This window comes from Eucalyptus grandis, chromosome 9 (genome assembly GCF_016545825.1).
Source record: "Eucalyptus grandis isolate ANBG69807.140 chromosome 9, ASM1654582v1, whole genome shotgun sequence".
Taxonomy (NCBI): Eukaryota; Viridiplantae; Streptophyta; class Magnoliopsida; order Myrtales; family Myrtaceae; genus Eucalyptus; species Eucalyptus grandis.
In genome coordinates, this window is record NC_052620.1 from 33,033,135 (window position 1) to 33,169,656 (window position 136,522).

Sequence of the window (136,522 nt, forward strand, 5' to 3'; positions counted from 1 at the left end):
ACTCAAATAGGGGGTGGGGGTGGAGTGCGGGGGAGCAATTAGTATATGCTGACATCCAAAAGTGCTTAGATGCCCCTCCGATCAATCCCATGGTGAATGGATGATTGAAATTTAGAGATCGGATGAGGGGATGGGAATATATATATATAAGAAGAGTTCTAAACTTATTATATTTGTGCCACTTCATTCTAAAATCTTTTAATTTGACCAACGTAGTCATGAATATTTTGACGATTTGCTAATTTGGTCATTCTAACTAATTTTGATCAGAAATCGCTGAAGCTAACAATTTTTGCAATTTTTTTTTAATATTCTCAATTTTTTTCTTTTCTTTTTCACTCAATTGGCCATTGCCGAGTGGCTAGCGAGGCGAGGGTAGTCTCACCTAGGCATAAGTCCCCCTGGATCTAATGAGGGCCGTTAGGATAGTTGATGCTGACTAAATTACACTGTTAATGATTTCCAATGAAAACTAGCTATACGAACTCTATTGACAAATTATAACAAAATTTAGAATTAAATTGATAAAATTTGATAAAAAGAAATTTACATAATTGAAAGGTCTAGAATTAAAAAGCAAATTGTCAAAAAAATATGACTAAATTAATCAAAATTAAAAAAATTAATACGGCATTGTCATGATTACGTTGGTAATTTTTCCAATCAAAATAACATCCATCAACATTTTGACAATCTGGTTTTCCCATGCCCACAATTTCGCGCGTGCAGGAACTCGCGTCTTCTCTATAGTTCAACTGCTTGGCGAGGATCACGATCCAACCGTATTTTCAACTCCAATCTGATCCAATCTAGGCACTCGAACCAGTCGATTCCGAAGGGGAAATAAAAGGTGGGCACAAAAGGCCTCTCTCTGTCTCTCTCTCTACGTGGTCCTAATAATTTCGTGTGCGGCCGAGGGCGTGGTTGGCTTAGCTTCGGTCGGGACGGGGCGGGGCGGGCGGTGGGAACCACCCACTCTCGGGCGGCCCACCTCGTGGCCTTCCCCACTCTTCATTAGCTACGGGACACTCGCCTCTATTATTGTCCCTCCAACAAAATCAAATACGCCTCCTCCCCTCTCCCTCTTCCACCCCCGACCGCCTGCTCGACCTTCTCCACCATCTCTCTCTCTCTCTCTCTCTCTTCCATGGTTCATCACCCTCCGCCATGCCTCCTCGTCCCGCCTTCCTCTTCTTTCTCCCAAGGTCTCTCTCTCTCTCTCTCTCTCTCCTATGTGGGAAAGTTCCGTTTAGCTGAAGGAATGTGATGCCGCTTGCGGTGGTGGGCTGGAGCTTGACGTTCGTTCCTCTGATTTTGTGTTGGCCGCAGGTGGATTGGGCGCCAGCTGGGGCTGCTGCCGGGGCCGGGCGGCGACGGTGGCGGCGGCGGCGGAGGATCGTCCGGCGACGAGAACCCGGTGTCCCACTCCATCGAGTGCTACGCGTGCACGCAGGTAGGAGTCCCCGTGTTCCACTCCACCAGCTGCGACCGGGCCCACGAGCAGCCCGAGTGGGAGGCCTCCGCGGGCTCCTCCCTCGTCCCCATCCAGGCCAGGGCCGGGCCCGGGGCGGGGAAGGGCGCCGGCCGCCGCGGGGGGCAGCAGCAGCGCGGGCCGTTCGGGCGGGTGCTGGACCCGCGGAGCAAGCGGGTGCAGCGGTGGAACCGGGGGTTCCTGCTGGCGCGCGGGATGGCGCTGGCGGTGGACCCGCTCTTCTTCTACGCGCTGTCCATCGGCCGGGGCGGGTCGCCCTGCCTGTACATGGACGGCGGGCTGGCGGCCATCGTGACGGTGCTGCGGACGTGCGTGGACGCTGTGCACCTGTTCCACCTCTGGCTCCAGTTCAGGCTGGCCTACGTGTCGCGGGAGTCGCTGGTGGTCGGGTGCGGGAAGCTCGTCTGGGACGCGCGCGCCATCGCCTCCAACTACGTCGGCTCCGTCAAGGGCTTCTGGTTCGACGTCTTCGTCATCCTCCCCGTTCCCCAGGTCCTGCTCTCCAAAACCCGACTCCCTTTAATTTCCCCCTGACCAAATTCGAGCAAATTGCACGGAAAACTCACTCCCCAACTCCTTCTTCCTCTCTGTTCAAAAAAAGAAAACTCCTTCTTCCTCGAGCTGTCGCTTCTGGACAGTAGAGAGAGCCTGCAGCAGATGTACTTGATGGGGAATTTCCGTTACCGCATTGTATGAATCTCAGAGAGGTTAACGTGCATTACGATGTGTTTTTCCGAGATGATAATACGGAAAGGAAACAAGCGTAACTGAGGTGGCATCTTACGTTTGAACGGAGGAAGAAGATAAAAAATTTAATAATTTGACAGTAGTACGATGTGAAAGAGTGTGCGTGAAGGTGGTCCGGTCCTGTCTGAACGAAAGTCTGGCGGAGAGTGACGAGCGTCTGACGTGGGACTGGGCGACTGGTCTAGCGGCTGCGGACGTGTAAAACTGCCTCGCTCTTTTTTTTTTAACGCACGTTCATCACGCCGCCATTCCTTTTTACTTCCGGTTTTTCACCGAGCTCCGCTCGCTTCGTCGGTGGGGGCGTTTTTCCACCCCCCTTTTTTTTTGAACAACTTTTTTCCACCCCTTTACTGACGTCTTTCTTCGCTCATTTCTGCCCCTCGTTGCAGGCCGTGTTCTGGCTGGTGGTGCCAAAGCTGATCCGGGAAGAGAAGATCAAACTTATCATGACCATACTCCTCCTCATCTTCCTGTTCCAGTTCCTTCCCAAGGTCTACCACAGCATCTGCCTGATGAGGAGGATGCAGAAGGTCACGGGCTACATCTTCGGCACCATCTGGTGGGGCTTCGGCCTCAATCTCATCGCCTACTTCATCGCTTCTCATGTAAGTCCCTTTCGCCATCTGGCACGGAATGCGTGGTCCCCTCATCAACTTTTGCATCGAATGACCAGATGGTTATCTTGTTTTGCTGTTCTGCAACAGTTACCCACTTTATTTTCTAGCATGTCCATGCCCTATATAAAACTTTCCAGCCTTCAAATTGCGTCGGTGAAGGAATCTTGATTTGCCCCTGTGCAAAAGCAGATTCAAGAAATCCTCTGAAGCAGCTGTAGCCCTGTGAGTTGACACGTGTCTAGAGTTGATTTTCATCCACCGGGAAGGCCTGGAAGTCTTACCATCATAGGGTACTAAAAGTCCATTTTCCTAATTACTAGACCAACCAGCTGTATACGCAGCTAATTCATGAAGACTGGGTAAAGAAATGAATCAAGAATTGAAGTTTAGTTTCCTGATGTAAGCTTATTCCTGCATGTTCAATGGTTTATTCTAGTTGTTTCTGAACAGAAAACACAGAACTTGCTCTGATCGGTTAGAAGCACATCTCCTTACCAAATGTGGATCCATTCTTGGAGAATATATAACGAACACGACCTGCTCGCAGGTAGCTGGCGGGTGCTGGTACGTCCTAGCAATACAGCGAGTGGCTTCATGTCTCCGACAACAGTGTGAGAGAAATGTTAACTGCGATTTCTCTCTGTCTTGCGCTGAGGAGGTCTGCTACCAACTTTTGTTACCTGCCGGCACAATAGGGGACGAGTGTGGCGGAAATAGGACAGCTGCTATGGCCAGAAAGCCATTGTGCTTAGATAAGAACGGACCATTTCACTACGGGATCTACCAGTGGGCTCTTCCGGTCATTTCCAGCGACTCCGTAGTTGTGAAGATCCTTTATCCCATTTTTTGGGGTCTGATGACCCTCAGGTGACTTCTCGGTTACAGTCCCTTTATATGGTTGGCACTCGCAGACGATATACATCACTAGTTTGCACTCGCTTTTCTGCTTATCTGATCTCATACTGCAATTAAATCGCACATCTTTGCTTATAAATGCTTCTGTAGTGCTGTTGCTTGAGCACCATATTATCTAGACTCGCAATTTATCTTTCCTCCTTTGATAATCGAGACTCGAAGTTTGCGGAAGTATGTTGGAGGTGAATGTCTAAACGGTTGTTGTAATTGCAGCACTTTTGGTAATGATCTGGAGCCTACGAGCCACTGGATGGAGGTGGTATTCAGTATATGCATCGTCCTCAGTGGGCTACTTCTGTTCACTCTTTTAATCGGAAATATCCAGGTATGATCAGTTAGAGACATTACTCGTTAGCCCATCCTCGCATTGCGAAGTCATAATCCAAAATGAGAACTCTGATTGTTTGCTCGAAAAGGTGTTTCTGCATGCTGTCATGGCGAAGAAGAGAAAAATGCAGCTGAGGTGCCGCGACATGGAATGGTGGATGCGGCGGAGGCAGCTGCCCTCCCATTTGAGGCAGAGGGTGCGCCATTACGAGCACCAGAGGTGGACGACGATGGGAGGGGAAGACGAGATGGAACTGATAAAAGAGTTGCCGGAGGGGCTACGGCGGGACATCAAGCGCTATCTTTGCCTGGACCTCATCATGAAGGTAATAACCCGATTCGCATCGACTTTGCTGCGTTGACAGATGAAAGAACTGCAACACGCCTTCTGCTCTTCGAACTGCTCTAATTTACACTGCTTCTTCCTCCATCGCGTTGAAATACTCTGTATCCGGACCGGACCGCTTTCTTCAAATCATCTCCGGCTTGTCATTCTGCTGTTCAGGTGCCGCTTTTTCACAACTTGGATGATCTTATTCTGGACAACATCTGCGACCGCGTCAAGCCCCTCGTCTTCTCTAGAGATGAGAAGGTAACACTTTCCCACAGTCGCAGAGCTTCCTTTCAATTTGCCACCAAAACGAATCCGGAATGACTAAAGATTTTCTCTCCCTGATCCGCCAGATCATTCGGGAAGGCGACCCCGTGCAGAGGATTGTGTTCATTCTGCGCGGACGCATCAAACGCATGCAAGGCCTGAGCAAAGGAATGGTGGCGACGAGCTTGCTCGAGCCCGGCGGCTTCCTGGGCGACGAGCTCTTGTCCTGGTGCCTGCGGCGCCCGTTCATAGACCGACGTCCAGCCTCGTCCGCGACATTCGAGTGTATGGACTCTATAGAGGCGTTTGGCCTGGATGCCGACAGCCTCCGGTACATTACCGACCACTTCCGCTACAAGTTTCTGAACGAGAGGCTCAAATGGAGAGCGAGGTACTACTCATCCAACTGGCGCACCTGGGCCGCGGTGAATATCCAGCTCGCTTGGCGCCGTCACAGGCTGAGGACCCGGGGCCCGATGAGCCCGGCGTCGGAAGACGGCGGAAGCGGGCGGCGCAATCTCCTGCAGTATGCCGCGATGTTCATGTCACTAAGGCCACACGATCACCTCGAATAACCAGATTGCCCAGTCTCTTCCGTTCCTCTAATCATCGATGAATCGCCTCGGGACGTGCTGAATTCTTGCTCGCCGGAAGTCTCTTGGAGATCCCCAGTGGAGCCGATCGGGTTGAATGCGTGAAATGGAGAAAAATTGGGGAACAAATTATTTCGATGATTGAATAAGAAATTTCTTCTCTTGATTAATTTGAGCAATTTGGTGAATGATAAGTTGAACCCTCATAAGAAAACAAGAGAGTATCAGTGTTAGCACCCCCACAAAAAAAAAAAAATTTCATTCCTCTGGAAAATCAATTCCTTTCGAAGAATTGAAAACAAGAGCATAAAGAATTATTGAATTCTTATTCAACTCGCTTGAAATTGAATAAAACTCCACACTTTCTTATAACGATAATTAAGTATAGACGGACCGGGTTCATCCGGACCTTGCCCGTCGACGCTTCTAGCCTCATGATTCGGGCACGGTCGTTAGGCTCGTGATCAGGTCTTTTTGAACGCGGAAGTCCAAATCCCCTTTTTCTCCACCGCAGGTCGCTCCATGACGGCAGCCCATCCGAGCGGAAAGCAAAAGCGGCGTCGTTTTTGGCCATAAATCCACGTCATCCTCGACTTTCTGTTTCGTCCCTCCCAAGTCTTCTTCCTTCTTCCGAGCGACGGAGAGAGAGAGAGAGAGAGACTCAATTTTCTCGAGAAAATCCATGGGAAAATCGCGAACTCCTCCTCCAGCTCGCTAGCTCCACCTGAAACCTCATCTATTTCCATCACTCCCCCTCATAAAAACGGTAACTTTTCCTCCATTCTCTCTCTCCCTCTCCCAATTCGAGTATCTCGATTTCCCCACTGATCCTCCTCAGCTTGCGCTTCGCTTTCGCTTCCGCCCGAAAACCCTCTCTGCATCGGAAGCGGGCGGGAAAAAGCTTCCTCCTTTCTCCGATCATGGCGACCCCGAAGCCCCAGCGATCGCCGCAGGAGATCGAGGACATCATCCTGCGCAAGATATTCCTCGTCACTCTCGCCGGCGCCCCCTCCCCCGAGGCCGACCCCCGGATCGTGTACCTGGAGCTCACGGCCGCGGAGGTCCTCAGCGAGGGCAAGGAGCTGCGGCTCTCCCGCGATTTGATGGAGCGGGTCCTCATCGATCGCCTCTCCGGCAGCTTCCCGAACGCGGAGCCCCCGTTCCAGTACCTGACCGGGTGCTACAGCCGCGCGTCCGACGAGGGCAGGAAGATCGGCTCAATGAAGGATAAGAGCGTGAAGGCGGAGATGGAGGAGGTGGTGAGGCAGGCGAAGAAGCTGGCGGTGTCGTATTGTAGGATCCATCTGGGGAATCCCGAGATGTTCGGCGGCGGCGCGAGTAAATCGAACGTTTCGCCCCTGTTGCCGTACGTTTTCGGCAAGGTGGCGAGCACGGTGGAGGGGTTCGGCAGCACCAGCGAGGGCGTCAAGCCGCCGCCCGGGTTCATAGAGGAGTTCTTCGGGGACTCGGATTTCGATAGCCTGGACCCTATACTGAAGCAGCTGTATGAGGATTTGAGGGGCAGCGTGCTTAAGGTGTCTGCTCTTGGGAATTTCCAGCAGCCGCTGAGGGCGTTGATGCTTTTGGTGAGCTTCCCGATGGGCGCGATGTCGCTGGTGAATCACCCGTGGTGGATTCCCAAGGGAGCTTACCTGAACGGGCGTGTCATTGAGATGACTAGCATCTTGGGTCCATTCTTTCACGTCAGTGCGTTGCCTGATCGTACGATATTCAAGAGCCAGCCTGATGTGGGGTGAGGAAATTCTTGGCTGTTTTGTAGGTGAAAACGAGGCCGTTGTGCTTAATACTTTTTGTTGTCTGTCTGCGATGATGATTCGATTTGTTTTTGTGTCTCTCTTTGATCTTTTAGCCTTGATGTCACTGAATTTTCACTCTGGTTGTCGCACTGCGCTTTTTAGTAGCATAGCATCAAACAGTTTTCACAGTTTTCGAGTCTATCTCTCTCTCTCTCTCTCTCTCTGCAATTGAAAGTGCAGAGATAACTAAATGAATTGTAGCACAGTACGCATTAGAAGTGTATTCTGGAACTCTTTGTGTGCTGCCAGTGTGAGGACTTGTTTTGGTAGCTGCCGAAGTTGGCTGGCTCACTTTTTAAGTAAAGTTGACTGGAACACGATAGCATAAGAAGATACATGTCATTTATCCAAGAAGTGAGAAAATGCTTCTTCTTTTTTGGGTCCTATTGTCGTCCCTCCCCTTGTTCTTCGTTGCTTTCATTGGGAAGAAGTCTTGTTCTTGTAGTTGGCTGCCTTCATTCACCTCATCGATGTTAACTTTATGACTCTTAGTGGTTCAAACTTTGCATTTATCTTGCAGTCGAATAGTGAATTAATGCTCCATGATCATTCAAAAGAAACGTAAATTGACTGGAAAAAGTATCTTGAAGCTGCAAACACTGAAAAACTTGTTGATACTGGGGCGGTGCATAAGTACCTCAGCATCATGTTTATCTTGTAACATCAGATGTGAAGTAAATAGGCCTGATTTTCAACAGGACTCTTTCAGTTTTCATCCATGTAAGATTCTATCAACTCAATCTTATTGATGTTGGTTAAAGTGTTTGCAGTTCGGACACATCTCTTAATTATTAATCCAGCTGTGATAAAGAAATGGTTTTGGTAGTCATCCAACTAGAAGTTGTCCAACTTTGAAGAATGCTCTGCTAATACATTTCCTTTTATGCATGTTATTATATTGTGTTCTGAACTTTTTATGGGAAACTTCTTAAGATCACTTGTACTATGTCCCCCCAAAATTATTTAACAAAAAAGGACTTATCTGCTGCCTTTGTCCCTTGATTTGTTTTCAAGACTTTTATATTCTGTTGTGATGCGTGATTCTCTTAAAATACCAGCGAGCAGTGCTTTTCAGAAGCATCAACAAGACGGCCAACTGATTTACTATCTTCCTTCACCACAATCAAGACTGTCATGAACAACTTATACACTGGTCTGAAGGAAGTTCTTCTCTCTCTCCTTAAAAATGCTGAAACTCGGGATAGTGTCCTGGAGTATCTTGCAGAGGTTATCAACAAAAATGCCTCAAGGGCTCATATACAGGTAAAATCTTCCCTTCTTTCATGCACCTTGACAGAGTGGTAATGGCTGAAATCATGCATGGCGAACAAGCTTAGGCCGTTCTGTAAGTTGGCCTGTTATTTGTTCCTGCTCTCCTGATTTTTGCTTTGCCATTATTTCTGTATCAGGTTGATCCGATGTCCTGTGCAAGTTCAGGCATGTTCGTAAATCTCAGTGCTGTGATGCTTCAACTTTGCGAACCATTTATAGATAGGGATTTGTCAAAGAAGGATAAAATTGATCCGAAATATGTATTCTATAGCAACCGTTTGGATTGGAGGTAATGGCCATTTCACATTTATAATTGTCTGATTGGTTTCCTTTTTCTTTAAATATTCCTGCTAATTGTTGCTTCTCAACTACTTCAGACCCTTGACTGCCCTGCATGCATCCTCAGAAGAAGTTGCTGAATGGATTAATAAAGGTGATACTGAGAAGAATATTAAGTCAGGTGAACATAATGAGGGTCAAAATCGGTTGTTACAGTCTCAAGAGGCCACCAGCTCTGGCAGTGGACAATCAAGTGGTACTGAAAGGGCGAAGTATCCATTTATATGCGAATGCTTCTTTATGACTGCAAGGGTGCTTAATCTAGGCCTACTTAAGGCATTTTCTGACTTCAAGCATCTTGTTCAGGTGGTTGTTGCTATTGTTTAGTTTCGTATGCTTACATCCGGCTTTAGAAATTAGAACTTTTCACATGTGAGTTGTTTATGAGTAACACAATGCTGTTTCTTTTGTGTCTTACATGCCCGAATGATGATTTGATCAGGACATTTCAAGATATGAGGATACTCTATCCACACTAAAAGACATGCAAGGCCAAGCGCCTTCTCAACAAGTGGATATTGAGATTGCTCGCGTTGAAAAGGAAATAGAGCTCTTTTCCCAAGAAAAACTTTGTTATGAAGCTCAGATACTTAGGGTAAGTCTGCTATCCAATTTATTAGCCAACTCAACTTCAGCAGTTGGATGAATAACCATTAACAATAGGATGAACTTGTTATTGTGACTTCTTTCCTGTACAGCAACAGCAGTTGATTATCTCCTTTGAACAGTAATCCCAACCTTTCTCTATGGTTTTTGACTTTCATTCAAGCTCATTCATTAATTTTGTGAAATAATGCTCAAATCTGATTTTTATGAAAACTTTGCGAGAAACTAAGGATTTTATTATTATGTGAAGATGTCCCTTTTCTTGCATGCATGCTAATACAGAATGATGGTCTCATCCCATCATCAATTTAGTTTAACTAGCTCACGTTATCTGTTGTGTAATTGTAGGATAAAGACCTTATTCAGTGGGCCCTCTCTTTTTACCGATTAATGGTGGTTTGGTTAGTCGATATGGTTGGTGGGTTCAAGATGCCACTGCCATCAGACTGCCCTAAGGAATTTGCATGCATGCCTGAGCATTTTGTTGAAGATACGATGGAGTTGCTAATTTTTGCTTCAAGGATTCCAAAAGCTTTGGATGGATTCCTGCTGGTATGTATATCTTGTCTCTTTATAAGGTTTAGAGTGCTCATTTTATTGACTATATTTCCTTTGCTGTTCTTGCTTGGCAGGATGATTTTATGAACTTTATAATCATGTTCATGGCAAGTCCACAATTCGTTAGAAACCCATATCTCAGAGCAAAAATGGTCGAAGTTTTAAATTGCTGGATGCCTCGCAGGAGGTAATTTTAATTTCTCTCTATCAATCCGTTCTTCAGTATCTTCAATAAATAACTTCTATGATTTGATTGCATCTTCTGCAGTGGTTCATCCATTACAGCATCTCTTTTCGAGGGGCACCAACTTTCCCTGCAATATCTTGTGAGGAATCTTCTAAAGCTTTATGTGGATATAGAGTTCACAGGTTCTCATACGCAGGTAATTACCCCTTAAAAGGCATTATGGATATAAGTGAAACTAAACCCAACAGCCTACCCCCCCTTCTCTTCCTCTCTTCCTTACCTATATGGAAGAGGTAGAAAGCATAAGATTCAGTTGCAAGACGAGCATATGAATATAGCACGTAACACCAAATCTAGTCCTCCCAGTGTTAACAAAAATGCAGAGCAAGAAAATTTATCTATAAAATGTACATGCCACTTCATGATTTTTGATCTGTTCACTGTTATCCTTTTGGCTATATCTAGATATAATTGTATATTCATATCCCAATGTTCTCCCCATTTCAAAATTACTATTTCTCATTTTGTCAGTTTACTGTGGTTTTGTTTCTTTGCAGTTTTATGACAAGTTTAACATACGACATAATATTGCGGAGCTTCTAGAGTACCTGTGGCAGGTGCCCAGTCATCGTAACATTTGGAGACAGGTTGAATCAACATTATCCACTGATAATTGTCTTGCTTCTTCATTTACTCCAATACAGATATTGTGGTTTTTTCTTGTCTGTTTGAGATGCTGTACATATTTTTGTTATTGTAGATTGCCAAAGAAGAGGAAAAGGGTGTCTACCTTAATTTCTTGAACTTCCTGATTAATGATAGCATCTATCTGCTCGATGAAAGTCTCAACAAAATTCTTGAACTTAAAACGCTAGAAGCTGAGATGTCGAACACTACAGAATGGGAACGTAGACCAGCTCAAGAGAGGCAGGAAAGAACTCGCCTATTCCACTCCCAGGAGAATGTGGGTTTACCTTTTGATGTATATATTCACCTAATTGGTGGTTGAGATATGCCTTTTAATGTACATTGTTTCACCTTGGCAGATAATTCGTATTGACATGAAATTGGCAAATGAAGATGTGAGCTTGCTGGCATTTACTTCAGAACAAATTACAGCTCCTTTCTTGCTTCCTGAGATGGTAAGATCAGTGCACATGCATGTTGTTCCTCACATCCCACAATTTAAGCTGCAGGATTTTGCGTGGTTTCAGTGTGTTTTACCTTAAGAGCTGTTGCATAACCATATTACAAGTTTGATCTGCTGAATGTTTCCTTTCATTTCAGGTTGAAAGAGTAGCCAGCATGCTCAATTACTTCTTATTGCAACTTGTGGGTCCACAGAGAAAATCTCTTAGTCTGAAAGATCCTGAAAAGTATGAGTTTCGTCCAAAAGATTTGCTTAAGCAGGTCGGAATCCACAAACTTTTTCCCTTCCAACACATTGATGCAGCGTCATTTTTTCTTTTTTAAATTCATTTAATGATGGAAAGTCAGTGGGAAGTGAATAACCAAACGATTTAGCAAGCTTAATCTAGTCGAAGGACAAGCGTGAGAGTTAAGGAATTATGTTTCAATTGCCTTACATTTCTAGGTTGACACAAGTTGTTTAGTAAGATAATGGGAGGAAAAGCTCTTATACAGTGGATCATTGTTGAATCATCTTGCAAGCTCTAATCAAGTGGTTGTACTTTGATTAAGAGTACAAATTTACTGTTGCCTTTCAATATTCAACATGAACATGGACGTTGGTGTTGTTGGCTAACAACTTTACCATTTTGCTAGTTAATTCTCATTGTTTGGCTGCAGATTGTCCAAATCTATGTTCATCTGGCACGCGGTGATTCGGGAAATATCTTCCCTGCTGCCATCTCTAAGGATGGTCGATCATACAACGAGCAGGTTATCATCTTGAGGATGCTTTCTTTAGCATTGCATCAATGGAAAAATATTGAAACTTTTTGGTATTTCATGGATTTTAGTATTGCCAACTCATAAGTCTGACAAATTCCAACTGTTTGGAGAATATGCCAGTTGTTTGGTGCTGCAGCTGAAGTTCTTCGTAGGATTGGTGAAGATGGGAGGGTTGTGAGGGAGTTCCTTGATCTTGGTGCAAAAGCTAAAGTTGCAGCAACTGAGGCCATGGACACTGAAGAGGTTCTTGGAGAGATACCTGAAGAATTTCTCGACCCAATTCAAGTATGTTATTCATTTCATTCAATGAGCTTTGGAGTAAAATTCTTTTGTAATTATCCATTTCAGTATTAGTAAGGACTGGATTAGCCTTCAGTCTCCATCGTTATAGCTTTTTTATAGGCAAATGGATCCAGCTTGTTGAGCTGTGTCTACCTTCTTGTTCCACTGATCTCACCTATAATCTTTTCAGTACACGTTGATGAAGGATCCAGTGATTTTACCTTCTTCGAGGATCACAGTGGACCGACCGGTGATTCAAAGGCATCTCCTCAGCGATACCGTAAATATTCTCTCGACAGTTTGATTGCGCCTGTATCAACTGTTTTCCACACTGTGCTGATCAAGTTTTAATTGCAGACTGACCCATTTAACCGCTCCCAACTTAATGTGGACATGCTGATTCCCAACATTGAGTTGAAGGCGAGGATCGAAGAGTTTGTCAGGTCCCAAGAATCAAAGAAGCGTGGGGAGGGGTTGAATTTGCCTCCTTCCAAGGGACTGATACAAACCGCTAATGAGGAGATGCTCATTGATTAGGACCGCCATTGTACTTGATTTCTTTGTCCGGTCTAATTATCATTGGTAGGGGGATTATTACATGGTGTATTTATAGTGATGCCGGCAGTTACATGTAGGGATGTTCATCCACAATTGTTTTTGTTATTTCAGAGAGACCCGGGCTCTGTCTGGCTTTTGTTACTTCTATACGAAATTTCACATGGAAGGAACGAAATTGACATATCTTGGTTCATTGAAATGTGGAGATTCCAGCGGCAGAACGGCCCAATGGGTCAAGCCACTGGCTACTGACCATTATTATGATCCGGGAAGATTGCATTCGCGCAATCTGGAGTTGAAAAGTTTCCCCAGCAATTTAACCGCAGAGACTACTCATTAGGTAAATTTCATGTACATATCACGTCTAGCCTTCAGGACACTTTCGATCCTTCATCTCTGGGCTGGAGGGAATTCGGGCACGAAATTTTGGATTACCATAAGAAGAGCCACCGCCTCTTTTAAAATCAAATGCAAGCATTTTCTGCCAGACTTGTCAAAGGCTATATTGTCTTTCCTGATGAAAAAATATGTAAGTGAATATCGTTAACGATATAATCGGGGTTCTGTGCAAGCCATATGTAATAGGACGAGTACAAGCTGCCCTTTCTCAAAAACTTGCCAGTGCTGCTTCCTTTAACTGACGTGGGCAATTGACGACGCCGGATGACAAAAGTGAGCCAAATTGCAGCTCTGTTACAGAGCGGTCTGCCTCCTTCAGCGCAAGATAGCATCTTACGCTCCAAGCAGCTCATCTATTTGCAACCAGGCACTTCAATGCTACGTCGTGGTGGATTCCTGTCTCCTAATTCTCCGTTGCGAATTTGTAGAAGAGATTTTGCTCAGCTTTTGAGGCCACAGATGGGGCAAACGACAATGATAAGACACCCACTTAAATGTATCAATCAAAGTTTCGACACAGGAGTTGCATCCCTCCTCCTGGCATATTCATGAGCAATGCTAATGGCACTCTTGCTGTGACGTAGAGAGAATTCTGCAAGCAGGATTTGGCTTTCTTCCGTCGTCAGATCACCATGGCACCCCTGTCGATATCTCACAATAGTTGATTTTAGTATTCCAACAAATAAAAACTAGATGAAAACCCGATGTTAGATGTTAACAGGAGCACTAAATGAGATAGGGAGTTCAATAATAGCTTCTTCATATAACATTTACAGACAGATCAATTAAGTAGTGACAACCAATAAATCTGAAAGAATTTCCTAGAAGACATCAAAGTGTATAATGACTTCACTAAATGACACAATTTGGCAGATTGTAAATTCAACCATGAGCTGGTTCCAATTTAGAAGAAGCAAATATTCATAGTTATTTTATGGAAGGTAAAAGAAAAGGCCATACCAATCGAGAAGTTCTGTCACAAACCGCATGATGCATCAGAATACCCGCAGCAACAGAGACATTGAAGGAGTCCACCATGCCCTTCATTGGAATGCTGCAATGGAGATCTGACAACCGCAGGGCCTCATCACTAATTCCCCTGCAATTGAACTTTTATAAGCTTGCTCCACTTGTGGACATACACAAGCGATCCCGTTCGGAGCTAGTAACATAAATTGAACCCATACACAAGGGCTTCAGGTGATTCCAGGTTTCACCTTCCAATTTCGAGAAGGCCAAAACCAAGTTGACGAATGGAAGCACAATTTTACATCACTGAACAGTATATAGACAAGCCGCTTTGCTCAACATGACAATCTAGATTAAATGCAAGATGGACCTCTACAACTTCTTGACACTACATCATGACTGACAGCATATTTCTCAATCATTATTGTTTTAGCTCTGCTATATTGCGTTTTTGGGTTCCCAAAAATCAAACGGCATTATAACCCAAGAAATCGACACATCAAGTAGTTGTGAACAAAAACTACTGATCTGAATTGACCATATTAGTATGTCGTGAAAAGACAAACTTGATATATTTTTTGCTTCTAGAGTGAACAAGAAGGAGAGGCAATTTTCTTTCTTGGAAGGGAAAAAACACCAGTTCAGGCAACAAAACTGTCACGATGAATGAAGGAAATAGGAAAACTACAACCACCTGTTCTCATTGCCAACTACAATTGCAGTGGGATAAGACCAATCCATATCGTAAATGGACACCTGCAAAAAAAGAAAATATCGTCATTCAGTGACAATAGCTTCATAAAGTCTCTTGCTGTCGGAAACTGCGCTTCGAGTATCAAGCTTATGATAACCGAAGACTTCATCTGTGCTAGTTGTAAAAGAAATGTATTCAATTACTATAAGAGGAGAAATTCACGGAAGAGGCAGAATCGGCAAATACCGCATCTGTTGCCAAATGAGTTGTCGCAATTCGATAACCGCGAGATCTGAGAACTCTAAAGCACTCTTGGGTTGAGTCCCAAAGTTCAATGTCCAACCATTTCTCTGCACCCATGCTGACATGCCTATTTTCTCTATACCTACAATAAAAACTCATTCTGTTAAGTATATTCAGAGTTGATTATTCAACTTACAAAATCCAATGGTACGAATTCCTCACGGAAGAAGAAACAACTAAAGAAGAAACTTTACAGATCCGTCCTCTTAAAGAAAAGGAGAAGAAACATCAAAGAGCAGCAACAGCAAGGCAGTCGAAAATTTGCTCATTCAGGTAGCCAAAGTATATCCTTTTTTCAATTCACACCAGACCATTTACTGTTCTCTCCAAGAAATCACATAAAACCTACGGAAAACAAAACTAACTACAGAATTTACGTGTCTGAACTTCTGAAGTCACTCCCATGAAGCCAGATACTTCAAAGTTCAAACGTGAAACTAGCAGTGAGAACTGAGACATTATCCCTCACCTATATGCCCATCAGTTAATTACATTGTTTTTCACATGAAATTCAGAATGTATGAGCATAAAAAATGCGTAGATACAGCTCGAAGACATCGAAAACATGACGCATAAACCGTGCAGCTAGAAAAGTCCAGTTTTTTGCACTAAAATTCGACAGAGTCATCCACCTCGAGCAGAGAAGCACCAAACTAAACAGCAATTGATGCTCAAAGGAGCTAAACAAGAGAACCATTTTCACCTCAGGCGACCCAGCACCTTTTCGAGCTATCGCACGACACGACGTGGACGGACTGAAACCCCAGGGCGTCCGCCGACCGGAACGCGGCCGAGACGTTCCCGAAGTCGCAGAGCCCTTCCACCACCAAGCACACCGAGTAGCTCCGGTTCCTCACCGCGCTCCTGAACCTCTCCTTCCGCACGTCCATTATGAGCGGATCGAGAGCTTCCAGAACCTCGCCGCTGCTCAGATGGGAAGCCCCGCACCTGAACCTGTCCAGGTAAGGGAACCACCTCCCGCCGGGATCGCCGACCGCGGGCCTGCGCTCCATCTTCATCAGCTGCGTCACGTCCTCGCGGTCAATGAGCAAGCGCTCCACGGCGTCCTTCGCCGGGCCCTCGGCCGGCGAATCCTCGTCGGACGCCTCGGTCGGTTCGAGCGCGACGGCTCCCGGAATCGAGCCGAGGCGTCTCGCCGTAGCTCCTCCCGGGGCTCTGAGGAGGCCCAGTCCTGCACCGAATCGCAACGACGCGCTCGCTCACGGAGGTGTTCCGGAAAGGCGGTTTCCGGCGAGAGAAATGGAAGCCGTGCTTAGGGGGAAAGAAGCTTTTTTTACCTCGAGAAGGAGGAGATAGGAAGTGCAGGGACCGGAGAGGGAGAGAGAACGAGGCGCGGTGGCTGCTCCGGCGGCCGGAGTCGAGAGAGAAGAGCGACGCGCGGACCAGGGTCCTGCAGGAGCTCATCGTGGCGGTCACGCGCCGCCGCGCACGGTGGAGCCGAGCTAAGCAGGGAGGTGGCTGAACTTGCTGCTGACCGAAGAGGAAGATAATTTTGCCTTAATCTTCTGGGGACGAAGAAGATATTGACTGAACTACGTCGTTCCATGGAAACGGACGCCAACTAGACGATGTCGTTTTAAGTGCTGCCCTCTTTTTCTACTTTTTTTGAAATTTCCTTCCAACTTTATTATGATGGTTAATTAAAAATATATTTTCTTTTTAGGCAAATTGAAAAATGTTGCCACTTTATTATCTCCATTAAATTAGAAATTTTCGTCTTCTTCTTTATTTTTATTTTTATTTTTTCCATTTTTCCTTTCACCTTGTTCACAAGCACTGGAGCATAAGCAAGGATAAAAGTCCTTCAAAATTATTTTTCACCTTGTTATCCTTCTTCAATTTTATTGAATGGACCTTGAATCCCAAAATAGAAGAATTTAAAACAAATTCGCTAGGTTCGCGATTTGCAACAAATATCTCTCTCGCCTATTATAATGAGAAACTTGGAGAATGTATTCTATATGATAATTATACCGCGTGATAAATGATACATTGTACTTGACCAATAGTCATTTTTTGCTTCGTGTAAATTCTATCCTAAAAGTTGTCACGCGTGTTACCTTCTCATTGTAAATTGACTTGTTAATATCAAACATAACTGACAATAATATACATGGTTTAGTTTACTTTCATCTATTCATGACAACCATATTATATCAAATTGAAAAAATGGTATAAATGGTTCATGAATTTTGATTCAATCTATTATGTTGTTTAGGAATTTCAATTTATTTTAACTAGTCAAAAACTTTAGCCAAATATATAATATTATTCCCAAACTTTTAATTTATTTAATGTAATTCCTAAACATTTTGTTCATGTTCATGTTGTTCTTTCACTAATTTAAGTTAATGAAATTGGTTGATTTGGCTTTCAATATAGTACATTTGAACGGTGGACGAAAAAAATAACATTAGACATGAATTATTTGCGTAAAATACTTAACTCAAATCAAAATATAATAATCATAATCATTCATATTTCACGATTGAGTTAAATATCTTAAGCTAGTAATCCACAGAACATTATTTTTTTTTTCGTCCACTTTTCGAACTTACAAATTAGCAGATTCCATTAACCCGAATTGATAGAAAGATAATATAAGTATTTTCATATAATTCGAACACTAAATTAAACATTTATCAAAATCTTAATAATCAGGTTGAGTAAGTTAGATGTTCAGGAATTACATTATACATTTAGCTAAAATTTTAAAATCATGTAGAGCAAATTAAAAATTCATATATGATATTATACATTAAGTTAAAATTCATATTCACTTGTCCCGATCAAATTCTATCATATTTCCCAACATATCAAGTGCTTCCCCATTTCGACCAAAAAAAAGTGCTCCCCCATGTTTTTTTTTTTTTTCCTTGACTGGCCAAGTATTTTTTTTCCTCCCTTCTTGTTCCATAGTCACAGCACACTCAGGCAGCAGAAAATACACTGTATAATTAAATGTGGAACAATTCATGGACGAGGAATCCCCACGGTCTAAAAATAAAAATATTCACATTCATTACATCTCCCAACACACATTCGACTTTCTCATAAGCTTGCGATAACTCGATTCCAATCATGCTCCCCCCCTCTTCTTTTGAGCATCTGAGGACCATCCTCCATCTTCAATAGCAAACCCAAGCGATCCAAAGATCTCACCAAACCTTTTTAGGGCCCATGAGCCCAAGAACCTCCTCCCAGAGCCCAGCGCTCCCGATGCTGCCGAGCCCGATGACGCTCGGGCTGCACGCCGCAACGGTCCAGTACCCGGCCCGAATCTCGTCGCTCAGCTGGCCCCTGTCCCACCCACAACAACCTTCAAAGAACCTGAAGTCCCCGACGCCGACTGCCCCTCTCTTCACCATCTCCGCCGCGCACCCGCCGCTCTCCTTCCTCCCATAGTACAGCCCCTCCATCACCTCCTCGAAAGCCCCGCTCCTGCCGACGTCGCCGTTGCCGCCTCTCATCAGGAACAGGCCCGCCTCGATGGGCCCGCCGAAGTAGAGCGGGCGCTCGGAGAACGTGCCCGCCATGTCGAGCACCGCGGAGTTGGACTCCTTGATGGACATGAGGGAGGGCCGGTTGAGGATGACGCCTATCGGGCCCACGGGCCCAGTCGACAGGAGCAGGACGACGGCCCGCTCGAAGATGTGGGCCCCGTCGAGCTTCTCCGTCGCGATGAGCAGGCAGCCCTGCTCGGGCTCGTGGATGACGTGGGCCCACTTGTCCCCGATCATGACAGGGGTCGGCCGATCCACCGGGGCGTCGAGGTCGACCATCGAGGAAGGCGCTTCGGGCCTCCGCGCCGTTTCTCCCGCCACGAGCCTTGCCCTGAACGACCGCCAATCGGAATTAGTGAAGCTCCTGGGGACATCTTCGAAAGGCGAGCTGGGCTCGAAGTTACAACCTGCGATCAAAGACTCGATTGAGATTCTTGCAAAGCCAAGAAGCAGGAGAAGAATTTAAGATCTAAAGGATCGAACTTGAAGGACGTACACTTTATGGACAATAAGCCGCCAGAGGTTTTTGCCCAGGTGAGAGCAGAAGCTGATCTGGGGTGAAGGGGGGACGACATGGGCTTAGCTAAAGGGACGATCTTGATGGACTTGGTGAAGGAATTTGAGGTGAGGAAGCAAGCGTCCATGGTCACTGTCACGTATGCTCAAACTGAACTCTTTAACGTAATCCTCTCTCCTCTCACAGTCTCTCAAAATGCAGATACGATAGAGATGGTGCAAAAGTGCAGACTCGAGGCAGTCGTTTATATGGGAAGCGAGGTCGAATGTGCACCACAAAGTGTCTTGGTCCTAGTTGGATGCAGCTGCATGAGTTCTCCGAAAGCATGGGCTATTGGATTGAACCTCCACGTGGCAAAAGGTTGAAGCCTTGTTTCAGGACATGCCGCTTGTGGATATCGGATCGGATGAGGGGAAAGTGAAGTTTTCTAGGTGGCTTTTTGGGTGACGTGTCACGAGGCCAGCCATTTATCATTGGTCCTTTTGGGATGGAACTCTACCTAACTCCCACATCCATCTGATCTTACTATTCCAATTAGTTGATATTGATGGTACTGTAGTTGTGTCTGCAACTGCTGACTCCAATCTCCGTATTTCATATTGTGCTTTTCTTATTTGATAGGTTAAAAAAGTCTCATCTTTTTAACATTGATGACAGAACAAAAGCACCGCCATGCTTGAGAGCATGTAATTTTCTAAACACGTAAAAATATTGATCTCTGCTTGATCTGATCAAAGCAGAGATGATCAGATCAGAAAGTCATGTGATTGACTTAACGCTAAGGCTTTACAATGAATGAACTGACTCACCTCTTAGCTTGGTAAAAGCATGAATCTCCCTCCAAACTTCTTAAAAACTGTTTCCTATCTTTCTGCTTCAGCATTTGCTGCGCAAGCATCTCAAGGAGAGCAATTCATCTTAAGGTTGATTGTCTGTAGGCAAATGTTCCTCTTTGGTTGTCCTGCCAATTTACATATGAACGAGGAATTAGATACAGAGAACATGCATATGGTATCAGAAGGACATAGGATTGCAGCTAGGATCAAGTCACGAGCAAGTGGCCATATGTCTTCTCCCTGATTTGAACATCTCCAATCCTCCAGGCAGTTCACAAAATCGACGGCAGAACATTGCCTTGCGGGCTTTCACAATAGTCAAAATGCGCTAGCGCAAATTCTTAAAGAAAGAAGCTCCCTCATGCAATGGCTGCTATGAGGACTAGATGATGCATCGAGGAAGAGCTCATGGAGAGCTTGGCTTGGTTTTGCCCCATCACTCTCCCAAAAGATGCCCTCATCTTGCATATGCAGCTTCAGTGGTTACACTGTAAATATCTACATTACATTTAAATGTGCCAGCCCTGAATGAAAATCTAAATGAGCGATAGTTTAGAGTCAAACTCTGGTCAGTTTTGCTTAAACAATCGCAAGCTTATATCTCCATGCAAAGCCAACATGATGTATTATCTAGCAAATCCCAGCTGATAACAAAAAGATAAAACAAAAGATCAGAGCGATAAATAATTCTCGAAATAAAGATTCATTAATATGTACAAGTCATTGAGGATAGAGTATGAGAGAGTAAAATCAGAAAGAAGGAAGCTGCAGGTATTTGGATTTATCTCATTTATCTACAACTTATGTACAGCCATTTTAGTAGTGGTTTCTCATGTATGAGAAAAACCAATGCTGATATGCGTCTTCTTTCAACTCCATCAGGACTCAGAACAAAAGGATTGTTCCGAACATCAAGAAGAAAACATTGATAGGCATCATCGGCAATAACCTCTTCCAATGCACACAAAGAGCCAAAGAGAGTAAGCAATAGCTAAAGCTCTGAAACTGCTGCACCTATGAGATCAGCATGGTTACATGCCCTTGGATGAATATGCTTCTCATTTTGTGAAGATCTCAGTGTTGATAAATCCAGGCATCCAGTCACATTGAGTAAGAGCAGGATTTGACTAATGAAACGTCTGTGCAAAGTTCTTATATTACCCTTTTGGATTAGCTTTCACTTACTCAAGCTCCAAACCCAAAGTCGTTATCATTTGATAAATTCCATCTGATTCAGGGTGTGATGTATCAAATACTGTAAATTCATGGACCCCATCACCTAACTCTACTGAACTTTCTCCAGATGGTTTCTGGAGGCTTATCTTCTTCATTTGCCGCCTTATATTAGCAACACCTTCCCAATCACCCATTGCAGCGTGAATATTTGACATCAGAGAGAAATTACCCGAATCAGAAGTATCCAGTTTAATTAGACGATCAACCACCTCTGAGGCCACATCCATATTGTTATGGATACGGCAGGCCCCCAGAAGTGTACCCCATATGATGGCACTTGGTTGCATCGACATTCTCTGGACAAGAGCAAATGCCTCCTTAAGACGACCGCCACGACCCAATAGATCAATCACACAACCATAGTGCTCAACTTGAGGAATGATCCTAAAATCTCTTTCCATTGCATGAAAGTAATCTAGGCCTTCATCAACAAGACCGGCATGGGTACACGCACACAACACACCAATGAATGTAACTCCATCTGATTCAAACCCTTCCTCTTCCATTCTAGAGAAAAGGTGGAGTGCTTTCTCGCCATTCCCATGTATTGCCAAACCTTGGATCATAATGTTCCACGACACAATATCTTTCTTGGTCATCAAATTAAAGATGCTTAGAGCATCATCCAACCTACCGCACTTTGCGTACATATCAATCAGTGCATTGGTGACCAGAGTGCTACAATTGACTTTAGTCTTCTCAACCCAGGCATGAACTTTCATACCCAGTCTAAGCAGACCAGACTCTGCAGAAGCAGCCAATATGCTAATAAGAGTTCCATCATCAGGCACTAATCCAGACTCCTCCATTTGATCATACAACTGACTGGCCTCCTTGGCCATCCCCTTCTTGGCATATCCCGATATAATTATAGTCCATGGCACCAAGTTCTTCGCAGGCATCTTGTCAAAAAGAACTCTGGCCATATCCATCTCCCCAGCTTCACTATAACCAGAAATCATAGTCGACCACGACACGACGTTCCGCCGTGGCATTTCCCCGAACAATTCAAACGCAGCATTCATTTCTCCAGCCTTTGCGTACCCATCCAACAGAATGTTCCAACTAATCGTGTCTCTCTCTGGCATTTTATCGAACAGCTGGCGAGCTTCTGGCAGCTGCCCCGCCTTCGCCAGCCCATTGATCACAGTATTCCAGGACACCGTGTCCCGCACCGCCATCGAATCAAACAACTTCCTAGCTGCTCCAACGCCCGACGAACCACACTTGCAGTAAGTATCGATCAGCGAATTCGGCACGAAGATATCCGCGCAAAACCCGAACTTCTCGACGTGGGCATGTATCATTTCCACCAGCGGCAAGCTACTCCGGCCGCCGCCGCCGCCGCCGCAGCAGCACGCCCTGAGAAGATAAGGGTACGTGTAATTGTCCGGGAAGACCCCGTTGCGCTGCATCTGGAAGAAAGTCGCGAAGGCCCGGGAGGCCTGCGAGTCCCGGGCGTAGGCCCGGATGAGGATGTTGTACAGGTGGGCGGTGGGGTCCGGGATCTGGTCGAAGACGCTGACGGCGAGCGCCACGTGGCGGCAGAGGGAGAAGGCGGCGACGAGCTTGGCGGCGACGTCGACGTCCCGGTGGAGGCTGGCCTTGAGGATCTGGGCGTGCACCTGCTTGATGTGGCTGAGGTTGGTGCACCGGTGGAGGTCCGACAGCTGCTGCTCGAAGGCCCGCCTCGGGGAGACCCACCGCGGCGTCCGGACCGGCACGGACATCTTCATGGGCCGTGTCGGAGGGAAGTTGAAGAAGATGAGGTCTCGACCTGGTTCTGAAATTTGGAGGGAAGCAACGGAACCTCGGAAGGGACCTAAAGATTTGATGATGTCTTAGATTTTTATTATTTATTTATTTTTTTTAAAGGTGGGTTCAAAAGATGTCTTAATTTGAATGGCCCGCGTTCGACCGAAAGGAAGACAAAGTTGAGAAGTCCGTTATCGCAGTCCTGTCGAGACGTTAATCATTGGAAGGTCTCTTGACGCATAAATGCCACGACCAGAGATGATTACCGGACGTGCATCCCACCCCCTTGAAAAAGGGAAAAATGGGCAAAGCTTGGCGACGACCTATTCCGACCCGGATAACTTTTTGGTCGAGCCTTGCCTGCCTGAAATATCTTTATGCAACTTTCCTATCATGAGCGGGTTCAGACAATAAGGTAAAATATAAGAATTCTTAATTAATTTAATATGGTGCCAGCTAGAATGTGCCAAACAAAGCTCGGTATATGATGAGATATTTCCTAGTTTGAAATTTTATAAATGGTACTCAAGTCTATCTTCTAACCTAATGCATAAATATGTCACGTAACTAGTATTTACAGGAGACCAAACCAGGCTTGTTCACACCCTCGTTACCAAAGATTGGCTTGACCATTGGGTCATGGCAATCCCTTATTAAACGTGACTACCAGCCAAGCGTGTTCGCACCTTGGTCACCAAGATCGAGCTGGAGTCTTTGGGTTTATCCATCTCATCATTTCATAAAAATTCCGAGAAGCGACCGACCGGCCGACGGACACAACCTGCGCATCCGTCCGTCCGAGGGCGCTGGCAACAAGTCCGCGCTCAGCGACAAATACGCCAAAACAAGGTCGTGGGTGGGTGGGTGGGGGGGCACGATTCGCGTCGAAGAAAATTCCCTGCTTCTCCTTCCCTCCCACCTACCCCTTCTCGACACCGCACCCACCACCACCACCACCACCACCACCAAACCCACCTCCGCCACCTTCTCCGTATTTCTCTCTATTTTTTTCTCTGTCTTTCTCTTTCTCTCTCTCTCTCTCTCTCTAACTGAACCGCCGTCGATGGAGGCCAAGCTGCTGCTCCGAGCGCCGTCCCCTGCGGTCGCCCTCCCTCCCCTACGCTCCCGCCAGCCCCCGGAGCTCCGTCGCGGCGTCCGCCTCCCCGGTGGGTTCGGCCCCGGTTCGCGCTTCGCGGGTGGGCGCGTCTCGTGCGCCCACGCTTCCGCCGCTCCTGCCGGGTACGGCTCCGCTTCCTTCCCCCCTTCTGCAAGAAAAGTTCGTAATTTGAGTTCTGTTCTCTCGGCTGCCTTCGGTTTCGTGCTCCGTCCCCGCCCTCGCGAATTACGGCAGGCGGGGCTTCTCGTGCCGGTTCTAGTGAGGCGGTTCGGGAATCCGATGGTCTGACTCGTCGCTAATTTTGTTGTGTTCCTCAAACTGGCGAAAAGAACTAGAATTTGTGCGGCTTTGGCCGAGGATCATCAGGCAATGTGCCCTTCTAGAAGGATAATGCCTTCCCTTTTTCTTCTTCTAGGACCATCCACATTCTAAGTTGCGAACTTTGATGGGAAGGTGTGAAATTTCAGTTGTTGTTGCGGTGGGGCGTGGACTGTGGAGGTCTTTGAATTCTGGGTAATTCGGGTCTCTTTCCTGACGATTGATGCTGGTGTCGGTGTTTGTTCCAGAATTCTTATGAGGCTTAGTTCTGCCTTTGTGCTGTAACTTCTGAACGTCAAATTCTTGCATATTTTACTGTGGATGTGTTTTGCTTTTGTTCTCGGAATGTGGATATCCTAGTTGATAATTCCATGGAACTTGCTCTGAATTTCGGTTTTTCCGTACGTAGATTCTCGCTGGAGAAAAGGATAGACAGGAGCGAGAGCTTGAAGCTGGAGGGTATAAGACATTCCTTAATTCTGCAAGAGGACAGCATAATATTTGCCCTTCTCGAGAGAGCTCAGTTTCGTTACAATGCTGAAACTTACAACCCTCATGCATTCTTAATGGATGGTTTTGATGGTTCTTTGGTTGAGTTTATGTTGAAGGGAACTGAAAAGCTTCATGGTCAGGTGCGTTATGCTTTGAGAAAGAAACATAGGTGTGCTTTGTTGGAGGGAGAAGTGACAAGGAAGATTAATAATTGCAATTTCACACATCTTTGTTTCCATGATTCATTATAAATTAGGTTGGCAGATACAAAAGCCCTGATGAGCATCCTTTCTTCCCAGATGACTTGCCCGACCCAATGTTGCCACCGCTGCAGTACCCACAGGCGAGATATGATATAACCAAACTTAAGCTCTGCTGATATATTGTCAATTTGTTGATTGACCTATCTGCGCAGGACAATAATCTGTATCCATCCTGAATACTTCTCATTAACAAACAAGAAGAAGTGCTGCCTGTGAATAATTTGAAAGCTGTATTGATGAGATTTAATTGAATCAACTTTCTAGATATGGCCCTTGGCTGGTAGAGAACTTGGGCAGGTGCACTTTCTTGAAGGGACTGTGACATAGAATGAATACCTTGCTTGGTGATGACCTATTCTTCATGCATAGATGTTTGAGACAAGCTGTAGATATATTATTTAAGAGAGCAGAAGATTGCGAGGGCAAATTGTTCTTTGGGACTGGCCCTGATTTAGGCCTTGGTGGTCCAACCATGACCCGACCATCTTTCTTGGGCATCAGTGCAGCATTAAAGAGCCAGATTGAATAAGCACCAACGTCAATGAATTTGCATTATTTTTGTTTGAGCATGCTTGATAATTGAATGTAGCTCACCCTTTCTGCCAAATTGATTAAACTTTAGCTCCACAGATCTGCTCCTTATGAAATTTTGTCATTTATAATCAAATTATTCCGAGCTTGTTCTTTAGTTTTAGAAGACTATTGACAAAATTTGTATTGTCCTTTTTCACCTAAGATGACTTAGATGTTTATACTTGAATGAAATTATGGCTGCAGGTCCTACATCCCTCTGCAGATTCAATCAACATAAACAGTGAGGTCTGGCAAATGTACTTTAGAGATCTCCTCCCAAGATTGGTTGGTGAAGGAGATGATGGCAATTATGGATCAACAGCTGTTTGTGACACAATATGCCTGCAGGTATAAATTCAACTAATCTTGAATTAATTGGCAAATGCAGAGATGCCCCTTTAAGTCTAGGTTTGTTGGAATAGGTTTTTTTTGGTCGTTGTTTCTAGATGTGGTGACAGATGCTTAAAGGTTATGTGAGCTTTGGTTTAGATTTGTGAAAGGAGCCCTATTTTTTATCGAGTCGCCCTCAGTCTTCATGGAAAAGCCTGGCAGTTTTAGCTGATTGTTTGATCTACAAGTTAAAAGAGTGAGGATGAAACTGGATGGCAGTTGCATTTGACCAGTCATTACTATTGCCTAGTAGAAAATTGACATATAGAATACACATTTGTCCATCCTTCGCCTTCTAAGGAGTTAAATAAAAGAACAAGAACTAGCACAAGTCATTCAATTTGATTTGTACACATGTTCAATAAAGTTGTTAAGTAAACAATGTTGCAGAGAATTCAGGGAATGGGTCCTAAGTATCACTTGTTAGTGACCTTCAATAGCCTCAAACATTGATCATTTCTCTTTATCCAGCTTATTTTTATTGTGTAATACTGGTGAACTTGGTATATTTCTCTGGGAGACTATTTGAGATCAACATTGACTTTGTCCATCCTGCAGAAGAAGAATGATTGAAGCCCAACAAGGGCTGAAGTCTTTATGCCATTGATCAGTTGTGCATGTCATGTCCACATCTGCACGTGGCTGTCTAGATTGTCCCTTGGCGACACTGGGCCTTGTGTTTGTTACTGATGCAATCTTTTTATTACAGGCCCTCTCAAGGAGAATACACTATGGTAAGTATGTGGCTGAGGCAAAATTCCAGGCCTCCCCTAATGACTATAAGGCTGCTATTATAGCCCAGGTAACTATCATTAATACTTTCCTACTCAACTTAACCCATTTCCACCCTTCTGTTATAGGTCCCGTGCTATGTCCATAGATCTTAAGATTTGGCTTTTCAATTTGGATCATGCAGGACAGGGACAGGCTCATGGATATGTTGACATATCCAGCCGTTGAAGAGACGATCAAGACGCGAGTAGAAATGAAAGCTAAAATCTTTGGGCAGGAGGTAATTGTGGATATTGAAGGAGATGAAGCTGACCCAGCATATAAGATCGAACCAAGCTTAATAGCAGATCTGTATGGCGAATGGATTATGCCGTTGACAAAAGAGGTTCAAGTGGAGTATTTGTTGAGGAGATTGGATTAGCTGGAGCAAGAGCTTCCTAAGCTATTCAGTGCAAATAAAGCAGTAAGGTTTTGTCAATACGTGCATACCGTTGTTGGGTTTCGGAATGATGTATGTAAAATGGGAAGATATCAGAAAAATGTCTTGGGGATATAAGAAAAGATAAAAGCTCATTTTAGAACTGAAATTTACGTGTATTGGATCGAAGGGTGTCTTGGAATAGCAGAGGTGTATGGTTTCCAGGCTTTCCTTATCTTCCTCAATATAGAAGGAAATGTTAAACCTCATTCGCCTTCTGTTGTCTGCTCGAGCTAGAGTTTGTTGTTCACTCCTCGTGGTTGGCTTTTGATAATGGAAGGGGAAAAATGCTAATGTCGTTCGGTTGACATGCTGATGATCTGCCTTGTTGAGGGTACAAACGGTTGAGGAAACAGTATCCACCTGGGACCGAATTGCATGTTTGCCTTAAGAAAAAGGACAGGATCGAAATGCACTGCAACCTTCATGATATTTCACCATTGGATTGCACTATGACGAACTTCAGCCGTTCAATTAAAATTTCCAATCGGATCGGTTGTCATCTTTGGCCACGAGACAGCGCGAGGTGAAAGTGAGTTGTTCCTTTTTGTCCCAAAATGCTCTGCATCATTCCACCGTGCTCTGTTAGACGAGACAACAGCAATTATTATCAGCACATGCATAGAAAGTGACCCGTATGCGCATCATGACCCGTCTTCAAAACTCGAACCCAGACCAGAATGCCTCTTGAGGGCCGAGTGCTCCCTTATCCATTTGCCACTCCTTCTGTTATACTTTCCAAAAGGGTTCGAGCTACCTTCCCATATAGATGGTCCATTTCGTTGATAGAAGTAAATGTGAATATTCATCGGCAAATATGAAGAAATGAGACATATGATGTATTTGTTTTGCAGAAAATGAATGAGTTGGAAAGTATTTTCTTAAAAATAATCGTTTCCATCGTTTATAAGAATGCACGACAAAAACATTTTTTTGCCCACAAAAATATATAGATGTAAATTATTATCCATAATGAAACGTTTTTGATTTGCTAATTATTTCAAGCGGTATAAGAAATCATTCTTAAAAATATATATTTCAATTTATTCATTTTTAGCTAAACAAATGAGCCATGTTCTATAGTCAATGGTCGTGGTTAAGAGTGGAAAACCAACATTTTTCTGCCCAAAAAAAAAGAGAGAAAAATTGATTAGATTCTTCACCAGTTACGTCATTTCGGTGGCTATTGATCTGGGGTTGTGGACTGAACTATGAACCGGGCAAGATCAACCGCACTTTGCATTAAACTTCGAATCCGTGAAGAGCGGAGCTAGTTACAGAAAGTGCTGAACTGAGGTAGTTCGAAACCGCATTGTGCCATATAAACCCGACCCCATTGTAAAGAAGAAGCGTGCACAATCACTAGAAAGAGCTGAGCTTGTTACAGAGAGCCGGAGACACAGGCGGACGCGGAGAGAGATGGGGCGAGTGGCGACGTTGGTGGGAGTGGCGGTGGCGTTGTGGCTGGCGGCAGTGATGTTGCCGGAGGTGGCGGCGGTGAGGATTCTGGTAGGGAAGGGCATGGGCGACGCGTGGACCACCAACGTCAACTACACAGTTTGGGCTCAAGGCTGGCACTTCTACAATGGCGACTGGCTTTGTATTCTCTCTCTCTCTCTCTCTCTCTCGTCTTCAGATCTGTGACTCAGATCTGAAGATGGGTCTGTGCTGTGCATGAAAATGAGCTCACTGCAGTGTGATTCTACTGAAGTTATGAGCTCAGTGTTGCGACTTCTCTGAAAGTGACAAGCAGCTTTTTTTCATTTTTTGTACAAAAATGTCTAGGAAGGGGAGGAGCAAGAGAAAATGACATAAATGATCACAAACTTTATTTTAATATAATTTGATATCTGAATTTGAACTTTTTCTACTTCAGGAACAAGGATAACTCAATATTACGACATTGAACATTTTTTTATAGAGTTTAGGGATTGAGTTAAAGACGTACTAAAGTTCAAAAACCACATAGACCATTTGTATCATTATAACATGAGGTCACCCATGCTAAGGTAATACCACAATTGGCTTAGGGGTGCTTGCTCTTTTGAACTTTGTGCTAAGATCTGATGCCTCCACATTTTCATCTCAGGCGACCGTTTGCAATTTGCAATTCAATGATGAACGAGCTACAAGCTCGGCCATCAAGTTGTATGCTATTTTATGCTCGACGCTTGGATACCAACATTCTGTTGCTGTTTGCTGACTCTTTGCGCTCTTCCAGTCTTTGTGTACGATAGGAACCAATTGAGCGTGCTCGAGGTGAACGAGACGGACTACGAGTCGTGCAACTCCAATCACCCGTTGGTGAACTGGACCACGGGAAAAGGGAGGGACGTCGTCCCACTGAACGTCACGAGGCCTTACTACTTCATCAGCGGCAATGGATTTTGCTTCGGGGGAGCGAAGCTCGCTATCAACGTAGAAAATCCACCGCCCCCTCCCGTGGCCTCTCCAGTGAAGGGCGGATCCCCGGCTTCTTACCGCGGGCGGATCGTCCTACCGGCGGTTTTTGCAATCGGCGCCATGTGGGACGCATTCCTCGGGTTCTGCTAGCCCCAAAAAAACTGCTCGAGAAACGGCTTTCCACGAGATTAACCCGACAGTTCCTTTCGTCAGCTACAAAATTCCTTTGAAGTAAAAAAGAAATCAAGTTGTTTTCTTCTAACCTTAGTTCTTCATTTAGGAGGAGAGTTGTTTGGTGGTCTTTTCATGTTTAGCTGTTGACCTGAGTTTGGTTTGGTTTGATTGAGGTAGATAGCGTGAGCTGTGCTTGAACCTTGTGACCGCGTTGGGTCTCAAAGACCTGAACACCAAAGCTTCAGAAAAAAAGGAAGAAGAGTTAGATGTTATTGTGGACTGAACTGCGACGACGGCAACTTGCACGAAAATTCGAATCCGTAAGTGGACGAGGGTCACCGGGACCACTGATTTTCTTTTGCATTCGTGCAGCTAAGCCCTCATTTAGCAAACTCGAGACGCTTCCACAACGTTCGTCTTGGCCCTCTCTTTCTTGTCCTGCACGAATTGATTATCCACTGTCCTGCACTACATCTAATTAGGCAGCGAGATCGACATTACGAATGAACACCACCTTTACCAAAACAAGCTTTTGCTCCATCCACGGTAGAATAGAATCGGAACTCTTCGGTGATACTGCATCTGATAACTTGAAATCTATAATTACTCGGGTTTTAGCCGTTTTGAACCATTAGTTGATCAAAGTGAGAGACCAATTGAAAATGTGATATCTTGAATTTCGAAGGCACTTGTTGAATATGATTAAGATGGAAAGTTCTGATTTTTAATTCTGTAATATCTAGAAAGCAATTGACCTATCTTTTGACTGAGCTTAGCGGGTGATTCTAAAGACAATCACCGAAACATTTTTCCTTTTGGCATTTGACCCCGGTGAGTAATGATGAGAGGAGGGGCTACTGATACAGTGGCCCACGATAACGTGCTAAGTAAAAAGAAATCTTGTTTTGACCTTAGCTAGCAACGCCGTGCTACAAGTCACCGTCCCATAATTTTTGCCGAAATCTAGATTAACCATCTTTAATTTAAATGGAACAGTGGATCCAGAAGGTTAGCAGCTAATAAGTTCCTGAGGATAAATAATCGCCGTATGAGGCCGACCCTTTATAAAAAAAGAAGCGTGCATAGCCGCTAGACCGAGCTGAGCTAGTTACAGAGAGAGAGAGAGAGATGGGGCGGGTGGCGACGCTGGTGGGGGTGGCGGTGGCGCTGTCGCTGACGACGGCGCTGGTGCTGCCGGAGGTGGCTGCGGTGAGGTACATGGTAGGGGCAGGCCTGGGCAACGGATGGACCCAAGGCCTCAACTACACTAACTGGACTCGAGACAAGCATTTCTACAATGGCGACTGGCTCTGTATGCTCTCTCTCTCTCTCTCTCTCTCTCTCTCTCTCTGTAGCCTTCAGATCTGTGACTCGTTTCGCTCGCGTTAGACGTTCCGGGTCCATCCGAATGAGTCAGATCTGCAGATGGGTCGGAACCGTGCATGAAAAATGAGCTCACCGCAGTGTGATTCTTCTGAGTACGAGCTCAGCGTCGCGTGCTGCTCTTTCTTATTGGCTCCTCTCTTGAATCAATGTTGATTCAGGAGCTTGATGCCTCGCGAATTTCGCTCAAGAGTCGCGACTTCTCTGAAAAGTGACACTTCGCTTTTGATTTCGTTGCTATGTTAGTCCCCTGATTCTTAGAGGCGACATTGTATCGGGTTCAGTGGCTCATTGGGGTTAACTTTTTTCAATGTGAGTTGACAAAAGAACTTGCTAGATATGATGAATCTTGAGGTTGCTCAGAGAGCTGAAATTCCTCAACGTTGGCGGAGATGGTCACGTGCAAATAAGCTCATTCAGATCCGCGTCTCTCGGTCAATGTCAGTTCGTTTCCCCCCATTGGAGCTTCTTCTTCGTCTGGAGCCGTTTTGGAGTTGAAAATTTCACATCTTTTCTGCTTACTTCCTACTCCTTCGTCCGGCAACTTGTTCCTCCGAGTCAGTTCTGCTTCCAATTTTGTTTCAGCATTGAGAATCCTTGTCGATTTGAGGTATAATTGATCGTTTTTCTGTTGGTTCGGATTGGTGAAATCGCTTCTTTTCGGTTGAATTAAATATAATAACTATGTTTGTTAACCGTTTCTAGAGAAATTAAATATGTGGTGAATCTTAGAACCTCCATAACGCATGGAAGATGCAAGCGTACAATTAAACTCGCTGCTCTTTTGGCTCGACGCATCGTGCTCTCATACACTTGCTAGTGGAAGGAGAGAAGTCATAGGACAAATGCTGTCCGATTGAGGATTCAGATCGGTCTTGTTGGTGAGGCTTGGTATCTAGGAGCTGGATCTAAATCTTGACAGCATGTGATTAGAGAAAAAATGGTGTCAAGCTGCCCCTGAGATGCATAGCTATTTTGGTTTGATGAAGTGATAAAACTGCCTACTTAGCAAAGTGAAGTCAGTTGTCATCTTTATGTGCTCTTTGACATGTGGTCGAGGAGATAACCTTCTCTGGTTTGCCATTTTCATAATTTGCTTAAAGATGTTTCCTCTTTTTATCTTTCTGCTAAGGTCCGATGCTTTCACATTTTCATCTTAGGCGACAATTTGCAGGCCGCAGTTCAAATATGAACGAGCTGCTAGCTCGGCCATCGAATTGTATGAGATTTATGTTTGACGTCTGGACGCCAACATTGTATTGCTGTTTCCTGACTCTTTGCGTCCTTCCAGTCTTTGTCTACGATAGGAACCAGTTGAGCGTGCTCGAGGTGAACGAGACGAACTACGAGTCATGCAACTCCGATCACCCGTTGGTGAACTGGACCAGAGGAGCAGGGAGGGACGTCGTCCCACTGAACGTCACGAGGCCTTACTACTTCGTCAGCGGCAACGGATTTTGCTTCGGCGGAGCCAAGCTCGCCGTCAAGGTAGAGAACCCACCGCCCCCTCCCGTGGCCTCCCCAGAGAAGAGTGGATCCCCAGCATCCTTTTACCACGGGCGGTTGGTCCTACCAGCGGTCTTCGCAGTCGGCGCCATGTGGGATGCGTTCCTCCGGTTCTGCTAGCCCCTAAAGAAACCCGCTCGAGAATCGGCTTCCCACGGGACCGACCGGCAATTCCTTTCTTCATCTACAAAAATTCCTTTGAAGTGAAAAGGAAGTCAAGCTGTTTTCTTCTACCATTTTGTTCTTTATTTAGGAGGAGAGTTGTTTGAGAAAGAGCCTTTCTCCATGTTTAGTCGTCGAGCTCGGTTTGGTTTGGTTTGATTGAGGGAGATGGCGTGAGCTGTGCTGGAACCTCGTGACCGTGTTGGGTCTGAAAGACCTGCAGCACCGAAAAGCTTCAGACCAAAAAAAGAAAAAGACAGGATAGAGTTGAATATTGTTTTCCGCTGGGAATGTATGCTTTTTCCAAGATTGCAAGTTGTAAAATTTATGTTGGCATGTGGCGTGTTTCGTAATTTACCCGGTCCATGGCCACTGATTCCGCAGCGATTCTCGCCATAAAAGGTGAGGACGAGCTACTTATCACGTGAGATCCGCCATGTGGGGGCTTGTGTTTCTCGATCTGGAGGTCAGCTTTTGTGGCGAAATCACATGAATTCTGACCTGCCAGGCACTTTTGCTGCGTGCCCACGATCAGGTCAAATGGCAGGTCGGAGGGCAGGAGAGATCTGCTGAAAGAGCAAGATTTGACAGCAAAGAAATGTCTGAGGGAAGGTCTGATAAGGAAAAAGTGGGCATGGGGTGGTTGAAACTTTTGAGAAAGGTCGAGCTTTGGTTGGCTCGGAGAACAACGCGAGGAGGAGAGGGCGAGCGGGGTCGGGCCGCTCGAGCCTGGCATTCTTTGAGGAGTCGCCCCGAGCACAATCCCGGGCGCGCGATCATCGGAAGAAAGTGAAATGGGGCGATCGAGGCTCGGCCTCCGGCCCATGTCTCGCGCGTCTTGTCATGTGAACTCGAGGCTCAACGCACTTGCCGAGCACACGAGTCGGCCACGGGCTGATGTGCAAGTTACGTTGCTCGCCAGCTCATGCTCTTTCCCCTCCCATTCGAATTACTAGATTCCTTTAGTTTATGATGATGAGTAAATGCAGCCTGGAAAACTCGGTTTCCCGTGAGGACGGTTGTGAATAAGACAACACAAGGATGAAATGTATTGATGGAGAAAGAGATTCGAAAATATTAGATACTCTAAAAGTGTCAGCATCATTTTTACTCTCATGATTCTTCACGTTAGCCAATTTCAAATTAGCGCTCTCGCGCTTTGCTCTCTCTCTTTTTCTTTACTCAGTGCGTCATTTCTCTCTCCTTTCTCTTCTCACTCTCTCCCCTTTTCCTGATCCGACAACGTTCTCTTCCAAATAGTGCTCTCCGATGAGGGCGGCGCTCCCACCGATGACGGCGACACTCCCTCTTGACAACGGCCTCTCTCTCTACTCCACGGCCTCCTCGCTCTCCGACGACAGCTACACTCCCTCCCAATGACGGCCTCTCTCTCTACTCCATAGCCTCTTCCTCTCGACCTCTTTCTACCCGAATCGCGCTCTATCCTGATGCTGGGCTTTCTCCAACAATGACCACGCTCTCTCCACTCTGCTCAAAGCTGTCTCTTTCGAGAAGCCTAGATCTGTGAAGACAATCTTCGCTTTTCAGTTTCAATTTTTTCTTTTAAGCAGAGTTTTATGCCCACATCTTTGTTTTGGGTGAAGCTGGCATGTTGGTTGTGAAAATTTCTTGTTTGGTCACAATGTGTGTAGGGGTGGTTCTTGCATAATGGAGATGCAGTAGCTCTGTTCTCTCGTTTAATCTTCAATCACTTCCACATTCGGCTCGGCCCAAAGCTGTCCCCCCGAGAAGCCCTAAATTTGTGGTGCATCGCGATCCAACCGGGCCTCATCATTTCACTTCAGGTTGTCTTCACTGGTCTCTGGTCTTTGTTCGATTCTCTCGGCTAGCATGTAAGCCCCTCCTCTTCGTTTTTCTTGTTCTTTTTCTATTTTGTTGTTTAGCTTCTCTCAGTATTCAAATTCCTTAATATTTTTCCTACTCTTTCGCGGGTTCTCGCTGGTTTTCACTTTGTTGGTAGCATCAAATTCTTTGACTCATGTGGTACAATACGGATGCAAAAATCAAAAACAACATTACTCCGACAAATATATTAGCATATGTTGCAGCTGATGCTTATTGCAGCATTTGTCGAGGGTGCAACTTTTATGCAAATCTTGTGGCTCATCGGCCAAAACAAGAAATTTTCACAATAAACATGCCAACTTCACCCAAAACAAAGATGCGGACATAAAACCCTAGTAAAAAGAAAAAATTGAACGTAAAAAACGGGGACTATCCTCGCAATCTAGGGCTTTAGAGACGGCTTTGAGCAGAGCGGAGAGAGCGCAGCCATCATCGGAGAAAGCCCGGCGGGAGAGAGCGTGATTCAGGAAGAAAGAGGTCAGGAGGAAGAGGCCGAGGAGTAGAGAAAGAGGCCGTTGTCATGAGGGAGCATCATTGTCGTCAAAGTGAGCACAGCTATCGTCAAAGAGCGAAGAGGCCATGGAGTAGAGAGAGAGGCCATTGTCGGGAGGGAGCGTCGCGGTTGTCAGAGAGCGAAGAGACCGTGGAGTAGAGAGAGAGGCCGTTGTCGGGAGGGAGCGTCGCGGTTGTCGGAGAGCGCGCGACTGTCGTCAGAGAGCAAAGAGGCTGTAGAGTAGAGAGAGGCCGTCATCGGGAGGGAGCGCTGCGGTCATTGGAGAGCAAAAAGTCCGTGGAGTAAAGAGAGAGGCCGTCGTCAGGAGAGAGCGTCACCGTCATAAGAGAAAGCACGACTGTTGTCGGGAGGGAACGTTGCCGTTGTCGGAGAGCAAGCGCTATTTGGGAGAGAAAGTCATCGGGTCAGGAGAGAGTGAGAAGAGAGAGGAGGGAGAAATGAAGCGCTGAGTTAAGTAGAAGATGGAGAGAAGAGGGAGAAGATGTGGCAGGCCCCAAGGACATGTGTTGACATGTGAATGGTCCAGAGTAGAATTGATGTGGCACTCTTAGGGTAATTAATATTTTCTCGACTTTAAAAATGTACTTTGATTTAAATCTAGGAATTTGACTCGCCAATAAAAGAATCCGTTTTTAGTATCTTGAGGTAGTATTATTGTCGCATAAAATAACTTCTTAATGTGAACTTTATAGAGAAGAGTTTTGACGCAAATTATCCCTAAATTTTGGCCTAGTATTCAATGTCACTTTTGAACATTTAATTTGTTCAATATGGTTTTGAACTTTTACTCAATTTATAGCGATCTCTGAATTCTTGTTATATGTTCAATACAATCTCTTAGTTATATGAAAATATTGAATGTAGCTCTTCCATTAATTATGATCATGGTCAATATTGAACGTTTTCATATAATCCAAAACAAAAGTAAACACATATTAAAAGTCATGGACTAAATTGAACAAATTAAAAGTTCAAAATCACATTACATATTAGACTAAAGTTTAAGGATCACAATAAAGGGATCTATGCTTAAAACTAGGGAAAAACAGGTCAGTTGTAGTAGATATGCTATCTCACACTAGGCGAACCTTTTGTTCAAGCCTTCCAAGGACTTGTCTTTCAATTGCAAACTGCCCAAAAATTTAGTCCAAGGCATAAAGATGCTCAATGTGTTAGGATTGTAACATTTCTAACTAGCCAAGTTGCATTTTTTTAGAAGATCCTATGAGGTTGGAGAATATAAAGTGTTTAGAGAGATATAAAGAGAAGTTTCACAAAGCTCACACTTTATTTTAAGGGACTCTGCCCAAAACACTACATTCTTATTGCCATATATAGTCATTAAGAGGTCACAAAAACAAAGACCATACTCATGGGTCTCAAAAACACACAAAGGCTTTAGGAATTTCCGGTCAAGAACTATTTTAGGTGATATAAACGGTGATTATGAACAGTGATTTTCCTAACTTATTGCTATAGTAGTTTGTTAAAGTGATATGCGATATAGTAAATCTACTACATGCCTATCTACCATCTCGAGAGTTGTAATCATAGTCTAAATCATTAGAGCTATGTTGTGCAACTTGTTCTTTCTCATAACGTTGTTCAAGCCCAAAGTCAGCAGAAAAACTATTGGTGTTGTGAGTGAATTCTCTTTGTGATGTTAGGGCATTTCACATGTTTAGACTGATTGAGGAGAATCTTTCTTCTCAAGTCCTGGAGGGTCCTAGAAAATTGCCTTAGTCCATTCTCTCAGGCATAATGGTTGGGGCCAATCTACTGCTTGAGCATAATGGGAGATTGTGTTAGGATCTAATCCGAGAGATAAGGACAAATGTCCTTGATCATGGGGGTCTTGAGAAAGAGGTCATCCCCATTGGGCATAGGATGCTTGAGTATAGGATTGTTGAGAGGACTGTGCAGAATCATCCGTGTTTGTCATTTCTTGTTTTTGTAATGAATGTGTCCTTACTTGATTCTATGCTTGATTGAATTCTTCGAGTGCTTGTCTGGCTTTAGGTGCAAAACTATAGTAGTCTTATGAGATAGGTGTTAAATAGTCACATACTTCTTCGAAAATGGTTCGGTTTTCTTGGCACATGACTCTTTAGAACTCTTTGTAGTTGTATTTAACAGATCTAAATCTTGTAAATACCGGCTTCTTGAAGGTGTGGTTGACACTTGTGGGTGGTAGTTCCTACTCTTTTTGGTGTACTGATGAGGGTTCCATTATTATGCACAAAGGTCCATGGTTGACGAAAACCACAATTGTGTGTGATTCCGGTTCTACTCAAGGGGTATCTCTTAGTTCTTGGAGGAAGAGGCGTTTTTAACAAGTCAAATGGTAAATGGTAAAACCAATTGAGTATAATGAAAAGATTCCTTTCACTTTCGTTTTCATTGTTGCGACCGAGCATAATCAACTTAGTCAACTTGACAATGAAATTTTTAGTGGGAAATTCAATATCTATCAAATACTTATTGGTTAAGTACCATAACAATCATTAAAGTTTGTTAAGAAAATCATCTTCATTTTAGATTAATGGATGTATGATTGGATACTTGGGTTTAAACCGAAAGGATAAAGAATTGAGCTTTCATTATATCTAAAGAGATTTGTATGACACTACCATATGAGATTGTCAAAATTTTCCGTGAGATTGTTATTCAGGGTTTATTTAATAATTTCCTAGGGTACTCTAGGCTTGGTCAATCTCGCATTTCCTTGAGGTTGTATTTTTCTCCTTGAGGAAAAGGATGTCTTAGGATATAATGTTGATTTCAGTTGGAACCTTTGGTCTAAAGAGAAAGTCAGGAAGAGATTCTTCTTTCTTATAATATGTTTGGTTTCAAAAGAATATTTCGAAAACCATTCAGCCTATTGTAGCAGGCTACAGCTAGAAATCTATTGTTGCTTGAATTTGGTCATTTGGAAAAATAATGTCATATCCAATTCTATTAGAAAATGATAGCCAATAAGATGGAATTCAAATTTTATCATTCCATTTTTTATTGCCAATATCTCCTTGAAAGTAGAATAATATTGCATTTCAATATGAGAAAAATTTTCACTTTTGTAAGCGCAAATGTGTCACCTATTATTGATTTCTTCAAATAGTATGGATGCCTAGTATTCATTACCGGCATCAGTCTGGAGGACTTTTTCTTGGTAGATGGCATTTGCAAAGGGGGAAGAGTACGTGACTTCTTTCAATTCTACAACTGCTTTAGTTTGAGTCTTTCTCCAAGATGAGGACTCTTTTTCGACATCAATTGTAAAAGAATCAATAATTTTGCAATGTTAGAAACAAAGTCCTTCAGATAATTGATTATCCCAAAAAATTGCTGAATCTGCTTTATTGTGAAATTTTCTTTTGAAAATTTCAATAATTCCTTAGTAGTGTGTGACCTTGGATAGTATGTATCTTTGTTGATATGCAAACCTGTCTAGACAATATTAATCTTTCTCTAAGAGAGCATGATTCCATATTTCTTTACAATTTCTACAAACTACTCGAGAAGTTGACAGTGAGATTCTTCATTAGATTGTAAAGTAATATGTCATTAATATAAATCACTACAATAGGTAAGATTGACTAAAAAAATGCGGCACGGGCTTTTTCGAACAAGAAATGGGCTACTTGGAAGCTAAAATGGAGAACCTTCCATTGAAAATACTGATTTGGAATACAAAACATGTTTTAGGTCTGTCTTCAAAATGAATACCTAATTGTCAAAACTCAGCTTTGAGGTTAAATTTGAAATAAATGTGAGCTTTGGATAATCCAGCAAAAAGAGAATTTCAAGAGAGTAAAGAGAATTTATCATTCTGAAAGAAAATGTTAAAATGGTTGGTAATTTATTACCAATCATATTTTTCTTTATTCTACTCAGCTCACTTGTTAATATAAAAGGCATCACAAGCCGATTGAGAGTTTGAGATCTCAATAAGTAAGATTCATTCTCATATGATTTGGTTTGAAAATCAAGAATCATATTACATATTAAGTTAAAGTTCAAAGATTAATTGTAAATTTTTTCTATTGTTTTGAGTGCCAGTGAGGTTTGAAAGGAGCTTACCAACGGCTTTTCCCGCAAAGCACTGGCTGGCGAACGACGTCGTCGCGTGGGGTCGGAAGATTTTTTTGCGGGACGGGGAGCAGGAGCTTATCATCATCATCGGAACTCCGCAGCTGAGGGGACGCCTTCCCTTCTCATGGCTTCCATCTGCAACCCCTCGCTCTCTTCCCTTCCGAAGCTCGAGAGCTCGCTGAACCCTAGCAGACCGCTTCCCCGATCCAATCGCGTGCTGAAGCCGAGGCATCGGCATCGCTCCGTTCCCTCAATCCCGGCCCCGAGATGCCGCGCCGCGGAGCACAGCTCGGTCCCGCGGGAGGGATCGATGAGCGTCGACAATCTCCGCCGCTTCGTCGACCTGAACGCGGGCAAGTGGAACGGCTCTTTCCACGTGAGTAATCGTGTTCAGTCGGTCGCTCTGTCATCTTTATCTCGCGGTATGTGTCGTCGTTACGCCTCCGTCGTCTACGTTGCTGCGGTAATGCCTGACCCAAAAGCAGGCCTGAAATGACGCTAGGGTTTGGCTGGTTCTGGAGGGTGTTTGTGTGGATTGAAGTTTTCTTAGGATTAGAAGAGGTCGGTTGAGCAGTGGTGTGGCGCAGATGCTTTTTAGTTGGGAGAGCTTCACTGTTGCCAATGACTTGTAACTTGCCTGGGCAACTGGATGCGGAGTTTTTATAATCCTTGCGATGTCTTTATGTCGAATGTCCTGCCTTTGCAGCAATTCGATGCCCGCGGGAATCTGTTGCATAAGATAAGTACGAAGCTTGCTGCGAGCTCTTATGGAGAGGACGAGCTCATCAGTCTTATCCAGACGTAAGCTCCGTTAGGCTTCTCTTGTTGAAGTTTCAATGTGGACAAGACATCTGTCGTGGTCTAATTGGACTGCCACCTTGTTGCAGGCTTTACATAAAACAAGCTCAATCGAGCACTTCGATTTCTGAACACGATGAAGAACCTGAATGGGCAGAGTATAAGATAAAAGAAACCAACATGTTCACCGTCGACAAGTATCAACAGGTAAGTTTCCGATATGCTAATGTTTGAGAGGGTTTATGTCGCTGGATAATGCTTCATTTGTTGGCTTCTTTTGTTATCCTACATAATTAGTCCATAGTTAGGATTTTTCCCAGATGAGAGGGCGTTTTCTTTGAGGTACCAGACAGCAGGCATGCTCGAAACTGTATTAAGGCAAGGAGTTCTAGGGGAAGATGACACTGGCGAAGAATCTCCAAAGTGAGTGCTTGTTTTGTTTAAATTTTTCTTTTCTTGGTGGCCTGTCCATCCTTGGCCATCAATCATGGTGACTAAGGCTAGAGAGAAGGCGAAGGTGACTAATTCACTGAATGAAATACATATGTCCTTGTGCAAATATAGCATAGTTTTATTTCCCTTATGGCTTCCTGCTCCATTAAATGAATAGACACAACAAATGAGTGATAGCTACCTAGGTTTTCGACAATACCATGTTGATGGCTTGGCACATTACGCTTTGTAGGACGTGTCTGTGGAAACATGAATATGTCACTTGTTTGTATACTATGCGGATAGACTTTAGAAGGATGTTGTGAAATAGTCAATGCATATTTCCAAGGATGGGAGCTACACACAGAGTAGGTAGACTGAAAAGAATGTGGTTTGAAGTGTATAATTACTATCAACCAGGAAAAGAAAAGGAGATAAGCGTCAAATTACGATTACTATCTGTAGGTCTCAGAAAACCTGCTTCTCTTGACAGAATCCAGAGAAATGAGTTACATAGCTTGTCCAATGAGGGTTGTATTCATTGAAAGGGCAGATTTGCGTTTCAATGAATTCCATGGAAAATTCAATCTTTACAAGTTGCTTTCTAATCATTTCCGGAGATGCATCATAGCAGAGACTAATTGTAGAATATTGTCGACATGTTGTTGATTCTTCACATTTGTTTTGGCTGGTTCTATCACATGATCTGTCTAGACAGTCATTTCTTTAGTTGGAGACTTCGATGCAATCAATAGAGCCTCTGCTCTTTTATCATAACCAATTGCATCCACCTTTTTGGGTGGAGAATCGTCATTGTCTGATATTTTCTGTTGTTATGGCTTAAGCTTCTGTTTATGAGGTTTCAAAGCTTCAAGATTGTCCATTGCATCCTGCTCTTCTTTAGCACTCCAGATTCTTGCTTCTTTCTTTTGCTGAAGAGGCTTTTTTGCGCAGAAATCTCAAGCTTCCATCTCGCCGACCTTCTATTGTGTGCGAGAATTGTCTATACTCACAACAAGCAGATACACGAGCAAGAGCATTCCACATCATGGACCCAAAGGGTGTCATTGAAATGCTTCTCGTATTTCTTGAAGAAAGAGGCAATGGGTTGTCTGTACCTCCTTCGCTTGAGAACTCTGAAGTAAGTTTCAAGATATTGCTCATCTTTTAAGTGGCTATTGAAAGCGAAAGATTAAGTATTTGCTGTCTTTCCTCTTAATTGCAGGGAAGCACAAACAGGATAATGCCATTTCTCGGAAACTGGAAGGGGCGTTCTGTAACAAAGCGTAGTGGTGTTTATGGAGCAACTCTTGCTGAAGCTGATTTGGTTTCGTTACTTCAAATGGATGAGAGGGGGCAGTTAGTTCAGGTTTGTTGGAGCTAGAATTCAGTAGCTAATATAAGCTGGAAATGATTAAATAGAACTTCTGAATCTATTGAAGATGGAGAACTCAGATGAAGCAGATGTCACACTAGTCAGATGCTATTAACCTGTTAATATTGGCTGTAAGTAAATGAGATATACATATTGCAAAGCTCTGGTTTAAGTTTTTCTAATCTAAAGATGCATGGTTTTCAATATGGCCTTAAATGGGTGACTCCATCTGAAAAGTTACACTTATAGTTTCTTAGTGGTTCCACTAATCTCTACTTTGATTAAACAAAATTTAATGGCAGTTAGGTTTATCAATGCTGACAACAAAATTCCATACATTATCCTTAATAAAAATTGTGCAAAGCAATTAATGTGAAGTCTGCCGACATATTTAAGACTACTCTTTAGGTAATTGTCCCCTTGCTCCACTTTCTCCAATCACCTCAACCATCTCCCTACTCTCAATGTTGCTGACTTGGTTTGATGAACCACATAAACTGCAAATTATGCATTAGAAAAGTTAAATGTGTTTTCATGTTCAATTAGTGACTCAAGAGTTTGTTCCCTCCTTCCTCATCATCATGTCAGGAGACTACTAGAACATCCAGTAGCGGCAAAGTCACCACCAACGTGCATTGGACTGGCACAATGTCGGACAATTTGATCACATTTGACGGTGGGTATCAGATGACGCTGCTGCCCGGAGGCATGTACATGGGCTGCCCATCTAACGTGGCGAAGAGCGTGGCCGAGTCCAAGTCATTCCATCTGGAGTTCTGCTGGCTCGAGGCACCCGGAAGGCGACAGAGGCTTGTTCGCACATACGATGTGGAGGGCTTGGCCGTCTCGTCAACATACTTCCTGGAAACCAAGTCTTGAGGTTGAGAAAAAAGGATTGGTTCCCGGTCAATTGTAAAAACTAGACGTGCTCACTTATACCGATTGAGCCGTGCAAAATGAGTATTTCTTGTTCGACCAAAACTCGGAAGCAAGAATTTTGTCGTAGCTGCGTGTATAAATAATGTCCAATGAGATGGAAGGCAAGTTCATATCTTTGCCGTCACCTTATTTATTATTTAAAGGCGCTTTTGGGTCCGCAAGCCTTTGCTGTTCAGCAGGCGGGTTGCAAGTGGGGGAACCAACTTGCTGGCTTTTGATAGCTGTCTGACAACTTGCGAACTGTCTTGCTGGAAAATGATGGGCTGAAAACCGGAACGTGGGGTTCCATGCAATTAAGAATACCAAATTGCAAGAGCCGGCCCTTCAGCCGCCGTGACGATGCTGACGTCGGCAAAGCACGAAAACCATGGGCGATGGATGTAGGCAGTGCCGACAATGGCTCGGTTGCATCATCTTATCCACTGAGCGAGCCAAACCTGTACGTAAGTCTAGACAGCTTTCCTTCTCTTCGTCGTACTCCTGTTTCTTTGCTATAAAAGTTTCACATCTAGGATGAAGCATTGTCCACGTCATCACAGAAAAGGGAGTGAGTGGGATTTCAAAATAAAAGGTAAATTTTATTAATATTGCAAACCTCTATGTCATTCATGCCAGAAATTATATGAAGAGCCAGATGATCAAGCCAAAAAAAAAAAAAAAAAAAAAAAAAAAACAGAGGGAAAATTCTCTGCTTATTAGTTTTTGACATAATGATCTGAAAAGGCAAATTAGACCAAAATACCAAAATGCACCAAGTCAATTGAGCACTATTGACAAGGCTGCGAGCTTCTCAAAAACTTTTTTTTGCAAGATAATTTCTATTTGGGTTGATGTATGGATAATTGATTCATGTGTTAATAACCACTCGATATGCAATGAGCAATTTCTCTCGTGTTTACAAAAAAAGACCTCACTCTTGTGTGTTGGTGCATCTTCCAAACCAGGATGTGACTTATGTTATTAAAATTGGTACCGTTTATCTTAGTTCCAATATTATCCTTAACGATATCTTCTATATTCTTGAATTCAAACTCAATCTTATCTTCGTTTCCAAAGGCTGCAAGGACGATTCTTGTCCTGCGGTCTTCAAATCTGCAAATGGTTTCGTTTATGAAATCTTATCGTCCTATCTTGAACTCGAGTGGTCCCGAGCGCGGACGGATCACCTTGAAACCCAATGATAGAGGACATCAGGACTACACGATGCTGCCCAACTTTTTAGCATCGATTGAATGCTGCTGCTGTACCGCGACACCGAAATTAAATTCATGGTACGGAACGTGTGGGGTGTCCCCATATGTACGTCTAGTCCTCCCATCTTCTTCTGTTCATTCTATGCATTCGGTTCGAGTTCCGACGTCGTATGGGGCCTGAAGTAGCGACCTGTGCAATCGGAGGCAGCAGGTGCTCCCGCGAGTCACTGCCGATCTGCTGTCAATTTGCCAACATGGGCCTCGATTTGCTTTGCATCTTTCCCACGGAATTCATTCCTTAGTTTCTTGCGTGACAAAAGAAAATTGTTCTATTGGTAATCTTTCTCTCCAAGAAAATCTTTTTGACCTCCTTTTCCAACATCGGCGGGTGCCCGGAATCCTTGGCGTACTCGTCTAATCATCGGATGTGAGATGCCCCGCCATTCCACAGAAACTAGATAACAATAAAAGACCCAAAAATCACATCAAGAGATTATCTGAGTGTGGTCATTCGAATCCGAGTTTCGAAGGAGATTGGACTTAAATTGAAATGCGTGTAGCTTTAAACTACCATTTAATCAAGATTTTTTCTCATTTTATTTTGTCAATAATAGTCTCATCATGAAATTGAAAAGTCATTGAAATTAGCTTTGATTGTATGTTGGCGTTGTGACAGGATAGAGCTTTCGCATGTCATACTTTAGCTGGTATTAATAGACACGTTAATGTCGGATTGTCAAATCAAAAATCGCGAGACTTGATAACAAAAAGAATTCTTTATATTCAATGGCATTACGGTTCTTTTTTCTTGATATATATGATAAATGATCTGGGGTTCAACATTTTTATAAATAGGTAATGAATCAAAATCAAAAATCTTATTTATGTTTTCTTGGCATCCTTTGATGAAGTGAAACAGCAAAAAAGAACCATTACAAAAGGTGGGACTTTTTAACTGAACTTCTTCTGGAGAGCGAAGACAAGAAGAGGCTAGGACAGGACGGCAAGTGGCGGTGGAGCGGTAGTTGCCACCCCCAACGACAATAAATGTCGTGGCAACGTAGGAGAAATAAGGTCAATTTAAAAAGGGTTAAAAAGGAAGCAACAAAGAAAAACGAGAAACAGACGCCAGTCACAGCAAAGACAACACCAGCACCCGTCGATACTGGGCTTTCCCAGAGGAGAAAAAAACTAAGCCAAGAAATGGCCGGAAAGCAGCCGCCGCCGCCGCTGCGGCCCACCATATCGGTGCCGCCGCGCCCGCCGGCGGCCGCCATGTTCGGGCCCTGCGCGAGCCCCGGCCCGTTGACGCTGGTCTCCAGCTTCTTCGCCGAGTCCGACGGCGGGTCCTTCTCGGAGCTGCTCGCCGGGGCCATGTACTCCCCGCTCGCCGTCAACGCCGCGGGCCCAAGCTCGTTCCTTTGGGACTACCCGCGCGAGAACCCGTCGAGGGAAGGGGAGCCTCGAGATGGGCAGGCGGGCCTGCCGGTGGGTGCTGTCAAGTCGCCGTTGTTCACGGTCCCCCCTGGCTTGAGCCCTTCCGGGTTGCTTCTGTCGCCCGGCTTCTTCTCTCCTAAGGTGATTGCTGCACTTCATTTCTTGGGTTTTCAGGATGAAATTGGGGCCCCTGCCTCGCTTTTTTTGGGTGAATGAATGCGTCTTTTCGGAGTTCATCTGCAGTCGCTAATCTTGCGACCGCATAAACTTGCATCCTAGGAGATATAGTTTGATTAGAAGGATGATTTTTTTTAAGTATTTCAAGTGCTTCACTGGTATTGCCTGAAATCAGAGTCCTAGCGATGGCATCAAGGCAAACGGGCCGTAGGTGAGAAATGGAATCAAGTTTGTAATGTCATTATCCCCTTCAAGAACCTTGTCTCAAAATCTCACCCAGATTGTTGCTGCAGCTGTTGGGGCGATTAGCGTGCGTTTTGGCTGAGCAGGCTACATTGTCTGATTAATTAATTAATTAGTTAACTACCTCAGCAAGTTCCATGCTCTCTAGCTCGTTACATGCCTAGAGTGATGATTTTCGGTTATTGGGGGTGTCTTGTCTTAGACTCTCACCCAGAGAATTTTATGCTCTTATTGAGACCTTAGGATGATCGACAGGATACGATATCCTCTGGAGAGTAGCTCCTGGAATTGTTTTAGGCGCACATAGAAACTTACCATTTACAAAACCTAGATAATGTACTTTCCTGAACTTATATGAATCTCCTTTTATGTTTCCTATGCACAAAGCAGAGCCCCTTTGGGATGTCCCACCAGCAGGCCTTAGCACAAGTGACTGCTCAAGCTCATGTTGCACTAGCACGGTCTCATGAGCACTCGCAATTAGAAATTAATCCTCCATCAGAAGCATCAAAAGAGCCACTCCCAGATGAACCATCTCTTATGCCAAATGAGGATTCACATCAGCTCTCTCCATCAGAAGCTACCACTTCCATGGCCGAATCCTCTGATTTCGTTAGTTCCAGTCACAAATGGGAAGCTCTTCCCATGGTTCTAGAGAAGCCCACTGAAGATGGGTATAATTGGAGGAAGTATGGCCAGAAGCAGGTCAAGGGCTGTGGTTTTCCCAGGAGCTACTATAAATGTAGCCATCTCAATTGCTCAGTCAAGAAAAAGGTTGAGCATTCTCTTGATGGTCGTATAACGGAAATTACTTACAGAGGGCAACACCAGCATGAAATGCCTCAAGCCAAAAGGACTTCAAAAGATGGTAACAACTTGAACAGGAGCACAAATTCTCTGGCTAAATCTCAAGCTGTTCTTCAGGGGCAGAGTGGGCGCCAATCTGCTCCTGCAATGCTCAGGAGTGGCCAAGATGAGGAGTCCTCTCAAGCAATCGCTTCAAATACCAGCGGGTTAAGTAACTATGTGGAGTTAGATGATGCTAAATCAAAGGGAGATGGATCTGATGTCGATAATGATGATGTTGACGCTGGTGATGACAAATCAAATCCCAAGCAGAAGCAAGTTTTATTTATGATGTTCTATATAATTACCGTCTTTCTTCTCGTAATATTTCATTTTAGACAATTTAATAAATTGCTTTGGCTTATAGGATTGTGCCAATTCCATCAAGCAAATATGTCACAGAACCCAAGATCGTTCTGCAGACAAGAAGTGAAGTTGATTTGCTGGATGATGGCTTCAAGTGGCGCAAATATGGACAGAAAGTGGTCAAAGGGAGTTCCTACCCAAGGTACTGAACTCTTCCCATTCTTGCCTGCTGTTCGTTGGCTTGATGATCTAATCATGCTTGGAATTGCAGTCTTGATGTCAGATGCCATTAGCCCTAGAAATTAGATTTTGGTGTCTCACCTCGTGCGATGTCAAAGGTATCTATGACCAAGTGTTCTGGATCCATACAGTGTGTACAGTTTTTTTTTTTTGTTGGTCAGTCAATACAGTGTATGTAGTAGATTTTGAGCTCAATTGTGAAGCTCTTCTTTTGCGACTTTTGTCTGTCTGTTATGGGGGCAGGGAGGCAGCATGTTGCCTATAGTTTTTGCCATGTCCTTCAGCTGTTCCCTCACTATGCCTGAACAAGCCAAAGCATAAGAAATCAGTCGAAACTTGGGGAAGGGTGTCTTTGGCTTCAAATAATGAGGTGAAATACATAATGATCTCAAAGAAGCCGATTAGATTTTAGCAATGTGTTTCTCGACACTTTCAAAATACACAAGAGTCACCCAAATTATTTTGGTGCAAAATCATGTGGCAACATAAACATAGTACATGCAAAACAAAACCAGGAGGATCTCTTCTGGAGTGTCGAGAGTAACATAGATTCTTCTCATTGTCTTATGCCATCTCACAGATCTATTGGGCGAAGTCATTAGGAGTATGGATTATTAATATTCTGGGTATTGTGTCATCAGTTTAAGATTTGCCTTCTCGTGTACTCGATAGGTGGTATAGATAACCCATCAGGGATGCTGGATTGTTGTTACAACACCTTTTACTGTCTTGTTTTGCTTTCATTACTTTAATCATCTGATCTTAGATCACAATTGAGCCCTGCCAACTGAGATTTTTGAGGGACGACAAGTCTTTTTCCTTCCCCAGTCTTAGCATATAGGAGTGAAAACAGCAGATATACGTCACCCGGTCATTATGTGAACAATGATTACTCTCTCGCTTCATCTTTCCTGTTGTGTTCCTGGACTCCGTTTACTCAACCATCAGCAGAAGTACTAGGATTGTCTCAGCGTTCATGTTTTTCTCTGCTTTCCATGATGTTGGAATTCAATACTTCATAAACGGTGCTCTCTCTCTCTCTCTCTCTCTCTCTCTCTCTCTCTCTCTCTCTCTCTCAGTGTTGGCTCGAAGAAACAGATTGATTTTCCAAATGGTGCAATCAAATATTTGAGCACTTCAATTTGCATTTTTTTTTTCTGTTAAGGACCTGTTCTGATGCAATAAAAAATCACCCTATGCTGTGCAGGAGCTACTACAAGTGCACTTACGCAGGCTGCAATGTCCGGAAACATATTGAAAGGGCTGCGTTGGACCCTAAATCCGTTATAACCACTTATGAGGGAAAGCACAATCACACTGCACCATCTGCTGGAAAGCGAGGCCGCACTGTTGAGGCAACGGAATTTGGCGATGCCCAAAGACCGTCGGTTCTACGGCTGAAAGAAGAGCAAGTGGCTGCTTGAGCCTTAAGCTACTCGATGCTCATCTTACTGAAAAGAGCTCGTGGACTCGGTGGATTTTGGCCAGAGTCACACAGGCCATGTATGATCGAACAGAAATGTGATAAATATGTAAATGAGCGAACCCTCTTGCTGTCACTTGGGGCTTGTGTTTTCCATGCACAAAAACCACATCAAGTGCAGGGGAAGGTTATTGCTTATGCTTTATGCATCTCCTCCTGTAACTAAGCATCAGTAACTCTGTCGTATCAATTGCTAAGGCTGAATCTCCAAAAAAGTGAGATTTCAAATCAGTCTTTACTCTGTTTTACCAATTCGTTTCCTCTTAATTGATGCCGACCTTAAAAAGAGAAGCTTTTTACATTGCTGGACGGTTCTTGCTACCGCAACCTCTTGTTCAGAGGAGCCTCCACTCCAGTATCGATCAACTGGTCTTTGCATAGAAAGGGGCAACTTCCGAAACAGTTCCATGGCTTGAACATCATTAACAGCATCAACTCGAAAAAGATCGCAGTTTTGGCATGGAGGGAATTTGAGCAGAACTGAATGGAGACCCTGAAAATAATATGATCAGATTCACTAAAACCGTACTGCAAATTGAAATTGCAGAGCAGCTTCCGAAGGTGAATCATTCATCATTGGCCTCGCAATCATCCAAGGCGCAGAAAAGGATTTGCCTTCGACAAATTACATGGAAAAGGTGCCAGAGTTCGCAATGCAGAACCCAGATTCAACACGAGATGCAAAATGGAGAGGACGCGCGACCAAAAGGAAGGTTCTTTCGGTTTCATGTAGGGCGAAACCCGTCACTTTGGTCTGCCATCTATTCTTAAGATGCGCTTCCCCCACAGGTTGTAGAAAGCCTGTGGTTGTCCATTTAAATTGATCATCTTGTTCTGATAATAAGACCGTTCATAAAAATATGACTTCCAAATGTTGGCATCCTCTATGAGTGATCATGCTAGAATCTGCGATCAAGTTTACTATCTCAAGTTTGAACTCAGCGGGTCCTTCGACGAGCACATCACAATTTCTTAGCAAGAATCATCACACATTTAACAGATCAATTTTTGCAGACCAGCATGACTACCTGACATTACTCTTTTCTTTTGGAAAGCATCTTCAACGACACGGCAAGCGACAAAGTTACAAGTAGAGTCCCAAGGGAACTTGACAGAAGCATCCCAACAACATATACAACAAATATATATATATATATATATATATATATAACATTACTAGAGACATAAATGGCGGAGTAGAAACTGATTTCATGTTTAACTGTGCTCACATGATTAATGAACCAGGGATAAATGAAAGGTTTTAATTCAAATAATTTGCATATTTATAGAGATTTTCTTTCCCAGCTGGATTGAGACTGAAGGCATGGACTTCCCCCTCTGAAGGCCACTGTCATGGTTGGTAGTCAGCATTGATTTGATTTCACTTAAAAAGGGAGTTCTCAATCATCATCCCCAGCAACCAGCGTCGGTATTTGGCCATGATTGACGAAATCAATCTTGTTCAGTCTAACACAACAAAGCACCTGTTCTGGCAGCTCCTCCGGCTTTTGCGCCTGTTGGGTTTTCAAGAACAGAGCTCAGCAGTCAGATGAAACATGCAAAGAATTCGGTATTTCACTGGACGCAGTATTAGACGGAGAACTCAGTTTTAATATCATAGATGGGCGCAAGATTGTAAGTCCCAATTCTTTGTCCATGCATGAAAGGTTTCTGGATATGTCGAATACGAAGGGCAATGTCTAACAGGAGTTGCATAGCTGAAGGGTTACCTGGATAGTCAGACCCAAATCAAGTATTCCGTTCTTCAACCGTTCCCGGAAAGCTTCCAACCCCTTTCGAGATATAAAGCTGAATCGGTGAATGTCCAAATCGATCTCAAAGTAATTAGGTCCCTGCATTAGTGGATTGAAGTGACAAGAACCTCAGAATGCGAGTAATCAGTTTGCAAGAAAAAGTGTCTGACTTATTAAAATAGTCAAAAGAACATATTATTGCAGCTCACCTTATAGAAGTTGTGTTGAGGGCGTGAAAGAACTGGCTTTTCGTTGTACGCTTGTACTAGTTTTCTCTCGGTAGAACTTAACTGGAGATCCTCAGGGTTCTCCACACCAGCCATGATCTTCAGCCTTTCTCTAAAAGGAACGATAGACTCTTTAGCAAAGCCTTTAACCTTCTCCATCTCATCCTCGACCAATTTCTGCATAAGGAACAAGTTATCGTAGCAGAAAAAAGAAATTTTCTAAATCACCAAACTGAGTTGAATATTCGAGTATCACAAGTATATGTTTGGACTTGAGTTTTGTTTTCCTTGTTTTTTTTTTTTTTTTTTTTTAATATATATAATTATGCCCATTTCACACGGACCTACAGCTACTAAAATTAGCAAGGAAATTGAATCAATAATTTGCTGACTTGTTTTTTTATTTTTTCTTTTTATGTTTGACCTAAGACTACATGAACTTGACACTGGAAGCACCAAACAACCGATACAGTTCAAGTGGATCACACGTGCCCCATCAGAAGTATGGTAATTAAGTCATTGCAGTCGAGAATTATGATCCCCAAGGCTGAGACAGATCCTTCAAAACATAAGAACAGGCATTATATTGAAGGTCACTCTTTGTCATAATAGTATATTCCTTCATATTGAAGGCCACTCTTTTTGTCATAATATTATATTCCTTTACATCCTACCTTGATTTGACTGTGTTCCCTGGTTACAGCCAGCAGTAAAAAAGAAAGCAAATAGGAACAACGGAAGGGAGGGTAAATCACCTGGATGCTGTCCTGATATTGTGAAGAGATGTCTTTCTCAAAACTCTCAGAAACTTTGAAGTACAAGATAAGACTCAATCCTTCCCCATCGCTATCACCAAGGAACATCGCAGCAGGATAAGTGGGCAACTGCAGAACGCACACAATTTAGATGATGAGAGAGCAGTAAATCACGAGACATAACATGACAATGATCTGACAAAAGCAAACTTCCTTGCTCCAAAAGTAATAAGGCAAACGAGGAAAGTGGATGGGACCAACAAGCATTCTCATCCAGGACTTACTTGGATATTTACAACAAGAAGAGGAGGTACTTTTCCATCTGCTTTCACATTGGGTAGCTCGAGGTGTTGGGCTATGTGGTTTATTTTTCTAGGACACATAAAAAGATCAACTCCAATTGGTATATACGGGCTGTTATCTGAAGCAGGGGACTTCCGCTTATCTCTGCATACAGCCATCAGGTGATTAGGCTCTACACAATCAAAGGAACTCACAACACACAAGCAATATAATCAAAGTTTAGAAATGAGCAACTAATTAAGACGTCTGTTAGATGCAATGAAGAAACTGGTGGAAGTATAGCGTTTGAAAAATCATTGTTGAGTCATGCATGGTTATCATGAAAGCTTGTGATGAAAAAGAGCATTGACATCGTACTTGAAGTAGTTTTCTCCCCGAAGTTTAAATTTGGAGGGCGGAAGCTCGGACCAGCATCCAGGGGTCAGTTTTTCACCAGTGCAGCAAGGGATAATCAATCCTGCTCGGGGGCGATATAAGAATCTTTTTGATGCACCTGTAAATACACCAACCCATCACATACTATATAAATTCACTGAGACATGCAATAGACGCTGTAATTGTCATAGTTGGTAATACAGGCAACATCAAATCACTTGTCAAGAACATAGATGTATATACGCGTCTATCCCTAATATCGACAGATTTGAAAGGCCACCAAGGAACTCAACTATGCAATAATGACATTGTAGAGCATAAATTAAGCTTGACATCAATGCAAGAAGGCCCCTTGGAATACTTACGATGTTCCGTTGTTTCTTCTCCGTCACAGGACCTTCTCTTGAATGAAAGCCTAAAGACTGCAGACTTCTTTCTTTGAGCCTGCAGGCCCACATTATGAGTACTTACGATCTTGTCGTTAAAACTCACAGAAGGAACTAAACGAGATAGGCCAGATTTCAATATTTTCGGTTGGCATTTCTCCTCAGAATCGCGTCTATTCTCTTTAAGACCTTTGAAGCTCCCATGGCAGTGTTCCATTGTTTTCCTCATCCTGTTGTAACTTTCCTCAGCCTTTCCAACACAAGCCAGCTCAGAGCCTTGTGCAGACGTAAGTGTATTAGATTCCTTGTGCTCATCTTTGTCTGTTAAAACTTCTGATTTACCTCCATCTATTTTGAGATAACTTCCACGAAATTCTTCATAGGCATTCCCACTGTCCACAAAGCAAGATGAAGTTTCATACTGAAGCACCTGACCACCAGAAATGTTGCCCATGGCATTGACTGCCAAAGGAAATCCATCTACACATGTTCGGGAACTCCAATCAGACCCAGAAAGGCAAACGATGATAATGTTCCTAATTTAAATATTCTTTGAAAAAGGAAGAAGAAAGACAAGAAAAAGTTTGCTGACTACTTGTACTGGGGAAGTTTATGTTTCTTACCTCCATGCACACTGATGAATTCATCATCTGAGTCAGACTCCAAGATGCTCACTGAGTCGAACCATGCCTCCTCTTGGCATAATACTGCAGGGATTGACTATTGAAGCTTTAGTAATTTGGCTTCGCACAATCCAAAAAGTATATTTGCCTATGAAAGGAAAGCCTTCCAAGCAATACAAGCAGTAAATTAAATTGAAAAATTCAAAACACCCTATTCAGAATTATACAAATGCAATAGAAATCTTATTATAAGAGGACAGTCCAATGTCTTTAAGCGGTCAGCCACCATGACGTAAACCTAAATAAACTTCACGTTAGTGGCTACAGAGAGAACTGAGAAAGTTTCTTACAGTCACTGGCTTATTTTTCAACCTAGTAGTAAATATGAAAATCAGAACAGAAGTGGGAGTGGCATAAGCGAAGGCAAGGTAAGATTTTCTTCAAGGACCTCCGATGCCTATAAGGGGTATTCTGGTTTTCATATGCAATCTCATGAAGTTCTTGGAAAATGCCAGTCAAACTAAACTCAGGATAATGAAACGGCATACCATTTGATTCAAATTGGCTATGGTGCCACTGCAGCTGTGTCAGATAAAATGTAGAATTGGCAACCTCGGATCTTCTGCAAGTGGTTGTTTCCCCTGTCTCGAAATCCATACGAACAAATTCACTGACAGCATAATCTGTGACGAGAGTTCCGGCACCGCTATTCTTTTTCTTGGTTATGGTAGGGACAGAAGTTGATATCTTGCCTTGGCGTTTGCGGGTTCGGCGGGAATGTCTCTTCCGCACTTTTATCTTTTTAGGGGGTGTCGACATGCAAGCGCCCATTATGACTACTCAAAGCACAGTTCCAATCTTTTCCAATGATTTTCAATTTTTTCCCCAAGAAAATTCTCCGCAAACCTATCAACAATGAAACTTGGAACATAAATATAATATGCATTATGTTCTCCACGGATGCACTGCATTGTAGCCTTTCTTCTACATTAAACATGAGTACCGAAAGGAAAATAATACACAACGACAAAAATATTTTAATTAAGACAGGTTCTTCATTCAAGTACCCAAAAATCCCTGGTATAAGATCGAACCATCTACCATTCCCGATATTGGAAAGCTAACCATCTATTGTAAGCAACATGAAGGAGGACTTTACCTTCTTCGGAGAAACTGAGATTTCAGGGAGAGTGAAAGCTGGGCAACGCAAGAGAGATGAAACCCCGATCAAATTATCAGACAAGCTCTTCCCTGATCAAGCATTCCTTTAAAAACCCTGAACGCATAAAAAGGCAAATCACAGGGCGATCATCAGCAACGAAAACGGATAACGACAAACGCAAATGCATCACATGATTTACACTAGTTTCCATAAACCATTCTAAAGAAATCACAAGGAACCTGCCATTCTAATCATAGTACTTTACATAAACTAATCAATGTCGATCCAAAAATTTAAAAAATATAATAATAAAAAAAGAGGGAAACAAAAAGAACAAAGAGATGGACCTCTAAAAAGTGCAGATTCACAGAGAGAAAAAGAGAGAGAGAGAGAGAGACAGAGAGAGAGATGAACGGTTCATTCATCACTTTTAAAGGGAATTTTCATTTCACTTTCAGAGAAGGGACATATAACAAGGGAGACAGATGAAGGGTCCACATAAGACGAGGAGCCAAAAGAGAGAGAGAGAGAATAAGATCGAGCACCACTATGTTTCCCATAAAGAATGGTTGCTTTGTCCATATCAGTGTGCCAGAGGCACAGGAAAAAGTCGAAAGATCTCGGCAACGTGAAAGCGCTTCGAGTGGAAGCACGACAGAAATTTCCCAGTCGACGCGATGATGCCCAAGAAGCAGTAGCCGACAAAACCAAGAATTATGCAAACTTCCGGTCGCGTTTCGCGATCGAATACCAAAAGAATCAAGAATCAGCAAAAGGGCAGCATTGAAAAGGGAACTCATGCTTTTCGAGAGATGAATATATTCACGACAAGTACAATGGAAAAGGGTGAAGAAAAGCATAAAAATAGAAGGGGATTCATCCACCACATGCATTGCACCGCGACCAAAAAGGACATCAAAGAAGACATGAAATCGGAAACGTTTCCCAGGAAAAAAGAAAGGGCGAAAGATTCGCGCATTAACAAGATCGGTGGAACAGAGGATATGTTAAGATGCATGCATGCACGAATAGATGCTTGAGGATCGGAGAAAAGACGGTTCGAGCGAGATTATACATCGAGCTTGATCGAAAACGGAAATGGAAAGGCCTAACCTTTTTCCTTTTACTTTTTCTTTGTTTTTGCAGTACGGATCTGCGTGTCCCCCTCTCCCCGTCCCTCCTCTGCGCCACCACCGGCAGGAACAAGAAATGCAAGAAAAGCAAAGCTGCGCTCCCGACAGCAACAGCCCGCAGAGCCAGAGGAGAGAGCCTCAGAGGAAAGCGGGAGACAAGAAACGAAGCGGGTCGGTGGAGGTGGAGAGGGTCCGACAATGTCGTCGGATCCGCAGAGCGGTCTTATCTCCCACGCCCCGTCCTTCCTCCTTCCTCCTCCTCCTTCTCCTTCCCTAAATATCCCTCCTCTGTTTTACCCTGCAACTCTCATTGCAGGCGGAGAACGCGAATCCCAGAGCGGCTCCTCTTCTCCTCTCTCGCGGTTCTTGAAGTCGTCCTTGCGGAGAGACATCCCCCTCCCTCTCCCTCTCTCCCCCTCCCCTTGAGTTTAGCTCCCGTGTTGTCTGAGTTTAGCCTTCGGGCTTTCTTAAATTTCGCTGGCAGATAGCCAAAAAAACAAATCAGCAAGAACCCATCTCGAGAGAGAGAGAGAGAGAGAGAGAGCACTGATAAAATCCTATATATTTCCCATGATCATCGTATACGTTGCGTGAACTGTTTATCCTATTTATAATAGTCAATCCCGTTTCGCGCTGAAGTCAAGGTCTAATCCCTCGCATCTGAATCTGCACTCCATCCTGCCATCCGTCTGCCCCGCCCTGCTCTTTCCGTTCCTCGTTGTGCGTGCGCCACCCGTCTTGCCTCCCGCTTGTCATCTTCCGCCGCTCCCTCAAGAAAAATCAAGAAAACACAGGGCCAGGAAAAGTTGTGCTTTTTTAGCATTTTCCTCGCGTCGCTCTCCCAACAAATTTCCCTGTTCCTTGCTCTTACGCGTGAAGCCAATTTCCATCGAAGCTACGTCTTTCCATACCTATTTGACGTGACCATTTTGATCTCTTTTTTTTTTTTTAAATAGTTTCGATTTTGGCCTAATTTCTTAGATAGTTCCCAACTTTAAATTCAATTCAAATTCTATCTCTATTTTGTTTATCTAAAAGAAAATGTCTGCCATCCCTCTAAACCGAACTCTGTCCACAGGCATATCAACGTTGGAAGGCTATTGTTATTTTAACACAAAATTGAAGGCGATGATGAAGAAGTGAGTTCTGATAATGAACTTTTAGCTAAAACTAGTGACGATTTTTTGATTCGTGGGCAGATATGAGACCCAAGTGAAAGTTTGAGTGTGTTATAAACTAAACAAATTCTGGAGTAAAATTAGGATTAGATCTCTAGTTTAGAGTTTAACTAACTCGGGATGTTACCCACTTTAACTTATTTCACATCAAGTTTCACAATTTTGCCCTTCAACATAAAGTTGAACACCTTCCCAAGCCATCTAAGCACACTTAACTTTAGAGTTTGCCATTATTGGCCCTTCAACATACACTTGAGAGTGATTCCACCTAAGCATGTTTAACAATTAAGTATTGTGGTTGCATCAAAATATGCATCCGTGAGTTAATTCCATTTTTCACACATATATATTGAAAACGCTCTGCCTTTGTTTGGTGAACAATTCTATTCATTCATGTCTCCTTCATCATCTTAAAAGTCTATTAGGAGCTGCTCTTTGTCCAAGCCCTCTTACACCGATAATCACTTTCCACCCTTGTCGAACTAAGTCCTTATAGAAATATTTTAATTTTTAAAGGTATTTGATAAATTTTTAAAATAACAATAAATGACGACAACTTGTTTACTTAATTTTCAAGCGTTGCTACTCAAACTCAATATAAATTTAAGTATCTCGATTGCTTCATTGAGTCGAGCTGAACCTTGAAAATACTAAATTAGTGTATGTTGTGAAATTAGCTCAATGAATGGATTAAAAATTGTATGAATTATTGGTTGAAAAGGTCAAAAGTATGTATTTACGAAATATTGAATGAATTAGAAATTCTCTAAATATAGTGAAAATTTAAAATAGGCCTTTGGTGTCGAATATTTAATCCAGTGTATGCGTAAGGATATGAAATTAATCAAGATCGGGGAAAATATATCATGTCTCCAGTTTATTAATTGTTAGTCTATAGCAAGCTCTAGTTAGCGAAAATTAAGAATGGGCATAGGGTTGGTTACATCTTGACAGACCCAGGTGACCCATGTGACTATTTTCTCTAACTTTAATGTTCTTTTAAGATTCGAGGTCGAGTTGTAGCTATATTTGAATTTAAAATCGAGGTTGCCCTCCTATTAAGGAAACTTGAGCTCATGGCGAAGTTGATCTCAAACTTGACAAATCAACTTCGATCTTGTCCAATATCGAGCCTTTTATTTGAGCATAGTCGAGCTCGGTTATTAAATAATTTTGATTTGATTTGATTTGATGCGATGCGATGAGACGACACGTGTTACATTGCCAATCACTACCGGCCGACTATAATAACTGGACCGCGGTTTTTATGCTAGACGGCCCATTTCGCGGTGGTTAGGTACTTCAGTTAATCAACCGACATAAAGAACGATAAAGACAGGACGGCACATTAATTACCGCCACACCTATTCTTTCAATTTTTCCTCTATTTCTATTTTTCTCCCTGTTATTATTACTATTACTATTACTATTATTATCATCATTATTTGGACCTACAAAAACAATTCAGCAATTAAAAAAATAATAAATGCTGTAGAGAAGAAAAGGTGTAAAGACTGACAAAAAGACAATAATTGGGGGGACACAGATAAGAGGGACAGCTACATAGCTACCCGTCCGAAATCTTTTATGGGAGTTTCAATTCGATCATTATTGGGCGTGCGCATCTACAGTTTCCGTATGGTCTCTTTTGCGACAATTCGCGAAAACCCAAAAAGAAAAAAAATGAAGTTTGAATGTACAGCTTTTTTCGATCTGCACTCCTAAGAGAAAATATTGGGTGGTCCGGGACCTCCACGTCAGCGTGGTCCCCGGCTACTCACGAGGTGCCATGTGGATGGTGTGGGCCCATCTGGTGTCTTCTGCCCTCTTCCCCTCTCTCCTCTTCCTAGCCTGTCAACGCCCTCTCTCCTCTTAGCCTGCACACTCTCTCTCCTGTCAGAGCATTTATTGCGGGGAAAACTTTCTCTTTCCTTCGTTTGAGAAAGAAAACGGCCCTTCGTTCCTCTCGTTTCTCTGTCCCTCTCTCCATTTGTTTCCTTTCGAAATTTTGAATCTGAACTTTTCTCCCTCTCTCCGCGCTCGTTGCTGCTCCGCCGTGCATCAAGCGGCCGTTCCCCTCCCGTCGCTGACGGGCCGCCCCTACTCCGATGCTCGCTCGCTTCTCTCTTCGGGCTCGTTGCTGCTCCATCGTTCGTTCCGGCGTTCCCAGGATCGCAGATGCAGCACGCGGAGGAGAAGCAGGCCTCTTCGAGCTCCCCTCAACGTCGGCGAGCGTCGCCCGCAGAGCGAGACCCCCACACACGGGAGGCTCAGAGGCGAGGTTGCTGGAGAAGTTGGTGTTCCGGAGGATGGCCTCCCCAACCGGCGACGTGGTCGAGGAAGCTGAGAAGGAGGCCACGGTGGACTAAGTCGAGGGACTTGACGTCGACACGGCGAAGCCTGAGCTCGGGGCTCTTGACGCGGACGGTGAGGGCAAACCCGAGGAAGGCGGCGCGGAGGATGACGATCGGGGCGAGGGCGTAGACGAAGCACTTGCTGCTGCTGCGCCTCTGGTTGCGGCAAGGAGGCGGCTTGGCGAAGTGGGCGAGCTCCACGTCGTCGCTACGGAGGCAGGGTCCGAAGGGCACGATTGGGCTAGTCGGATCTTCTTTAGGCATCACGAAAGTCAGAGTTCAAGTGAATGCGAGAGAGCACGGTACCGAAATCTCTTTCGACATGATGGTCGACGCGGTGATCACGGCCATGGCGGTTGCGGGGCATGAGAACATCCCGGTGATTGTGGCCTAGACAGGGTGGCCAAACTCGAGCCCCGATGCAGCAGAGATCGACGCCAACGAGCTCTACTCCGAAATGTACGTGAAGAGCCTGTTGGGACACCTGAGGTCGGGGCAAGGGACGCCATTGAGGAAGGAAGGCGTTGCGGAGGCTTACGTTTACGAGCTGGTCGATGAGGAAGCAAATGAGACGACGAGCAGCCAAGCTCGCGCGAGGAACTGGGGGATCTTGTATGCGAATTTGAGCGAGAAGTATGAGGTCCAGTTCTCTTGTGCCGCCCGCTATTGTGGGTCGTTGGAGGAGCTATTGATTGGGTTCGTGTTGATGCTGCTGATTTTGGTCTGGTTGATATGGTATATACCGAATTCCCCATGGTGATTCCGTTTCGACTGGGGTTTGATTTCGTTCTTGCTCTTTCTCTTCGATGGAGCGTGTCCCTCTCGAAGAAGATGATTTCTTCACGTCTGCGTTCTGGGTTTGAATCTTTGATGGTCTAAAGCACTTGCAGCCGGCTGATTCTGCTGTTTCGTTTTTTCTGTTCTTATGATATGATATTGATCTTGATCTTGATGTAGTTCTTTTGTTCTTTTATGGGGGTTCTGGATGTGTTAGAGATGGATTTGAAATCAGTGGTAATCGGATGAGAAGTGGAGTGATCTGGAATCTTGCTCGATCGAGCAAATTCTTTTTGTCTTTCTTTTCTTTCGCTAGTGAGCCAGAGGATTTATCTTGTTCTTTTCCCTACTGTTGTTTAGCTCGGAGCAAGAAGTTTCTGCAAATTTTAATTGAATGCCATGGCTTTGCCGTTGTTACTGGTTTCCTGAATGCGAAATGGGCGGAGTCAAATCGAATTTTTCGGCAGTACTTGAACTCAAGGTGGGAATTCGGAAGATTTATGCATGCTATCGAGAGTGTGTGGTAAACTGCAATGCCTCGCAAAGCTCGAATCTTTTTAGGTAGAAGAAGAGTCGTATGTGCAGGCAAAGAATATAATAAAAACCGGGCATTGCTTTGTGCTCAGCGTGATAGATCGGCAGCCACAATTTGAATTTGATTGAAGATAACCCAGGCTCGATGCAGCATAATGCGAAAGAGGAGATCGATTAGAGTTTTTGCTAACCACAGGGCAATGATCTGAGAATCTTTGATCTTTCACTTTTCTAAAACAAAACAAAGAATGGAATTCGGAAAATCATGACAAAGAAGGGAAATTGCTTTTGGTGCGGTTCTCAATCCCGACGATATTCACAACACCTCAGAAGAACAAAAATTCACTTGTCACTTTTAACAGTTTCTTTCCCTCTCTTGCAAAAACACTTTGATGGAGTGACAGGAATGGTGGTTTTGTAAATTGTCCACTTGCTAGTCAGAATTCGGTTCGTCATCACCCCAAATATCTAACTGGGACACGCGAAAGAAGACATAAGAGAGAAAAATATGCCAAGAAATCATCGGATAAGGCCTCGAGATTTCTTCAGACGATGAAAATTAGCTTTCACCAAGTAAGTGAATCAACTTGGGCAAGCATAACCTAGCAAACTATCATTCTAGTTCGCAAAACTAGGATTCTTGTACAACACTGCTATTTCCTACTAAAGTTGCGCATGAAATCCAAAACAAGCCAGCTGATCTTTCCTCATTGCACACCCAACATATTCACACAAGCACACAGACATGCACCCCTATTCACACGCGCAAGAGATTATGAGCTCAGAGAGAGAGGGAGATTACATAATACAATCAATCGCTATTTACATTTGCAAGATTTTAGGAGTTAGTGTGGATGACCAAATCCAGATCCACCGCGGCCTCCTTCTCAGCTCCCTCGACCGCGTCGCCGGTTGGGGAGGCCGTCCTCCGGAACACCAAGAGAGCATCTTCTCTGCCGTTGGGCTTCCGCTCGCTTGCGATTCGCCGTCCTCACCGTCTCTGTAACACGTTCTGCATCCGGAAATGGCAAGCGGGGACTCCGGCGTCACCCGCAGAGCTTGGGACGTGGTCCGCCTTGCGCTGCTGTGGCCGAGGAGAGGCGGGGCGTTCAGGCGGCTCCTCGCGGTCAAGTTCCGTCTCGCCGTGGCTGGATTCGTCAAGAGCATCGGTGGCGGTTGCGGCTACCACAGCTCGATGCCCATCCGTTACGGGGAGCGCGAGCTCTCGTTCGACAAGACCCTGGTCTTCCACGTCAAGATGCATCGACCCGGAGCATCCACGAGGGTCCCGCTTCCGCCTCCCTCGCATCCCCCTGCATCAGCGACAAGGACGGCGACTGGGAGAGGAAGAGCCCGGTCGCCGTTGAAGACGGAGGAGAATGTAGATGCGGAGGTGGCGGACGAGGCGGATGCGTAAGTGCGGCGGCGTGGTTTGTCGGACGGCGGGCTCCGTCGTTCGCCGGAGGAGCAACGCGACGAAGGGGCAGAACGAAAGAGAAAATATTAGCTGTAGCTCAGATGCAGCGGCAGCCGACGAGGTGGATGCGGAAGCGGGGACGATGGCGTGATTCGTCGGACAGCAGCTCCGTCGTCCGATCGGAGAAGAAGCGGAGGGCAGAGCAACCGGGCGCGAGTCAAACGAAAATATGGAGAGAGAAAATTTGTAAGAGAGAAGGATTGCTTTTATTTTCTTGGGAGGAGAGAGAGAGAGAGCGCCGAATTTTTCAAATTTCCCGAGAGGGAAAAGTTTCTGGTGGGCCCAGAATAGCTCGTTGAAAGGTCAGGAGAAGGCTAGTGAGAGAAAAAAGAAAAAGAAAAATGCAAAAGACAGCAAGCGGGCCACGCTTCCACGTGGCGTAACCTGAGTGGTCCGGGACCACGCTGATGTGGAGGTCCCGGACCACCCAATATTTTCTCTCTGCACTAATGTGTTCTCGTCTCCAGGTTGGGCCATCCATCGGTCGTTGTCTGTCCACGTCGAAAGTGAATTGAGTGAAGGCCGTAGCCCCACGAACGTGTCTTAAAATTAGCTACAAGTTGTTGGACTAAACTTTCGGTTTCAGTTTATTGAGCTAACGCGGAGAAAACTCTTAAATTGATCCATCCTAAACTAATTTTTATGTCATTAAAGCCAAACCGATACATTTATATAATATTAATCACAAACTAATGATGCTTCTACATCACACATGTCACATTTATCCCGCATTATATTAAATATGGGATTTTTTTGATAAGGGATAGTTGTGATATGTGCTAAAAATTAATTTGGGACAAATATAACACATGCGTATTAATTTAGGTTTTATGTTGTATTAGCCCCATTTTATTTTATTTTTTATAAATCTTGCGGGCTCGTGTATTTTAATTGTATCGAATACCATTCAAAATATACAAATTTCGATATATAAATACGCACAAGATTTTTGTAATTTTTTAAAAGATCAAATTAATTTTTAACTTTGATGCAATAGTACAGAGTTGCAATCGAACTTTTATCTAATGGGGACTCTTGACGCCTATTAAAGTACATAACTAATGACATCTAGATTTAAAATACGGTGCTTTTCGAATAGCTTTGAATTACTAAGAAAAATTTAGTTTATAGATTTTTTTTTTTTTGGGGCTAAGCGGTCGTGTACTATGAAGATTAATATAGCAAATCAATTAAGAAGAAGAGATTTGAAAGAGGCCCGATTTGCATAAACAATAAAGTAAATTTGATTTGTTCAATCATGTATTTTATATTTATTATTGGAAGTGATCCTTGGGTTGGTCCAAGCCGGCAAGGTTTTACAATTAAATGCGGTTGTCGAGGCCCTTTCAAATTTATTTTCGAACATATTTGGCATGGGAGGCTCGTGAGTTGCCTGATCCACAATCGAGTATATTTGGCATGGCCAGACCCTAAACAAGCTTTATTTAATTTTCTTTTACTAAAAATATCCAAGTAATTTCTCTCTAATCATAAACACGTATTCTACATGTATATAACTAATATAAATTCACAGTGATAAATTTAGCATCGAGATCAAGTCGTGTTTTTCGCTGCCGTGTAGTAATGTGGCGAGTCGTAAGTTAATCTCTCCGCACATCTAACAAAACACCACTTGAAATGCACGACAAACATGATCTAGGTGAATCCTAATTTCCCTAGAGCAAGGAAGGCCCCGTTTAAAAGTGGGCGTTCGATGGCGGTAAATTAATCCTATTTTTTACAAACGACATTAAAGAAATTCGGGTAATCATGAGGTCAGGGCGACTTCTAATTCGTGCATCATTAGCTGACTGAACATCATTAATCGCCACTTTTCTAGGGACTGATCACATGGGAATCGTCGAAAGTTCACGTGCATGCACGTACGTGCAGTTGTTATCATTATCGCTTGGCCACAATTAATAATACAGATCAGCTTGTCACGTCAGGATTAGGATAATTACGACAGTTTTATTATTATCGTCATTTCTTTCTATTGTTCTAATAATTGAAAACTACTGGTTAATATGGCACGCCATTTTTTTTCTCGTGAAGTGGCTTGGCATGAAAATTATCGCATTAACTTTTACTTTTAATTTTTTTTTAATTTTCTCATTTTCCAACATTTAGAGGTCAGGCCGGGTTTAGTAGGGCCCATTGAGGACAAGTCCATTGAGGCAATGCCCAAGGCCCCAATGCCTATGTGTGAGGCCCCAATTGCCAGAGCCTAAATCCATCGTGATCGAGCTTAGGAACCTCGTGCCTAGGTTCGGGGTCCTCAATGCCTAGGCCTAGGACTCCCACACCTAAGATTGAGTCTCCGAAACTCAAGCCCAAGTCTGAGTTCATATCGACACCAAGCTCAAGACATTAGGGGCTAAGATTAGGTCCTTGGTGCTTGGCCATAGGTCCATCATGGTTGAGCCCAAGTTTATCAATGCCAAGAGCTTAGGACCTCCGCGCTAGTGCACAAGATCATCATGGCTAGCCTTGGGTCCCCATGATGCTTGTTCCCAAGTCCTTGGCACCCACGCTCGAAATTAGGTGCAAGCGTCCTTGCTTTGATTCATTGATACTAGGCTCGGGTCCATCGAGGCTGACTTGGGTCCTGAGCACCCAAATTTGGGCTAGAGGCCCCCAATACTCAAGCTCGAGTGCAAAGGACTTGCACCTAGCTCATGAGATTTAAGCTCAAGTTGAAGGGACTTAATCCTTGGCACTCGAGTCTAAGGCTGGCCTTGATGGAGTTGGGCATTGATGCCGAGCAATAGCATTGCGATCTTGGCTTTGATAGACCCAAGTATACATGCCAGGGTTCGAAGCATCTTGTGCTCTAGCATCGGTGACTTAGGCACTAGTATTGGGGTCTTGGGCCCAACCTCAATAGGCTCGAGCATAGGTGCCAAAGTACTTGGACCCTGGTGCTCAAAATCAACCTCGCAAACTTGATAGACCTATGCATGGGTGTTGGGGTCATGAGCCTATGCATGGGTGCTTGGGATTTAGCATGAGCCCCATGCCTAGTGATATGGTCTTTAGCCTTGACCTTGATGGACCCATGAGCATAGGCATTGTGAATTGGAGCTTGGCCTCTATAGATCCAGGCTTGGGGAGCTAAGGAGCATGACACAAGCACCTAATTATCTTTAAATTGATAACCCCTGTTAGATATTAACCAAACATGTTACTGCCTACCTATCTATCTGTATCTAATTCCTATCCCATTATTAAGCTCCCACGAATTTTCACGAATGTCTTGTTCATGATATTGCCTACCTATTTGCAAATATTTGAATCGTCTGAGAACCATTAAGATTTGAATTCCTAATCCTACCATCCGGTTGTAACCCGCGTAGCACTACCTTAAAATATACAAAAACAAAGCAAATCAATCGATTTCGCGTGCATTGACTTCGATGGAGAACGACTTTTGATCGAGGCAGAGTTACGGGGCTCCTTTGTACAATCCGTAAAGCTCGTTCAGAGCCCAACACTGTGGAGCTAAATGCTAAGGCACTCGAGGCTTTTTCTTACCTAAAAAAAAAAAAAAAACCTTTTTCGACTTTCGATAAAAAATAAAATCGACCACTTTGTTCTCGCTCATGGCGGTTGCTGAATTACACAGTTTTATATTATTTATGTGTTTTATTAAGGTAGTGTAAAGATTAAAATTTTTTGGTCTTTATTGTCCCATAAAAAATAAAAAAAAATAAAAGACAGGCCTGGAGCCCGATCCGGACCAAGAAAATCAGTACGGGCTGGGCCGGGCTTTTCGGGCTTGCGGTTTTTTCCCACTACCTCTGGAGGTGTTGATTCTCATTTAATAGGCATAAAATATAGATGTTGTTTGGAAATAATTTGTTTTATGCTTTAGTTTCATATAGTTCATAAACATGAAAAATAAAATGCACCAAATTTTATTTATCTTAGAAGCTAAATTAATATTTAGCTCTATTGACCTCTTAGTGAGGAACAAATCTCATGTACAAAAAATTGATTAGGCTGAAATATTAAATAATTAGAAAGAAAATCTCATTGAAATGGATAAGTTATAGATAAACAGTTCATCCTATAATGAATTATATTCATTTGTCTTAAAATAAATCGAAGAAAATTCTCTTTTCCTTTTTTCGACTTTTTTTCACCATTTTTGCAAGCACAAATGGTAATTAGTATATACAAAAATTATGGACAAAAACCTGACCTCATATAACATTTGGAGAAATTATCTAATCAGTACCAAACCTATTATAGTGATATCAATTTAATTTCAGTATTTCAATTTTATTAATTGAATCCAAATTTTTTGCGCAAAATTCCAATATAATATTAAAATCGTTACCGGCCATTAATCACTTGATCACACATCTTGCGTGCACTTGGTTATATACGTATAGGATTTCATATAAATATACCATCCGTACACAATTCTTATTTACCGAAATTAATAAAACCAATTAAATTGGGGTTGCTCTGACATTCCATCGAATTTTGTTCAAGGCAATTAATACGCTGATGTCAGGCATGCGCTGTGGCTCGCAATTCGAAGGGAACTTTAGAAAATTCGGATTTTGAGGAACCCGTGCCTCTCCGTGCTTATAATTGCTTGTTCTTGAAGTAGATTTCATGGAAAGTTTGTAACGTTAATCGCCATTGAATTCCGTGGAACGGACGTGGCCGAGATCGATTGGCTTCGTGCGTGTCGACCGAGACCCCGATCTTAAGGACAAGTGAATATTCACATTTTGTTGTAATCATGAGTGTATTTCACTACATTATAGCAATTAACGATAAACTCATTTATAAGTTTGTATTAGTTTCTATCGACACCTCTAGTTCATATATCAATTGAGCAAAGATGGTGTACATGAAATTTCTCTACTAGGCTTGTTGTATTTGGTTGAAAAGTTATTATCTCGATATTTAAAAAGTTATCGATACTTGTTATTTATATTGAAAAATTCAGTATGGTATTCAGAATACCATAGATTGAATTTGATGAATGATAATCTATCAAACGTTCTTTTAATATAAAGGAAACTTTCATTTTTTTTAAAAAAAAAGGGATAAGTGTAGCAAATATCCAAAAATTTATCACAAAAGTGTGATTGAGTTCTAAATTTTTTAAAAGTCTAAGTAAATATTGAAAACTTGTTAAATTCGTAGAATCAAAACCTTTCTGTTAACTCTATTAAACTTAGCTAATAAAAATTACTAACGTGACTTATTCTATTTTTTTTTCTCTCATATGGAGCATATTACGTGGTGTTAAGATTAGCTGAAGCGCTAAAACAATTTCAACGGCCCACAAGTGAAGGGTCCGGCCTCCTGTCGGTATTTTTTTCATCCTCTTTTTTCAGAAACTTTTATCTTTTTTATTTTTTCAATCTATTTTTACTAAAATTTACATTAAAAAATTGAGATTTTGAAAAAAATGACAACGTTTTAATCATTTAATTAATCTTCACGTCAAGTAAGAGAGAAAAAATAATAATACAAAAAGCCACATTGGCATTTTCCATTCCCACGTGGTTATGTATGTATAAGATTTCATATAAATATACATGCCCCACACAATTCTTATTTACCGAAGTTTATAAAACCAATTGAATTGGGGTTGCTTTAACATTCCATCAAGTTCTAGTGAAGACGATGAATACGCTGACGTCAGGCATGTGCTGTGGCCCGCAATTCAGAAAAGCCCTAATTCAAAGGCAACTTTCAAAAGAATCGGATCCTGATGAATCTGTGCCTCTCCGTGCTTATAATTTGCTTGTTCTTGAAGGAGATTTCATCGCCGGATCTCAATTTTGACCCGTAATAGAGGCGAAAAAGGGGAGAGCAATTTAATAAAAAAATGCTTGCATGCTTTTGATGCATAGAAAGCTTAGCAATGTATCCACCATGGAATCCCGTAGATCTCAAGTGATGTCCACATGTGATTGAGATCGATTGGCCTCCGTGTGTCATTCGAGACCGTGCGCTGATAAGCTTTGCCGAGAGGCTAGTTTATAGCAAACTGGGTAACGTGCAGATGATCTAGTTGAGATGCCCGATATGAGATTTCTCTAATAGGCTCGTGATGTCCATTTGAAAGTTATTACCTTGATATTAAATATTACTGGTATTAAATTGCTATATTTATTTGAAAAAATCAGCATGGTATTAGGAGAAGTGTAATTCCAGATGTTACCCCATTACTTTTTGCATGGAATAGTTGGCAAAACGGAGGGATGTGTAATAATGTATTTCCTTCCATTCATGACGCCTCTCTCTCTCTCTCTTTCTTTCTTTCTTTCTTTTCAATCCGGTTCTATTTTATGTCGATTTTACAAGTCATTATGTGTACTATGTTCTGTGCTCAACGTTGCCTTTGTCTTGAAGCTGTCTAGAAGAGCTTTTTCCCTTATTTCCATGTAGCTTTGACTTTGTTCGATCGTCTTTCCTACTTTTCCCCCCTTAAACTACGTGATTCCGGCGACGTTTCTCCTCCTTCTTTAATTGGATCGAAAGGGACGGATAGCAGTCTCAAAGCGACCACGAAATCTCAGACATTCAGGACTTGAAATCATGAAATCTCAAAACATTGCATGCAGCTCCGATTGCTCGATTTCGGGCGACGAAACCGGCATTGAACGAGCTCTCGTTCGAATTATCTAGGGTTTCGGGAGACTGTAAAGCGATGGATGCAGCTTATTTCCCGACCAAGAAAGCAATGGGTGGCGGATGGGAATGCTTCGAGGCGCATGCAGAGGTCCCTTTGCTTGTCATTGTCCATAAAACTCTCACGTCCCTTTGCTATCAAGACTCACTTGAACTCTATTTGTTTCACCGAAAATAACTTATGAAAAAATATTTTTCGAATTTTCTTATACTCATTTCACGAAAAATGAATTAATTGGGGGATAATATTTTTCATGAAGAAAAAAAGTCTTACAAAAAAAGAAAACAATATTTTCCACTTTTAAGAAAAATGAAAATATTTTCTCTTATCTCATGCCCATTTTAATTTTTTTTTTTTTTATTATCTATCTTTTTATTTTTTTTGGTATCTTTTTTTATTTTTAAAAAAAAAAAATAATTTTTTAAATTTTAAATTTTTAGTTTGTCATGACCGATTGACGGCGATCGGCCATAGGCGAGCCTCGAGCTCACCGGCCTCAAGTGAGCTCGAGATTTGCTTGCTTGCTTGATCGATAGTGAGCTAGGTGAGAGGCAAGCTCATCTCTAGCTTGCCGCTTGCCCAATTGAAGCGAGCTAGGCGAACGAAAATATCTTGAGCCCTAGCTCACCACTTGCTAGATTGGCGAGCCAGGTGAGCGGCGAGCTCGGGCCTCGTTAGATCGATGAGTGCAAGCCTCTAGCTTGCCGATTTGGTGAGCGGCGAGCTCGAGCTTGCCTTTGGTCGGTCACCAATCAAAGAAGAAGAATAAGAGAAAAAAGAAAGAAAAAAATAAAAAAAAAAAGATTTTTTAAAATATAAAAATAATTTGAAATGATATTTAAAAATAAAATAACAAAAAAAATATTGAAAAATAGTGCATGAAAGAAAAAAATTTGCTTACTGAACAATGGAAAATATTTTCCGCTTCTTTTCTAATTTTGACTAAATACCATAAAATAATTGTATTTCTCTGAAAAATAACTCTTTGAAAAATATTTTTCAATATCGCCATATTTTCTGCGAATTGAACCGACCCTTAAACGACTATTTAAGATCAGCAACCCGCCAATCCCGACCTTCACCAGTCCACTTATCCCGAAAATCCGATGCTGTTTCGGTCACTTATCATCTCTTGATCTTATCATCTCTTGATGGCCAGAGCATCACTGCCGGATCAAGTGGATATCAGAACCACGTCACTCCCGCCGATCTACACCAGAACCAACTCCTCCAAATCCAACCCACAGCCACGTCCCGCCGCCATTCCCTTCTCGATCTGCACTGCCAGACTCTTCATCTACGTCGTCACCGCATGCGTCCTCCTCCTCATCCTCTCCCAAATCTCCCTCCTCCAATCTCAACCACACCTTCCCCTCTATGGCCCCTCTCTCTCGTGCACCGATGGCGAAAAATCATCCTCAACACCACCTCTGACGCCGCTCTTCATGACACGGTCGCTGCCGCCGCCACAGTTGATGAGCTCGAGGCCGTGGTTGAGAGGCTCCGTGATGCGGTCACGTTCCTCCCGCTCAAGGACCGGCGCTTCGCCAACCGACCCACCGAGGGCCGCACGTGGTTCATGAGCTCCCTGAACGAAACCAGCATCGGCGGCGGGCCTCGGCACCTGCACTTCCCGTCCGACAGCTCAAAGGGCCGGGTGCTTTGCCTAAAGGGACGTGACGTGCATGATGGCTCGTGGAACTACTACGCCCTCGCGTGGCCTCAGGCCCTCCCACGCGACGCCACCTTCATGAGCGGCCTGACTTTCGTGTCCTACAACCACTACGACTACGACAACATATGGCACGGCCTGTTGCCGGTGTTCCCGTTCGTGGCGTGGTACCGGGGGGATGGTTGCCGCCGCCCACCCGAGCGGTGGGTGCTTTACCACTGGGGCGAGCTCCGGCTGGAGATGGCCCCGTGGCTGAGCAAGTTGATAGAGGCGACGTTCGGGAAGCCACCGTCCATAGAAATGTTCGATAAAATCAAGGAGGACAGCCCGGTTTGCTTCGAGAACGCAGTGGTGACGAGGCACAACGAAGGAGGGATGTCTAAGGAGAGGACGATCGAGGCCTACGAATTGTTGAGATGCAGTGTGAGGAGATATTGCAACTTCAGCTTAGAGGTCGATGGTGATGGTAACAAGGTTAACAGGATCCATTTGACGTTGTTGATGAGACGAGGAGGGAGGTCGTTTAGGAACGAGTCGGCCGTGGTCGGGATTTTCCGGAGGGAGTGCAATAAGGTCGAACGGTGTCAGCTCACGGTGGCTCACTCCGACGATCTCAGTTTCTGTGATCAGGTCAGTGCATGAAGCCTAAATTAGGGTGTATTTGGTAACAATTCTATTTCTGAGAATAATTTTTTATCAAAAATGATTTTTTTTATCCTTTTCTACAGAACAATTTTTATGCATTCAAAGGTGTTTGGTAATTATATAAAATTTCTATTTTTCAAATAGAATTGCGTTTGGTATTGTCATCAAATTTTTAATCCAAATCATTTTCTTTTAATTTTTAAATAACTTTATTACTTTTTTATTTTAATTTTCTTTTCTTTATCTTCTTCTTCAAACTTTGGCCGGTCGCCGACCTCGAGATGATCGGGCGACTAGCCAAACAAGGGTCGGCGACCTTGTTGGAGGGTCATTGGCCCCCAGCCAGGTTGCACCTTGTCGGTCGAGCCTCACCAGCAACTAGGTGAGGAGCCTTGCTTAGATTTGGTGAGGCCGAGCTTGCCCAGCTCTACCGAGGGCTTGGCCTCATCGAGTCACCGCGAGGTCGGCCTCACCTTGGCTGAGCGATGCTGACCTCGCGATGGTTCGACGAGTTTGAGCCTCGCTGACAGTTGGGCGAACTTAGCCTCGCCATATTTGGGTGAGATCAAGCCTCGCCTTTGGCCAAGTCTTGCCGGCGGTTGAGCGAGTCTTTAGCAAGTTCACTAGACCTCGCCCTGGTCTAGTAAGCCTCTGGCGAGCTCGTCGGACCTCGACCAATCAGTTGTTGGTGACTAGCAGTGGTGGATGGCGGCGGTGGTAGAAGAAGAGAGAAGGAAGAAGAACAAGAAGAAAAGAAGAAGAGAAAAAAGAAATTTGAGTTAGCTTGAGTATGAAATTGTTTTCAGGAATAAAGAAGTAACTTTTTTTTACTCATTGATTTTGTTCCCTATCTACCCCCAAGAATAAATTTGTTCTTAAGAATAAAAAAAATTTACCAAATGGATTTTTATTCCAAATCTATTTTCAAGAACAAAAGAATAGAATTAGTCACTATTGAGCAAGTTACTATTTCCAAGAACAAAAAAATAGAATTAGTCTTTGTTTGAATCAACATAATTGTTGTTTCTTTTAGTTGGAAGATCCAAAAAGAAGAAAGGTCTGATTCTTCTCATGGAAATTATAGTACATTTCTTCTGATTCTTTAGTGTAAATGAGTTGAATAATCTAGGTAGGGGTCAACTTATAGGTGGAGGGACATGGTTGAGTCTTCAAATGGACTCCGCTATTCCACACCATTTGAACAAAACAACATTCAAGGAGTGCATGCTTGTTAGGCGTTGACCCACCATTTTAGATGACAAACCGAAAATCCTAACGTCTGGAATGACCAATTCCCGCAAAATGAGTCCAATTCAATGACAAATACTTGGCAATTCGCACATGTTAACTGACCTTGATGTCCACTTATTTTGCAAGTAATCAATCACTAGAGTATGTTGGGTTCGCGGGATCACTTTTTGATTGAAACCGATAACATTATGCAGGTGAATTTGTTGAGCACGACGGACGTGTTGGCGACGCCGCATGGGGCGCAGCTGACCAATCTGTTCATGATGGACCGGAACAGTAGTGTGATGGAGTTCTACCCCAAGGGGTGGCTACGCTATGCCGGGGTCGGCCAATACGTGTACCAGTGGCTGTCGAGCTGGTCGGGGATGAGGCACCAGGGCGCCTGGTGGGACCCAATCAGCGAGGAGTGTCCCTACCCGGAGGACGCCGCCAAATGCTTCGAAATCTACAAGAACGGCCAGATAGGGCACAACGAGACCCATTTTAGCGAGTGGGCAGGAAATGTTCTTGGTGAGGTGAAGCTGAGAAAGATTGCAGAGGCCGTTTCCGGCAAGAAGCCGGATCCTACTCGCCCTTGTGCTTGCGGCCGATAATTCGGATATATTGTTTTTTCAATTTTCCACAGCATACACCCTTTACTTTAAAATCAAGATATTGGACTTGTTAATCGATTCATAACTTTTTAAACACAACCAATATCTATTTGAACCCTCTTTACTTGTAGGAGTACATCTTGGATCTGTTGTTTATGTTATGGTAGGAGTCCTACTCATGGCGACCTCATCGAATTGGGAGCAACTAATATCAAGAACTTTTCATATAGATGGAGTATTCACCGGTGGTTCTACAGAACATGTACAAGCCCTCTCTAATGGAAAAAATCAAATTCAATGATGATTTGGTTCATCCCACACATATGCGTCATGGGCATCCTATCTTTCTATGTTCTATAGACTTGTATGTAACTTTTGAGAATTGATTTGCTAGAAGAGTGAGAAATAGATTAGGGGTTGTTCGGTAAGATTTGTGAATAATTGTTGGTGGTAGAGGGGCAAAGTGATTAGACCGCATATTCAAAAAAATAACAAGATGGCGACCGCAGCGATTGTGACGCTAAAGGGTTCATTTACAATTGATTGTTAATACTAGCAATCGCGGGTGTCGGAGTACTAGTTTCATGTTGAGCGATGTTGTAGTCTTAAAAGAAAAATAGTCTCCTAGGGATGATTCGGAGGGGGTACTAAACTAGGCCTAACTTCTTAAAAACCCATAACTTCAGGTGAAGTCCCAATTTGTCCTGAAATTTTGTGTGTATAAAAAACGGAAAAAAAATCATAAACTTTCATTCTAATCCTGTTGCTCCATATCAAGGCAGGAGTGTTGGTGATACATGGGTTTTGGTAATAAACCTCTAATTGGCCGCGCTAAAGATAATTTTGAAGAAATCAATGACGATTTTTGACAGTGAAGGCTAATTTGGGACCATAGTGGAAGTTTGTGATTTTTTAGATAAAAAAATTTGGGCAGAATTGGGATTTTTGTTTTTTGTTTAGTAAATTTGAAAGAACAGAATAACTCTTTAATCCTTTTGATGGTTACTGGAAATTACTTCACAAACACTTAATCAAAAGAAATTACATAGATCCTCAATTCAAAGATATGGAGATAATCGCCCAATGGTTATTTTCATATTTATAATTTTGTTGAGAAATTTCAAGACTCTTATTGATAACTTCACACCGTTTTGTCAATGATTAATAATTAAAAATTAGTATTTTTTAACGTAAACATAAAGAAAATGGTGTCGGGGTCAAATCCAGGGTTTTAGTCCCATCGAAGTTAAAGAAAGGAACCGTTGATCAAGTGCATTCGACTTCGATCATTGTGATCCGGCGTAAATGATTAACAAATAAGATTATGGATCTCAATCTCGCCACTGCATTAAATGCATTCTACACAATCGTCAACTCACCTTGAATTCCTACATGGGAAGTCTCCATTCACGTCTCTTTCTCTCGTCTCCTGTCCATGTTTTCCATGCACTTAACTTATTAAATTACGCCGCTCACATTTCAAGAACTATTTATGGACCTACATTGAGATCCACCAACAAAAGATAATAATAATAAAGCCGAATTGCTATGCAATTTTCAAATCGTAATTGATTTTGTTCACCACTTCACTCATAAACTACCCTTAAAATAAATATATATCCTCATTTCTGGTTTTTAGTTTGTTTTGGAGTTTTACGAGGTTGTCTTGTTACAGTGACTTAGTAAATCCTGTCATGTATTATTTTAATGAAGAATAGAAATTTCTTTTGACCAAAAGGAAAAAAAAAAAAAAAACTTCTCCGCATCATCGCCATCGAAGAGCCTTGTCCAAACACTGATAGTTAGAGACTGTTGAATGTGCGAATCCCCCAAATTCAAGCTTTTTGGGATAATCCGGTGCCTGCACAACTTAATGGTCTCAACCTTGCAGAAGGTACGGACTTTGATTACTCGTATCATTTTGCTTGCTTATCTGACTCTTAGGCCTCATTTGGTTCCTCCAGAATCGAAATCCATGTCCTAAAGAATGCAATGTTAGGGTTTGCAGACACCTCGTACCATATTAGGAATGAGATTATAATTTACGATTTAAAGAAATCGTTGCTGGTAAGGTAAATGAATGAGAGTAGCTCAGGAGCCAAGCTAAGAACAAGAAGACTATAGCCCTCGAATTTAAATAAGAAAATAGCACTTTCGAGATTGCTACGAGGTCAAGGTGGTGGCATCGTCCGGCGTGATTCCTGGATGTTGTCGACGCCCGTTGTTAATCCGAAGAAAGCTCGAGCCGGACTCGGTCTTCCTCACTCGTCCATGAACTCTCTCGTTTACCTTCTTCACAAGCGTCATCTCTTTCATGGCCCAAGCATCATGCCCAGATCAAGTGGAGATTAGAACCTCCTCGCCCCCACCGATCCACACAAGAGCCAGCTCCTTCAATCCAGCCAACGACCCCGTCCCACCACCGTTCTCTTCTCGGTCTACACCGCCAACTCCTTCGTCTGCATCCTCGCCACATGCTTCCTCCTCTTCCTCCTCTTCATCCTCTCCCAAGTCTCCCTCCTCCATTCTCAATCGACTCCTTCCTCTCAATGGCCTCTCTCCCTCATGCACAGATCGCAAAAGATCATCTTGACGACCATCTCCGCCATTGGTCCTGACGCAGCCACCGCCGAGAGGGCTAGTAAGCTTGAGGCCGTGGCGGAGAGGCTCCGTGATGCGGTCACGTTCCTCCCGCTCAAGGACCTGCGCTTCGCCGACCAACCTGCCGATGGCCACACCTGGTTCATGAGCTCCCTCAATGACACCAGCATCGGTGGCGGGCCCCAGCACCTGCGCTTCCCCTCGGAGGGCTCAAAGGGCCAGGTGCTGTGCCTCAGGGGACGTGACGCGCATGACGGCTCGTGGAACTACTATGCCCTCGCATGGCCTGAAGCCCTCCCGCGCAGCGCCACCTTCATGAGTGGCCTGACTTTCGTGTCCTACAACCACTATGACTACCACAACTTATGGCACGGCCTGTCGACGGTGTTCCCGTTCGTGGCGTGGCACCAGGGGGAAGGTTGCCTCCGCCCGCCCGAGCGGTGGGTGCTGTACCACTGGGGCGAGCTCCGGGCCGAGATGGGCCTCTGGCTGAGCAAGCTGATGGAGGGGACGTTCGGCAAGCCAACATTCGTAGAAGTGTTTGACAAAATCAAGGAGGACAGCCCCGTCTGCTTCGAGGACGCTGTGGTGATGAGGCATAGCGAAGCAGGGATGTCTAGGGAGAGGATGATCGAGGCCTACGACTTATTGAGGTGCAGTGCAAGGAGATATTGCAACTTGAGCTCGGAGGTCAATGGTGATGGTAAGAGGCGTAACACGATACGTTTGACGTTGTTACTGAGACGAAGAGGGAGGTCGTTCAGGAACGAGTCAGCTGTGGTCGGGATTTTCCGGAGGGAGTGTGATAAGGTCGAAGGTTGTAGGCTCACGGTGGCACACTCCGACGATCTCAGTTTCTGTGACCAGGTCAGTGTATTAAACCTGAATCAGTGCATTAGACTATATAGCTTTTGATTCTTTAGTGTAGATGAGTCGAATAATCTAAGGTGGAGGGACATAGTCGAGTCTTCAAATGGACTTCGCAAATCCACACTAATCGGCCAAAAAGTTCAGGAATGCACGCATGTCAGGCGCTGACAACACCATGTTAGATGAGAAACTGAACCTGCTAATGACATAGTACAGGTGAAACTGATGAGCAAAACGGATGTGCTGGCATCACCGAACGGGGCGCAGCTGACCAACCTGTTCCTGATGGACCAGAACAGCAGCGTGATGGAGTTCCTCCCCAAGGGGTGGCTGCGCTACGCCGGGATCGGCCAATTCGTGTACCGGTGGCTGGCGGGCTGGTCGGGGATGAGGTTCGAGGGCGCCTGGTGGGACCCAGTCGGCGAGGAGTGTCCCTACCCGGAGGACGTTGCCAGGTGCTTCGACATCTACAAGGACGGCCAGATCGGACACAACGAGACCCATTTCAGCGAGTGGACGGCAAACGCTCTAAGCGAGGCGAAGCTGAGAAAGATTGGAGAGGTCGTTCCAAACAAGAAGCAAGACCCTATTGGTGCTTGTGCTTGCGGCTGATAATTATTTTCCAATTTTTCACAGCCTACACTTTTGATTTCTTGCACTTTTTTTTTTTGGGTGATATATTACTAGGAACGCATGAAAATATATCTCACTAAAATCTCTCTTCATTTTTGATTTTCTCTTGAAGTTCCATCAAAACAGTCGAGGAAATTGACTTTGCGATAAGCTGAGAAATGGGGTTTAGAGGTTGTCTTGCAACACACGAAAAATTTTGTTGAGGGTAGAGGAGCAAGTGATGAGATCACATGCTAAAAAGAACAATAAGATGATGGCAATGGCTGCGACACTAAAGGACTTATTTACAATGGTCGTCGACGGCATGACTAAAAATTGATGTTAATAATTAATGTATGTTTTGATCTTGGAACTTTGTTTAAGCTACATCATAAGAATTATTGATTTAACCATGCACATGTACAAGGCCAACAAGTCTGTTGAGAGATATTGTGTGAAACATAGGTCAACCTTACAATGGGTGTTTTACTCACCTTTCCACCTTCATCGATGTGGGCAGTCACTATATTAATCTACCGATTCCTCAAACAACCTTTATGAGGTACGGTGGAGTCTACTCTCCCCACCTTAAGAGCTCCCTAGTTCTTCAATGTAATTTTTTCTCCCCCACCTAAGAGGGAATAGCCCCGATGTTTTATATCCTAGAATTCAGATGAAATAGTTTTAGGACATATTTAGCCTCAACATCATTTTTTATGACATGCTAAGTTTAATAAGCTCTTGTCGAATTAGTTGAAATTACTAATTCATCATCTTCTTCCCTTTTCAAGAGCAGGTCCGCAACCCTCACGCTGGCCACAAGAGGGTTTAGAACTCTCAACTACATGGATAAGGTCATAACCCCCGAGCCAACTAAAGTACTCACTTTGGTGGCTGTGATGTAGTTCTAAACCGGCAACACATGCCATCCGGGCGGTTCAATCGATTGACGGGCGAACCGGAAGCCAAAACCGGCTCTCAGCATGTCAACGGTGCGACAGCGATGGAGGTATGGGGAGCGGAGCGCAGTAGGGGGTAGTGAGCAGACAGAGAATTGAGGGGTTAGACGATGGATAGAGTGGAGGACAGGCGACAGCGGCGCTCGTTAGCCGGACAAGCGGCCGACTATCGGATCAATTGAACATGAATTCGTCGTTTGAACTCTGGCATATCGCTAAAAATTCAATCTTGATGAACCAATTCGGGGAATCCGAAGCAAAGAGATGAGTCTTGATGGAGAATTTTCTTTCATGTACACTTTTGTAATCTGTGTTTCTGTATCAGCTGAAAAGCAAAAAACCTGCAAATCCGAAGACTGTTCGTCTCTCGAATTTACTGAAAGTAAAACCTCTCTTCCACAGATTCGGACATGAAATCGTCGCTATCTTCTCATCTGTTCAACGGCTCCTTTGCTAATCTGTACAGAATGGAGCGCGCTGTCGACTGCCCAGAACGAACCTCGCTCACGCCATGTCAGCGATCTTCCCGCACCGGTCGCCCTTATCGTCGTCGTTGTTCACGTTCGCTGTGCTGTGACCGTGATTAGCTGCTCCGTCTGCGCGGGAATTCGACTCGCAGCTCTTCACGTACAAGCCACAAGCAATCGTGTCCAAGACGACGACGACCGAATACATCCAAGCGATCACCAGCCCTTCCGAAGCCATGCCCAGGTAAGGCCTCTCGGCGCTTAGCCCCTCCATCACCGACCGGTATCGGAACCTACACAGGGCTTCGACTGCGGCGAAGCAGAGATAGTGAGGCAGAGCGATCAACAGCCCCGCCGATTCCCTGCGCCTCAGAGAGCAGGCCCTTCGGATCGCCTCGGAAGCGGAGCAATTCTCGATACCCACGATTGCAAGAGCGACGTCGCACACGGCGGACAGGTTGGCGGCGATTGCGCAAGAGACGGTCCTGGACGTTAACGCCAGGAGGGTCCCCTGACCGCGCGAGAAGGACCCGTGCGGAGCCCAAGCGATCGCGTCGGCCGCGAGCGCCAGTGACGTCTTCAGGAACTGGAGCTTCACGAGGCGTCCGTAGAGAGAGAAGGAAGACGAGAGGGGTGATGGGTCATGGCGATTCGTCAGGGCCTGTAAGACGCGGGCTTTAGCCACGGCGAGGAAGGTGAGGGCGGGCGCGAAGCTGAGGAAGGCGCGAAAGACGGACTGCGGGAGGGAGAGCGAAGCGTTCTTGGCCGCAGGGAAGAAGCAGCCATAGAGAAGCAGCGAAGCAGAGTAAGGGAGGAGAATCAGAACAGGGGTGTGGAAGGAGCCGATGTTCTTGAGGAAACCGTGGATCGATCGCCTGATGATTCTCGCCGCCCTCTCCATCTCCGAAGCTCGGGTCGATGGGACTTCTTCGTTTGGAATCCTTGTACGGCAGAATTAGGCAGTCAACGAGGCAAAAAAAGAGATCTTATCCTTAATGGGTTTGGGGTTCTTGCACGAGAACGGTGCGGATTGCTCTGCTTCTGCTGTGCCGTCCAACTGTTCTTGACAGTATCATTCAAAGACCGGTTTGGAGCGTCTTAATGGGTTTTTGTTTCTTTCCGCAACAGAAAAAAAAGGGGCGAACTTTGTCTAATAATGAGAGGGAACAAGAGAAGGCGAGAGACAGAGATTTTTTCCTTCTGAGATTTCAAGGTTCGTGTCGATGGAGGAGATAAAGGTCCGATTTTTCCTCTCTTTCGGGAGTGGGTTTTGGCCCCTGCAGTTGAAGTTGAACCACCAGAAACTAACGCACAACTGCCGACGTTGGTGCGTCTTCGCCTCTTGTTCTGTGAAGTCATCATAGCTAATTGGCCCGTCCGTTCGGTGCGTGCGATCTGACTCTTTTTTTTTTCTTTTGGCGTTCTGACAAGATAAAAATCTGATCTTGTCGTGGCCTGTTCTGGATGGGATAGCTACCGCGACGCCTCCCTCGTCTAACGCTCTAGCCAATGTCTAGGTTCTTTCGTGGGGGGCTTACGTTGCTTGCACGAGGATTTGGGGGGCGTGAATAGATGATGTTATTATTGTCTTGGCAAATTAAGCGGATTTGCCACGACGGCAATTCGTGCCCGGGAGAGGTAATCTGTAGGTAATGGTGCTGTCGAAATCGTGCGTTTTCTGGACAACTTTGATTGGAGCGTTAGCTTATTATGAGTAGTAGGAATCGGCATTAACGTTACTTGCATTGAATTAGCATTTCCTTCTTCCTCTTTTTTTAATCGAAAAAAGCTAAGAAGACAGTTGATTTTTGGAAAATGACAGGACGTGTTGATCACATGTCCAAAAAAAAGAAAAAAAAGTAGAAAAAATTATTTAAAAATAAAAAAATAATTTGGAACGATTGTAAGATTTTAGCGACGGGAATTTTAATGCTTTTACTTGCATTGAATTAGCATTTCCTTCTTCCTCTTTTTTAATTGAAAAAGCTAAGAAGACGGTTGATTTTGGAAAATGACAGGACGTGAAATGTTGTTGTCGAAAACGACATTTATGTTGTGAAATTGAAGAAGCTAATTCTATATATAGGGCATCGCTAGTACCAAAAGAAAACGAAAGCTTGCCTAAGATTTGTCGGATTAGAATTCTTAAGGTTTGTATGTCATTATGTAATATGACAAAAATGTTTTAATAAGTAAAATACAACATCACTGTATCCCCACTCAAACTTATCCTGTAAAAGGTGATAAATATAGGAAAATAAATTAGGGACGGCGAATTCAGGGAATGAACCTCAATTTTCAAGAAGCAGCGCACCGTTTTTGAAGTTCCGGAATTTTTACTCGGTTTCTCTTGAGTGTATTTTCAGGAGGTTAAGTTCGGCGGATTTAGAACTAATCGTGTTAGGTATGTAAGCATTAAAGCGATTAGACGAATAGAAACATCCAGTCTAATTGGCTTTAAGTGCTTCGTGTGCGTTCTTGCAGCAAAATTCTCAGGAAAAAAAAACAAAATAAAATGTTTATTGCTAGGAATGTACGGACAACAGAGAAAATGTACGGACATAAATGCTATTCTTGAATTAATTTCTTGAGCATGGGGTCTAATCACTTGTCCCTCTACCCAGAACAATTTTTTTGTGATTTTGCAAAGCAAACCTCTAAACTATTTCTCAGCTTGAACTAAATTAATTCCCTCGGCAATTCCGATGGCACCTCGAGAGAAGACCCGAAGATGAAGAGCTATTTAAGACTATGTTTTTTTTTTTTTTGGTAAATGCTATCTAAGACTATGTTTATCTTTTGAAATATTGATAATTTAAAAAATATATTCCTAATTGTTTGTATCGGTTAAAATAGTTATTTAATGGAAATTTGTTTCATTCACCAATAATTTATGTTCAAGTATTCTTATGAACGATGAAAATATTTTTCCATAATTCATTCTTTTAAAAGATATAAGATCATTTAAAAAAATATATTTTTATATATATATATATATTTCAAATAATTCAGTTTCCGAGAAACAAATGAAGTATAAGTAAAACTCAATTCTTATGCATTGATATAACATATCACAAAAAAATGGGTAAGAAAATGAAGGTTGATGCTATGGAAAATGGAAAAACAATATATTAGAATTATCAATTGCAAGCACAACCACCGATCTCGATAGAGTCCTGCTTCCTCTTTGAAACGGAATATCCAATCTTTCTTAGCTTCACCTCAACGAGAACCTTTCTTGCCCACTCGCTGAAATGGGTCTCGTTCTGCCCGATCAAGCCATTCTTGTAGAAGTCGAAGCATTTGGCGGTGTCCTGTGGGTAAGGACACTCCTCGCCGACCGGGTCCCGCCAGGCACCCTGGTGGCTCATCCCCGACCAGCTCGACAGCCATTGGTACACATATTGGCCAACCCCGGCATAGTGCAGCCACCCCTTAGGGTAGAACTCCATCACACTACTGTTTCGGTCCATCATGAATATATTGGTCAGCTGCGCCCCATGCGGCGACGCCAACACATCCGTCGCGCTCATCAGCTTCACCTGCATAAAATCTTATCGGTTTCAAGCAAGGGTAACCCCACGAACCCAACATACTTTAGTGATTAATCACTTGTAAGATAAGTGGACACCAAGGTCAATTAACATGTGCGGTTTGCTAAGTATATGTCATTGAATTGGACCTCATTTAACGGAAATTGGTCATTTCCATACGTTAGGATTTTTCGTTTTGTCATCTAAAATGGTGGGTCAACGCCTAACATGCATGCACTGCTTGAATCTTTGTTGTGTTCGAATGGTGTGGATTAATAGAGTCCATTTGAAGACTCAACTATGTCGCTCCACCTTATAGATTATTTGACTCATTTACACTCAAGATCACAAGGAATACAGTATAATTAACATGAGAAAAATCAAACGAGAAAGATCCTGATTTTTTCTTTTGGATCTTCGAACTACCATGTTAAAGGATCGACGAGTGTCAGACGGCAGTCGTGTTGATTCGAACAAAGAATAATTCAGATTTTATGCACTGACCTGATCACAAAAACTGAGATCGTCGGAGTGAGCCAACGTGAGCCGACAACCTTCAACCTTATCGCACTCCCTTTGGAAAATCCCGACGACGGCCGACTCGTTCCTGAACGACCTCCCGCCTCGTCTCATAAACAACGTCAAACGTACCGTGTTGACCTTGTTACCATCACCATCGACCTCCGAGCTCACGTTGCAGTATCTCCTCACGCTGCACCTCAGCAATCCGTAGGCCTCGATCCTCCTCTCCGTGGACATCCCTCCTTCGTTGTGCCTCGTCACCACAGCGTCCTCGAAGCAGACAGAGCCGTCCTCCTTGATTTTATCAAACACTTCTACGGACGGTGGCTTTCCGAACGTCGCCTCCATCAGCTTGCTCAGCCACGGCGACATTCCGGGTCGGAGCTCGCCCCAGTGGTACAGCACCCACCGCTCGGGCGGGCGGCGGCAACCGTGCCCCTGGTGCCACGCCACGAAAGGGAACACGGTGGACAAGCCGTGCCATATGTTGCCGTAGTCGTAGTGGTTGTAGGACACGAAAGTGAGGCCGCTCATGAAGGTGGCATCGCGCGGGAGGGCGTCAGGCCACGCGAGGGCGTAGGAGTTCCATGAGCCGTCATGGAAGTGGCGTCCCTTGAGGCATAGCACCCGGCCCTTTGAGCTGGCCGATGGGAAGCGCATGTGCTGGGGCCCGCCGCCGACGCTGGTATCGTTGAGGGAGCTTATGAACCAGGTGTGGCCCTCGGCCGCTCGGTCAGCGAAGCGCAGGTCCTTGAGTGGGAGGAACGTGACTGCGTCGCGGAGCCTCTCGTCTACGTCCTCGACCTTACTAGCCTTGGCGGCGGCGGCGGTGCTGTCAAGAGCGACGTCGGAGGAGGTGGTGTCGAGGATGATTTTTTGCCATTGGCGCACGAGAGAGAGAGGCCATCGAGGGGAAGGAGCCGATCGAGACTGGAGGAGGGAGATTTGGGAGAGGATGAAGAGGAGGACGCACGTGGAGACGACATAGACGAAGAGCTTGGCAGTGTAGATTGACAAGGGAATGGCGGCGGGACGTGCCGACGGTTGGCTGCATTTGGTGTAGATGGCCGGGAGGGAGGCGGTTCTGATGTCCACGCTACACGAGGGAGACGATGCTCTGTCCATCGAGAGAAGATGGCGATCGATCAATGCACAGAATTCTTCGTGAGCGGCTGGGGTGGGGGGAGGATCTTAAATGCTCGTCGAGATGGACAGACGATGAAGCTTTGGCTAGAAGAAAGAGCGGTAAATGCGGCGACCGAAACCTTTCGATGCAATTAAAGTTACAGGAGCGGAATCGGGGGGCGATGCCCGCCGATCGCATCGTTGAGTCCCCATGCTGGAAGTAGAAAAGACGCGGTAACAAAGTCAGCGCTTCATCGAAAGGTGAAAAAGATGTATCGGACCTGACTTCGAGAGAAAGGCACGATCTGTAATTCCGCTGAATTTACTCAATGGATATGGCAATTTTGTACTTGATAAGCTCAGCTATCCAAGCGTATGCGACAAGAGCCCGTTAGGAAAAATCTCGATGATGGGCACCTAAACTAGAGGCGTCGACGGTGGCCAAGACCCGATACGGTCACTAGAGACTAATATGTTTACAAACTGGCCTCCTCAGTGAAGGCTTACTATTGTGTAATCTCGATCAATGTACATTGTACATGAAGTCAATTGGTCTCCCCCATATGCACACGTTGCGTTACAGTGAGATTCCTAGGATTCGAAACTAGATACATTATATAAGCTTGTAGGCATCAAGAGCACGCGAGCATTTCCGAATTGCTCTTCTTTATTGTTTCCCTTCATTCTTACTAGTCAAAATTAAGATTCCGTGGTGGAAATCTTCTTCAAGAGCAAGTAATTGAGCACCGAGAGCCGCCGATTCGTCTGAATCCAAATTTGTTTCTCGGAGTCCCCGGGAATAAGGGGGGGCCCTCCTCGAATTGCGGCCCACAGCTCATCGCCGACGTCGGCGTATCCATTTATTTCCTTCTTCACGTGGGAAAGTTGTCTGAATTTATGATATTTTGTAGGGCAAAGTCCATCAATAGGGTTGAACAAACTTGGTTACGTAGAGGAAATGTAATAATTACGTTATTTAGTATTGGAAAATGCTTGGTCGACGGTACCGTCAGCCAATAAAAAAAGACGGTCAAACATCAGCCAGGCGTTTTCTATCTTCAAGGTGGGAGACTTATAGTTAACAGGTTTTTTGTTTTCATTATATGAAAATGCATTTTCTATATAAAAATGATTTTATTATCTTATTTAAAGAAACAAATCAAAGTGATAATATTAAAATTATAAGAAATATATGAAGAACTCAATTGCAACTTTTAAAATAGTCTACATTATTCTCCGGCCAAAGAAAATCGACTAAGAATCTTTTTTCTTTTTTTCTTTTTTTAACTTTATTTTTGACTCATGTGATCTTAAGATTAATTTTGTAATGTTTCAGGTCCTTGCACATCTTCATCATTAGCAAAGTAAATATTTTTCTCTTCTAATTCATTATTCTTACCTTGATTTTCTCTTTACTTCATTGGTTTTATGTATAATTGATATCACTAGTCTTAATTTTAGATCATTGGAGAGTTCTTTTAAAGCAATTTAATTTGAGCAAAAGGAATTAGAAGCCATTTCATTACACAATGATTTAAAGCTAACGTTTCAAGTGTTTTTTTTTTCATATTTTAAATTTAATAGATTTATGTAATGACATTAATATTTTTTTAATAAGTGATCATGTAATTATTTATATGTTGGTATTAAATTTAATTTTTCTTTGTTCATATTCAAGAAAATTAATTATATGGGTCCTCATATGATTTTTGGTCTTTCAATTTGATATTGCAACAAGGAAACATATAAATTCATAAAAATTATATATATATTAAAAAAGAAGAAGAAGCATTGAGTCAAAATTAAAACCGGCTGAGGAGGTATACCGATTTCCTCCAAAATAGCTTGTGGCTAGCCTTTGACCGTCCTACTGCCGTTTTGCAGGGGATGGTTGTGCTAGCAGCGTCCTTTAGTATTTTGTATATTGCTTGATCATACATGTTTTTAAGCATGAAGTCAATTGTTTAAGCTAAGCTTAGCTTACGAATCTACATGCGTGCATTATCGTGTATTGTTCGCTGCGGAAGTCTCGTAAAACTACGTGACAGATTAAGGAGGAATTGATCGTGACCATCAAGCAGAGTTTAGTCCACGAAATACGCCTGCTGGCGGCGAAAACAAGGAAGTCGAAGAGCTTCCAGCATTCACCCTTGAATTCCTCTGCAGTAAACATTACGAAAGTAGCGTGGCGCGATGTGCGCATTTGCTGGCCATGGCTGCCAAAGTAGATGCTTGTGTTTTGGAATTGGGAGTTTATCCTCTCGGCCAGGAGTTCTTGGCCGCTGCGATGATCTTCCATGCGAACCCCCCCCCCTTCTCAAATCATGGCCCGTTCTCATGATGACGGCAAGGATGGTTGGAAATTACTTCAGGCCGTTGAGCCCACGCATTCTGTCTCTCTCGTCGTATAGGCGTCGGAGGCACTGATAACATCTGGATGTCATGAAAATGTCAAGTGAGTCAATATGACGGAAAATATAATTATGACATTACATGGCAAAGCAGAAAAGTCTCGAAGGAAATGAGACAAGACGCTGAAAGCAGTTCAGGCTTCATCAATGGAGAATTTCATGAGATCTGAAACTAATTATGTCTTCATGCAAGTTCAATCGCATGCCATATGGAATAATTGCAACGATGAAGTAAAAAATTTTGTGGAGTTTGCTTTCATCACACTGGTTTGATCTTGTTCTGAAATCTCCCCATATAAAATAACTGCAACGATGAAGTAGAAAATTTGAGTTTGCTTCCATCGCACTAGTTTGATCTTGTTTTGAAATCTCCCCACAACCATAGTGATAGGTATAAAACTACAAAATTTTTGGAGGCCTGGACTTGAAAAATAGTTGCAACTGGCATAATTTTTTTTATTTTTTTGGGTCTATGACCACCTTGTATCCGGAATCTTCATCCCGACTAATCCAGATATGAGCATTGTTGGACCCATAATTGGGGTGGGGGGACTCTCCCAGCACCGTTTGCTCCATACACAAGGCTCGAACTCAAGACCTTGCAAATGGTACAATTTATATGCAAAGAAATCTTGGTTCAAAGATTACCATAAGAAATGACGATGTAACAGGTTGATTTGGTTTTGTTTGTTCATATTTCCATAGTTACCGCTCTACAAGGCTTGCTTGATCGGCAAGCACAAGATTCGCCATAGGCTTTGAGCTTACTGATCTAGTGAGCCTTTCCAAGGCCAACAAGCTCAAGCTTGCCTTTGGCTAGTCACCAATTGTTGCCGTGGCCGGTGATCAATTGAAGAAGTAGGAGGATGAAAAGAAAAATGAAAAAAATAAAAAAAAAAAAATTTGATTTAAAAAAATAAAAAATTTATTAAAAGGAGTGATCAAATCGAATTTTCCATACTAAACGGCGGAACATATTTTGTAGTTCATTTTTAAGTTTCAGTCGAATATAAATAAATATTGTCATTTTCTTAAAAAAATGACTTTTTAAAATATTTTTTTAGAAATGCTACATTTTCTAGAGCCTAAATCTTGATGATTGGAACGAAAGAGGTCTTTTAAGAACACATTTAGTAATAAAAATGATCTAGGGTGCATTTGATAATCATTCTATTCGTGTGAATAATTTATAATTAGAAATGATTATTTTTTATTCTATTTTTTAGACGAGTTTCTAAATATTTGAAAGTGTTTGGTAACTATCTAAAATTTTAATTTTTGGGATAGAAATACATTTGGTAAAGCCTCAAATTATTTTGTGAATTGGAATTTCTTTTAATTTTTTAATACTGTCATTATATTTTTCTCTTTTTTCTTTTTCTTTTTTCATCATTCTTTATCTTCTCTAGTCAACGCCAGTCATGGCAATGGCCAACGACTGGCCAAGCCAGCTTTGGCGACCTTGCCAGAGCCTCGCTAGGCTAGGGCAAGGCCTAACGACCTTACTAGGCCTCACCACTAGCCGCCGCGAGATTTGGCCTCGCCTAGGATGGGGGCAGGATCTTAAATGCACGAAATTCTTTGTGAGCGGCTGGGATGAGGGAGGATCTTAAATGCTTGTTGAGATGGATAGATGGTGCAAGCTTTGGCTAAAAGAAAGTGTGGTAAATGCGGTGATTGTTGTCCAGGAGGTGCTACATCAACTTAGAGTAAAGAAAGTGGAAATTTCAGGCTATCCTTAAATTGGATATGCAAAAGGCCTATGATAGGATTGAATGGAATTTTTTATGTGATTGTACGTTGAAAATGGGTTTTTGTGATTAATGGGTTGCATTGGTTAAAAAATGTATCTCCTCGGTGTCATTTAGTGTAAGAGTGAAGGGGGAATCATGTGATTATTTCCAACCAACTAGAGGGATTAGATAAGGCGACCCACTGTCACTCTATCTATTCATTTTTATGGCTAATGTTCTATCCTCTTTGATTTTGAAAGCTATAAGAGATGGGAGTCTGAAGGGCATACAACTGAATCTATATTATCCTACACTTCACACCTTTTATTCACAGACAATGCTATATTTTTCTTAGATGGCACAATTATTGAGGCATAGTACTTAGCTGATGTCTTGCACTAGTATTGATGTGCGTTAGGATAGTCCATCAATCTCAACAAGTGAGGAATTTTCTTCAGGAAAAATTGTCCTCAAGGTCTAAAACAAAATCTTGCAGCTGAATTAAGGGTGCCGATTATTGGGAAAATGGATAAATATTTGGGGATACCGTTTGACTGGAGACAAACTAAGAAACAAATATTCTCCCGAATTCTTGCAAGATTTGGTAGGAAATTAGAAGGGTGGAAAAAGAATTTGACATCGAAGGCAAGCAAATAAATTTTATTCAAGACTACTGTCCAAGCATCACCCCAATTTGTCATGTCTATCTTAAAATTCCCATATCAATTTGCAAGCTTATTAAAAGGAGAGTAGCATCCTTCTAGTGGAAGCAAAACGCAATGGGAAAAGGGCATACATCGGAAAAGATGGGACATCTTAAAAATGGGGATTGATTGTAGGGGGTTAGGTTTTAGAGACTTAGCTAATTTTAATAAAGCGATGCTAGGAAAGCAAACGTGGAGACTTATTCAAGATCCAAAAGCCATATGGAGTAGATTGTTAAGAGGAATTTATTTTCCTAGGAGTGATTTTTGGATAGCGAACAAAGGTTCTCGACCCTCTTGGTAATGGCAAAGCTTACTAACGAGAAGAGATACAATTGAGCCAGAAGATAAATGGGAGGTTGGTGATGGCAATATGATTAGAATTAGAGAAGATAGATGGCAAATCTCAGGCAAGATAAGAGGGCTAGCTAATCGTAATGAACCTCAGTTGGTAGTAGAATTAATTAACCATAATAATAAGGGATGGAACATTCAGCTGTTATAGGAGACCTTTGAGGAAAGAATTGTGAAAGAAATCTCAGTTACGCCTCTAAGGCTAACAATAGGACTAGACAAGATGATATGGACAGCAAACAACTCAGTCTCCTATGCAATGAAGAGTTGATACAACAAGATTGGAGACTCAGAGAGACGTCTAACGGTAAAGCAACCCTCTACAATATACCAAACTCCTAAGAAACTATGGATTGAAATATGGAAACTCAAAACCTACCCCAAACTCATATTTTTTCTATGGAGTGTATGCAATAATGCCCTACCTACGAAGGAAAATTTATACAAGAGGAAGATTTTATCTGAACAAGAGTGTCCCTTGTGCGGTCAAGGTTCGGAGTCTACAGAGCACACCTTCATCTTGTGTCCTTGGACAAAGATGATTTGGTCAAACAACAAAATTAGGGCAAACACGGGCATGCATGGTAATGTTTCTGTTTCTCTCAATTTTTGTTCTTTTGTTCTTCGAAACAAAAAAAGAACAGAAATCCGTTTGGTAAAACTTTTTTTTCCGAGAACAAATTTGGAACATAAACAAGAAACAAAAAAAGTAGCTTCTTGTTCTTTACCAAACAAAAAAAAAGTAGTTTTTGTTCCCGGGAACAATTTCTAAAAATAAGCCAATTTTTTTTTTCTTTTTTTTTTTTTTTTTTGCTTGTTGCGGCCTTGGGTGGCTACCTACCAATCGCCGGCCACCTCCGGCCACCAACGGCTATCGCCGACTACCCCCCCCCATCGGCAGCGACCATTGTGGCCACCGCCGTCTAATTGTCGTCGCTACTATCCATAGCCCACCGGCCACCCCTAACCGCCAATGATTGCCATCGATTGTTGTTGCCACCGCCGACCGCTGGTTGCCATCGTAGGACCGCTAGCCACCGTCATCGTCGCCACCCGCTAACCGCTGCTCGTCGCCGTTGCCCGCCGCCCATCGCTGTTAGCCGGCTGTCCTGCCGTGGCAGCCGGCGGTAACGGGTAGTGGTTGGCGGTCCGTGAGCAAGAATAAAAAATAAATAAATACAAAAAATAAAAAATCATATCAAATGCATTTCAATGTCTTTTCTATTTCAAGAATAAAAATTTTGTCTAATTACCAAACATTTTATTTTACTCGGAAATTGTTCCCCAAAGTAAAAATATAAAAGAACTATTTCTGAAAAAAAAAACTGTTCCTTGGCCTAGAAGCGTTACCATGCGCACCCCACATCTCTAGAAATTAGCAACATGATGGATCAACGAGTATGGGAGAATATAATCGAAAGAATAAACTCGCAAGCAAAAGCTCTGTTTGCCAAAGCAATTTGGAGAGTATGGAAAGCTCGGAACGACTTAATCTTCAAAGCATAATAAAGTCCCAAACCAAGCTCAATAATAGAAGAAGCATACTATTTGACATAGCTACAAGAGAAACAAGGGAAAAGAACCACAAACTTAGAAGACACACTCTCTTTGACAGCAATGACAGCAAGCTTGTAGACCTAGATCTGCTACAAAATCAAGGTGGACAGCTCCTCAAGTAGTTTGAAGCTGGAAGGAACGACAATAGGGATTTATAGAAACGAGGACGGAGCTCTCTTCAATGGGTTTGTAAGTTGGATTTTCACCCCATAAGCTCTAGTCGGCGAAACCTTGACAATAAGGGAAGCCCTGCTTTGGTTGAAACGAAGGAGGAGTGCACGAACTGAACGAGATGGAGATGTACTTGCAATTGATTTGTCAACAGTGCTATCTTCTGATAGCTTATCAACGGTGGACTACATAATGGGCTGGGGAGGGCCACCATGGCCTGCTCAATCCATCATCAGCGACTGCAAATCTCTACTAGCTAGCTCAAAGATGTCATCCTCTGTTTTGAGCCGAGAATATAGAATCAAGCGGTCAACTGGATCACTAAAGCCCACCGAGTCGATTCTTTCCAGAAGAACTGGATAGTTAATCCCCCTAATTCCCTTTGGTTCATTTTATGTTCAGACATTGAATCCTTATGTTTTTCTTCCATGCCAAGTTAGTAATGAAATATTGTTAATTCTAAAAAAAAAAAAAAACATCTCGATGCAATCAAAGTTACGGGAGTAGGGTCAGGGAAATATCCACCAATTGCATCATGGAATCTCATGCCAAAAGAAGGTAGATGCGGTAACAAAGAGCTTCATCGAAAGGTGAAAAAGATGCCTCGGACTAGGGGTGATCGGGTCCAGAGTGGGTAGGTTTTAAATCTGAACCCTGTATCCGATCCTATTATAACCGGTTCCCTTTTTTTGGACCTTGTACCCGACCTACCTTGTTTTTCTAGTTTGGTTCCAAGGTCAACCATATTTTTACTAGAATATGTTTTGCAATCTTCCGATATCATATACGATTTCAAATTTTATATTAATACACAAAAAAATAACATAATTCTCCTAATTTGTATCGAAACATTAAGCACTTGTAATAAATAAATACATAAATTTTTTGACTAAATGAAAAATTAAGAATCTGTAGAGTTAATTATAATAAATAAAATCATAAGGCAGAGAATTAACAACAAACATGGATCTAATATTAATCTTATTTCCACAACTACTATATGAAGCTACTCATTTATGCATGTATAACTCTCAATATAAAAGAGAAATTAGGTAAGCTAATCCATGTGGTATACAAGAATTTGATGGCGAAGAACACCGTGCGTCCGTTGGACGATGCAAGAGGGAACCGATGAGGGAGGGAAGCAAATGAGGAAGATGAATGACGAAGGAGGAGTGCCGTGCATGTTTGAGAGAGTCAAGAGGAAAAACGCCGTGTAATTGCAGGAGTAAGAATATAAATAAGGGGAAAAAAATAGAGTTTTAGACTTATACTTACAAAACCGGTTCCCAAACTAAAACCGGTCCAAGAACTGGTTCCTAGGTGGGTAATCAATCGAAACCGGTTCCGAATTTTGGGAACCTGTTCCCCAACCGGTTTCAACGGGAACCGGTTCTCGACCCTATTTTCAGGGTGGGCCGGTCCGGTTGCACACCCCTACCTTGGACGGACTTCGAATGAAAGGCAACAACCTGCGTCTTTGTCTTCAATTCCACTAAATTTGTTCAATGGATATGGCAATTTTAAACTTGATAAGCTATCCAAGCGTATGCAACAAGAGCCTGTTAGGAAAAATATCGATATAACTCCTCAGTTTGTTCAATGGGCACCTAAAGTAGAGGCATGTCGATAGTGACCAAGACCTGATACTGTCACTAGAGGCTCGTATAATTACAATCAAATTTACTGTCAATTGTCATTATATTGGATTTACTATAAGCATGCCTCCTCAATGGAGCTTTATTATTACATAATCTCGATTGATGTACATGAAGCCAATTGATCTTAACCACATATGGATGTTATGTGAGATTCACAAAATTCAACGCTCGAAGCATTATATAAGCTCATACGCATCAAGGGCATGCGAACATTTCTGAATTGCTATTCTTTATTATTTCCCTCCATTTTTACTTGTCAAAATTAAGATCCGTGATGGAAATGTTCTTCAAGAGCAAGCAATTGAGCACCGAGAGCCGCGGATTCATCTGAATTCAAATTTGTCTCGCGAAGTTCCCCTTGATTTCGGGGGGATCCCTTCTCGAATTACGGACCACAGCTCATCCCGGATGTCGGCGTGCCAATTTGATTTCCTTCTTCACGTAAGAAAGTTCGTCTGAATTTACGATATTTTAAAGGACAAAGTCCGCCTTTGCCATAGAAGGGTGGAACAACCACGGTTATGCAGAAGAAATGTAATGATTACGTTATTTAGTGTTCTGTATATTGCTTGACCATTCATATTTTTAAGCATGAAGTCAATCTCTTAATCTAAGCTCAGCTTACGTATGCACATGCGTACAATTTCATGGATTGTTTACTGTGGAAGTCACGCGGAACCATGACGCAGAAAGGAGGAATTGATCCTGCCAATCAAGCAAGGATGGTTGGAAAGTACTTCTGGCTATTGAGCGGACACATCCTATCTCTCTCTAGGTGCCATCGGCACTGATAACATCGGGATGTCATGAAAATGTTGAGTGCGTCAAAATGTCGAAATAAATAATTATGATATTACATAGCAAAGTGGAAAATTCTTGGAGGAAATGAGACAAGATGCTAAAGGCAATTCTTGTCGCATCCCATATGAAATAATTGGAACGATGACTTAGAAAATTTGTAGAGTTTGCTTTCATCACATTGGTTTGATCTTGTTCTGAAATCTCCCCACAACCATAATAATAGGTATAGAACTCCAGACTTCCTGAATAATATTTGCAACCGGTATAAGTTACATGCAAAGAAACCTTTGTCCAAACATTATCATAAGATATGACGATATAATGAACTTGCCACAGGCTCAAGCTCATCGGTCTCGAGCCTTATTAGATCGGTAAGCCTTTTCAACCGGTCTCGAGCCTTATTAGATCGGTGAGCCTTTTCAAAGTTAGCAAGCTTGAGCTTGCCTTTGGCCGGTTGCTAGTTTTGCCATAGTCGGCATTTGATTCAATAAGAAGAGGAGCAAAAGAAAAAAGAATAACAAAAATAAAAAACAAAAAAAATTAAAATTCTATTTTAAAAAAATAAAATAATTATTAAATGAGTGCATGGAACAATATCAAATTGAATTTTTAATACCAAAGGGCAGAAATATTTTGTAGTTTATTTTCAAGTTATAGTCAAATATTGAAAGAAATTTTATATTTCTCAAAAATATTTTAATTTTCTGAAAAATATTTTTCTAAAATGTCACATCTCTCGGAGCCCAAATCTTGATGATTGGAAATTAATAAATATAATATATATATTCTCAAAAGAGGTTTTTTAAACATGTTCAAGAACCCGGTCGATTTTGAAACCCGCCCGATTGCATTGACTCTCGAGAAGAAAAGGGCGGCCTCGAATTTATCCGGTAAAAAAAAAAAAAGAGGAATTTATCCGGGTCGAACCGAAGAAATCAAAGATCCGCCCGCAATGGAAGGGATCCGACCCGCCGCGAATCGGTCTCCACGGTGAGTCCGCACGCACGGGATCCCACCGCCCCGGTTTGATTTTTCCAGGATAGAGAAAGGAGGAAGAAATTCCCTCCCCCGCCCGCATGGCGGATCGGACCAGATCCGGCGCGTTGATCGTTCGCCTGTAACTCCTCGCTCTCGCTCTCTCCTCCTTCTCCTCCTACTCCTTCGTCTTCTTCGTCTCTGCGATTCCGGCGGAACAAGCGAGTCCGACAGGTAAATGCCTCCGTTCATTTTCGGCGCCGATGCGTAACCCTAGCTCTCGCCGATCCCGTCGCGATTGTCGTCTCGTGTCGCCTGCGTGTTGCTCGGTCGGATTCGAGTTAGCTTTGTACGTGTGATCGGGCTAGCGGAGTCGAATTTTAGCGGAAAATTGTTGCGGAAATGTGAACTTTATGCTTTGATTCGAGTCCGGATCACCTCTGTGACGCGAGTGCGGTTGAGTCGTTTTAGACGACGGGGAAGCGAGTGTATGCGAACGACCGAGTTCGATTGATGTCCGAGAAATTTTGCATCTTCGTGCTTCGACGGTTTAAAGTAGGCGAGTCGGTGCTTTGTTACGTGCCGGATGAGCTTGAAGCGAGGACTACTGTTCAATTCGAACGATGAGTTCATCTTTAAGTTTGTGTTATCATGAATAGGGGTGTGTGTTTGTGTTTATTTTGGCTATGTAATGAGCTTATCTGTTTGTTAATAGCGGGAAACAGTTAGTTTCTGTAAGCTGTGAGAGCAAACCAGCATTAGCTATTGTTCGGTGCTGATGGAAGTACCGCAGCCATTTAAGCAGCTTGATTTTGCTCTTTTTGGGTCTGATATGTGGATAGATCCAACCATGTTTTTAATTGGCTCGAAATTTGAGCGAAGTCGGAGATAAGTTTAATGCAAGTCTCAGTTTTCAAGAGATTAAAGAGGATGTTCTCTGACTTTGTAGTTCTGTTACCTTGTTACATTGTGTAGGTGCCACAGTAAAAGTCATCGGGGATTATCCTAAAATTGACATTTAGTGAGTATGGCTTCTAGGCGCAATGTTGGGTACAGTCGTCTCCCTGCTGATGAGGATGAGGATTACGACGAGAGAATGGGAAGGAAATATGATGCTCGGTTCGACTATACTCCAAGAAACTTTGACAAAGTGCCATGGAAATCCATTGCCCTTGCACTTTTCTTGCTCTCTCTAGGGTCATTGCTTCTCTTTCTTTCCATCTTCATCTTAACGGGCCACATGGGTGGTGAGAAGTCCCAGGGATATGGCCTCTTAGTCCTTGGAATTCTCACTTTTCTTCCAGGTAAACTGAAACTCTTGGTGGTAGTTTATGTCTGCTACTTGTTATGACCTATTTGAATAACTTAATTGCGATGAGGTGGTTTTTTTTTTTTTTTTTTTCATTTATAAGAGCTAGCATGGATAAGTACTTCTTTTACCTCCTGAAGCGTCTGTGTGTGTGTGTGTTCAAGTAAAATTTGCCGAGACTCAGTTTGGCAGAGTTAATATGGTCAGGTTTATATATCATGTTTCTCATGACATGGAAACTGGGAAGTCCCATAAGTGCGGCGCAACCTATGAGAGATCTGAAAATATTAGGTAGAATGGCATGAATTGCTATGGTGGAACTTATTAAGAAGCAAAGACATGAATTGATTTAGTTACCTGGAAAGTTTTTCATCAATTCTGCTCCTACTAGTTAGATATTTCTTCTTTTTTTAACCTGAAAAAGAAAAGTGACTTTGCATACTGGATCTTTTACTCATCGAACTACATTGCAGATAATTTTCGGGGTTGATGCTTGGGATTTTTCTTTGACAAAATTGTAGCATACACTTTTGGGGTAATACATAGTCCACATATACTTTTGTCTGCCATCTGTTCATAAAGTAAAAACTTCTTAATAAATTGTTTTGATTGTGCACTATGGTTTGTTACTGATAAAGACAATAATGTTTACAGGTTTTTATGAGACTCGGATCGCATATTATTCATGGAGGGGTGCTGAAGGTTATCGCTTTGCTTCGATTCCTGATTACTGAGGCGTGTTCTGCCAATTACACAGCTGTATGATATTGTTTTTGTTAACAGCTAAAATTTGGTTTCTGGACAATTTTACTTGTACATTTGGATTGATCAGTTGTAATGCCAATGCGAATGTTTACGTCTGATTCTGTTTGACTAATGCATGAGTATCCTTTGGCTAATTCCAGCCCTGCTGGGCTCCCAAGTCACATATTTATGTTGGTTCAGAAGAATAAAGTGGCTTAGATCATTTCAGAGAATTTGATTGGAGGAGTTACCGAAACAGCTGACAGTTGATATATATTCACAATTATGAAGAATGAACTACTCGACACAGCACAGGAAGCAGGGTTAAATTTGTATTGTTCTTCCTATTACAATGCACAAAATTAAATAGACAACACTTCTACATATATATGCATCATGTTATGTAAATTCCTGTCTGATATTTGAAACTTTTAAAAGATGTATAGTTCCATGTGGGAGAAAGCATGCTTCGTGCATTTGGCATATTCATTTGATTCAACATTGGCATTTTCCATCTAAGCAACTGTGACAGCTCAATCACCGAAGTTTCTCTAAAGTAACATACTGTTTAAACATGTTGGACCATATAGTAGAGCTTGTGTATGGAGTGGGACTTTCATTCTTAAAATCGTGTACTCTGGGCATAATAATCATACCATTATGGATTGGCTTTTGATGAGAGAGCTTCGTGTGTGGTGGCACCAGAACTGCATCATCATCATGTAATATGAAAGAGAATGTAATGGATTCTCCTTTGTAGAGAGACCCAATTTTATCGGTAGACGCGTTAAATGATGGGGGTTAGAAGATGAAGGCCTTGATCAGCATATGACCTCTCAAGTTGTGTGGCAATTCCGAAGCCCTTCAAGTTTTGTGCTTAGTATTAATAAACTTTGAAACACCTTCACACTGCATTGCATGCATTCTTGGAACCATATGGCTGATATATGGGATGGTTCATTGTAGTAAATTTATGTTAACAAGACAAGGTTTGCTTGATTGTCAGAAGTTTCTCAGAATATGGATTAGGTACTGTGATGTTCTTTTGTCTGAGTAACCCTATACTTAAAGTTGAAGGCCCCTCTGTGTTTTCCTAAGTAGTCAAAGGCAGGGTTAGGTATGTTGACAACTTCATGAGAGTTAAATTGCATATTATCCATGGATGGGTGCTGTGATCTCTCTCTTCACTTTTGGTTTCTGATTGGTCCTTAAATATCTCTGCTGTCAATGTGTTTACAGTGTATTTGCCTTTTTCATTTGGTATGGCGGAATTTTTCCTTTGCTGGACTGCATCCACTTTTCTTGTATTTCCCTGTGGATAATTCATTATACCTGATGTTCCTGGATCAATTAGTTTGTCTCCTATGCATGTATTTCTCATCTCATTTCAGCAATAATATTCCACGACACAGCTTTTCACCGCATGGTTTTAGGATTGATCTGCTGCGAACAGATGGTTTAGTATGATCAGTTCCAAAAGTGCTATAAAACTACCGACAGAAGTAATATTGTATTTGAGGTGCCAGTTCTAGCATACATAACCACCCAACAGGCACTTTCAATTATGATTTCTTTGCTCATAAATTTATGAATCACTCTTCTTATTATGATGCATAACCAGATGCAATGCAATCATTTGGCTCACTGTGATAGAACACAAAAGCAAAAGCATGCTGTGTGTTAATGCCGTCCTATAGGGTTGAACCAACCTGTCTTGTCATGAAGAAGATTGAGATGTTAATGCTTCAGTAGGGGGATTATAACTGTGTAACATTTCTTTCGCTGACATAAAACTTGAAAACTATATCAGTATAAACCTAAGGATATATGACTGACGCCAATTACCCTCTAGTAGAAAAAGAAGATTATCAGTTTGACATAGAGAGAAAGCTTGAACTATTCAGTTGACAGAGCAAATGGTTGGAAGGTCAAGGGAGCTCCAAAGCGACGATTCGCCTTCATTGCTTGAAGATGAGGAAGAAGAGGAAGCGATTGTATCAGTTGGAGTTTCTGGGTTTTCTTCTTCTGCCATCACTTTCAGGAAGCCATCTCCCACTGGCTTGTCTTCGTCTTTCTTCTTGTCACATGCATTCTGGAGTTTTGCCAGTTCATTGGAGTGTGCCCTCGCCATAGCAGTTCTTGATCCTAATTGCAGCTTCAAGCACTCACGTACCCCATTGAAGGCATAGAGAGAAGCTGAATACTTCCTCTCGAACGTCATTCTTTTCATGGCAGCTGTGAGAATCGGAGGCTCTTCTCCATCATTCTCTGGTTCCATTGGCTCAACGATCTCTTCAGCAATTTCGAAAGGAGAGTAATAGCAGGACGGTCTGAACTTGTCAAGAAACTGAAGATCCAATACCCTGAGATCAGCATCTTCTACTCCGTCTCTACCAAGATTGCCATCATCACTGTATGATTGTGTTACATCACTCATGCTGTAGTCGCAATGCTTTTCTTTCCCTGCTCTGCAGCCCGAGTCTTCTTTGAAATTGAAAGAGGACTCGGAATTGGTTACGTAATGACTTGTAATTGCGTCATTAATGAAGTTTTGTTCTGCTGTGTAGTCCTCAGGATCAGTAAGATAATCAGAGAACTGTATCTCTGAAAAACCTGTGACTTCTGGCATAAGCTCTTCCTTTGGCTGCTTCTGCTCTTGGCAGCTCAGTCCATCCGAGGTCAAAGCCAGAGAGGTTTTCCTGGCTTTGAGCCTTTGGAGGAGAAGGTTCGTGACCTTTGAGGGAAGAGCCGGAGACGGAGATGCTGATGGAGAGCAAGGCCAGAAGTTTGTCCGGGTGTTGGCCCCGCGGAGCAGGCAAGCTGCCTCATCGTAGGCTCTGGCTGCCTCCTCCGCTGAATCGAATGTGCCGAGCCACACCCTTATCTTCTGTATGGTGTCCTTGATCTCGGCCACCCACCGGCCCGACGGCCTTTGGCGGACCCCAATGAACCGCTTCCGGGCCCTCTGGGCGCCACCCAAGGCAGCCACGGCCGCGGCCTCCTTCACCATCTGGTCCCAAGTCACGGTCTCTTCACTGGGGTTGCTCTCTGGCATGGGTTCAACGGACTTTCTCTTCCTCGCCATGCTTTTGTGTCCACTAGCGAATTTGGTGATCAAAGCTTTGTGATTTCTTGAAGGTGAGAATGGTTTACTCACTTTGCTCTCTCTCGGGTCTCGCGTCCTGACATTTATATGAACTTGGGTTATGACTTTGTCAAACGAGAGTATAGAAGTTGAATGATTAATCATTCTTGTCCCCACGTCCTTGTTCTCTTCCAAATTTGGCTCCTTTGTTGCCCAAGTGGAGCCTTGCCTTTGCTTAGCGGATATAAAAATGGCATAGACTAAATCCATGCGCGTGTTTGCATCTGCTATATGGTGCAATTTCAGCGGATGCTAACTCTGATCTAATCCTAGGGGCACCAAAACCCTCTCTTCTGCATCACAATTGGACAAATTCTCTTCCTTAATTGAATGGCGACGGTGGATAAGTTAAATTTTTTTACCACGTTGTGGGGTTAGAACATATTAGCCGAGTACATTCTACAAAAGCGATTTGTTCCATGATATGTGGGGAATCGAGACTATCACGAGCGATTTGAACATTGATGTGTGTGGGCTGCGTACATTGTTTAGGTGATCTGCCATGAGTCGTTCGATTCAAATTTAGTGTTGTCTTCTCATGGCTAACTACAAGGATTGCATAGAATGTATCTAAGTAAAAGGAGTGATGGTGACCACTTCTTTGGGTCTCATTCCTTTGTATGTTACGGATTGTGAACCTAGCATGTTGAAACGAACCAAAACCAAAACACATGCCGTAAATTTTACTGTTGCAGCTGCCGAACGCCCAGGAGGTGGGTAGTGAACTTTGAATTACAACCCTTTCTTGGAGTAAATTAATGTCTGACTCTGGAAAATGCCCTTTTAAAGGTTGCTTGATCAACTCATGATATTTCCTCAGTGAAATTGTTTGAAGATAAATGTAACAATGTTGAGTTCTAAAAATGGATCTCCATTTCCTTTCCTATCAACAAGAGGGAATAGCTTCCCTTGATAAGTTATAGGATGGACACAAGTGCACTTGAAGTGTATAAATCTCATTAGACCAAACGTGAAAAATTGTTTAGTTTTAGTTTTTTTGTTGATTGTTCGACAAAATTTGATAATGAGAAGTTTAAACCTTTTGACTTAACTCATTTCTATTGATATTATTAAACCATTTTGTTCACATGCATTGCCTAAGTTTACTCACTAGAAAATGAATATGGCATAAGCTTTGAAGGGTACTCTAAATAAGAGAAACTATGATTTAAATATGGGATTTATTATATCCAATTTAAGCTCTTAATCACTTAATTAAGTCATCTAATTTCTTTTTAGTTTATCTATATGCCTTTTAACCATGGTTAACTTGACTTTAACTAAAGCGTGTGTAGACTTTAGTTTAATTAACCAAGTACTCAGCATATCAACGTGTAGCTAAATGAAAAGATTCCCCAAGGAACAACTTTGGTTAAGTGGCCTCGTGGAGATGGATTGTACTTCCTTTCTGCTTGTCGTTTCGAAATGAGACCAGTTCGAGACCAGCAAGAACGGTCCTTCCAAAGCCCCCACCACAATGTTGATACAAACTGCCATTTGTGCATATAATATGCTTTCCCCCCCTCTCTCTCTCTCTCTCTCTCTCTCTCTCTCTACATGAAAAATTTATCAACCAAACAACATGATCATGGTCCAATTTGATTATTTATATTGAATGAAATTTTTAATTGAAAATATTGAGTCTAGACAGCGACATTCCTGAATTGACCCCTATCCTTCGCCCATTTGTAAAGACCAGGTCATTTTGTGCTATTTTAACAATTAACAAGCACCTAATTGAAAAACCTCAATGACTCATTTATGTGCCATAATTACAACTATGCCAAAGATTAATAATACAAAACAAAATGGCGTTAACTATGATCCGTGCGATATGTACTCGTAATGATCCCAATTTAAAATAAATAGCCTCATGGTGTCATATATATGTCCAATCTTAGGGTAATGCAACAAGAAGTAATAAAATAAGAGAATTAGGAAGTATATACCAAGAAATGCGCTAGGCAAAATTAGATGACTTTGAGAGGGTTGGCGGAGGAGGAGGAAGAAAGGGGTGGGGCCAGAATTGAGAGGCCGAGACTGGAGAAAATCTTGTGGGGACGGTCCGGTGTACAGAAGAAAAGATAAAAAAAAGAGGTTGACATGGGGACAAAGCACTCCTTTATTTCATTTGTCGTTTTGTATTTTTGCAATCATTGGATTTAACCAACAACATTATAATAAGAGGGGTAGATAATAGTGAGATCCATTGGAACCGCGTTATTTATACTCAGTTAGTGGAAGAACCGGCCCATTTGCATCCTCAGGCCGTTGGTGTGACGGGAAAGAATAATGTTGTAAAAAGAAGAAGACTTATAACCCTAGCAAAGCCAGCATCATCCTTTTATTACTGCTCAATTTCAAGAAATCTATGTTGAATTATGAGCACATGGCCTTTTTTTGCGACTGAATCGGCAAATCCATAAAAGGTTTACGACTAAATTTACATAATTAAAAGTTTTGAAACTAAATTGATAAATTGTCAAAAAGAAAAAAATTATGATTGAATTGGTTACCGTACATTAAGTTTAGGACCTTTTGAATTTTGTCCTTTTGCGAACATTGTCATCTCTAACCATTTTGAACGAATCTAATCATATGGTTCTGGCTGAAAAGACTGAAAGGAAATTATTCATTGAAAAGTTAAGGATTATTAATCCATTTGACCTCATACGTGCACGAGGTGGCTAATAGAAAAAGAAAGAACAAGATTTTTGCTTTCCTCATCATAAGAATAAGTACGATTACAGATTACTTGTACCGTGTAGTAAGACACAACAAAAAAGCACGTCTGATCGTGACATGGTTTGGGCAGATATGGCTTACGTTTTTTGATGGTTGTTTCTAGTTGAACCTTAACCGCCCACGTATTTGGAGTTCATTTGGTAAAGTCGTAGCATTTCGTATTGAAGTTCTGTTTTTTTATCAACAGCGTAGGTGGTACTCAACATAAAGCACACATGAATCGATTTTGAAGTTGACAAAACTCTCTAATTTTAATGCTTATGTTAGAATAGGTTTTGGAACAAGCATAAATTATTCTGAAAAACTTTCAAAGACTTTTGGCAAAGTCTATTCTATTTCAGAATCACTTATACAAACAAGGTGAATATTTCACTTTGACGGGTCCTGAACATGACAAGGTTAGAACGAAGCAAGTTCAAAATGAGACTCATCAAGAATATAACACGGGACTAGAACAAAGACAAATTCAGAATATAATCTACAACGGCTAATAATCTGGCTCATGATTTTACTTTCCAAAAATATATTGACTGAGTCAATCAAACTGATTGATGAAATCAATCCTGGGTACAAGTTTCAAATGAGGAAGCTATGATATGGAAATCAAGATTCTGATTATATAGGCGATTGGGTCAAGTGGAGATTCCGTTTTTGTCTTCAATGGCCACAAGATTTCTTTAAATCGTTCGTCCAACAGGTAGGTTGGAAGAAAATCACTCAACGATTGGCTAAGTGGCTAGTGTGGCATGGTGGAATATTTAAAGAGGTTAATCGGTCTAAGGGGACAGAGTTGTGAACCCAAAATTCTAAAGTCTAAAGCTAATCTAAGTATTACTTGTCTTCTTCTATGAGCTTAAAAAATTGTGATCAAAAGAGAAACGCCAAAAAATAGTGGCTTAGTGAGATAATATGATCTACTACTAAATGTTTGCACTCGTAATTATAATCTCTTTTTGATCATATAGTGGAATTCAGCTAGTAGGCTGTCGGTATAGGAAAATGGACGTAAGCTTAATCTAAGCCTATCAATTATAAAATTTGTGTGCAATTTTCTCATCTCTTATCTCATTTTACTTAAGTTTGTTTCCCACTCACAATCATCTCAAAAATCTGTTTTATCTTATAGCAAATAGAAGTGAGTATGGTCCAGATCTGCGGTTCCCACCTTCCACTAAGAATCGATTCCAAAAAAGTAGAATGGAGACTTGCCCATTAGTTTCGTGGATCTACCTAGGTCCAATCTAATTCCCAAGTGAGTCCATAAAATCAGTCCCCAATCGCTACAAAACTTGTTCGGTCTTATACTTGGGTTGAATTACAAGCCACTGATTTTGATTAAAGATTGAAAACTACAACGCAAAATGAATAAATAATACTCATTAGCTAAAAGCTTAATTTCTTCAAAGGTTATGGTGTGGTCCCCTTACTACATGTTAAAAGTCTTAACTTCCACGGAAGTTAAAACATTAATTGCTCGATTCATCTTTTTTCAATGTTTACTTAATTTAATCATGAAAATGGTACTTAAAATGAGCTATCATCTCTTATGGATATCTTCAATCGGTTTATCACTCACCCCATCATGCATCAGTTTCCACATTCTTCTACGTTTATATATTTTGTTTTGATTAAAAAAGTAAGTAAATGGATTATTAGAATGAAAAAAAAAACGGTAGAAGTTTAATCCTATTACATACCTAAGAGACAAAATTAGTCAATAATGTCCAATAACTATAAATATACATATATGTACATATATATTTGATAAAAAAATTACAAAATAATTAAGGGTGCGCATAATAACTATTATGATTCAGAAATCAATTTTTTGCTAGAAACTAATTTTTTTTTCTTCTATTTATAGGATAAGTTTCTGAGCGAAAATACGCATTTGAAATTTCTATTCTTAAAATAGAAATTCGTTTGAGAATGACATAAAATTTATTCTTCCAAGTGGTGGTGGGAGGCATCTGGCGTTCTACAACAGGCGGGCGGCATCTAGCAATAGGTGATCGGCGGTCGACAACCAGCGAAGGGCGAGTGGGCAAGTGGTTGGTGGCTAGCAACGTTCATCCAGCAACCGAGGGTTGACAATGGGCAAACAACAGGCTAGCGTCCGATGACTAGCAACGGATGGGCAGCCAACATTTGAGGGCAACAAGTGGGCGGCGGTTGGTGATCATCAATCGGCATCCGGCGACAGGCAATAAGCATCCAATGACCGATGGTGGGCGGCAAGCATTCAGCGGTTGACGACAGGCAATGACAAGAGTGAATAATGAAAATAGTATTCATTTCTCATTTAGGAAAACTAAAAATTTTAATTTTTGATTTCCAATTAAATCTATTTCTGAATAGAAATCTATTCTAGAAATAGAAAAGTAAAATTGCATTATCAAATGGAATTTTGTTTCAAACTTGTTTCGAGAAACATAAAAATAGAAATATAGAAAATGCACGTCATATATAATTGTGATAAAATTTCTTTTTTCAAATGATAGTCCAGTTTGGGTGAGTGAATAGACCATTCCACGCCTAGAATTGAAAATCGGACTGGTACTCATCAATTCCATTAAATCCGGTCCAGTTCCAAATGATTCCCACTTTTTTGGCACAGCCCTAATAACTCAGACTTTGATTTTGACTTATTATATTCCGCAATTATTTGTCAAGATTTAATTAATCATCTATTTACCTCCTCTCTCTCTCTCTCTCTCTCTCTCTCTAGGTGTTGGTACTAGCTTTATCGTATTTTATAAAGCAATTTATCCTTCAGAATCAATCCTTTGGAAATCAGAATAAAGAATCACCCAGTTCAATCCTTACAAACCGTTTAGATACATGTGCTCACCTCTGTACTTCTGCTGGCCTAGGATACATATCCAGCTACAAACCCACGGAATACCGATTCACCTTCCATACCCCCAATGCCAAAAAGGCCATAGCGGTATACGCGACTTGAGGAACTTCATACTCGAAGTTCAAGACCAGCCCCAAAACAGAGGATAATTTCTGATTTGAAACTCTACACTAGTATTCGATAGGCAGGTTTCTCTCACATCACCGGTGCAAATCACTCGAACAAACTCGGGAACTCTGGTAATATACAAGAAGAAATTCCTCATCAAGCTAGGTTCTCAGATTCTGCACCCTGAAGAAGGGGAGTGCTGCGCGAATCAGTGCTTAGTGAATGTTGTGTTGGCTTCATAGCTGGATCTTCATATGCAGTAGCCAATTTATTGTAGAATTCACCTATCGTGGGATCATTCTCGTCCTCTCTATCCTTCTTTTTCAAGCACTGCAAGAATACAACATTCAGGCTCCTCCTCATAGATCATGAAATGTAAACTATAATCATTCAAATTTCGGTCAATGGTTTTAGCCAGTTTAACTGGAAAGATGACAATAAACAGAAAAAGAAGAAACAGAAGCTGCATCTCAAGTTTGATGAAGGTAACATAGGGCACTGAAGCCCCAGCAATAACTCATGATCGCAAATGGATTATAGGTCGCAATATATAAAGACTCCACCAACCATTTCTGAGGTAATAAGATATTCCTACCCAGATGATCAGCAAATAATATCTTCACTATGAGCCCAATGATCATCTTCCTGAGTAAAGAGCTATTCTCTCTAGATAAATTTTGCTAATATCCTCCAAAAGAATTGTTGATAATCAACTATATTATAATCCAAAAATGACCGATATACTCATATCATCAATGCTTGTTAGACCCTTGGACAATATCCAGGGCGAGCATAACCAATTTGTGGTTTTAAACCCTCCTTCAGCTGTTGTATTGCTAAAGATCTTTCTTAGCATCATGCTATTCATTAGAAAAAAGTTCCTAGAGTCTCTCTCAAATTCAAACGTATTTGTTCTACAGCTGTTAATAATTCGTACATATACATTGTCAGTCCATTTATCTATATAAAAAACATATATATACACATTCTCAATCCATTTCCCAACAGCCTAAACTTCTAGAACAGACGGTTTTGTATCAACTCATTAAAGCATGGGTCAAAGGTTTGAATTACATGCCTTTGTATAGTTATCATTCTGTCGCATTTATCACACAAATTCACATGTAAGCCCACTTCACAAGCGACAGAGACTGTTAAGGCATACGCTTTACAAACATATTAGGTATATTTAGTAATAGATTACACTTTTGGCACAAACAGTTTATTAACAGTAATTACTCATCAACCCTGGAGAAGAGATAGGTTAGAGCATCTTACGCAGCAAAAACCAAAGAGAATCAACCAACATGTCTACGGTATACATGAAAAAGTTATATGTGAAACTTGGTTTAGAAGCATAATAAGTAACGTGTGGGAGATCACAAATATTTAGGATACTCAGGTAGATGCATCAACATATCTATTTGGGAAAAGCAGTAAACACAGCAAGAGAACCTATGTTAGTTTGACAATGTTGTACCAGGAGATCGCAAGAGCAGCATTGCCATAACACTACTTGACATGCTTTCGAATGATGTGGTAAGCTAATGGTCGTCTGGATGATATAATGCTAAAAAATAAAAAGAGCATGATTCATGAAGAAAAAGACATATTCCATACTAAAACAGAACATGGCTGCCATGAAAATCTAGTTCAGGAGAACATCAGCAAGCAGACTTCATGCTCTAAGTGGCAAGTCAAGAATCAACTCTAACTTGAAAACGTAGCAAATAAAGTTAGAAGACAACACATACAAATTCATGCAGTTTTTTTTACGTACCTCAGCCGGATAAGCTTTAAATAAAGGCAGGAACCGTTTCTGGCAATACTGATTGAACAGAAGGGTGAGCACTGGGAGAGGAACCATTAAACCTGATGCTAGGGGAAGATTCTTAAGCCCAAAGATACCAATAGCAATAATATGCATCAAGACCAAGGAAAAAATTGTTGAATTGTGTACTATGGGCCAAAACTTTCCGCTGGTCTCATACTTAGTGACATAAACATTCAGTAACTGTAAATGGAGAGAGGAACAAATAGTCAATCTCAACAAAATTTAGGTACAGCCATTCCCCAGGTCAGGTTCATGGTTTTCCTTTAGAGAAGACATCAAATTTTCAGCACACAATATACATATAGTACTTCAAAGACTGTGTGCTCAACAACAATATCATATGCTGAGTAGCATCCTATGCATCAGAAAAAATAATGTAACGATCTCTAACAATACTCATCTTCAGAGGGTTTGAACAGAGCATTGTCATTTATCAATGAAGTGCTCATTTAAGAGCTGCATGAAACATGAAGACAAGGCACTTCACATCAACGTCATTTTTTATCCGTCTACTATGGTGGATATTGCAAGGCCGGTCCACCTTTAAGTTTTAGGAATATAAATACTTAAGTTTGTGTAAGACATCAGACCCAATTATGGGCCTACGTAGAACAGTGGCCATCTTGTTCCTTTCTTCTTTATTTTAATTTTCTTTTTACATTTGTTAATGAATTATCACCCAGTAAGATACAGCTCAGTTATTGCTAATATATGAATAACAACCTGAACTCAGAAAAGAAAAGCAAATCCCAGTACAAGGAAAATCTTAATATTCATCAGGACAGTGATATAATAGAGTATTCAATAAAAGGAACACAAAATTCGAAGTACATTCATATATTGAATTCCCAGTGTTTTTCCAGAGCAAAATAAAGCATATGGTCCCCTTCATTTTAACTAACACACACAAATATTAAACCAGAGAAATAAGACGATAGGCATCCTAACCTGGTTACGGAAGACAATGTATCCCATGCAATAATAAATCAGGAGGAATGGCAGAATCAGTGGAGCAAGGAAAAAGTATGTTGTACCGAGAACCCCGAAGAAGATAATCTTGGGTATCTCCTTGTGGTAAGGAATCTGTGGAACCTTAAATTCCTCATCATTTTCTCTAGCAAAGACCTTTGCCAAAAAATGAAAGATGAGTGGACACAGCCTGAAAAGCTCTGACGATATTAGACTGGTCCATCCGGATGTTACAACATACGCAATGAAGAATGATGCCTACATGAACAAAGCTGCATTATATTCTCAAATTTGCTCGAATACATATAAACTCTGTACATTTGTTAGAGGGGAGTATTAGGGTAATTAAATATTAAATCACGCATTTATCTAACAGTTTAAGCTTTTAGAACAATTGGCTGTGGCCCCACAAAATCTAACAACATTAAACTTTGACCATTCAATCATCATATGACAAAGCAAGTCCACTCATTCAAATGGCCACCCAACAACAGTGGCAGAATACTTTCCACTTCTGTCGGAAGATTCAAGCCACAATTTTGACAAAGTACACATTAGTCCACAAATAAAGACATTGTAGAATCTACACATACTTCATCCACTCTCTTGGCAGTGTTTCAAGCTGTTGATAGTTCTTATCCTCCATTTGCTTGATCCCATATTTAGAACATTTAAGTATTACAACACACTTTCATCTTTAACCTTCTAGAAAAATTGACAATAGACTGGCAACTTCTACATGGGATTAGCACAAGTGGTCCCCTGTTTCCATGACCATTTTTTGCGGCTCCATTTTATTCAGCAATCAGACTCCACTTTTATGCCAAATCCTTGCATATTCATGAGACAGGTGTTAGATTTGTCTTAGCTCCTCTTTTCCCTACTTTTTCAAAGTGAGGTGTTAGAACAATTGGAGTAGAAACCAACCCCCCTAATGGATCCGAAGTGAGAAAGATAACCTATATCGGCATCATGTAATTGACGTTGTATTGTTTAAGGTCCACACTGCTAGTGTTACCATATGTCAACTTCATGATGGACACAAACCGAAAAAATGCAGCATGCCCTTCAAGAATTGAACAAAGTATAATGACTCTTTTTGAAGGTTAAGAGCTACTTTTGGATTCAGTAGTGACCTCACAGGAGAAGAGAGTGGAATGTTTACTCTATGGAAAGCTTTAAGACCACTCACTATACTCCTGACAACTTGTTGATTCATAGAGAAAGGGCTATGAAGAAAGAGTAACTATCAACAATGGATAATCCAAATAGAGACTTTTCGGATTCAGTAAGATGGCCATTTTGTACTAGGTTGATGCGCTGGTAGAGAGATGGCTATGAAAAAAGAGTAACTATCAACAATGGATAATCCAAATAGAATCAGTGCAAAGCGACTCTTTGAAGAAAGAATAAGGATTCACGATAGGGATATTTTAATACCTGTCCAGGAACAGCCTCAGCAAGTACCATAGGAATATTCTTGGGATCAAGGAGAAGACTAACTCGGTAGAGAGCTGAGCCTGATAGTACATTTGCAAAAAAAATGTTCCAGATTGTAAACCACAGCACCTTGATACATGCACTTTTTTGTATTTGGCTAAAGGCTATATATCCTTGCATTGAAGAAAGTACCACCATAACAGGGGGTATAAGAGAGAGGAACTGCTGAAGAATCAGACTGGGAAGATATCCTGTTATCACTTCACTAATGAATGTTCTGCATCCCAAAAGTAAGTACAATTCAGCTGGTGCCATGTACAAAATTCAATAATTGAACAAGAAGAATGTAAAATTGTCTAACTCAACGAATAGTGCATGACTCTTGTGGGTGTGCCAATTCTAAAACACCAGATGGAAAGCCGACGATCTTTTGAAGAAAATGTATGGCAAAGATAAGCAAAGCTGTTATCCAATGTTCTACTCAATTAACAGAAAACAGTGCTATGACCAAGATACTTGGGCAGTGGATATTCTGGTATTCTAAAGGTGGTTTCCTTTATCCCTAGAACAGATCTCGATGTTGAAATATGCTAAATGTGACCATGGACATGAAACAATATGAGTCACTTTATTACATAGTCTATCATCTAGCTTTGAGTTGAGACAAAAAGCCTTCTTTGGACCTTGAATTGTAGTCTGGTCAACTTTTCTTGCATGTGGAGGAAAAAGATGAACTCCAGATAGTGTATCTCAGAACTTACCAAGTTGCTACTCTGAGTACTAATCTTTTTGATAATGATTTATGTAATGTGTGTTCACATCAGATCCTAAATTGGCATCAAAGAACCTGTATTTCCACTTACAATTCTAACAATCCTTCAAGAAAAGGGAAATAGGTCTCCAGTTGATCCAGATTAGTAAGACCCTGCACTATTACAACTGGAATGAGAAATAAAATAGTGATGGCAATACAGGCAGCCACCACAGCCAGGTTGCAGATCCATCTTCTGATGAATGATGTAGAAAAGAAAGCCCAGTGAATATCCTGAGGTTCAGGAGCTTGCTCAGTGACCCACTTGGTAGGGTTAATCCTCTGTTGGATGTGCAGAGTTGTGGCAGCAACAAAGCGTGACTTGAATGAGACAAAGGCAGCTGGAACTTCCTAACAAATTCACAGCCATAATGCAATTAAGTATCAAAAATAATAATCAAGCATTATGATATAAGTCCAACTCCAATCTCTGTATCAAAGGTAATTATCTTGCTTAATAATCAAGCATTATTAAGTATTATGATATAAATCCAACTCCAGGATCAGGTGTGGATAAAATTAAGGCACTAGAAACAACCCCACTAACATCAAGGATCAGGTGTGAGTGAAACCTAGATAGGTGGCCAACAATGAAATTGTTTGCACATGATAGCGCAAGGGCATCAAACCCATGTTGTGTGCTTAAACCACACAAACAGATCTGCTCTCTAAGCCACTATGCCAACAACAAGAGTCAACCATTTAGAAGACTCTCTATTGCATGCAAAAAGTCATTTTCATGCACTTGTCCTGCCTTACAAGATTTCAGCTAGGGCATTGGTTTCCTGATCAAAATACAGAAACACATATGTTTATATGGCAGATGACAGGTCCATCTGAACAAGTCAGAAAGGGGAACCAACCCAAAAAAAGAAAACCCCCAGGATATGAGTGTTCATGTGTGCGTGCTTTGCTTGTTGTGCATTTGAACATAAACATGGGCATGAGATGCACATGTTAGCACATATCTGAAGGAGTTTCATTTTTTATGATCTTTACAAATACATTCCACTATCAAGCTTTTCTTTCTTTAAAACCCAAGCACAGAAAATGAAACTTTACCAAAGTAGCAGTTTTTTAGATGATGCCTAATAACACCTACCTGTCCTGCTAACAAAGACTGCTGTGTCCTCACCCGCTCTTCTAGATCTACCAACTTCTTCTCGTAGTGGTCTGCGAGATCAACTTGTCGTCCAAAAAGTCCTAAGGGACCCTCACGTGTGAACCTTCTTCGAGCATCCCTATTCGATTTTAAGTGAGCCAGCTTCCAGTACAGCTTCTCTGCATCACTCTAAAACAAGGAATGTGATGTATGTGAAGATCTGATAGGGTTTGGAAGCAGCTAAGCAAACATGCAGGATAGTTACTTCTCTGATGCTCAAGATAAAAACGTTTAGGGCATCATCATGTTCAACACCAGAAAAGAAGGATTTCTCAACTTGCAAGGACTCTTCAAATCAGTTAACATCAAAACCAGATAAACTTTACGTAAAACTGATATGAACTAAGACAACACTATGCATATTAAAGATCACTCATGGACCATAAAAGAAAGGGGCTAAAATGCTGACTGATTCCATTGTTTGAGCAAGATCCAGAGAGTTAAAAACAGTTCCCTCCTAGTTTAGGTGATTCATCATTCTTGTTTCGGTCATCTCTTCTCTTCTTTTGTCTCCAGAGACCTCATTCTTTGCTGTACGATCTTTTTTCTTCTTTATAAGATCTATATGTGCCACTCGTGACAGAAAAATCAACTGAATTAGTATAACCAAGTTTCCAATAATTGGTTGTAGGCACTAACTTTACTGAAGCACGGTAAAAAACCAAGCAAATAGGAAACATATCTTATTTATTTCCCACAAACTTGTCTGTGGTTATTTCCTTTCAAAACTGATATTTATGCAAGTTATGGACCCTTAAAACTCATTCAGTAAGATTGAGAAACAATTGCAAACGATCCAAACAAGTAGGACTCAGAAAGGTAATGCGTTTTACTTCACCAATTATACATTTAAAGAGGCATCAAAAGACGAAACCGCAATATGCATTAGTTCTTTTCTTTAGCACTGTCTCACTGCATGATGCCAATACACAATCCCCTAAGTCCCCCCAAAACGCAACTTCTAAAAAACTAGCTGGATGTTAGTGTTCTGCCAGGATGGTTCATTACACACTGAGAACCACGAAATTCTGCCAGAAACCCATGGCACACATTTCTAGGATTCATCTCATCTAAGCATTAGAATGACCAGCAACGGTATCCACATTGCATGTGATGAACGTGACCCAAGATTTCTTCATAACAAGAATGCTTACTCTGAGACTTTGAAGTTTGCTGGTTCGACGAACAACAGAATGGGAAAGATAGGTAGAAGGATAGCACTCTGTGAAAAAGCTCTCTACATCTTCACTGACGGTGTGTCCCGATGAAGTGGAGATACCACGGACAAGTACAGTAAAGTCATGAGGCAAAGGTTTGCATGAATAGAAGCAACTAATTATCTTGTCAGAAATATAGCTATACTCCTGCAGAACATCAAACAACCTAGTTAATCAACAACCTAGTTAATCATCAAAAGCTGATGTTGATTTTAACTGAAAAGCTTGGACAAACTAACTCACAGAAAGAGACTGCTTACATAATATAAAAGGTAGCAGACCACTCCAGAAAAAATATATGCAGCAGAAAAGTGGACCCACAACCTAGAAAAAAAATGTCATAATCAGGGTTCAATGATAGTCTTCCAGTGTGCTCATTAATACTGGAAAAGGATTTACCAACCCCAGAACTCAGCAGTTACTTCACTCTCCACTTTCCAGATTGTTATAAAGTTAAACAAACATATGGACGGAAACATTAATGAAAGAAATTCAGAGTAGGTTGCGCTCAAAATATCACAGAAATAAGAGTCCAATAAGGAACTAAGATTTCTAAATAGATAATTCTTACAAATAGGAAAAGTATTCCTCTGAATATTAAACCCTGGTATTTAACTCCAATATGGACACATGCATAGCTGTAGTTTCATGCCATTTATTTAACCATTTATGTCATTGCACAAGCTCAGCCAGTAAGATCCAAGGGTACCCACTTCCACTAGACCAAAAAAATTACCAGTTAGAACCATCATTGACATTTGAAATGCTGAAAGTGTCAAGAGACGTGTTTGCCAGGTCAGAATCATCACTTAGCTGAGTACCCAGATAATTGATAGGAAGGAGAATGCCAATCCCAACAATCACAGCAAAGCTAAATACTCTCACACTGCACAAAACAAACCAGCTCAGTCAACCAAAGAAAATCTGTGAAGGTGAATGCCAGAAGGGAAATGATGCAGCAAGAGTGTATCTGAAGATAAATGTATTAAGGCTACTTGCATAAAAGCAAAATAAAGGTGGAAGAACCACATTTAGCACACAGATAGATAAACAATGTGATCGTTGCAACCTGTCATGTGCAAGGCCCAAAATAGTCAACATTTCAATTAGAGATGATCATTGCTCATTCAATATAATGTTTAAGCAATTACTTATGTCCCCATGTGCATTTCAAAGAAGAAATTTAGCATGTAAAATATCCCTTAACCTCCTCATGCTTTGAACAGGGGACAATACATGTTCCCTTCTATTCTCATGTACCACAGCAATACATACTTCAGCTGGCTAAAGACATGGTATTCACCCAAACGAATTTTTATAGGTAAAGCATTATCTACCAGAAGACCACGCGCGGGGGGTGGGGGGGTGTAAGGCCACGGATAGAAAGAACTCAAGCACCAAAAAGAGCTCAGTTCCAAGAAAAAACATCTAAAATGTCAATTAGTGCATTGACTCACACAGAAAATTTTCCAATGTAACAAGAGAGCCCAGGACTGATATCCATACTGACAAGCTCCTCTTCATCAAGAAATCATGTCCTTAACCACAAAACACTCCAAAATTTGCTGAAGACTGAATATATTATATCAATGTCGACTTGTCTTGACAAACTGCCCTAAAATATCACCAAAGACATCGACATTTTCTTCATATTCCGCATTTTACATAGCATTTCTTCAACTAAACTTCTCTACCCTGATCCTCTGGGTTACTACAACCTGATATACAGGGGCATAATCGATGCGCGAAAAAGAAGACTGGAGATGCAGTTCCATATCCGAGGATCTTAATCAATCCGAAGAATGGAAAGAGGTCCTCAAATGGAATCACTTCATCAAAATCACAATCCCTTTCGAACTCGCAATTGAATATGTATGATTTTGTAACAAGACTTGTGCCTTTTATGCATTAGTGAGAGAATGAGGGTGCTGCCTAGTGATGTGTGTTGCAGATGGATGAGAGAGAGAGAGAGAGAGAGAGAGAGAGAGAGAGAGATTTGTTCGCTCAAGATATCATCATTTGGTCCATTTGCTTATGCTACAGTAGTATACGCAGCATAAAGTGGCATAAAGTTGAAATCTGAAAAGCTTTAAAAAGAATGGACTTGTACATCATAGGCAAAGCCATGGAGGCAGGAGGACAAAGTGCTTGTGGCAGTAATTGTGTCGTACCAAAATCTCCTATGGCAGAGGCCTGAAGACATATTTGTTCAAGTGGAAGCAATGCCAAGAGTTCTAGCATTGATCAGAGGATGCTATCAGTTTTGGGAGTTTGGAAAATGTGCAGCTGGAAAAGCTGGGGCTCTGAAGGAGGTAAAATTAAAGGTACATTGGACTCTATAAACAGGGGTCAAGACACATTCCTAATCCACAAAAGCAAGACCATGCATATTTAGGGCAGTGCAAAAAAGTAGACAGATATACAAGTCCTACAAGTTGCAGTTCATCACTGATTATATCCTACTAAAATACACATAGCCGAGAAATCAGGAGGTCAAAGTATTTCATGACTGATAAAATTTGAAATTTCAAAAACAATCCATGCAGCTTATATAAATAATGACATAGAAGTGAATGTAGAATATTCACTAACCTGAAAATAAAGATACGCATAAAAACAACAGCATCCAGGCCCAAGAGTGACAATAGTTGTCCTTCGGTGGGCTGCCATGCTTGTCTCAACCACCCAGCGGAAGGAAGTAGGCTCTCGAGATTGAACTGCCTCCTCCGTTCACCCTTATGTTCAGCAATTAAGCGAGGTGCATAGACAGTGATGTTACCAGGCTGCTTCCTCAAAATGGAATATAAAGTGATATACAGAAGACAGAGCCCAAGATTGATCCCGACAGAAGTTAAAAGAGCAGAGAGTAACATCACTTTGAGGAGATCAACGAATCAGCCAATCAAAACTCAACACCCACAGTTACCCGAAATTCTGCACAAAACACGGAGTTAAATAGACTTAGCTATATCGCAATCTCAAAGCAACCGACAGCAGAATACATGCAGATCCTGTTAACCAAATACCCTCTCAACCTTAATGCGTAATTAAGAACCAGAGGAATCATCAGTACAGAAGAATCCTCACCACGAACAAAACACACCACGCATCAATGACGATAAGTACCACATTTACACCGCGCTACATGCACTAAGTAAATGACGTAACGAAGCGGTTGTGGGGCTAGAAGGCCTGGACAAGGACCGGCTTCTTGTAGGCTTCTAGTGAAGGGGGCAGGAATGAACTGAACAGAGAGGGAGAGGGATGCTTGACATATATATGTGAAAACTGGAATTAAGTCACAGACACGCCTTTTAACATTATGGCAAGCTTTGTTTTAGAAATCCAAAATTAAGGCTAGAGCACTACTAGGATGGATGACCTCTTCAGTTTGGGATTAGTTTGGGATTGGTCAGAGCGGACAATATCTCGAGTGAGTTAATCCAGGAAAGTGCTTGGTTGGAATATCACGAGATTGAGCTGATTTTCTCGTGATTTTTTTACCCGCCAGAACATCTCGATCCGGTCACAACGAGTCGAGGCAAATCACAACCTAGCAACCACTGCCGACAGCCTCTACTCGAGTCAGGTTCACATTCGGGGCGACTCTCTGACTACTCGCTCGGGAAAAACCGCGAGCGCCGGAACACCGCCCGCGCTAATCACGCCGCTAAAATGATACAGGGGAACCAGAGGCAAAGACAACCAATCGTGACGCCTCAAAAAATAAAAGAGTAGCGAACTCAGCAATCAGAAGCCGAACAAAGAAACCTCAACCGATGCACAACCAAACCAACAACACCGAATGAAACCAAAAAAAAAAAGAAAAAAAGAAAAAGAAAAACACGTAAAGCGCTCACGAGCTCGTGCCGGGACCGCCGCAGCGCGACGGAGGAGGAGCGGAGATGTCGGGGGCTCGGAGACGCGAAGCCGGCGCCGGAATCGGAGCGCGCGTGCGTACCTGCTTAAGACCGAGTGAGAGAAGCGAGCTGAGCGTTGGAGTCGCGTGAAAATGGAAGCTTCCACCAGCACCACTATGCTCGTCTCCTTCTTCAATCTCGCCTTTCGCTTTTACTCCTCGGGACTGTAACGACCTTCGCTTATCGCTCACGCGTTTCTTCCGACAAGCGTATCGATTCCTGCCCCCTCGCACGTGCAAATGATAAAGAAATGGATGGAGCGCCAAGATATTTAATCAGTTCTTTGTAATTTTCCTTTTTTTTTTTTTTTTTTTGGGGGTATGGAGTGGCATTTAAAATTGCCGTTAAATGTCATTTCAATGTCGACGTCTCACTCTAACGGTAATGAGAAAACATTTTAAAATATATATGTATTCATTTATAAATGTTTCTCTCCAATCCGAAAAACTGGAAAGGAAGTTGGAAGTAAAAAACAAAGAGCGGAGTGTCGGTAGAGGTGCGGCGGTGTGGGCCCCTCAAAATCTAATGTTAAGAGATGGAGATGTGTAATGCCAAATTTTCATTCATCCCCTCACGCGTACAATTAATTAAGGAAGGTTGAGGGTTATTCCATGTGTAATGCCAAATTCTCGTTCATCCCCTCACGTACAATTAAATTTGAGGGTATTTTTATTTTATTTTATTTTGTATAAAATGAATGATTTGAAAAATACATTTCTAAAAATAATAACTCATATCGTTTGAAAGAATCAATCAATAAAAAAAATATTTTAATTATTGACAATGCGTTGACATCTAAATTTTTGACGATCTAGTCATTTATTTATTGCCTAAAAATTAAAGATTAATTTTTAATCCCTAAAAAATAGAATAATATTGCATAGCATTATAATTTTAGGTGCATTTATTATTATTGCATTTGTATTGAATCGACGACGGATGGGTTCGACTTGGTTCAAAACTTTAATTTGATGAGTTGGCTTAGCTGCTCACGAAAAGCAAATCGGCCCATGCTCGTATCCTCGAGGATATTTTACAGATTCATTTTTGCGAAATTTCAAATTTGAGAAAAATCTTCTCACAATCCCGAATTGTATCAAAAACAAATATTACGTTTGGAAAAGAAATTTTCATGGATATTAATTTTGAAAATAAAGGTTTTTTAATCACATCGAAAGGGGACACATTGAATATATGGCCGCACAAAAGGGGGTTTTATTTTTCGGGGCCGGGCTTAGCCAACGTGATGCTGCTTTACCACCGCATCGCTGCTGCCCCGCCGAGCCTCTTGCCATAAGCGGCCCCGCGGACTCAGCGGCCTTTCCTGATAATCAACCGCAAGCCGTCAAGATCCCGGTTGACTTTTGCAGCAAATCTCTATCTTCCTGAAGTCCACCAGCGAAGAGGGAGGGAGACACGTGGGAGCCAAAAAATAAATATATATAGAAGGATTTTTCTCTTCTTCTTTGCAGGTCACTCACGCTCCACCTTGTCTCGTTGACCAATAAAATTTAGCAAGCTCGGTTTCAGCTAAGCACCATCCTCTGTAGCGATTCGTGTCGTCGTCTCGAGCCGACGACAGTGCTGCTGATCCCTGACGCTGCTTGCTGCTGCACCGTTCGTGAACTCGCAACGCCGGCGCTCGCTGCCTCGACGCGACGAAACGCATTTGCCTAGCCGCTGTCCCCTAGCCCACTCTTTGCCTAGCCGCTGTCAGGCATTGGTAATATACTCCACAGCGACTTGTCGCTCGAGCTGGTTTGTTTTGCTGCTCGCACTGGCCGATCCAATCACGGCTCGGCAAGACCGAGATTTTGTGGCGGTTTCATCCAAAGCCACGGAGCTTCGCTGTCAAGCCATGAGACGGTCACAAAAGGGAACCCTTATAGGCTGAACACAAGTTTATGATAAAAAGCACAAGAAGTTGTCTCTCTCGTGCATGATCTATTGAAGGCAGCCCAAACCAGTTTTCTTTGACCAAATCTTGCAGGTTTTTTTCAAAAAAATCTTGCCACAGTTATCACCCATTGTTGCAGCGAACGGTCCACCCAGTTTGATTCAAAGCCAGCCGTGGTCCAACATCGGTGGAGTCCCCTGCGACAAAAAAAAAAAAAAAAAAATGTAGCGGTCCACATTCAAAGGCCTGCCCCGCCAATTTTGACGTTGCCGTTGCTCTTTCGTGACTAAGCTGCTGTCCTCAACAACCGACCACGAAAACGTCGAGCACTGCAAACCATCTCCTTTCACTGTTGAAGAGCCGATTGTGATCCCGATCCAATTGCGCAAAGTCCAAATTTGGAAGTCAATATTCGGATTAGGTAAAATTTTGTCTAATTTGATTTCTGAATATTTCGTTTCCTTATTTAAAATATCTCAATGCACATGATCGAAGTTCATATGACATTGGAAATTAGGGATTAATCCCTAATTACAATTGACAGTTCAATTTTTACGCCCGAAATTCAACTCGCAATTACTTGGAAAATCGTCAATCTGATCTCACGTTCAAAATTCGATTCGTGGTTTATTTAAAATTGACCAATCTAATCTCATGTGCAGGATATGATTTATCAATTTATGAATATCAATCTTATCTTGCTAGATATGCTGTCGTGTTATTTGAATCGACTTTATTTTCATAAAAGAAATCCAAAAAAAATCTGAGTTAGATTAGGTTCTTTTATTGTTTTAGGATTATCTTGCATATTTACAATATGAATTTTATTTCGTATTTTTTTGAAACAAAAACCCAAAAAAAAAAAAAAAAAACTTAACTTAGGATGCTAGTTTTTTTTATTTATAACTTAGGTTGCAATTTTAATTTCGAATTTCATAGAAAAGGAAAAAAATAAATATAATTAGGGTATTCTTTGCATGTCATTGCATATTAGGATAAGATTGTATGTTTAATTTGTAAGTTTAGATATTTTTTCCTAGATAGATTGCATTTTATGTTGGGAATAACATCCTAGTTTAAATTAAGATTTGACCTAACTTGAATCTTAATATAATTTGGATGGTATCTTAATATGCATGGATAATTTTTACATTTTTCTAATTTCGAATTTCATGGAAAATACCAAAAAAATCATTTTAGAATAAAATCAATTTCATTCTCTAGGATAGATAACATGCTTATATTTCATTTTTGTCATATAGTCCAGGTCATGTTTTCATGTTAGATTAGTAGCATGCATTGCATAAAGCATTATTCTCATTTAAAAAAAAAATAATTGTGTGTTAATTAAAAATCATATCTAGAATTGTCGATATAAATTATGATCTAACATTGCAAATACTTTCGATGCCATAAGGTAAGTCCTGCAATTTATTCACTACTTTTATTAGATGTTAAATTGGTGATTTGCGCACCCGCATAATAACCTCACATGTTAGGGAAATAGATTAAAATTAATTCAAGTTGCTTGCGAAACATTCTTTTAAAATAAAAAAGAAAACTATCGAAAGGGCGTTAGAGAAATCTAGCATAATCAAGTCCCCGAATTCACAATTTTTGGTTCGTAGGGTTTCTAAATGGTGACTCTAATTGAAAAATCAATTGCATGTTAAGAAATTGAACCTAAGTCGTGAATTAGTCTAGGTTTGGGTGAGCCTGAACTAAGTTTAGATTTAGTAATCCATTAGCCAAACCCTAGGTGTTTATCCAAAAATTTGGTCGCAACACGTGATTAATGTCTAAATATTTTCATAAATGATGAAAATATTCTTCATTGGTTCATTCATTATTTTTAGTGATACAAATGATTAATTTCATAAAATATTTTCTGAATTATTTATTTTCCATGAAAACAAACAATCCATTATTTTCAGTACTATTTATAAAAGGGAAATAACATAAATGATCATTGGATTATAATTTAATATTCAATGTAATTCTTGAACTTTTAATTTTTTTAAAATATAATTCATGAATTTAACCTACTAGACGATATGGTTTTTGAATTTTAAATGTATTCGATATGATCCCTAAACTTTTGATACATATTCAAACTAATCAATGAATCATATATTCAAGTTATCCTTAAGTTTAATGGAAGGATAACATTTTTGTTTTCATACAATTTAGAGGCTACTTTAAACATTTATTAAGAATTTAAAGATCACGTTGAATAATTTACCAAAAAAAAAAAAATCACGTTGAATAAATTGAAACTTTATAATTACATTTTAGGGAAAAAAAACAACTAAAAACTCTAAACTTTGCCCAAAGTGATAAATTTACATCAAACTTCTTTTTTTGTGACATGAAAAACCTTGAAATTTGCCAATCATGAATATATTTATCCCAAACTTTTGTTGTAACGCAAAAAATCTGAACTTTCTATTTATGTGACATATTTACCTTAAATTATATGGCATTTTGATCTTTTTACTTTTTTTAATTTTTTCTTTTTTAAATTTTTTTCTTGATGCTGGCTTCCCTCCGCCATGAGAGAAGAAGAAGAAAAAAGAAAAAAAAAAAAAGAAAAAAGGAAAAACATAAAAAAAAAACGAAAATGCCTTTAATAGAGTAAATGTGTCACAGTTTACAAAGTTTGGAATTTTTTTTGTCACAAAAAAGCTTGTGGTAAATTTATCATTTTGGGCAAAGTTTGAGGTTTTTTGTGTTTTTTTCCCTACATTTTAATGATCATTTGTCATTACTCAAATGACGAATATGTTCGAAAATTGCACTGTTTTATGGTATAATCGCCGCTTTCTTTCAAAATTAAGGGGCAAATCTACTGCAACCTAGCGGCTGAAACGTGGACGAAATCAGAAGGCAACCCGCCATTACATGCTTCCGTATATCGGCTACACGTGTGCATTTCCCCTGGCAGGGGTCACGCACAGCCGCGTCTCTTTATCATCCCTCCACTCTGTCATCATCACCCACACCACCACCACTACCGCCTTGGTCGTGTCCACGCCAACAAATCAAGACTCCACCGAGCGCACCGTCGTTTCGGGCCATCATCGTTCGTCCCTCTCGCGACTTCTGCTTCGCGGGGAAACGACGCGCCGCACCGTGCTCCGGCGAAACCTCCTCCGGTGGCCCTGCTCCGTCGCCGATCACGCAAAGGTCTCGAAATCGCTCTCGATCTAGTGCGCGCGCAGTTGATCTCGCGCCGCCGCGATGTGTTGGTTTATCTTTGTTGCCTTGAGATTCGGTCGGCGGTGAGGGTCGATTGCTCTCTTCTCCGGCCGGCGTCGCTGATTTCGGAGCTCGTTCCCGTGTTCCGGTGGTCTTTTTTTTTTTTTTTTTTTTTAGGCGCAGGGAAAATGAGCCAGGTGTTCGAAGGATACGAGCGGCAGTACTGCGAGCTGTCGGCGAATCTGTCGAGGAAGTGCACCTCGGCGTCGGCCGCCGATGGAGGTAATTCTCCGTTTCTTTTACGCGAGGGGGAACGGGCGGCGACTGGTTTTGGGTTTGATTAGTCCGTGCTGCGCTTAGATGACGATGAGTGCGATCGCTCAATTGAGTTCTTCGCGATGATCGAATGCGGGGGTTTTTTGGGGATACTAATAGGAAACGGATTGAATGTGGTGAAAAGCGTCCCGAATAGGATTGCTGATAGCTGAAAAGTTCAGCCTGCGTCTGTTGAGAAGGACTGATCGGGAAGCTAATCCTTTTATTTTGAATGCATTGTGAATCTGCAGAGCTGAAGAAGCAGAGGATTTCCGAAATAAAAGTTGGAATCGATGAGGCGGAATCTTTGGTATTTGATTATTGCTTTTGTTGCTTTTTCTGAGGAACCGCTTTTCGTGGCCTTTGTGTACTTCGTGTGCTGAGTATTGTCCGCTGTCTAATTTAATTAGATTCGGAAAATGGACATGGAGGCGAGAAGCTTGCAGCCCAATGTCAAAGCAGTGCTCCTCGCCAAATTGAGGGAATATAAATCCGATCTGAACAACCTGAAAAGTGAAGTTAAGAGACTTTCATTGGGTAATGTGGCTGCTCGAGATGAGCTGCTGGAATCAGGAATGGCCGACACTCTGACGGTAAAGCAGTAATCTTTTAGCTTTTTTCAGGTTTATAAACACTCTTGTGGTTGCATATTGATTACTTGGTAGATTTTCCTTGAGATGTTTTTTTTTTCTTTTGTAACACTTTAGTTATTCTTGCATGCTCCAGTTGTTTCTGTGCCGATATCAGTTGGATTAAGAATTAGCTGTCTTAGTGGCGAGTATTTCTTCCTTGATGTGTTAATTAGCTTCCTCTTGAGCTTTGAAGCATAGATAAACCAATAAGCTCTTGTAGTTATTGTCACTTCTTTTTGCTTGTTCTGATCATGGGGCATTATTTCCAGCTTTTTAGTCTGTCGAACAATCTTTGACTTTTGACAGAATAACTATTCAAACAGGCATCAGCAGATCAAAGAACCAGACTGGTGACATCTACAGGAAGATTAAATCATTCTGGTGAAAGAATTAAGGAAAGTAGAAGGACCATGCTCGAGACGGAGGAGCTTGGTGTTTCAATTCTTCAAGACTTGCATCAACAGAGACAGTCTCTCTTACGCGCCAACAACACGGTAACTTGCTGATTGCACTTTAATTGGGTTTCTATCACGAGTCATTTGCTTTTGGGCCTTCCTATTTTAGACTGTTATTTGTGGTGCCATGTCATCATTGATGGTGCCGCGATAGGCCAAAGCACAATCACGCTACTTCATGTTCTGTCTTTTTATTACCTAAATTTCTAGCTTTCGTCTAAAGATTCAGCTGATGTTGCTTCTCCCGCCATCACCAAGTTCATAATTTCTCATCTATTAGGAGCAGACGGTCCACAGATGAGTGCAAAAGGTGTAACACTTTCCAAGTATTTATTATGTTTCGCTTCTCGCAGCTTCATGGAGTGGATGACAACATTGGTAAGAGCAAGAGAATTTTGACTGCCATGTCTCAGAGGATGAACAGAAACAAGTGGATCATTGGCTCAATAATTGCAGTTCTTATCATTGCTGTCGGACTGATATTGTACTTCAAACTCAAGTAGTGAGGCATTCTAATGTTTGCTGTGGTTTTGACTTTTGGTTTGAAGTGTGGGGTGTTTGTTTTTGTTGTCTTCTTTGCCTGTTGAGCGATAACATCAAAGAAATTTATGCCGCGATCTCTTCTGTATCCTGTTTTTGCTTGAACTGCTGATACTTCTCAGTTTCCTTCTGTGCACTGTTCTGATGATATATAAAAGCATGATTTGGATTAGGATGGCTTGCAAATTGATTGGTCTTCCATGTTAAGTCGAACTGAATTGCTTGAGATAGAAGACGTGGTGTGAGAATCTTGAAGCAACGAATTATTTCAACTGTCGATCTAATTTTGAACCGGTTGATTTGTAGCCTAGTCGAGATGATATTTGGTAAAGGCTTTCAGCATAAACCAGGTGTGAACAAGACTTTCTTTCGCCTAAGAGGCTTTTGTTTTATAAATAAATGGCACAAGACCTTCTTTTCTAAGAGGAAAAGATTCTGTTTGTTTTCGATTGCTTTAGAAATAAATGGCACGACCTAATGCCTTTTCTATCTGGTTAGGGAATTCAATATTAAATCAAACTTTGATGGTTTGATGGTTTTCAAGTGCGAGTCGCCACTAGTTTATTAGGATTTGCTAGAATATACCCTATTTCCTACGTTACTAGAGAATTTATGATTGAGGACTTGATTACATTAATTAATTAATTAGTGCTATTTTTGTACATAATCTTGTTCCACTAGAAAGATGCTTCTAAACTAAGGGCTCGAATGATAACTATTTTGACCAGAAATTAATTTTAAAGAAAAATAGATTTTTCTTTTCTATTTTTAGATGAGTTTCTAAGAAAAATAATCATTTGATAATGATATAAAATTTATATCCTAAAAATAGAAATTTGTTTGATAACAACAAAATTTCTTCATTTCGGATGGCGGCGGATCGGTGGACGGTGGTGGACCGGCGATCGACCGCGGCGGCGGCGGCCAACAACCGATGGATGGTGGTCACGTGATGGATGAAGGACCGATTGATGAACGATGAGAAAATTTTTATTTCTCATTTCTATTTCAGAAATATAAAAGTAGAAAATTTGTACTTCGATTTCTATTCTAAATCAATTTTTGGAACAAAAATCTATTTCAAAATAAAAAAATGGAATAAGTTTATCAAACGGATTTCATTTCGTAAACAAAGTTTGGAATAGAAAAATTATTTATGGAATAGAAACGTGTAGTTGTCATGCCAACATGTATGGCCTCCTAAGCTTATCTACCAACATGTATGGTTATCGAGTGCGTAGTTATTAAAATAACAATCAATGATCCAGGAAGTATTTGATAAAATGCAAAGAAATAAGAAAATGCTATTCCTATCTAGGCTAAACAGAAACAATAATTAATATATTAAAAGCACGCAATTAAGTGATAATCGAAATAGAAGTGTGTTAACTATGACCTAGCATTTGTCTCTAACAACAAACCCTATGATAAAGCTCTATGAGCTTGTTCAAATTTTGAGCACGGTTTTTTTTTATCAAGAATTTTCACATATTTTAAGAGAAAACTACTCAAAAATAATTTTTAAGTTTTTTCCTAATTTTTAGAAGAAATAAAAAATATTCCGAATCTTTTCGTAATTCTTCGATTTAAAAAAAATTAATTTAATTTTTTAATATGAAAATAGGGACTCGGGCTGGGATGTTGAGGGCAGTCCGAAAATGGGCTGCGACTGGGCTCAAGATACTAGGCCGCGTATATATAACATGAAGAGCGGAGAAAAAGAAGGAGATGCGCGCACCTTACCCTAGATTGGAAGGCTGGGACACGCGGATAAGATCGGACGGCTAGGAGTTGGGCGCTGGGTCGAATGGCTCCCGATCTCCCATCTCTTCAGCTGAATCGGACGCTCCCTGTCAGGTCACGTTGTGCATAATGCTATACATGATGACCTCAAACGACATTAGTGCATCACAAATCATAAAGTAAAACCCCAAATTGAAGATGATGCTTTACGCTTAATCACGAATTGGCATGTTTTGTTCATGAATCGATCACATAGGGATAGCAGTGTATCTATATGATATACTGCTGGCCAATGCATCGTGGAGAGTGGATTTCCCACCCAGATGGCCCCATGATGGCCAACACCTCGTTGGGTTGGGCAAAACCCTTGAGCCCTTAGAAGATGGGTACGCACCCATCTTCGTGGTCTCCCACGGTCACCCACATGTCTAGCAATGTCAGCGAGATTGCTCTCCTGTTTGACCTCGACTTCGGCTCGGCATGCATCGAATCCCGCACACGAGGACCAAGAACAACTCCATGACGATCGCATTTCGGGTCGACGAGTGTCTCCGCCTCCTGCGAACCGAGACCCGACGATGAATCCATGCAACGTAGGTTTGCTCAAAAGTGAGTAGGGAGTATGACGGGTTAATGCCAATTTTGGCCGAGCTCCGAGGGCATGTATGTATGACGGATCTGCCAACACAGGATTTCTAAATATCTTGGGAACGAGGAGGAAGGTCTGGACCTTTTGTGTCGTTACGTTTGGGCGAAGGTACGAAGGTAGCGAGAGGAGAAAGGCATAGGCCAAAATTTAGCGATTATTATGAAAAATACGAGTTGGACGGGATTCATCCACAAGAAAATTAGCATCTTCTCAGCCTAAGATCAAGGACGGCGAGTTATCTTGCTTAGCGGCGACACGATAGGTCGACCAACCCCAGTAAAAGAAACATATAATATTCGTGTCGTTGATTTTTAGGTTTTACTAATGCATTCAAGTCTACTCTCTCTCTCTCAAGTCGAGTGATTCCGGAGAGAATCATGTCAAGAAGAGCTTAGCTCAACCACACCGCAAGATATCCCAACGACGTAACACTAAGCATGTTGATGGTACCTCAATTCATTGGAAAACTTAAAAAAGAAGAGGAAGAAAGAATTGAGTAAATTCACCTCTGACCTATATTTGGTGGGATGATTAGAAAGGAAAAGAAAGGATTTCAATTTTTATGAGAGAAATGAAGAGAAAAAATTTGAAAGGATTGAATTATAATAGTGTCATTATGGATGTTAGTGAGAGAAGAAGAAAGGAAAAGAATGCATCTTGACATAATTTTTTTTTTTGTGTATTTAGAAATAAGATATAAAACAAGGGTGTAGGTGAGAGAGAATGAAAGAATTTGTTTATTAATATACAAACCCCTCCCGAGATTAAACATGTACGTAAAAATGACTTTATTGATCCATTGCCCTCCTTCTCTTTCCTTTCCATTAAAAAAAGTTCATATTTTTTTTTTTAAATTCCCTTTTTCTTTCCTCTTAATTCCTCCAATAAAATCATGTATTGGCAATTGCAAACTAGAATAGGATATGAAGGATTTTATTTATAGCAAGTTGCATCTTGAGCCTCTGACTCAGTCTGCATAAATTCAGTCTCTCTTTCGTTTTTATCTCATCTCATTACTTACTCGAGCCTCCCCTTCTCCACTCAACTGCTCATCGGCATCTCTCTCTATAAACACTATTGACATTATTACATCACATTTTTACAGACGAATCTCAACAACCCCCACTTCTCTGTCTTCCTTCCTCGTTTGCATTGATTGCCTTCACATGCAAATTAAAGCTCCATCTCCACTAGATGAAGAGGCTCGAGTAGCCAGCGGTTGCAGACGCCGTGAAGAGACTCAAATGTTTGGCAGCTACGAGAGACAAACTGATGAAGGATATGTTGGTAACTATCTGCAGTCCTTGTGCATATATGGTATTCAGCATTCTAGGAACGGCTTGTCGGAGGTGCCTAAGCCACTGGTCCAAAGACTGGGGACTTTATAGGGAGGAACAAGAGGAGGAGGAGGAGGAGGAAGCGGAGGAAACTAGAAAAATTCACAAGCTATTTGCTCTTGGAGGATGTTAAAAGATTTGGTGACACTAATAAGGCCGAAGGCATGAAGGAAATAAAAGAAAGACCGCCATCACCCATGTTTTGCACGTGTTTTGCACGTGTTTTCTAAGTTAAATTTTCATTTGTCTATCATTACTTCCATGACTTGCACATGTTTTGCATGTGTTTTCTAAGTTAAATATAGTTGGATTATGTACAATGAATGAGTTAGATTATGACTTTTGATAGTACTCTATACTTATATATATACATAGTGATTGTTCGATCTACTTAAAAAAATATGTACTACTCAAATCCGGGCTTGAGTCTGGATAGAATAACCAATTATAATCACAATTATTTTTTCCATCCGAATAGAATAATAATTTATAATCACAGTTACTTCCAACAGGAAATTTTAAAAGGAAAAATTCAATTAAATCAATTGCATAAAATAACAAATTTATTTTAAATCATCATTTTGGATTGATAAAAAGTAACATCATCCATGAAGTGCTCACAAGAAAATATCAACATGCCTTATTATACATAACTTTTTCACGTTAATATTTTCAGCATATTACTAGGTACTCCTATAACGTCTTTACTTTCTCTATGTAAATATAATTCATAAATGGTAAGGAAATTAAACAAATTTTATTTGATGTAGTAAATTAAGAGCTCTAATATATATTCTTTAGGAAATTTCTCTTTTCGACATAAATCAAATATGCAAAAGTAAAATCTAAAAATAAAAAAGGAAACATACTACATTTAATATACGTGGGATACCCACAATAAACATAAAAGGAAAAAGAAGGAAAAAACTTAGAAGGAAAAAGCTTTATGGTCCAACCAACATTGCAACATTTGATTCCGAGAAGAATGGATGAAATGGAAAAAAGCAAAGCTTGAGAAATTATGATTGAGTGTCGAATATGAACTACATCAAATCTAAATTATTAACAATGGTGGGTTCATGTAGGTACCACGTGAATCCCACCAGATCACGCGGTCCATTTTTATTTGAGCACATGGACCCACCTCAATCAGGCGATTCCTCACTCAATCAACGACCGTCCACATCATGTCATTCTCGCCGATCCAATGGCACACCTCTATTTGCTTGGGTCCGGACCCGAGTGCCATAAATGCACCGTGGTCGGGTCTCCACGACGACGTGTTGAGATGACATATGGTGACCCTGTGGTTAATCATACTCCTCCCCACAAAGTTTAAAATCTCGGCCTCGTAAACTTTCACTTTAGGCACGATGTGACAGTAGTACAACAAGTACGGGTAAAAGATCTGGTGACACTAATAAGGCCGAAGGCACGAAGGAAATAAAAGAAAAACCGTCATCGCCCATAATTTGCATGTGTTTTGCACGTGTTTTCTAAGTTAAATATAGTTGGATTATGTAAAATTAATGAGTTGGATTATGATTTTTGATAGTGCTCTAAACTTATATATATGCATAGTGATTGCTCGATCTGTTTAAAAAATATGTACTACTCACAAATTTTATTTGATGTAGTAAATTAAGAGCCCTAATACATATTCTTTAGGAAATTTCTCTTTTCGACATAAATCAAATATGCAAAAGTAAAATCTGAAAATAAAAAATGAAACATACTGCATCTAATATACGTGGGATACCCACAATAAATATAGAAGGAAAAAGAAGGAAAAAACTTAGAAGGAAAAAAAGCTTGGTCCAACCAACATTGCAACCATTGATTCCGAGAAGAATGGATGAAATGGAAAAAGCAAAACTCGAGAAATTATGATTGAGTGTCGAATATGAACTATATCGAATCTAAATTATTAACAATGGTGGGTTCATGTAGGTATCACGTGAATCCCACCAGATCACGCGGTCCATTTTTATTTGAGCACATGGACTCGCCTCAATCGGGTGATTCCTCACTCAATCCACAACCGTCCACGTCATGTCATTCTCGACGATCCAATGGCACACCTCTATTTGCCCGGGTCCGGACCTGAGTGCCATAAATGCACCGTGGTCGGGTCTCCACGACGACGTGTTGAGATGACATATGGTGACCCCGTGGTTAATCCTACTCCTCCTCACAAAGTTTAAAATCTCGGCCTCGTAAACTTTCACTTTAGGCACGATGTGACAGTAGTACAACAAGTATGGGTATAGGATCTAGTGGCACGAGACCGACTCAGTGGGTTGTCCGCCTTTGATCCCTTTGAACGAGCCGATCACGACCTTCTGCTTTGACCCATTGACATTCTCTGTCGTCTAGACCGTGATGCCGTGACCGAGGACGGATGACGCAAAGTCAACCATGTCCTCTGTGGACCCGCCTCAATCGGGCGATTCCTCACTCAATCCACGACCGTCCACGTTATGTCATTCTCGACGATGCACACCTCTATTTGCCTGGGTCCGAACTCGAGTGCCACAAATGCACCGTGGTCGGGTCTCCACGACGATGTGCTGAGATGACATATGGTGACCCTGTGGTTAATCCTACTCCTCACCACAAAGTTTAAAATCTCGGCCTCGTAAACTTTCACTTTAGGCACGATGTGACAGTAGTACAACAAGTACGGGTAAAAGATCTGGTGACACTAATAAGGCCGAAGGCACGAAGGAAATAAAAGAAAGTCCGTCATCGCCCATGTTTTGCACGTGTTTTGCACATGTTTTCTAAGTTACATATAGTTGGATTATGTACAATTAATGAGTTGGATTATGATTTTTGATAGTGCTCTATACTTATATATATGCATAGTGATTGCTCGATCTGTTTAAAAAATATGTACTACTCACAAATTTTATTTGATGTAGTAAATTAAGAGCCCTAATACATATTCTTTAGGAAATTTCTCTTTTCGACATAAATCAAATATGCAAAAGTAAAATCTAAAAATAAAAAAGGAAACATACTGCATCTAATATACGTGGGATACCCACAATAAATATAGAAGGAAAAAGAAGGAAAAAACTTAGAAGGAAAAAGCTTCCTGGTCCAACCAACATTGCAACCTTTGATTCCGAGAAGAATGGATGAAATGGAAAAAAACAAAGCTCGAGAAATTATGATTGAGTGTCGAATATGAACTATATCGAATCTAAATTATTAACAATGGTGGGTTCATGTAGGTACCACGTGAATCCCACCAGATCACGCGGTTCATTTTTATTTGAGCACATGGACCCGCCTCAATCGGGTGATTCCTCACTCAATCCACAACCGTTCACGTCATGTCATTCTCGACGATCCAATGGCACACCTCTATTTGCCAGGGTCCGGACCCGAGTGCCATAAATGCACCGTGGTCGGGTCTCCACGATGACGTGTTGAGATGACATATGGTGACCCCGTGGTTAATCCTACTCCTCCCCACAAAGTTTAAAATCTCGGCCTCGTAAACTTTTACTTTAGGCACGATGTGACAGTAGTACAATAAGTATGGGTATAGGATCTAGTGGCATGACACCAACTCAATGGATTGTCTGCCTTTGATCCCTTTGATCGAGCCAATCACAACCTTCTGCTTTGACCCATTGACATTCTTTGTCGTCTGGACCGTGATGCCGTGGCCGAGGACGGATGACGCAGAGTCAACCATGTCCTCTGTGGACCCGCCTCAATCGGGCGATTCCTTACTCAATCCACGACCGTCCATGTTATGTCATTCTCGACGATCCAATGGCACACCTCTATTTGCCTAGGTCCGAACTCGAGTGCCACAAATGCACCGTGGTCGGGTCTCCACGACGACGTTCTGAGATGACATATGGTGACCCCATGGTTAATCCTACTCCTCCCCACAAAGTTTAAAATCTCGGCCTCGTAAACTTTCACTTTAGGCACGATGTGACAGTAGTACAACAAGTACGGGTAAAAGATCTAGTGACATTAATAAGGCTGAAGGCACGAAGGAAATAAAAGAAAGTCCGTCATCGCCCATGTTTTGCACGTGTTTTGCACGTGTTTTGCACGTGTTTTCTAAGTTAAATATAGTTGGATTATGTACAATTAATGAGTTTGATTATGATTTTTGATAGTGCTCTATATATATATATATATGCATAGTGATTGCTCGATTTGTTTAATAAATATGTACTACTCACAAATTTTATTTGATGTAGTAAATTAAGAGCCCTAATACATATTCTTTAGGAAATTTCTCTTTTCGACATAAATCAAATGTGCAAAAGTAAAATCTAAAAATCAAAAAGGAAACATACTGCATCTAATATACGTGGGATACCCACAATAAATATAGAAGGAAAAAGAAGGAAAAAACTTAGAAGGAAAAAGCTTCCTGGTCCAACCAACATTGCAACCATTGATTCCGAGAAGAATGGATGAAATGGAAAAATACAAAGCTCGAGAAATTATGATTGAGTGTCGAATATGAACTACATCGAATCTAAATTATTAAAAATGATGGGTTCATGTAGGTACCACGTGAATCCCACCAGATCACGCGGTCCATTTTTATTTGAGCACATGGACTCGCCTCAATCGGGTGATTCCTCACTCAATCCACAACCGTCCACGTCATGTCATTCTCGACGATCCAATGGCACACCTCTATTTGCCCGGGTCCGGACCCGAGTGCCAGAAATGCACCGTGGTCGGGTCTCCACGACGACGTGTTGAGATGACATATGGTGACCCTGTGGTTAATCCTACTCCTCCCCACAAAGTTTAAAATCTCGGCCTTGTAAACTTTCACTTTAGGCACGATGTGACAGTAGTACAGCAAGTATGGGTATAGGATCTAGTGGCACGACACCGACTCAGTGGGTTGTTCGCCTTTGATCCCTTTGATCGAGCCGATCACGACCTTCTGCTTTGACCCATTGACATTCTCTGTCGTCTGGACGGTGATGCCGTGGCCGAGGACGGACGACGCAAAGTCAACCATGTCCTCTGTGGACCCGACGCACTACTTCATCTCGCCCGGGCTCGGTGGCCTCTTGCACTCGCACAGTGCGTTGAGGATCACGTGCTCCGTGGCCGAGCCTTCCTGCACGGCAAACAGCTCCTTCACTTCCCGCAACCGCTGGGTCGAGAATAGTAATTTCAACGGATTGACCCGGGGCAAAAATGACCTCCAGGGCATCTTGTCGACAATGTTGAGCATTTGCATGACGGTCCTTGGTCTCAACTTGAACTCCCTGAAGAATATGCCCGGCTCAATCGTGGTCTGGCCTTTCGATCCCTTGCTGTACTCTTTAAATGTGTCATTGTGCTCATTGAACGACTTCCCATAATTCGCGAATGTCGTCTCAGCATTCTAGGAACGGCTTGTTGGAGGTGCCTAAGCCGCCGGTCCAAAGATTGGGGACTTTATAGGGAGGAACAAGAGGAGTAGGAGGAGGAAGCAGAGGAAGCCACAAAAAGTCACAGGCTATTCGCTCTAGGAGGATGTTAAAAGATCTAGTGACACTAATAAGGCCGAAGGCACGAAGGAAATAAAAGAAAGACCGTCATCGCCCATGTTTTGCACGTGTTTTGCACGTGTTTTCTAAGTTAAATATAGTTGGATTATGTACAATTAATGAGTTAGATTATGATTTTTGATAGTGCTCTATACTTATATATATGCATAGTGATTGCTCGATCTGTTTAAAAAATATGTACTACTCACAAATTTTATTTAGGAAATATCTCTGTTCGACATAAATCAAATATGCAAAAGTAAAATCTAAAAATAAAAAAGAAAACATACTGCATCTAATATACTTGGGATACCCACAATAAACATAGAAGGAAAAAGAAGGAAAAAGCTTCCTGGTCCAACCAAAATTGCAACCTTTGATTCCGAGAAGAATGGATGAAATGGAAAAAAGCAAAGCTCGAGAAATTATGATTGAGTGTCGAATATGAACTACATCAAATCTAAATTATTAACAATGGTGGGTTCATGTAGGTACCACGTGAATCCTACCAGATCATGCGGTCCATTTTTATTTTAGCACATGGACCCGCCTCAATCGGGCAATTCCTCACTCAATCCACGACCGTCCACGTCATGTCATTCTCGACGATCCAATGGCACACTGCTATTTGCCTGGGTCCGAACCCGAGTGCCAGAAATGCACCGTGGTCGGGTCTCCACGACGACGTGTTAAGATGACATATGGTGACCCCGTGGTTAATCCTACTCCTCCCCACAAAGTTTAAAATCTCGGCTTCGTAAACTTTCACTTTAGATACGATGTGACAGTAGTACAACAAGTACGGCTAAAAGATCTGGTGACACTAATAAGGCCGAAGGCACGAAGGAAATAAAAGAAAGACCGTCATCGCCCATGTTTTGCACATGTGTTGCACGTGTTTTCTAAGTTAAATATAGTTGGATTATGTACAATTAATGAGATAGATAATGATTTTTGATAGTGCTCTATACTTATATATATGCATAGTGATTGCTCAATCTGTTTAAAAAATATGTACTACTCACAAATTTTATTTGATGTAGTAAATTAAGAGCCATAATATATATTCTTTAGGAAATTTCTCTTTTCGACATAAATCAAATATGCAAAAGTAAAATCTAAAAATAAAAAATGAAACATTCTGCATCTAATATACATGGGATACCCACAATAATTATATAAGGAAAAAGAAGGAAAAAACTTAGAAGAAAAAAGCTTCCTGGTTTAACCAACATTGCAACCTTTGATTCCGAGAAGAATGGATGAAATGGAAAAAAGCAAAGCTCGAGAAATTATGATTGAGTGTCGAATATAAACTACATCGAATCTAAATTATTAACAATGGTGGGTTCATGTAGGTACCACGTGAATCCCACCAGGTCACGTAGTCCATTTTTATTTGAGCACATGGACCCCCCTCAATCGGGTGATTCCTCACTCAATCCACAACCGTCCACGTCATGTCATTCTCGACGATCCAATGGCACACCTCTATTTGCCCGGGTCCGGACCCGAGTGCCAAAAATGCACCGTGGTCGGGTCTCCACGATGACGTGTTGAGATGACATATGGTGACCCCGTGGTTAATCCTACTCCTCCCCATAAAGTTTAAAATCTCGGCCTCGTAAACTTTCACTTTAGGCACGATGTGACAGTAGTACAACAAGTATGGGTATAGGATCTAATGGCACGACACCGACTCAGTGGGTTGTCCGCCTTTGATCCCTTTGAACGAGCCGATCACGACCTTCTGCTTTGACTCATTGACATTCTCTGTCGTCTGGACCGTGATGCCGTGGTCGAGGATGGACGACGCAAAGTCAACCATGTCCTCTGTGGACCCAACGCACTACTTCGTCTCACCCCGGCTCGGTGGCCTCTTGCACTCGCACAGTGTGTTGAGGATCACGTGCTCCGTGGCCGAGCCTTCCTGTATGGCAAACAGCTCTTTCACTTCCCGCAACCGCTGGGTCGAGAATAGTAATTTCGACGGATTGACCCGGGGCAAAAACGACCTCCGGGGAATCTTGTCGACAATGTTGAGCATTTGCATGACGGTCCCTGGCCTCAACTCGAACTCCCTGAAGAATATGTCCGGCTCAATTGTGGTCTGGCCTTTCGATCCCTTGCTGTACTCTTTGAACGTGTCGTTGTGCTCATTGAACGACTTCCCATAATTCGCGAATGTCGTCTCAGCATTCTAGGAACGGCTTGTTGGAGGTGCCTAAGCCGCCGGTCCAAAGATTGGGGACTTTATAGGGAGGAACAAGAGGAGCAGGAGGAGGAAGCAGAGGAAGCCACAAAAATTCACAAGCTATTCGCTCTAGGAGGATGTTAAAAGATCTAGTGATACTAATAAGGCCGAAGGAACGAAGGAAATAAAAGAAGGACCGTCATCGCCCATGTTTTGCACGTGTTTTGCACGTGTTTTCTAAGTTAAATATAGTTGGATTATGTACAATTAATGAGTTGGATTATGATTTTTGATAGTACTCTATACTTATATATATGCATAGTGATTGCTCGATCTGTTTAAAAAATATGTACTACTCACAAATTTTATTTGATGTAGTAAATTAAGAGCCCTAATACATATTCTTTAGGAAATTTCTCTGTTCGACATAAATCAAATATGCAAAAGTAAAGTCTAAAAATAAAAAAGGAAACATACTGCATCTAATATATGTGGGATACCCACAATAAACATAGAAGGAAAAAGAAGGAAAAAGCTTCATGGTCCAACCAACATTGCAACCATTGATTCCGAGAAGAATGGATGAAATGGAAAAAAGCAAAGCTCGAGAAATTATGATTGAGTGTCGAATATGAACTATATCGAATCTAAATTATTAACAATGGTGGGTTCATGTAGGTACCACGTGAATCCCACCAGATCACGCGGTCCATTTTTATTTGAGCACATGGACCCACCTCAATCGGGCGATAGCTCACTCAATCCACGACCGTTCACGTCATGTCATTCTCGACGATCCAATGGCACACCTCTATTTGCCTGGGTCCGGACCCGAGTTCCACAAATGCACCTTGGTCGGGTCTCCATGACGACGTGTTGAGATGACATATGGTGACCCCATGGTTAATCCTACTCCTCCCCACAAAGTTTAAAATCTCGGCCTCGTAAACTTTCACTTTAGGCACGATGTGACAGTAGTACAACAAGTATGGGTATAGGATCTGGTGGCACGACACCAACTCAGTGGGTTATCCGCCTTTGATCCTTTTGATCGAGCCGATCACGACCTTCTGCTTTGACCCATTGACATTCTCTATCGTCTGGACCGTGATGCCGTGGCCGATGACGGACGACGAAAAGTCAACCATGTCCTCTGTGGACCCGACGCACTACTTCATCTCGCCCCGGCTCGGTGGCCTCTTGCACTCGCACAGTGTGTTGAGGATCACGTGCTCCATGGCTGAGCCTTCCTGCACGGCAAACAGCTCCTTCACTTCTCGTAACCGCTGGGTCGAGAATGGTAATTTTGACGGATTGACCTGGGGCAAAAACGACCTCCAGGGCATCTTGTCGACATTGTTAAGCATTTGCATGACGGTCCCTAGCCTCAACTCGAACTCCTTGAAGAATATGCCCGGCTCAATCGTGGTCTGGCCTTTCGATCCCTTGATGTACTCTTTGAACATGTTGTTGCGCTCATTGAACGACTTCCCATAATTCGCGAATGTCGTCTCAGCATTCTAGGAACGGCTTGTCGGAGGTGCCTAAGCCGCCGGTCGAAGGATTGGGGACTTTATAGGGAGGAACAAGAGGAGGAGGAGGAGGAAGCAGAGGAAGCCACAAAAATTCATAAGCTATTCACTCTAGGAGGATGTTAAAAGATCTGGTGACACTAATAAGGCCGAAGGTACGAAGGAAATAAAAGAAAGACCGTCATCGCCCATGTTTTGCACGTGTTTTGCACGTGTTTTCTAAGTTAAATATAGTTGGATTATGTACAATTAATGAGTTGGATTATTATTTTTGATAGTGCTCTATACTTATATATATGCATAGTGATTGCTCGATCTGTTTAAAA

The 136,522-nt window shown here is 42.1% G+C and overlaps 21 protein-coding genes across 27 annotated transcripts; 11 read left to right on the plus strand and 10 right to left on the minus strand.

The window, feature by feature from the left end:
* Positions 1-1,040: 1,040 nt before the first annotated feature.
* Positions 1,041-5,459, plus strand: LOC104419397 (cyclic nucleotide-gated ion channel 2). The gene is made up of 8 exons (XM_010031043.3): positions 1,041-1,205; positions 1,330-1,984; positions 2,629-2,844; positions 3,404-3,723; positions 3,985-4,096; positions 4,188-4,424; positions 4,604-4,690; positions 4,783-5,459. Exons 1-8 carry the CDS (start codon positions 1,168-1,170, stop codon positions 5,269-5,271), a joined length of 2,154 nt encoding a protein of 717 aa, XP_010029345.2. The 5' UTR covers positions 1,041-1,167; the 3' UTR covers positions 5,272-5,459.
* A 444-nt stretch (positions 5,460-5,903) lies between these two features.
* Positions 5,904-13,005, plus strand: LOC104419398 (probable ubiquitin conjugation factor E4). 2 transcript variants are annotated; one of them, XM_010031045.3, is made up of 17 exons: positions 5,904-6,055; positions 6,128-7,042; positions 8,165-8,369; positions 8,516-8,667; positions 8,756-9,023; positions 9,160-9,312; positions 9,672-9,875; positions 9,956-10,068; positions 10,150-10,264; positions 10,626-10,715; positions 10,829-11,032; positions 11,115-11,210; positions 11,356-11,478; positions 11,878-11,970; positions 12,103-12,267; positions 12,455-12,544; positions 12,622-13,005. In XM_010031045.3, exons 2-17 carry the CDS (start codon positions 6,210-6,212, stop codon positions 12,799-12,801), a joined length of 3,084 nt encoding a protein of 1,027 aa, XP_010029347.2. In that variant the 5' UTR covers positions 5,904-6,055; positions 6,128-6,209; the 3' UTR covers positions 12,802-13,005. The 2 variants fall into 2 exon arrangements, with proteins under 2 accessions (XP_010029347.2, XP_010029346.2); XM_010031044.3 differs by having other exon boundaries at positions 5,913-7,042.
* A 271-nt stretch (positions 13,006-13,276) lies between these two features.
* LOC104419399 (tRNA (guanosine(18)-2'-O)-methyltransferase) lies at positions 13,277-16,716 on the minus strand. Its single transcript, XM_010031047.3, has 6 exons — positions 16,486-16,716; positions 15,908-16,379; positions 15,131-15,269; positions 14,885-14,946; positions 14,182-14,320; positions 13,277-13,862 (listed from the first exon to the last, which is right to left on the minus strand). Exons 1-6 carry the CDS (start codon positions 16,610-16,612, stop codon positions 13,725-13,727), a joined length of 1,077 nt encoding a protein of 358 aa, XP_010029349.1. The 5' UTR covers positions 16,613-16,716; the 3' UTR covers positions 13,277-13,724.
* Positions 16,717-18,106: 1,390 nt separating this feature from the next.
* LOC104419400 (UPF0301 protein BDI_1431) lies at positions 18,107-19,680 on the minus strand. Its single transcript, XM_010031049.3, has 2 exons — positions 19,208-19,680; positions 18,107-19,118 (listed from the first exon to the last, which is right to left on the minus strand). The coding sequence occupies exons 1-2, from the start codon at positions 19,353-19,355 to the stop codon at positions 18,367-18,369; spliced, it is 900 nt and encodes a 299-aa protein (XP_010029351.2). The 5' UTR covers positions 19,356-19,680; the 3' UTR covers positions 18,107-18,366.
* Positions 19,681-20,723: 1,043 nt separating this feature from the next.
* Positions 20,724-23,138, minus strand: LOC104419401 (pentatricopeptide repeat-containing protein At3g29230). Its single transcript, XM_010031052.3, has one exon. The coding sequence runs from the start codon at positions 23,034-23,036 to the stop codon at positions 21,246-21,248; it is 1,791 nt and encodes a 596-aa protein (XP_010029354.2). The 5' UTR covers positions 23,037-23,138; the 3' UTR covers positions 20,724-21,245.
* An 812-nt stretch (positions 23,139-23,950) lies between these two features.
* Positions 23,951-27,636, plus strand: LOC104419402 (chorismate mutase 1, chloroplastic). The gene is made up of 6 exons (XM_010031053.3): positions 23,951-24,294; positions 24,900-25,122; positions 25,239-25,325; positions 26,023-26,166; positions 26,918-27,010; positions 27,125-27,636. Exons 1-6 carry the CDS (start codon positions 24,119-24,121, stop codon positions 27,359-27,361), a joined length of 960 nt encoding a protein of 319 aa, XP_010029355.2. The 5' UTR covers positions 23,951-24,118; the 3' UTR covers positions 27,362-27,636.
* A 1,120-nt stretch (positions 27,637-28,756) lies between these two features.
* On the plus strand, positions 28,757-30,543 carry LOC104419403 (lamin-like protein). The gene is made up of 2 exons (XM_010031055.3): positions 28,757-29,018; positions 29,640-30,543. Exons 1-2 carry the CDS (start codon positions 28,838-28,840, stop codon positions 29,969-29,971), a joined length of 513 nt encoding a protein of 170 aa, XP_010029357.2. The 5' UTR covers positions 28,757-28,837; the 3' UTR covers positions 29,972-30,543.
* Positions 30,544-31,070: 527 nt separating this feature from the next.
* LOC104419404 (lamin-like protein) lies at positions 31,071-33,399 on the plus strand. The gene is made up of 2 exons (XM_010031056.3): positions 31,071-31,307; positions 32,670-33,399. Exons 1-2 carry the CDS (start codon positions 31,124-31,126, stop codon positions 33,002-33,004), a joined length of 519 nt encoding a protein of 172 aa, XP_010029358.2. The 5' UTR covers positions 31,071-31,123; the 3' UTR covers positions 33,005-33,399.
* Positions 33,400-39,557: 6,158 nt separating this feature from the next.
* Positions 39,558-43,186, plus strand: LOC104419405. Its single transcript, XM_010031057.3, has 7 exons — positions 39,558-39,894; positions 40,225-40,319; positions 40,406-40,523; positions 40,621-40,739; positions 41,703-41,889; positions 41,974-42,117; positions 42,712-43,186. The coding sequence occupies exons 1-7, from the start codon at positions 39,643-39,645 to the stop codon at positions 43,000-43,002; spliced, it is 1,206 nt and encodes a 401-aa protein (XP_010029359.2). The 5' UTR covers positions 39,558-39,642; the 3' UTR covers positions 43,003-43,186.
* A 2,160-nt stretch (positions 43,187-45,346) lies between these two features.
* Positions 45,347-49,239, plus strand: LOC104419406 (probable WRKY transcription factor 4). The gene is made up of 4 exons (XM_010031058.3): positions 45,347-45,833; positions 46,503-47,233; positions 47,326-47,466; positions 48,712-49,239. The coding sequence occupies exons 1-4, from the start codon at positions 45,459-45,461 to the stop codon at positions 48,926-48,928; spliced, it is 1,464 nt and encodes a 487-aa protein (XP_010029360.1). The 5' UTR covers positions 45,347-45,458; the 3' UTR covers positions 48,929-49,239.
* An 879-nt stretch (positions 49,240-50,118) lies between these two features.
* Positions 50,119-56,488, minus strand: LOC104419407. 2 transcript variants are annotated; one of them, XM_010031060.3, is made up of 11 exons: positions 55,686-56,488; positions 54,570-54,686; positions 53,959-54,316; positions 53,411-53,494; positions 52,767-53,267; positions 52,384-52,519; positions 52,008-52,170; positions 51,724-51,852; positions 50,951-51,145; positions 50,718-50,840; positions 50,119-50,501 (listed from the first exon to the last, which is right to left on the minus strand). In XM_010031060.3, the coding sequence occupies exons 3-11, from the start codon at positions 54,239-54,241 to the stop codon at positions 50,388-50,390; spliced, it is 1,728 nt and encodes a 575-aa protein (XP_010029362.2). In that variant the 5' UTR covers positions 54,242-54,316; positions 54,570-54,686; positions 55,686-56,488; the 3' UTR covers positions 50,119-50,387. The 2 variants fall into 2 exon arrangements, with proteins under 2 accessions (XP_010029362.2, XP_010029363.2); XM_010031061.3 differs by lacking the exon at positions 55,686-56,488 and adding an exon at positions 54,920-55,049.
* A 13,419-nt stretch (positions 56,489-69,907) lies between these two features.
* LOC104420685 lies at positions 69,908-73,030 on the plus strand. Its single transcript, XM_010032480.3, has 2 exons — positions 69,908-70,991; positions 72,452-73,030. The coding sequence occupies exons 1-2, from the start codon at positions 70,002-70,004 to the stop codon at positions 72,848-72,850; spliced, it is 1,389 nt and encodes a 462-aa protein (XP_010030782.2). The 5' UTR covers positions 69,908-70,001; the 3' UTR covers positions 72,851-73,030.
* Positions 73,031-74,956: 1,926 nt separating this feature from the next.
* Positions 74,957-77,095, plus strand: LOC104419408. The gene is made up of 2 exons (XM_010031062.3): positions 74,957-76,318; positions 76,538-77,095. The coding sequence occupies exons 1-2, from the start codon at positions 75,416-75,418 to the stop codon at positions 76,931-76,933; spliced, it is 1,299 nt and encodes a 432-aa protein (XP_010029364.2). The 5' UTR covers positions 74,957-75,415; the 3' UTR covers positions 76,934-77,095.
* Positions 77,096-78,396: 1,301 nt separating this feature from the next.
* LOC104420686 lies at positions 78,397-79,260 on the minus strand. Its single transcript, XM_010032481.2, has one exon. The coding sequence runs from the start codon at positions 79,258-79,260 to the stop codon at positions 78,397-78,399; it is 864 nt and encodes a 287-aa protein (XP_010030783.2).
* A 2,174-nt stretch (positions 79,261-81,434) lies between these two features.
* On the minus strand, positions 81,435-83,546 carry LOC104420687. The gene is made up of 2 exons (XM_010032482.3): positions 82,397-83,546; positions 81,435-81,901 (listed from the first exon to the last, which is right to left on the minus strand). The coding sequence occupies exons 1-2, from the start codon at positions 83,537-83,539 to the stop codon at positions 81,500-81,502; spliced, it is 1,545 nt and encodes a 514-aa protein (XP_010030784.2). The 5' UTR covers positions 83,540-83,546; the 3' UTR covers positions 81,435-81,499.
* A 10,409-nt stretch (positions 83,547-93,955) lies between these two features.
* Positions 93,956-96,114, plus strand: LOC104419409 (transmembrane protein 230). Its single transcript, XM_010031064.3, has 3 exons — positions 93,956-94,140; positions 94,882-95,210; positions 95,870-96,114. Exons 2-3 carry the CDS (start codon positions 94,934-94,936, stop codon positions 95,947-95,949), a joined length of 357 nt encoding a protein of 118 aa, XP_010029366.1. The 5' UTR covers positions 93,956-94,140; positions 94,882-94,933; the 3' UTR covers positions 95,950-96,114.
* Positions 96,115-97,832: 1,718 nt separating this feature from the next.
* On the minus strand, positions 97,833-99,213 carry LOC104419410 (ethylene-responsive transcription factor ERN2). Its single transcript, XM_010031065.3, has one exon. The coding sequence runs from the start codon at positions 99,207-99,209 to the stop codon at positions 97,860-97,862; it is 1,350 nt and encodes a 449-aa protein (XP_010029367.2). The 5' UTR covers positions 99,210-99,213; the 3' UTR covers positions 97,833-97,859.
* A 5,404-nt stretch (positions 99,214-104,617) lies between these two features.
* LOC104419411 (CSC1-like protein HYP1) lies at positions 104,618-116,396 on the minus strand. Of its 2 annotated transcripts, none has more exons than XM_010031067.3 (11): positions 116,212-116,396; positions 114,843-115,184; positions 112,987-113,136; positions 112,511-112,574; positions 112,188-112,397; positions 110,974-111,162; positions 109,924-110,222; positions 109,061-109,337; positions 107,600-107,878; positions 106,598-106,831; positions 104,618-105,147 (listed from the first exon to the last, which is right to left on the minus strand). In XM_010031067.3, the coding sequence occupies exons 2-11, from the start codon at positions 115,121-115,123 to the stop codon at positions 104,974-104,976; spliced, it is 2,157 nt and encodes a 718-aa protein (XP_010029369.2). In that variant the 5' UTR covers positions 115,124-115,184; positions 116,212-116,396; the 3' UTR covers positions 104,618-104,973. The 2 variants fall into 2 exon arrangements, with proteins under 2 accessions (XP_010029369.2, XP_010029368.2); XM_010031066.3 differs by having other exon boundaries at positions 116,111-116,396.
* Positions 116,397-121,015: 4,619 nt separating this feature from the next.
* On the plus strand, positions 121,016-123,379 carry LOC104419412 (vesicle transport v-SNARE 13). 4 transcript variants are annotated; one of them, XM_010031069.3, is made up of 6 exons: positions 121,016-121,253; positions 121,443-121,547; positions 121,832-121,890; positions 121,991-122,173; positions 122,536-122,706; positions 123,021-123,379. In XM_010031069.3, exons 2-6 carry the CDS (start codon positions 121,454-121,456, stop codon positions 123,168-123,170), a joined length of 657 nt encoding a protein of 218 aa, XP_010029371.1. In that variant the 5' UTR covers positions 121,016-121,253; positions 121,443-121,453; the 3' UTR covers positions 123,171-123,379. The 4 variants fall into 4 exon arrangements, with proteins under 4 accessions (XP_010029371.1, XP_039157265.1, XP_039157264.1 ...); XM_039301331.1 differs by having other exon boundaries at positions 121,077-121,253; positions 121,449-121,547; positions 122,948-123,169; XM_039301330.1 differs by having other exon boundaries at positions 121,077-121,253; positions 122,948-123,103.
* An 8,595-nt stretch (positions 123,380-131,974) lies between these two features.
* LOC120288513 (polygalacturonase 1 beta-like protein 3) lies at positions 131,975-134,298 on the minus strand. Its single transcript, XM_039302549.1, has 2 exons — positions 134,167-134,298; positions 131,975-132,292 (listed from the first exon to the last, which is right to left on the minus strand). Exons 1-2 carry the CDS (start codon positions 134,296-134,298, stop codon positions 131,975-131,977), a joined length of 450 nt encoding a protein of 149 aa, XP_039158483.1.
* Positions 134,299-134,319: 21 nt separating this feature from the next.
* LOC104420688 (polygalacturonase 1 beta-like protein 3) lies at positions 134,320-135,812 on the minus strand. The gene is made up of 2 exons (XM_010032483.2): positions 135,732-135,812; positions 134,320-134,637 (listed from the first exon to the last, which is right to left on the minus strand). The coding sequence occupies exons 1-2, from the start codon at positions 135,810-135,812 to the stop codon at positions 134,320-134,322; spliced, it is 399 nt and encodes a 132-aa protein (XP_010030785.2).
* Positions 135,813-136,522: the final 710 nt, after the last annotated feature.

Bases quoted from the DNA above. Each gene is read 5' to 3' on its own strand.
- LOC104419397 (XM_010031043.3), top strand. From the start codon at position 1,168: ATGCCTCCTCGTCCCGCCTTCCTCTTCTTTCTCCCAAG. The intron at 4,097-4,187 runs GTATGATCAGTT...TTGCTCGAAAAG, and splicing joins TTTTAATCGGAAATATCCAG to GTGTTTCTGCATGCTGTCAT. The intron at 4,691-4,782 runs GTAACACTTTCC...CTGATCCGCCAG, and splicing joins TCTTCTCTAGAGATGAGAAG to ATCATTCGGGAAGGCGACCC.
- LOC104419398 (XM_010031045.3), top strand. From the start codon at position 6,210: ATGGCGACCCCGAAGCCCCAGCGATCGCCGCAGGAGATCGAGGACATC. The intron at 9,024-9,159 runs GTGGTTGTTGCT...TGATTTGATCAG, and splicing joins ACTTCAAGCATCTTGTTCAG to GACATTTCAAGATATGAGGA. The intron at 11,033-11,114 runs GTGGGTTTACCT...TCACCTTGGCAG, and splicing joins TATTCCACTCCCAGGAGAAT to ATAATTCGTATTGACATGAA.
- LOC104419399 (XM_010031047.3), bottom strand. From the start codon at position 16,612: ATGAGCTCCTGCAGGACCCTGGTCCGCGCGTCGCTCTTCTCTCTCGAC. The intron at 14,321-14,884 runs GTGGTTGTAGTT...GTTCAATTGCAG, and splicing joins GTAGTTGGCAATGAGAACAG to GGGAATTAGTGATGAGGCCC. The intron at 13,863-14,181 runs GTATGGCCTTTT...AGATATCGACAG, and splicing joins GTGACAGAACTTCTCGATTG to GGGTGCCATGGTGATCTGAC.
- LOC104419400 (XM_010031049.3), bottom strand. From the start codon at position 19,355: ATGGACGCTTGCTTCCTCACCTCAAATTCCTTCACCAAGTCCATCAAG. The intron at 19,119-19,207 runs GTACGTCCTTCA...CTTTGATCGCAG, and splicing joins CGGCTTATTGTCCATAAAGT to GTTGTAACTTCGAGCCCAGC.
- LOC104419401 (XM_010031052.3), bottom strand. From the start codon at position 23,036: ATGAAGATGTCCGTGCCGGTCCGGACGCCGCGGTGGGTCTCCCCGAGG.
- LOC104419402 (XM_010031053.3), top strand. From the start codon at position 24,119: ATGGAGGCCAAGCTGCTGCTCCGAGCGCCGTCCCCTGCGGTCGCCCTC. The intron at 25,123-25,238 runs GTGCGTTATGCT...ATTATAAATTAG, and splicing joins CTGAAAAGCTTCATGGTCAG to GTTGGCAGATACAAAAGCCC. The intron at 25,326-26,022 runs GCGAGATATGAT...TTATGGCTGCAG, and splicing joins CACCGCTGCAGTACCCACAG to GTCCTACATCCCTCTGCAGA.
- LOC104419403 (XM_010031055.3), top strand. From the start codon at position 28,838: ATGGGGCGAGTGGCGACGTTGGTGGGAGTGGCGGTGGCGTTGTGGCTG. The intron at 29,019-29,639 runs GTATTCTCTCTC...GCGCTCTTCCAG, and splicing joins CTACAATGGCGACTGGCTTT to TCTTTGTGTACGATAGGAAC.
- LOC104419404 (XM_010031056.3), top strand. From the start codon at position 31,124: ATGGGGCGGGTGGCGACGCTGGTGGGGGTGGCGGTGGCGCTGTCGCTG. The intron at 31,308-32,669 runs GTATGCTCTCTC...GCGTCCTTCCAG, and splicing joins CTACAATGGCGACTGGCTCT to TCTTTGTCTACGATAGGAAC.
- LOC104419405 (XM_010031057.3), top strand. From the start codon at position 39,643: ATGGCTTCCATCTGCAACCCCTCGCTCTCTTCCCTTCCGAAGCTCGAG. The intron at 40,740-41,702 runs GTGAGTGCTTGT...TTTTTTGCGCAG, and splicing joins ACTGGCGAAGAATCTCCAAA to AAATCTCAAGCTTCCATCTC. The intron at 41,890-41,973 runs GTAAGTTTCAAG...TCTTAATTGCAG, and splicing joins CTTCGCTTGAGAACTCTGAA to GGAAGCACAAACAGGATAAT.
- LOC104419406 (XM_010031058.3), top strand. From the start codon at position 45,459: ATGGCCGGAAAGCAGCCGCCGCCGCCGCTGCGGCCCACCATATCGGTG. The intron at 45,834-46,502 runs GTGATTGCTGCA...TGCACAAAGCAG, and splicing joins CCGGCTTCTTCTCTCCTAAG to AGCCCCTTTGGGATGTCCCA. The intron at 47,234-47,325 runs GCAAGTTTTATT...TTTGGCTTATAG, and splicing joins AAATCAAATCCCAAGCAGAA to GATTGTGCCAATTCCATCAA.
- LOC104419407 (XM_010031060.3), bottom strand. From the start codon at position 54,241: ATGGGCGCTTGCATGTCGACACCCCCTAAAAAGATAAAAGTGCGGAAG. The intron at 51,853-52,007 runs GTAAGTCCTGGA...TGCGTTCTGCAG, and splicing joins TTCTTGTTGTAAATATCCAA to TTGCCCACTTATCCTGCTGC. The intron at 50,502-50,717 runs GTAACCCTTCAG...AAAACCCAACAG, and splicing joins ATTTGGGTCTGACTATCCAG to GCGCAAAAGCCGGAGGAGCT.
- LOC104420685 (XM_010032480.3), top strand. From the start codon at position 70,002: ATGCGTCCTCCTCCTCATCCTCTCCCAAATCTCCCTCCTCCAATCTCA. The intron at 70,992-72,451 runs GTCAGTGCATGA...AACATTATGCAG, and splicing joins ATCTCAGTTTCTGTGATCAG to GTGAATTTGTTGAGCACGAC.
- LOC104419408 (XM_010031062.3), top strand. From the start codon at position 75,416: ATGCACAGATCGCAAAAGATCATCTTGACGACCATCTCCGCCATTGGT. The intron at 76,319-76,537 runs GTCAGTGTATTA...GACATAGTACAG, and splicing joins ATCTCAGTTTCTGTGACCAG to GTGAAACTGATGAGCAAAAC.
- LOC104420686 (XM_010032481.2), bottom strand. From the start codon at position 79,260: ATGGAGAGGGCGGCGAGAATCATCAGGCGATCGATCCACGGTTTCCTC.
- LOC104420687 (XM_010032482.3), bottom strand. From the start codon at position 83,539: ATGGACAGAGCATCGTCTCCCTCGTGTAGCGTGGACATCAGAACCGCC. The intron at 81,902-82,396 runs GTCAGTGCATAA...GATTTTATGCAG, and splicing joins ATCTCAGTTTTTGTGATCAG to GTGAAGCTGATGAGCGCGAC.
- LOC104419409 (XM_010031064.3), top strand. From the start codon at position 94,934: ATGGCTTCTAGGCGCAATGTTGGGTACAGTCGTCTCCCTGCTGATGAG. The intron at 95,211-95,869 runs GTAAACTGAAAC...TAATGTTTACAG, and splicing joins AATTCTCACTTTTCTTCCAG to GTTTTTATGAGACTCGGATC.
- LOC104419410 (XM_010031065.3), bottom strand. From the start codon at position 99,209: ATGATTAATCATTCAACTTCTATACTCTCGTTTGACAAAGTCATAACC.
- LOC104419411 (XM_010031067.3), bottom strand. From the start codon at position 115,123: ATGTTACTCTCTGCTCTTTTAACTTCTGTCGGGATCAATCTTGGGCTC. The intron at 111,163-112,187 runs GTAAGCATTCTT...TCCTTGTTTTAG, and splicing joins GCAAACTTCAAAGTCTCAGA to AGTGATGCAGAGAAGCTGTA. The intron at 106,832-107,599 runs GTTAGGATGCCT...CTCCATTTACAG, and splicing joins ACATTGTCTTCCGTAACCAG to TTACTGAATGTTTATGTCAC.
- LOC104419412 (XM_010031069.3), top strand. From the start codon at position 121,454: ATGAGCCAGGTGTTCGAAGGATACGAGCGGCAGTACTGCGAGCTGTCG. The intron at 121,548-121,831 runs GTAATTCTCCGT...GTGAATCTGCAG, and splicing joins GGCGTCGGCCGCCGATGGAG to AGCTGAAGAAGCAGAGGATT. The intron at 122,707-123,020 runs GTAACTTGCTGA...CGCTTCTCGCAG, and splicing joins TCTTACGCGCCAACAACACG to CTTCATGGAGTGGATGACAA.
- LOC120288513 (XM_039302549.1), bottom strand. From the start codon at position 134,298: ATGGTTGACTTTGCGTCGTCCATCCTCGACCACGGCATCACGGTCCAG. The intron at 132,293-134,166 runs GTGTCGTGCCAT...AATTATGGGAAG, and splicing joins GCGGACAACCCACTGAGTCG to TCGTTCAATGAGCACAATGA.
- LOC104420688 (XM_010032483.2), bottom strand. From the start codon at position 135,812: ATGGTTGACTTTTCGTCGTCCGTCATCGGCCACGGCATCACGGTCCAG. The intron at 134,638-135,731 runs GTCGTGATCGGC...AATTATGGGAAG, and splicing joins TCAATGGGTCAAAGCAGAAG to TCGTTCAATGAGCACAACGA.